This window comes from Platalea leucorodia, assembly GCF_965183815.1.
Source record: "Platalea leucorodia genome assembly, chromosome: Z".
Lineage (NCBI taxonomy): Eukaryota > Metazoa > Chordata > Aves > Pelecaniformes > Threskiornithidae > Platalea > Platalea leucorodia.
The window spans coordinates 31,539,036-31,658,977 of NC_138858.1; the positions used below are offsets into that span (position 1 = coordinate 31,539,036).

General features: G+C 38.2%; 1 protein-coding gene across 9 annotated transcripts; it reads left to right on the top strand.

The window, feature by feature from the left end:
• Nucleotides 1–15,609: 15,609 nt before the first annotated feature.
• JAK2 (Janus kinase 2) lies at nt 15,610–109,140 on the top strand. Of its 9 annotated transcripts, none has more exons than XM_082337263.1 (26): nt 15,610–15,757; nt 16,553–16,617; nt 55,351–55,495; nt 59,911–60,161; nt 69,578–69,701; nt 70,502–70,619; nt 71,174–71,319; nt 72,684–73,005; nt 75,361–75,480; nt 78,470–78,627; nt 80,062–80,173; nt 81,521–81,707; nt 83,163–83,290; nt 83,805–83,939; nt 85,566–85,653; nt 87,736–87,863; nt 88,673–88,811; nt 90,122–90,273; nt 91,345–91,495; nt 92,190–92,326; nt 93,533–93,722; nt 94,653–94,777; nt 99,243–99,415; nt 100,682–100,799; nt 102,628–102,741; nt 104,981–109,140. In XM_082337263.1, the coding sequence occupies exons 4-26, from the start codon at nt 59,942–59,944 to the stop codon at nt 105,086–105,088; spliced, it is 3,393 nt and encodes a 1,130-aa protein (XP_082193389.1). In that variant the 5' UTR covers nt 15,610–15,757; nt 16,553–16,617; nt 55,351–55,495; nt 59,911–59,941; the 3' UTR covers nt 105,089–109,140. The 9 variants fall into 9 exon arrangements, 7 of the variants coding, with proteins under 7 accessions (XP_082193389.1, XP_082193390.1, XP_082193391.1 ...); XM_082337266.1 differs by lacking the exons at nt 15,610–15,757; nt 16,553–16,617 and adding exons at nt 49,035–49,557; nt 54,189–54,275; XM_082337264.1 differs by lacking the exon at nt 15,610–15,757 and having other exon boundaries at nt 16,538–16,617.
• Nucleotides 109,141–119,942: the final 10,802 nt, after the last annotated feature.

Consider the following 119,942-nt stretch of genomic DNA (forward strand, 5'->3'; position numbering starts at 1 on the left):
AAATAAAAAGCTTTATTATCTTTAAAGTTTTAAAGCTCTTGACTTTGAAGCTGTGACAGCTTTTCCAAACATTGCGGTTGTACCAAACATAGAAAGGCCAATGCGTTGCTCAGGTAGCAGATTCTTTAGCAATAGAGTAATTATGTCATAAAATTACCTGTGTTTAACTAAGCCTCAGCGTTAACGTTAGACTACTAACGCTTAAGCCCTGCTGCAAATTGCATACCTCTACAGCACAACGCTTGCTGTGACTCAGAATTGCTTGTTGCCTTGCAGAGAAAAAGACATATATATGAAAGGAATATGTTTTTCCAGAATAAGCAGTCTCTGGAGAAACAGGAACAATTCCAGAGGAGGTTTTAGGTAAGAGCTTTCTTAAAATTGACCTTCGCATTCTGTGAAAAGTACTTATTAGGAGCAAATCCTGCAGATAAAAGCTGTTTGCTTATTGGAAGAACAGCGATTAACACCTATTTTGGTGGACTAATCCCACAAGCAGTAAGATACTTCAATTTTAGAGCTGGACAGAGGAAATTAATTTTTGGTGAAGAAAATTCATACTCTCTGTAGCCACAGACTTTGTGGTAAGGATGCTAGTTATTAGGATATGCATCTTTCATCTCAGTTCAATCATGACAGATTTCAATCTCAATTCAATCATGGCAGATTGAATACTCAGATGACTCAAATTTGAACTGATTAGCTGTATGTGAATAATCCTGTACTCTTCTGAGCTATCCATCAGCAACTTAGATAATCCCTTTGGGTGAACAACTCTGATAATACCCTTCTGCTGTGATTGGAAACTTTTCTGCTTACAGAAAGCTTTAAGGCTGGACTATAAGGAGGTACAGGTGTCGGAGGGGACTAATTAACAGAAGTATTTTGTAACGTGCCTTTTAATTGCAATAATTTTAACACAGGGGGAGAGGGTGAAGAATGCATAGAAAAGTGGTTTGGGGGAGAACTAATCAGAACACCTCATTAAATGGAGAATCTCGTCCTTCAGACTCGCCTAACAGGAAAGGCTGCTACAGCGGTGGTGTGAAAAGTGTTTGCAAAATGTGCCTTCACCTTGCATCCGCTTCCGCTTTTCTAATACCTGTTGTCAAACTCTCTTCCATTTCTACGCTATGATGGTAGCTTGACTGCACCTTCTGTGGTTACGTCAGAAAATTCATGTTAACTTGCTGTAGGACAGGTTCTGGAGCAGTAGAGATTATGCTGAAGGTGAAATTGCTTCAGTCCAAGCCAGCGCACTTCACTGAAGGCATATGACTAGAAGCCAGTGCAGTAACTGTCTGGGGAAGCACAGAGAAGGTAAGTTAGCTAGGCCAAAACAGTAAGTACATGGCTGTCTTGGGCAATATTTTCAAAATGGTGATTATGCTACTGCCAGAGCATAGATACTCTCTCTCTTCTCCTTCCCCACAGGTGATATTATGAGTAAAATGGATTTTGTTTCAAGCCACTGAGGCATAATTCTGCTGCTTGCAAGCTCTGACATTCACTTCTCCATTTTTCAATCATGCTCTTGAGACAGCAACAGGAGGGAAAAAAGACAAAGAAGAAAAGTACCAGCTTTCGGGAAGCATAATTTTGCCTATGAGTTTCTTTCTCATTTTTTGATATTGTATGGCCACCTCCACACTTTTGTATGTCTGATGAAAGCATTTCCATTTAGTCTAGATCCTAGAGGCTACCAAGTGAGACATGCAACTCTGTTAGGGCAACTCTAAATAAAAGAAAAATGTGGAAGGGGCATCTTTTACAGTTACCGCTTAGGTCTTGGTAAGCTCTGTCTTAAAAGATCATTCTTGGTGGGATATGTACAGTTTTCTTTGTGTCTGATCTAGGAGCAGCACTGACAAGCTCTGAAAAACACCTATTACTTGTTGTCAGTGGGAGGGGTAAAAAGACAGAAAGTCCTGCAGGGAGGGGAGCTTGTGGGTTGAACTCTGTGGTGACGGCATTATATGTGTAATGAATGTTCAGTCATGCACTGCGTCAGAACATCACAATGTCCAAATAGCACTTGTGCTAGTTAAAGTTCAGTTGTGACATTTTTATAAGACAGATTTGTTAGGATGATTTGTAGTATATCTGTAGCAATAGATGTTAGGTGTGAGTGCTAATCTCACTCCTGGAAGAGTAAGATTATTATATATACACACACCAAGAAGAGTGCCCAGGCCTACATTCCCCATGTACTACAGAGTATAGAAACAGTGGCGTTTGTGGAGGTAGCAATAAGGAGACCCACGGAGAAAATGTTTTATTATAAACTGGTATTGATCAAGGATATACCCTCAAGAAAACAATGGCCAAAAGCAGCTCTTTAGATCAGAGCGAGCGGTGGCTGGGAGCCCACAGAAGTGAAGTGGCCAGGAGCCTGTCACGGCTGGCCACCCCTCTGCACAGCTATGCGGCTGTTGGGGGGGCCCCTTGTGCACACCAGGGGTAGACTGGTGTCTTTGTACATTTGCCCTCATGCTGTATGTCTGCCAGATTGTCCACACTCACCCCGCTCCTCTCTGCATTGGCTTGGCCGCGCTTCCCTGGCAGCCTCCGCTGTGCTGTTCACAAACAAACATCAATACTCCTTTAACAGTGAGCCCATGATGAAAATCTGCAGGGTCCTTGTGGAGTGCGATCCATCTGAGGTACCCAGTGCTTAACTATGGATGAGCCAGCAGGATTAAGGGCTTGATTCCAGTGATCATCGCTTCATGCCAGTGACAGACCCCATTACACAAAATTTGACGGGCTCAGTAGGGCGCCTGTGTTTGCAGGCTGCATCGAAAGTCACACCATTTGAGAACAAATGTCATGCTCCTTCTTACCTTGCTTCTAACCTGCAACCACTCTGCTCCTTCAAAGTTACATACATGTTTTCCAGTCCTAAACTGTCTCCATGGGTAAGAAAAAAAGTTGCTTTAGCCAGTGATGAACGTAAATGTATTCTGACTGGTCATCCCTCAGCACCATCAGGGCACACAATTCTCTTCCCTGTGTCTAGAAATGCAGTTTTGATTAGGTATAAAATACTATGCATCTGCAAGCTGGGTCTACATCAAAATATGTATGAGTTTTGATTATTATTCTCTTTTTCTTTTAACATCACCAAAGTGAAAAACACAGGAAAAAAAATAACCCTTATGGCTTGTTCATCTGTCAGCATTCAGAAGGTGCCCGATTCAGTAAGGCTTCCTGAGAGGTTTGTTTAAGTATGTGTATTTAGAAGCACATACACAGATTCAGAGCATGTCTGCAGGAATGGGTTTCTACTGCAGAATTTCTGAGCGCTGAATGTAAAAATCTACTTCATCATTCACACCACAAGTGTATTATCCACTATTTTAACCTTGTTATTTGTGACTTAAATAATGTATGTAATGTTTTTTAAAGAAAACATCGACAATAAATCAGGGCTAAATTAGACAGCCTAGAAAATGTTATTCCCATTTCTTTTGGAAATGTGTTCGTCAGGTTGTTAATAAAAATACTGCTTCCTCATCCTTCGCTATTAATGTCAGTAACGAGTTTTCCCTTGAAACAGTGTCAAGATCTTGTTCTCGTCTTTTCTAAGTAACGATGTATGGATTCAAAGTGAAGAAGAGCCGCTGTGAAAAGATCTGGCTTTTTCCATAGTATGTAGAGCATCTTAGGAGAACAGGCTATGACACAGCGCACAAGCTCCTTAACAGCTTCTTACCCAGCAAGAGGGTGATGGGGGGTGGGAGGGGACCCAAGGTAAAGCTACACCATCTGGGGCTGGCCTTGTCACAGGAAGAAAGTGGCAGCTGCATAAATAGTTTTTCTTCTTAATTTTCAGTTTCACAGTACAAATAAAGAAGGAACATCTGTTTCAGCTTGCAGAGTTAAATAAGCATTACAGGCAGATGGTTTTTAAGACTTGAAATTTACGGTAAGACGTGTTCATGAAAAGAGGGTGTAACTAATAGGCAAGGAGATGGATATTACAGAATCCTATTACCCTTCTTTTCCCTCCCCAGGCCCACAGGTTTACACAGAAAAGAGCAATTTGGTCAGAAATTGCTGAATAGCTGTTGAGACATTGTAAGGAAAATACAGGAAATTATCAAAATCTTCACTCACCTGACTGAAACACGGAGTAAAAACTTAACCGTGCTTATTTTCATGGCATTTTCTTCACTGACCCAGCTTTCGAAGAAAGAGCTGCTATGAGAGAACTTGACTGAAGCTTCTGTTTTCACACCTTTTCAGATTTCAGTAAAATCTCCCATTGATTTCCTCTGCCTTAAGTCTTCCCCTGGCAAGAGCAATGCTATTAGTTCATGAACCATTTGAATAGTTTTTGACAAGTCATAGGCATATCCCTATCAAAAGGTGCATTGTTTGCATTCATGTAATGAAATTCTTGCCTTTATGGATTTTTATCCTCTGTTCCAAAGTCTGTGTTTTGGAGAACCGCCTTTGTGCCTGTGGTACAGAAGAATGAAGTGACTCATTTGTATCCCACAGGGAGCTGGACTAGAAAATCTCAACATCCACAGATTCTCAGGTCTGTGCAAACATTTTTCTCACCTTATGAGAGCTATAAACATGTTGTGGCTCTACAAGCCCAACTCTCCCTGACTTACTTCTGCTCTTTTTTTTTGGTTTTTGTTTTTGTTTGCTTGTTTTGTTCACAGGATTTATTTGGGTTATTTTGTCTACATTAGATTCTTGTAAAGACTAAACCCTGCCATTTTTATTTGAGAAAGATTTCCTCTGTGGTACATCCCTTTCTCTGCTGATCTGTTCTCCCTTCTCCTGTTAGCTCCATGGCCTTTCCTCCATCGTACAAGATGGAAGAACAGGTTGTAGAGCTTGAACAGCTCCACCATGCTGCTGTGGGGTTCCGAGCTGCTGGATCATTTCCCTTCTCTGTTCCCTGGCGTGCAGACGGATTTCTCCGCAGGCTGTCTCCCTGGCCACTCACCCAGACAACTTCCCTCTCTTTTGTCCAGCGGTCACTGATCTGCCTCACTGCAGGGACTTTCGTCCAGGGTTTATAAAATGGAAAAGAGAACAGATCACACTGGAGTTCTTCTAACTAAATGTGCCCCAGTAGTCCCCGCTGTGGAAACAAAGCATTGGCCTCATCTCTTCCACCTCAGAGGTTTCCTTGAAGGCTTGCCGTCTTGAAGTCAGAGACTTTAGGACCAAGAGGAGTTGCTAATTACAGAGTCTGACCTCCTGTATATTAGTATGTTCTTCCTCCTTCAAGGGAAACGACAATTTTCAGAAGGGCCTCCAGTCTTCACTAGGAAAACTGAGACATGGAATTTCCATTACACAGTTTTGTGAATTTGTTCTAGCATTTAATCACTTACTGTTTAAAAACAAGTACTTTACTTGGTCAGCTTTCAGCTCCTGGTTCTTACAGTGCTAGAGAGCCCTGTGGGATCCAATACATTTCCACCCCATGAGTAATACATGAACAACCTCAAAGGAAAAAGATTTCCGCTTTGGGATCAGAAAGCCTTATCTGACACACAGAGGAAAAGAAATGGTCTTCTAGCTGAATCCTCTGAGTTTTAAAAAGTGGAGCAAGAAAGCAAACTATTTGCTAACACTCAAAATCAAAGCATCTTGCTGATAGGCATTAAAATGTATGGCCTGCTTCAAAACTGATGGCACATCATGCTACTAAATGGACAATGGGCATGTTCTTATAAAGTCTTGGGGCTATGGGTTGCACAAGAGAAAATCTTGACATACAGCTCCACTCCTATGAAGCTTAAAGACTGTATTCTTCAAGGAAGCAGACCTACTGTTATGTTTACTTAGCAGCATTGTGGGGTTTTCTTTCATCAACCTTCCACTGGTGAAAGCCCTGACTGTGTTTCATTATAGAAGGTGTCTACCAGTGCTACTACAAAGACTATTTCCAACACAAAGACAGCATTAGCTTAAGAGTAGGAGTTCTGGGGTCTAGATACTACTTTTTAGTTCCTTGCTTTCAAAGAAGCACGGCAGGGAATACAAATTAGGAAAAAAATGGGGGGAAAGTCACAGAGATACAAAAGCACGCAACAGAAGAAACAGATGTAGCTGTGCCAGTGTTTCAAATATCTCCTTATATTTAAAATATTTAAAACTATTTTAAAATATTATTCTTTATCCCACTAACATTTTATAGGGAACAAAAAAAATTCACAACCCTTGCCAGCATATTTTTGCAGCACTAGCTCATATAACAAACCAAGAAATGCAGATGCTAAGGATTTCAGTATCTCTCTCTCACCTATTGCCATTCTCATGACAGTCCACTCCTGCTCGTGTTACTGCAGCTGCTAGCCAAATATTAAACTCGGCAAGCTGCGTGTGTGGCATAATATGTTAGTTTCACTTTTGGAGGGAAGCAGAAAAGTGGCGGTTCCTAGTAAAGCAGCCTCCTTTGCAATCTTTTCAGCTTGCTTCCTCTGCCACTTACTGAAGAGTAGCCCATCCATCAATCAGTAGAATATTTATTTGTTGCCTGCTGCAGCATCTCTTCTACACAAAGTGGCTCCCATCTTCACAATTTCTGCTGACTGAAGATGCCTCCAGCTGGGTTTGCTGGTAGCTCTAGGCTTTCCACCTATGGCTGACTCAACTGTGTAGTGGCAGAGGAAGCAGAGGAGAAGACATTCAAAACCGGGAGGGATGGACTCGCATGGCTCACCTCAGACGCCCAGGTTTGCCCCCCCAGGTCTAGCTGTGCCCAGGGTGGCACCAGGGCCGCAGGGCGTTCTTGTGGCTTCTCTGGCCCTGGAAATGCCAGATTCAACAGTGCCCGGCACTGGACAGGGCATTTAGCAAAAACGATGAAAAACAGCGTTCCTTCATTTCTGTGGATGAGAGCTGGTTGTACTCTTTCAAGCAATTAGGTAAACACTTCTAATTGGTTTGGTCCTTCACATGAAATTTGCCTTGGGAATGACATATTTTGAAGCCACCCCCTGCGAGGATGAAACTGAGCTAACTGCTGTTTCTGCCTCACATAGAACTACCTCAGCGATATCTTTTATAATCCCACAGAAGGCAGGTTAGGAAGCTCGACAGCTAGTGATGCACATCCCTTTGCCTAAGGGAGAACTTCCATGCTTTATTTTGCATGTCTGCCTTGGTGTGAGGGAACACTTGCTGGAACTGCTTAGCTAAAAACCTTCCTCCTCCAAGAAGAGGAGTTTGTGGGACTTATTTCTAACTCCTGAAATGCTCTCCCTGAGAGCTCCAATATGTGGTTTATTTCCATTATGCTACAAAAAGCGGAATGAGGAACCAATGTTTTTAAATGTAATAGTTGCTGGGTGCCTGTTTTTTGGAAACAGGAAATGAAAACAGCTGAATTTGATTTATTGTTTTAATTACAAAGAACAGACCTAACCGATGTGACTGGAGTTCAAAAATAAAGGAGGAGAAAAAGAAGAGCAACTGACACAAGTTTGATGTTGTTTGTACCAATGTAATTCCAGAGCAACAGTGAAAGTTACTAGTTTATTAAAATTATGTAAAGTCTGACACCACAATTAATTAATTAAAGTGGTGTTACCCCAGTGGTGGCCTGTGGGACAGAGCTCTCTTTTTATACAAAGTGCCTCTTAGCTGGTTTGCACAGGTACCTTGCAGGTAACCAGACAGGGAAATTTACTTCTTTGTGAAACCCCTGTGCTTCTGCTAGTTTTAACTGAAATTGGCCAAAAGATTCAAAAGCAAACCAGCTATGCTAAAGATAGTTAATAATTTATTTTTAACCTAAAAAGTTTTGATGTTACAGTTTTGCCAGTGTGCACATTTGATACCAATATTGATACCTAGATGCTTCCTGAAGTAACTTACTTTTTCAGAAATATTGATAAAGCAACGCGTCTCATACTGACTCTCATTTGAGCAATAGTTAGCACTTTTGAAAAATCAGCACAACACATATTTTTATACTTTTATTTCAAACCAAAATATGTTTCTAATTTTAAATTAAGCTCTGCTCATCCTTCTCCAGAACTGTGAATCAAAACACAACCTGCTATTACTTTGTACGATCAGAAGTAAAACTGAGTAGAAACAAAAGTGAAACTCAGTGTCTTTGCTTCACTGTCTAATACTAAGATGAGAATACCAAGTGGAAAAACTAACTACAAACAAATGAAATGTTTCACTTTGAATTTACTGTAAGCAATTTGAAGAGTTTTAGAAACCGTTCATAAAAGGTTCTTGTTCATATATTTGTGTCTGTATTAAAGGTTCTTGCTCTTCAAGGTCTCTGGTGATTGATGTGAATACAGTAGGCAGTTTGGAAAATGTACAAGATATAGATAAACTTGGTTCAGTTTTATGACATTGTCACGAATGAGCAGTTAGGTCACTTAAATAATCGCTGCCAAGGATATTTGCAGAAGTGATTTTAATAGGAATTTATAAAAGGGTGATTTAACAAAGTTCAATGGCAAGGTTAACTCTTACTTATTAAATGAATGGGAGAGAGAAAGAGTGAGGCGGGGGGGGAATTGAGATGAAGAAAATACCAGGGGGGTAAAGGAGGCCCTCCCGTTGAGTCATGAGGTGCAGAATGGACCCCCTTGCTTTCTAAACTTCTTCTCAGAGAGGAGCCTAGGTGCGGCTGGATCCAGTCCTAGTCTCAGACTTGGTCAGCGGTTTACGTCTAAGGATGACATACGTTTAGCAGCAGTTTAAGGTTTGCTCACAGTAAGGACAGAATCACAAGAATTTAGCAGTAACTAATCATTGGTTACTCTAGCATCTACAAAGTGATTAGATGGGGTTTACTACAATATTCGAAATGATTCACACACACGCACCATAGGCCTAATAAAGGTACCTAGTAATTTGTCGCGAGCTTGGTAAAATACTCATTATACGTGCAGATAAAGGTACCTATTAAAAATTCCCTCGGGTTCAGTGAAATGCAATATGCGCAGATAAAGGTACCTGGTAAAAATTCCCCTCCAGTTCAGTGAAATGCTCACTTCAAATGATTGTCTCAACATGTGAAGGTTGAGCCTCAAGGAGCGAAGGGCGCTGGAGATCAGCCCAGGTCCTGTTGCCAGGCCTCTGTATGCAAACTTAAGAGTTCGCAGCTCTGAGAGGCATCCCACTTGGAGGGAGATACTGGCGCAGCCCGCTGTGGTCCAGGAGAGCTCAAAGGGTCTCCTGTGGTACTGGTGTTTATAGGGTTGTGAGATGACCGACTTTAGGCATCAGTCAGTTTCCATTCTGGCCACAGCTCCGGTCTGTAATTGTTGCGTTCTCATCAATCTCAGCAAGGCAGGTACGATCCTCCCGTACCGATCCGCCTGAGTTGTGATCCACAATGAGGTGTTCCCGTGCTGTCACGGGGATGACTGATGATCCCAGGTGGGACTGAGGCATTCTTGTTCCCCAGCTCAGCCATGCAGGAGTGCCTGGTACGGGCCAAGGGCCGCTTCACCGCCGGACTCACTGCTCAAAGGCCAAGCCTTGACAGGAGTCCCTGTGATCGCAAAGCGGTCCAGAGGAGGGGGGGGGGGGGATGCACCGCCACAGACATTAACTTCCATATTGCATTCTAGTAGCCTAGTAATTGTATCTTAAGCGTACATAAAAATGCAAAAAAAATCATTAAAAAATATCATTAAGGTTGAGTTCTCCAGTGAGGAAATTCCAAAATTTCAACAGTTGACCTTAAAGGGATTTAGTCACCTTGTTCTGTTGTCTTTTGTCCTTTTAGTTTCTAGCTGTATCACACTCACATCCTGTCACACTGCGTAAGGTAGATTAAATTACACAAACAGATTAAATAATAAAAAAAACACAACAGGACAAAAATTACTGACTGAAATGAATTTATATAAACATTAACTTTTGAAGTTTCCTGACTTTCACAGATAGGTAAGTGCTGCCAAACAAATTCAGGAAGGTTAACTTTCCATAATAATGCAAAGCAAAAGCACCTTGACAGAGCTGCAGTTCATTGCATTTAAAATCATTAATCAGTACATATTTAACTTCTAGAAACCTTAATTTGAAAAATCCTTAACAGAGGTTTCCATCTAAATGTCCACGGGTATCTTGAAACACAAGAAAAAATTCCAATGTATGTACATATGTGAAAATACCTATTTCAAATAAGAAACTTACTTTTCACAAACTGATGCCAGGTCCACCCAAGTCATTATGCAGTCCTGAACACTGCACAGGCTGAAGTCCTGGAGAAGGTATTTACCTGAACCTGGGCTGGAAACTTTTAATTTTGCATTAGAGTACTTCTGGTCAATTTCTGAGTCCCTTTAAATGTTTGGAAACCCCAAGGCTGAAAGCAGAAATATTAGTTTGTGTATAGGAGGGAAGTAGGCTGTTCCCCATGCTTGACTAACATAAGAAAGGCTGAGGTGATTTTGCTTAGATTTTTCAAAAGAAAAAAAAGGAACCCCGGTCCCTCCAAAATCTGTTACGAGAGGTTTTCAAGTTAGTAGACTTCCCTACTCCCAAGGGGTTTTCAAATACATTTTGGGGGGAGTTATAATCTATTTTCATGGTCATAGGTAGACGCAGAAAGGCACAACTTTGGCTCCTCTTTATTATGAATATAAATACATTCAATTTATATAACAGTATGACCAAAACCCATATGAAAGCATGTATCATTGTCTTTAGGCACCGGTTAAACACAGAGGATATCCTGCTCTAAAGATGAAATAGTCTTAGGTGAAAACACAACAAAAAAACCCAAGATGTATACAAGCAAAATTTGATTAGGAAATAAAGTGTAACTCAATGGAGACCTATACCGATGGACTCCAGAAGCATCTGTATTGCAGTCACTAGGAGTTTTGACTGCAGAGCCACCGGCAAACACTGCAAGCTGAGGTTTGCAGCGTCTACGCTTCAAGGTTCTCCTTCAACTCAGGCTGCAGTTTTACTGATTTTGGTTTGTTCCATTCTGTTAGCAGATTTTGTTAAGGAAGGAGAACCTCAGACTTTTCCTACTGACTCTTTTCCTCACTGGTGGTGCTAGCATACGTATCTTTACTCCGACACTAAGCAAAAAGCTCTGAAAGTCACAGAGTGACAGTAAATTTGTGGTTCCCTGTAATGCCGTTTATACCACGCCATTTCCCATCAGTGGACTGTATTTCAAAATTTATTTTCAAGAAGTTCTACAGTTAAGACAATTGCTTGCACTTACTTGCCTGCCTGCTTTTTCCAGCTGCATAACTGTTGGCTGCATGCTAGGTTTTATCCTATAATAGGAGAAAGGCGTGTGTTCCTTAAAAGGAAATCCCATTTTGCTGCTCAGTTGTGACTCAACGAACTTGGCAAGAAATTAATTTACTCCATCTCCAGATTAGATCCACACCAACCTGTGCTAAGCTACATGGATGAGAGGGTTCAAAGGCTTGAATAGAGCCACAGGCAGTATGGAGATGGGTGCGGGCATTGCTGTTCACATGAGGCAATCAGCCTCAGTAAAGAGTGAAGAAAAAAATTACTTAATCTTTCTCTATTTGCAGAAAACCTATCATAAACTATTGAAACCAACAAAACCAGAATAACTCAATTTGAAAGATAGAGATGAAGATCTTACGCGCTATGTGTGGCTGATCTGTGTATATGCTACCGATACAGGTAAGCAATACAGCAATACCACTAAGTCATCTTTTTTTAATCCAAGTTTCATTGGCACTGCACATCTGGCACACACACACCCCCCATCATCCAAACCAGGAATCTGTCAGGTAGAGTGATATTCCCGATTGCTGTAGGCTATAAAGCAGACTTCTTCACTGTTGTCTTCTTGTACTGCTTGGGGGGAATCCCAGAGAGCTGTTGGAAAGTGGCAGCTTACCGAGCCCCTGGAGAATGCTACAGAAGGGAAACGGGGCAGTTACGGATACAGAGGAGGGGGGAGCATTATCCGATTTTGTTCTTTTCTGGTTTATAGAAGTCCTTGTCCTGCACTAGTCACGGTAGTGTCTGATGCTTTTCAGCTGCTCACCAACTGAACTGATGCCTGTTCTTGCGGGTTTTTTTTCCTGGGGGTGTTTTGGGGTTGTTTTTGTTTTCTGTTTTTCCCTCTGGGATTGTTGTATGATGCAGCCTTTTGTACCTGATCAGGAACACAGGGGGCTGTTAGAAAAGGTAGTGTCAAAGCAGTGCAACTTCCACCAGGAGCAGTGTTCAGGGTAGAACTTAAGTGTCTGGGGAAGAACATTTTTCATTCTTAGGTACATGCTCCAAAAGCATTCTTTGCAGAAATGTATTATGGCCTTTTCTTAGGTGCTCACTACCGTCTCTCAGAGGAACAGTTATCAAGTGAATGTCTAGAAGAGGACAAACTTACGCCTACCACTGGGACCCTCAAAGCCAAGAGATGACTTTTTTCTCTAGTGTTTTTTTTTCCAACAGTGGATGAATTAGAAGTGTGTCCTTTCAGGAGCTGAATCATATGCAAACCCGTATTTACAGGTGCTTGTTCCTCTCTTCTCCTCCAGGAAGGAGGTATTCACTCATATCACTCAAGGAAAGAGGTTTCAGAGAATGACTATCAATAACGAAAAAGTTTCCTTCAAGAGTGTTCTTTGTGCCATATATTTAAAGAAAAAGCATGTTTTTTCCAACCGAAACATGTTTTTCTCTAAGGCTAGGCCTACACAAAGAGAAGGAGAAAAATGATTACAACATATGTACTTATCTTTAAACATGAAGAATTTTACACCCTACTCCAAAAGTAGCAGGAAAAGTGAAATACGTGCAGACAGACTGGCTTCACAGATTTGACTTAAATGAGTAACTTCCTTAGCCTTGTTCTAATTCGCACAGGTTTTGCAAGTAATTCTCCCCACCCTGAATACAGAATGTGCTTTGATTTTAGTTTCAGCTGGAAATGATAAATCTAAATCTCTAAATGAGAAGTTTTGAAGTAACTACAACAAAACTGCTTCTATAATTTTTAGCCGTTTGAATATGAAAATGAAACAAAATCTATTTCCTGCTCTCTATGCTAATCTCAAAATTTGGAACACAGAGGTAATCAACAAAGTAAAATTAAGCCTTTTGCACAGATGGCCAGTTTTGTAACTTGCTTGGAAAAGCAAACTAACTCTGAAGGGAAGTTGTTACAACAGTTGTAAAAATCACGTTTCATGTATAATTAATGGTATTTTTATCCATTATTTGGGGGTACATTTACTAAGTTTAGTGTTTTACATCCCTTTAAGATTCTGTGGTTATGTCTGTGTTACTACACCCTAAACATATTTGCATTTGACATCGTGTGAATATGTGAAATTAAGTGTGTAAACAGGATGTAGATAAATGATACTTCAATCCTTTTAATTTCCCACATGTCACAGGCTGACACATGTATCCAAGTGTATTAACATGCAAATGTATGGAGACTGCGTATGGTCGTTTAGCAAAGAAAAAGGACAGGGGGTGCTTAAATGGTAGTAAGATGCACACCTGAGATGCTGACAGTTTTTGGGTGCCGATGCCTTTGAAAGGACTTGTTAAAAATCAACAGAGTAGCAGAAACACTGTTGAAAGTAATGAACAACCCTGAACAGACTAGTGAAAAAGGGTATTTCATAGGACAATAGTGTTTCTTGCTATACTACGCTAAAATGTGGTTGTACTAATTATAATAGAAGACAAACAAAAGTAAAAATGCCTGGTATCATTAGATAAGCTGTAATGTTTGGAGTCCTAACATAGACTGGACTTTCACAATCTTGTCAACTGATGGTGTGCTTTATCAGCCAAGAGTCTGGCAAGTTTGGCAGGTCCAACTAAACCTGACCCTGACAAAATGTTGAAACTTAACAAGGATTTCCCATCTATTTCAGTAGCACTCTTTGCATTTGCAGGGATCCGTCCACAGAGGTCTCGATGAGCAGGGTCTCAGATACGCAGTGAGCACAACCACCGTAGTACGCTACTCTCCTAGTTGTTGAGGTGGTCTGGATACCGGTGGTGTATTAGGTCATCATGTTTGGGAGGCATCAGAACATTTTGATTTTGCAGTTTGCTTCCTTTCCTTGTTTTCGAGAAGTTTTCAGTGTCACTGCAGTACCTGCTTGTGTGAGTTTTCCACACTGCAGGCTGAAAAGCAAGAGACATTAAAAACGAAAAGCAAATTATTAGAGGATGTAATACCACAGAAACTTTCAGTGAGATCGGGGACTAGATATACCAGAAGAAAACATGCTGTAACTGACTTTATTTCAAAATCACCAGGTATCCTTTAAACTGCACGCTCAAGGAAACCAACCATGCAAAACAATGTACGCACCGAGTTAAATTCTAGTTCTGAATTGGCCTAGATTTTGTTTTCTGTAAGATGTTGTTATATGACATGGGCATACTCTTTTCTTCTGCACACAGAGTAAAGAAACACATATAACACGGGAGAAATGACAGTGATGTGCTTGTCCTTAAGGAATTATATTTGACAGCAGCAAATTGTTAGCCGACAGTTAAGAGCTTGCTTTGAAATCACTGAAAGTTATCAGCATGAGCCCGTTGGTAGTTTTGAGACTCATCATCTATCAAACTTTTACATGGCTTTTTAGTTCTTCCCTGTTCCAACTTCTGTTCTTCCTTTGTCTCCTGGGTAAAGACTTCACAGTACGTATCTGTAATCGAGTCCTCCAACTCTGGTGTTCTTGACTTGCCATCTCTTCAGGTCAGCAGTCAAGCTCCTTCTGTTTTATGCTCGTCTGTAACAGACAATGTAGTTCCACAGCTTTCCGATGAAGCATGTTTACTTGGCACGGACAAGAAAATAAGGAACAAACTCATCACATAAGGTGTTACAGAAAAGCGCACATTTGCAAGGTTGGAACTGTGCAATAAATCCTGGGAGCTGGGGCAGAACTAGCACACGCCCGCATTCCTTAAAAAACACCAACCCGTGCGTTTTTCCTTTGGCCCAGCTAACACAGGGGCTACTGTGAAGCGAGACCACAGCAGAGATGCCCCGCTTCTGTTTACCACGGCCGAACAAGGCGACGTCTGTCCCTGGCGCGCGCGCCCGCCGCCCCGGGCCCTCTGCCTCGCTTCAGGCCAGCTTCCGCCTCACAGCGGCTCCCGCCGGTGAGGGCAGGCGGCCCTTGCTCCCCGCAGGGACCGGGGGCCGGGAAGGGGGCAGGAAGCAGCAACCGCCCGCACAGGAGCGGTTCCCCTTCCCGCACTTACGCGCCCCTGCTGCCCTCGGGGGTGCCCAGGAGGGGAGCTGCCGTCCCCAGGGGCGCGCTGCTCCCCGCTCGCCCTGTGGCCGCTGACAGCCAGCCCCCCCCGGCGGCTTCCCTGAGGCGAGTGGCACCCCGCCGCCGCGGCGGGGGCCCACCCCGGGGCGGCGGTGCGCGGGCCCGGGCGGGCGGCCTCCCCCCTCCGCGCGGCCGCGCCCCGGCCGCGGAGCGGTCCCCGGGCCCGGCCCCGCCCCGGCCCGCGCCTCGCAGCTGCGTGATGACGCGCGGACGGCGGGAGCGCTGGCGGCTCGCGTCCCGCCCAGCCGGGAGGCGGCCGCCCCGCCCCTCCCCTCCGCTCCCCCGCGCGGGAGGGCGGGGCGGCCGCGCGCAGGCAGCGGGCAGAGCGCGGCTCGGCACGCCGCCGCCGCTGCCGGTGCTGCCGCCGCCGCCGCCGCCGCCGCCGCGTCCCCCGGCGCCGTGCATGGGGAGGGAGCGGGCGCCGAGGGGGAAGCTGCCTGCGCGCGCCGGGCTGCCCAGCCGCCGCCGCCGCCGTCGTAGGGGTGAGTGGGGGCCAGCGCCGCCCGGCGGCCGTTGCCCGCCGGCCGCAACGGCCGGGGCGGGGGGGGCTGAGGGGGTGGGGGTAGCGGTTACACCGCGGCGTGTCCCGCGTCCTGCCCCGCCGCCGGGGAGCGCCGCCGGCCGGCCCGGCCGCCCGAGAGCCGCGTGTGGCGGCTGCCCCTGCCCGCGGCCTCTGCGTGCGGGGGGCCGAGAGGGTGGGGGTGCGCGGCGGGGCTGGCGCTAGGCAACGCGGCGGCCGGGGCCCGGGGGGGCGGCGGGCAGCGCTCGGCGGGACGGCCGCCGCTCCGTGGGCCGTGCCTGGGGAGGGAGCGGGGCAGGAGGGCTGCGGGTGGGCACGGGGGGCCCTCCGTGCCTGGCGGTGCGCCTACCGGTCGCTGCGGCGTGCCCCCCGCGTCAGCCGCGCTGCCCGGGGGCTGGCCGGGCGCCGGGAGGGCCCGCAGGTCCGCCGTCCCGCTTCGGGCCGCCGCACCGCGCTGGAGGTGGTGTATTTTTGCTGGGGAACTTCCTCGAGAATACTTACTTGTGCCGTTAAAAAGAAAAAAAAAAAAAATCATCTCGTTGCCGAAGGAGGGCAAACAGTCACAGAAGCATCTGTGGTTTCTCTCTGTATGTCTGTATTGAATTTGCTTCTGGGTGGGGAAATGTTCCCTTAGATGTGGGCTGTGAATTAATGAATTTCATTTATTTTCACAAGAGAATTTTTTTTTTTTCTTTTAGAAAAGAATTGCGGCTAAAACTTATTCAGATTTTTTTTTTTTTTTTGGGTGCAACTGAAGTCTAATGAGAACCTGATTGGCTGTGTCTTCAAATTTCCCCTTCTCACCTCTGCATTCTGTGACAGGTGAGAAAATAACACCTTGCTTTGGTTATTCGTAAATTATTTGTTGCCAGAGAGAGAGTATATTCTTTTTGGTTGTCAGGCACAGGAAAACATAATTGGGAGGACTGTGGTGGCTACTTACAGTTTCAAATGTGGTTTTGCACTTGAGTTGCTTAATGGTCAGTGTTTCCGACGTCTTAGCCCTGTACAGCTTTCCCATGTATCATCTACTTCTCCATTGGTTCTATTGTTAGTCAAATTTAATATATATGTAGCTTAGGTGAGAGAGAAATATTTCTAAAGTTTGTGTTTTATGGAAAATCAATATTGACAGGAGATTGTGGAGAGATTACGTGCACTGTTAAAAAGGGTAGTTTGGATCAGTTATATGGATTCCCCCTTCCCCCCCCCCCGCCCAGTCTTCCTAGTAATTGACATGGGAGTAATATTGTAGTGATGTTCCTTGGGCATGCCCGTTTATCTTCCCTGCTTAGGGTTGGTGACTGTAATTTGAGGATTCAGGAGGAACACAGTAGCCATCACCGTCTTCTGCTTGATGAGAATGACTCCCAAGTGACTTCAGTGGTGTAAATGGACAATTTTGTAGTAAACAACTTCAGTATTATAGTGTGAAACGATAGGGATTTTAAGCAGTGGTGTGCTTTCCAGAGAAGCCTTAAATCTGAGCTATTTACAGAGTTTTTCATTTTCGTAAGTGCCAATGACATCAACATGGGGAAGTAGTGTTTGCTGCTGGGAGGGGAAGTCTTAATGAGCAAGAAGTTTACAGAATGCAGAAAAAGGTTTGACGTTCTTGTTGATCAAACCAGATTGACTGGAACGGCAGAATGGAAAATGAAAGGAGACTTAAGTGTAGCTGTTAAGAGTGGCAGTTGGGCTAATAAAAACCAAAGTTTGAAACCTCTGCAGAATAACCATTTCCAAACTATGCGGAGTTAATGTTATGCATGACCAGAGAATACTACTAAAGTGAACGTCACTGCCCTCTTGTACTAGCAATGGCATCTTCCTGGTGAAGTTGTAAGAAAAGCAGTTACTGAACAGGGTTGTCATTTTTGCCGTTGGTCTCTTTATCTCAGCTCTGGGGCATTTTTACAGTATGACCTTATGTAAACAAAAAGCTAAGTGATGATGTTTGCAGTTACAGAAAATAATCTAGCATCTTGGCTGAAAGAACCTTAAGAGGGAAATAAACAAGATTGAGAAATATAGTAATATTAAACAGATACATTAATTAAATGGTGGTATTTATGGATGAAAGGGAACTACTATCAAAAGTTACAAAACTTTCATTAAAAAGCAGATTAAGATAATTGAACATGCAATAATTAAAAAAAATACTTAATGGTGTTTTGAAACAACAACCGATGTGGAAGAAGGCAACCAAAACCCTGTGGCTTTTTTATAAAACTAACTGGAGCTTTGAGTAGGAGGTTGAACTACATGAACTCCTGAGGTGCCTTTCAACCCGAATTATCCTATCCTAGTGCTACTCTGCTATTACAGGCTAGCATTTCTGTTTTAACACCCCCCCTTCTTTTTACCTAGCCTTGTATGCAAATACTAACACTATTATTAGGCAATACACAGTTATATTTTTTCCATTTAACTTAATAGAGTTGCTGTTTCAAAGCCTCTGACCCTGGCTGTGCACTGATTTCAGTGGGTTCCATATGAATTCATATGTCCACCCACAGCGTTCTCAGCATGAGCCCAGTGAGATGACTAATATGAGTAAGACTAGCAAGATCTGAGTCAACATTTGAGCTCATGCTTGCATTTGTATTTCTTTAACTTGTTTCAGATGTCATTTCTTTATCAGAAGGTAAATTAGGAGCTTTCCTGAATTTCTGGATATGAGATTTTTGCAGATTATTCCATAAGGTGGATCTGTATGGAGACTTGAAAAACAAAACAAAAATGTGTATATACAATGAAGCTTCTTCATAGTAGTTCTGCTGGAAGAGCTACAGTCAGTTTTATTTGCCACGTACACATAGGTGCTTTTTGCTGTGTACTGTGTTTGTTGATGTAGAGAGTATGTTATATCTCTCACTTAAATGGGTTATACACCTTGTGATACAGTGGGAGCTACAAGGTACAAGTGTAAGGTATTTTGTCACTATCAGTTGCAACCTGTGAGATGCTGGAAGAAAAAAGCTGATGCCTCACTCCAATGTTAAGCTCTCTGGGTTGTGCAGTACTGAATGCAGAGAGATCTGATTCACATGGACAGTGAATATAATCTTCTTGTCTTATCGTGGGTCTTGAGGTACAGCTGATTTGATCTTTAAAAGTAATTCCTAGCTTTCTGTCCCGTTGACCTGTACTAGAAAGCAATTTTCTATGGAGCAAAATCTAAATGCTTCTTGAGAAGACAAGTAGAATGACTTGCCTGGAAGATAATTGTCCACCTAATCTTGGTTATGTGGTCACTGTATCACACAGTCAAACACGAATATTTAAATCTGACTTGTAGAAAAAAAAATCTAATGTGGTGCAGCCAGCTATTGATTTAAAATCAATACAAGCATTGTCCTTTCATGATGTGAGTTATCTCTGCATCTGTGTCTTTGACAGTGACTTCCACAGTAGTATTACACAGTTCCTTTTGTTGTTAGTAGATTGCCTTTTAATCATGGTTGAGTATTTCCTTGTATTAGGACGAGAAACATTAGCTCTTGGTGTTTTCATTTTCTGTACCCCTGTCCCTTCTTCTGGGCTTTCTTCTGTTTTTGTTTTTGTTTTCCCCTAGTATCTTTAATATTTGTCCATAGCTCAGATAAATCTATGAATTGATTCTGGTTTTCTGTGGTGTCACAAAAGACAATATGCCAGGTGAAATGAGAATGTTTTCGATCCCGTTCTTTGTTCATTGGAACACTTTGTTTCTTGTCTTGCATGTGCCTGTACAAAGCAGAGATTCTGTTGAGCTGCACATCCTGTGCATGGTTATTTTGTTTATCTGCTTACATTTGGCTTAAAATTCAATGCCATGTGGGAATAGCTGCAAGTTATTCTTTCACGAGTTTATTATTTTGTATTTGTTGACATCAGATGTTATCTATCTTCTATTTTTCTGCTTGGCTAGCTCTCAATTTTGATCCTGCTCAAGTCTCATGTTAACCGGTTATCACCAAAGTTGGTTTTAGGTTGCTATTCAATACTTACTAGAAAGCTGAAAAATATATTCAATGCCAGGCCTAGGAAACAGAGCTGGTATTAGGATTACTACTAGTATTTCATAATTATGAGCAAAATGTTCATCATTCTTCAATGTGTTGTGCTGCAGCCTGGGTTTCCACCATTGTCAGGTATTTTTAAAGTAAGAAAAACTTTGACTTTTAAATGTCTAATCTTGCTACCTATACAGTAAATTAGGTACCTGTATTTCTCAAACAACTTTTAGAAGCCTCAGTTGTTCAAGTGCATTTAGATTGGGAGCCCTGTTAACTTCAACATGAAATTATGGGTTTGCTTGCATGGATTCAGTTATAGAGATAGGGCCACAGGTGGTCTCTGAGTTTTACTGAATATATTAGGTAAAATTTGACTGCGAGACTAATGCAAGAGCATTTGAGGACAAAGGCTGTTGGAAAACAACCATTAATTCCTAACAAAAGAGGGGGTTTTTTGTGAGTTAAAAAGGTGCTTTGGAAACCTATTAAGATAGTCAAATAACATAGGAGGCTCGGAGGTTATAAAGACAAAAGCCTCTTAAAAATACAGCTTTCAAGTGAGAGTTCAAGTTGGAGGATGATGTTCAGAAAAAAATAGAAAGTGTGTTATGTGTGGTATAGTTGGTGTAGTGCATACTACAGTAGGCAGTAGAAGCCAGCAAAAATCTTTTCTTTTGCAGCATTTCCCAGTTGTGGGGAATTCCAGCATTCTTTAATGTTTGGTTCTGGTTCTGCAAAATGTAGAAATAGTGTATTATGTTTGTTCATAAGCTAACCATAATACAGTTGCAAGGGATGGCAATCCTCAGCTCTCTCTATACTTCTCTCTGAAGCAAAGGAGCAAAAGGTTGCCAAAATGCAGAGGGGAAATAAAACCGCTTACGTGTTTGTTGCAAACCGTCTATATGAAGGAGTACTCCTGTGTGCTCGGAAATCAGGAGCTGGGGTCACATAGCAACTGGTCTCTATGAGGGAGCATCCGCTCAGGGACAGGCAGAATCAAAAACATTCTTATTCCACTCCTATAGTCCACAAAGGTAAAGAAGGCAAAATGTTATCCTCAGAAAATGGAGGGAGTAAAAGGAGTCGAATTAAGTGAAACCTTTAAAACCGTTTCCTTATAGTTGAAGGAGTCAAAATTGGACACAAAGCCAAACTATTTCCATTTTATAGGTTGTGTGAAGACTGCCAAGAGGATTGGTGAACCTGACAGCTTGCATGTTTTTCAACTTTATTATCAAACTACTAAAAACATTTCCTCTCACTATGAAATGTACTTCACATGGAGAGAGCTGCTCGTACAAACTGATTTTGGAAATTATAACTGGCATTTCTAATCTTATTCATGACACTATTTTGCCATACTTTGCAGCACTGGCAGTACAGGTTCTCTCTTTGGACACTTTTTTGAACCACTACAAGTTTTATTTTAATATGGAATATATTATAGTCATATAATAATATGTACATAGAAATATCTTCAGTTTTTATTGTCTTGTAAAATCAAATTTAAGCCAGTTCTACAAGATTGTACTCTTTAGAGTCTCAGATTAGTTGTGTGAGATTTGATATGCACTTCTTTGCATATTAACGCTGATCTTAATACAGTTTTTAAGCAACAGATTTATTTTTATTATATTGACAAATGGTCTGCTATGCATAGTTTTCAGATTTCTGCACTGAGTAAAACAGTGGCACTCTTTTGGGTTTTTTGTATTTTGATACCTTGAGGTTTTGCACTTTGGAGCAGTAGAAAGCAGACACTACCTATGTAGCAACTGATGGCCAAGGAACAGGAGAATTCCTAATGCTGGGGAAAATGGGTGGGAATCTGAGCAAAGAAAGAGTTTTGGCCTTCCTGTCAGGAAATAGAAACCATGAAGTCCCAGAGATCTAAGAGTAAGGTAGAGGTTGTAGTTTCATGATGTGTGTTAAGTGTCCTCTTAAACTATCTCTGGTGCACATGATGTTTCTTTCCTCAGCCTCTCACAAACACTGGAATTTGCTGCTCCCTCGGTTTTGTAAACACAACAGCTCTTTGTAGGGCTGTGCTGTAAACTGTATCACAACTGTGACCTAAGTTAATTTTTTTTCTCTCTCTTTTGGAACAAGTGGCATGGGGGAAGGGGAAGGGACAGGATAACTTCTTAAGCTGGCTTGCAGTGCCAGAGAAAATGTTGTGTAACCACATCCTGGATAACCCCAAAGATGGACTGAGCTACAAAGAAATTTTGGGTTCCCAGTGGAATCTGAGGACATGGGATTGCACAAGACCCAGATCCTCAGCTGTGGGCAATAAAGCATGTGTCAATCCAACAGCTGGCTCCCAAAAGGTTGAGACTTTGGAACTATTCTAACAACTGTGTAAATAGGTGCATGGTTATCTTTTAATTGCTCTATACCTGGGTCTTCATAAACCTTTGTAACTATGCTGTCTATCAGGAGTTTTGTGAATAAATACTTCTGGTTGCTTTTATCTTAACCTGGCTTCAGTTAAAGGTGATTTCAAGGTAGCTGGCTAACATTAGGACATTCTATTCATATGAGTCTTTTGGTCCCTAAAACTGGATCCTAGCACACTAAAGTGGTGTTTCAGGCATTGAAAGAATGATGGAGCTGCACTGGATTCCAATGAATATTTTGGAAGGATGCTTGCAGGAGTTGGGGAGAAGCATGTTAGGCTTCAGTTTGTGATAATGAGAATCCAAAACTTAGTAGAACATATGGGCCCTGTGCAAGGTGGGTGTAAAAAATGAGATGGAATCTTCACTTTTCATTGTTATGCATTGGCAGACCTAAAAGCAGTGTGATGAAATAGACTCAGTTCAAAGTGGAGAATAAATAAACCAGGAGGTTTATTTGGTTGAGGTTAATGAGATTACACCAGTGTAAGTCAGAACCAAATCAATTTGAAGCGATGTCTGCAATATAGTTGCATGTGTGATTGTAACACACATGGATGGACCTGAACTAGCGCATATCTCAGCCGCTTGAAGGCATAGCAGTGTAAATTGCACAGGACGCTGAAAATTTCATGTTGCTTTTGCTACCCAAGTTGGTTCAGGTATATTAACAGTGTTTAGAAGGATATCTTCAGACTGCAGCAGACTTCAGCCATACCATAATTTTCTTGGGCTTTGGTACTTTTCCAAGTCTGTTTTCTAAGAGTTCTGCCACTTGCTCAGACTGATAGCCTATCAATATTTTTGCCCGTGAACTTACAATACTGTGTTTTAAACTAACTCTAGAATATTAAAATGTTCTTCCTTTGTTTTGTAAAAAAGATTGTAATATTTGACAATTTTATGGTGGTTCTGTGAGTTATGACACGTAATTTTTTGGAACTTTTGAACCTGAGTTAAAAGTTTTTGGGTAAGTCAATAATACACGGTGTCTCTTTTTATCGTTTAAGGTATTATGCTGTGATTAGAAGACTGCAAGGTGGTGAAATAACATCTCTTACAGTCAGACCTTTTAGAAGGAAATTTGAAATTTGTCATTACCTGATAATTGCAGCAAGTTAGGCACATGTTAGAAGGCATTGTCTGTCTAGTTTCTTACTCCTGCAGTAGCTAATAAACTCACTATTCTTTTGACTTGCCACAATGTAGCTGAAGTATTTCTGACTGAGAATGCTGAAGGGGAAGTGACCTCGAGTGCCCTTTATCATACTGTTAAAACAATAGGTTAAATATGTGTGGAGCCAGGAAAAGTGGTGGTGTCTTTTCATACGAAGGGGACACTCAGGAGGACAACAAGAGCATATCATCCCTGATCTTGGGTTTACAGGTCATATAGGTGAAAAGGATTTCTTTAAATTGCTGTTTGTTTTAAAGAAAACCATTTGGAGGTGGTTATTACAATTCTGCCGAGGCCTAAATTTAGTCAAATAATGTAACTTTTGATTAAATAGAGATACTGTATTCATAGAATCACAGAATAATTTAGTGTGGAAGGGACCTCAGTAGGTTTCTGCTCCGAACTCCTGCCACAAGCAGGGTCAGCAATGAGGTCAGAATGCATATTGAAGCTGTATCCAGTCAGGTTGTAAAAGCCTCCAAGGGTGGAGACAACACATCCACTGCTGGGCTGTCCTCAGGATGACAAGCTTTCTCCTTATATCCTCTCTGAACCTCCTGTGTTTTGACTTAGGCCTGTTGTCTGTTGTCCTTTAAAGAGCCTGGCTCTGCCTTCTGAATCAGCTCCCTGTTGGTACTGGGGGCTGCTGTTAGATTCCCCCAAAGTCTTGTCTTCTCCAGGTGGAACAGGCCTGGCTCCCCAGTCCATCCTCACAGGGTCTGTGCTACAGACCCTGACTATGTTGGTGGCCTCTGCTGTGAACTTTTTCCTGTTCGTCAGTGTTTTTGCTGTATTGGGGGGATGGGATAGGGCCTGCACACAGATTTTTAGATTCAAATAAGATCTGAATATTGGCAAAGTTCTAAAGAAAAGCCAGGACAGTAGGTGGTCAGAGACTTTTCAATAACCAAACCGGGAACATTTTCCTCTCCTAGTTTATGTATAAAAATAGCCATAAGATGATGAAATACATTGGTTTTAAACCCTTGAAGGACATTGTGACCAGAAACAATCTGTTCAGTTCATATAATTATAGTGCTTCCCTTCTTTAATGAACTGCTCAGTTTGAAATGTAAAATGTGTTTTGATAAATTTATTTGGTAATGTAGCATTTCTTTAGAAGGGTTGTATTTAATAATGTCAACTGTAGATTTTTTCTTTAGTTTTGTATATGTTGTTGTTACATTTCAATTTTCTAAATGCAGCATGCCAGAAATAAGTTAAAAAATTACTGTTGTGAAAACCGTAGCCAATGTGCTTGTTAGCACAATGTAATTAATTAACACTCAAAGTCTAGAAAGAACGCATTAAGTTCTATGGCTTCTTACATAAAGATGCAACATAGTGTGTCTTGTTTAATTAAAAAAAAAATAGTACAAAGAACTACTTGACTGCTTCAGTGCTTAAATGTGCGGAACAACAACTTAAAAAATAAACATGCAAGATGACTGGTTTATATTAAATGTTCTCTTCAATTTCAATCATAACTTAAGCTATTTTAAATTAATTTGAATAAATCAATGTCTTGCCCTCAGATTGCTGAGTACTTAATTATACATAGTTAATATCCATGTGATATGTGTATTTATATATTTTTTTTTTTTTTTAATTCCCTTTGGTTCTGTAAGTTTATGGACTGTTAAACCAACTGGAACTTTTGGAGTATTATGGCCTTTTTCTTTTGTCAAGTCATTAAACTTCAACCAGTTGAGACCGATGCATTCTGTTTTCCTGGGATGTCTTCTGGAGCTAGGTACAAGGGTATGCTGGTGGGATTTGGTTCTTCTGTCAAGCTGGATTCTTAAGTATGAGTTCACAAGTCAAGTTAGTTTTAATATTCGCCTGCATTAACAGTTGCTCTGTAACCTCTTTTCTTACTAATAAAGTTAATTGTGGAATATAAGTTTCTTCCCTTGAGGAACATAAATGTATGATGAATCAGTATGCCATTTTTTGCGTCATTTAATGGTATCTAAATTTGTTTCATAAAAGCTTGTGCTATAGATATTATTTATTCCTAAAATTCTTTTATTTCTTACTGGGATTTACTCTTGCACTTGAGAAACTAGTTATGTATGGAATGTTAGAGTACTTGTCTTCTGTTTCCACTTGTTTTTGTTTTATACTGCTTTTTAAATGTTATGTTGCTGCCTCTATTATCAGATTAAGATGACCTAAAATATTAGGCTGTTTTCTTGATTATTTAAGATTAGTTCAAAAGGGAAAAGAAGAAATTTTAAGAAATCCAAAATTGTTAAGCAAAATATCTTCATCTTAATCCTTTTCCTGTATTTGAGAAATATACCTGTTCAGAAGTAGTAAGCATGCATTTATTACCTCTATGGTGTTATTAGTTGAAACTATCTTAGTTTTTTTCTGATTCAAAAATATAAATTCTCCTCTCATGGTTAATTTGTTATAATCCATTACTATGAATTTGGAATATTTATCTATTTTTTGGTGCAGTATCTTTCTCATCTTGACATAATTTCCAGTTACTCACTGAGCCTTTAGAGAAAGAAACAAAGCAAGCAAAACTGATGGACATCCTTTTGGTGTCAGGGAAATACGATGAGAAGTCATCGTCCCCAATAACACATTAAGGAGAAGAAAGAGAGACTAAGGGAACAAGAACAATATAAAAGCCTCCCTGGCAAAAACATACAAGATGCAGTAACAGAGTTAAATGGACTTGTAGACTCATTTGGTAAGCTTATACAGCAGATGGTAGAAAAAATAAAAGTTTTTTAAAATTGCAAAAGTGGACTTTCTAATATGAACGATATTGCACCCCACACAAGATAGCTATTTTGAACCTACAAATAAAAAAAGACAGTCTCAGCCAAAGACACGGTGGGGAGAGCGTAATATATCCTTACTCTTTCTGAATGGTTATGTTTCCCGTGCTGTAAGAAAAGGAATTTTCTTCTTTTCCCACAACAGTAAAAATATTGTTGCTTTCCTTTGTCAGAGTAGTGAAGCAGGAGGTGAGTTTACAGGCAGAAGCAGGAACTCAACAGGATTCTGGAGACAAAATGGCTTAAAGTAAGGAGGGAGCAAGTATGTGAACAGCTTTGTCTCTTCATCCCTCCAAATGCCTCTCTGTTCTTTACCTTCTTACCATTTCTTTACTCTTCTTTTTCAGAACTTTTCTGTCATGTTCGGTCACATCTCTCCTATTGTGGCTTTGTTGCTTTCTTACATTCCTTCCCTCAGTCCCATTTATAAAAGAGCCATTAGCTGTGCTGTTGTTCTCAGAGTCAAGTAGGTTTTAAGATCGCTTTCTGATTCTTGACAGTAGTCAAGGTCTGACCTACTTGGAACCAAACTTCAGATCCAGCGAAGTATTTCATTTTTCAGTTTACATTGTTGGAACAACCTTTTGTCTTTCTGGGTCCATTGTGATCCTCAGATTTGCTAGAGCAAGCTCCCCAGTCAAGTTTTGAGTGCCCCTGGATGGGAAAATGGGAAGAAAATAAAATAATGAAAAAGCACATTGCATAAAAGAAATGCTAACATCAGAAACTATATGCCAAATATAGTTACATTTGCAAGCTGGGCTAAACTATATTAAAATTGTCTGGGAGGTTGGAAAATTGATTTTTCAGTTGGAGGAGAACTGTTGCTGGTTTTGAAGGGGAAATTAGTTTTGATTTGTTAGTGGAAGAAACAAATTGCTTGTGAAAAATAGATTGTGAGAAGACACAGTTCTGTTAGCCTCAGTGGGCAAGGGTGTGGTATTGTGATTAGAATTTATTTTGAAGTATGGGGAATGAGAAGAATCAATATTTGTCTAGAAGGAAAAGAGACTGGCAGGTGGCTTGGCAGTAGACTGGATGACAACTGATGTTTAGTCTGAAATAGAGGGATAATAGGAGGAAGTCAAAATGTATGATGAATGAGGGGGGAAAAAACCCCAGATGACAGAGGATGGTTAAAAAGGTGCAAGGAAGTGTGGCTAGATGAGTGGTTGTGTAGTGGAAATGCAAACAGTACAAGTCCTTGTATGTGTCTTTTTAACCTTAACTGTTAATGTACATGTTTAACTATTCCAGTAGTTAAAACTGTTGGAAAGTACTGTGTAATTTCAAATTTCAGTGAGTCTGATGTGTTGAGAATGGAGAAGTCTTTTTTTGTGATAAGACTTTGGAAACTTTCTTTTATAACCTCAGTGTAGACAACTGATCTAGAAAAAGATTGATGCTGGTAGGCTTTTGGGGCTGTTGTACATGCTGTTTTCGAGCATCTTCCTTCCTTTTGATTCACCATGGTTGAGGGCCAGGCACTCTGGCTATATGTGAGCATTAAAGAGTTAATAATTTAAACTAAAATTATCTCTAAAGTAAACTGAAGTTTTTTTCCCCAGCAAATGCTGTATCTAACACTGTGCATGCACACATTCCTTACTTATGTTTCACCAATAGCTTTTTAGTTTCTTAACGGTTGAATGAGCAGAAATATGTATTTCAGATTGTGGTCCTTTCCTTATTTAGACTGTGTGGTGGAATAAAGTAGCAGTTTAACAAACATTTTTCTTTTATCACATCTCTGTTTTACTGTCACAGATGGTGTACAGGATTAGTTTTGCAATCGTAATTTGTGATCTCTCTTCCTGCTTGTTCCCACGTACTTTTATTTCCTTTTCTTTTATCTGTGTAACGAGTGAGGTCCTTTTGAAGGCATAATTAAGATATGAGATCACAGTACTAACAATGGGTGGTGAATTGCTACATAAGACTAGAACTGTTTAAGTTACCGGAACAATTTTATATTCGTAAATACATAATTGTACATGCAATGTTTACAGTAAAATGTTACACAATTCTGATTTTTTAATGAGAGGGAATCTTTAGTACAGTGTCATTGCATGCATAAGTATACATTTGTTGCTCTAGTTAAAATTATAACATGCCTCTGTTTTATGGGACATGGGAGTTAATCTAGGTCATGATTAGAAAATTTCACATGCTCTTAAAATGCGATTAGAGCCTTGGAAATGTTTATGCTAGTTTCAGAACATTTGAAAAGTATTTTCAGTGTTTAGCAAGTAGATCATGAAAATGCTACTGCTGGACTGGTTCACACAAAGTCTGGCTTTAGTAAATCTCATTATATGATTACAGCCATACTTAAAGTGTTAAATGGTGTGTACAAGTAATGAAAGAAATGGCAGGTCAGCTGTGGATTACGCAGACTGCATGTGGGAGTGTCAGTTTGTTAATTTGCCTGTCTTTTTGTTTTTGCCCTTGTAACCCGGAAATCTGGTTGAGTAAAGAACATCATGTTTACTGTCAAGACTACTACAATAATTAAACTATTTATTTAGAACAAAGGCATGATATCTAGACTCAATAACAGTAACACATCATTTGACATCTGCAGTTGTGTGTTTGTTTCACACAAAAAGTAGAAGATGGGGAAAAAAAAACCCCTTATGTGATTTTTAGCTCACTAATAGTGCTGGAACTAATGAAACTAACACTGTAAGCTAAACTTGATCGTGGTTTGGTAGAAATTGATCGTGGTTTGGTAGAAATGAAGTAATTTGCAGCACAGGAGCAAGAAAAATTTGGCAACGTTACCCTTAAAGGTAGCATGAAAAGAGTTTTCTAGAACCTTTTTCGAGATATATTTTCTATATATATTTCTAGGGTTTATGTAAATTTCTAAGTGAACTTGTTTCCCCATTAGAAGTCAGTCTGTGAGTGTGCAGCCTGTTTGCAGATAACCCTGCCTTGTAAAGTTCAGTGGTCACACAAATAGCCTGATCAATAATTTGCACTTCTAATGGATTATTTCTAATTAGTGACTTGACAGCCGTTACACAAGAAGACATTGCAAATTATCAACTCCAAAAGCAACTTGTATGCTCTTGAGTGATAAGGAAATGAAACACTAGGGAGAGATGGCTTTTTTGTCTTCTACAGAAAGGAAAAAAAAAAAGCCAAACCTCTCAAAGGTAGAATGAGTTCCTTTGAGGGGTCCTGCAGCTAGGAAAGGAAGGAGAAAATGGAAAAGGGAGAATGCCCAAAATAAACAGAGGAAAAGGAATTTAAAATGGGGAACTTTTACAAAATACAGAATAGAGCGGGGGTACAGATTAAAGTGGAAAGAACAGAAGAGGGTGTGGGGTTTCTTCCCCCCCCCCGTCTTTTTTCCTGTCCTTTTTTTCCTTTTGTCTTTTTGAGGGTGGGGAGAGGATTATCACGTATAAAAAAGAAGGGAAGAACATAAAACCAGAGGAAAAAGTTGAAGGGGACTTAGCTGCCAGCATAATTATGGTACTGCTGGACTGGAGGCTCAGCTTGAGAAGTATCTTGAGGCTTTGCAGGCCCAGTATAGGCAATATATTTGCATTTGTGTGGTAAAGGGTGAAATATTTAGTCACTTGTCTGAGTCATGCTACCACATTGAAAAAGCTCGTGAAATGAAGGGCCAGTAAAGGGGGTCCTCAGCAGTTGAGCAAAGGCAATACAGAAGGGACTGATTTGAGAGCAACTGCAGCTCTAGGAAGACAGTTGAACTACATTACGGGACAGCTTTGGATTTGTAAAAGGAAAAAGATGTCATGACATGTCAGCTGTTTTGGCTGTAGTGGAAAATACACTTGTTTCAATGAGCACATTTTGCACTCACCAGGATCTGGGCACTGGTACGTGAAGCCTTTGACTGTCTTGCTGTACCTCCTGTATTAGTGATATGACAGAAGTTTCCCATCCAATATGTCAGTTACAAACATATAAAAGCAGAATATAAAGGAGAACAACAGCACAAGTGTTTACTGTTTTTGTTTGTTTATAGAGTGGAATTGCTAATAAGATGAGGTAGATGGCGTTAAGGGGAAGAGGTTTGACAAGGCTGGAATGAGGAGGTGTGTGGAAGCTTAGTGTCACTGTTACCAACACTTCCTATAAACAAGAGGAACGAGGTCCTCAAGCAGAAAGCACTGAGAAGAGAGAGGGATAAAAAAAGAGAAAAGGTTAAAAGTTTTGAGTACTGACACTTTCTTTGATGTTGGGGGCCTAGCAGGCAGGTAAGACCATGCTACTGCAGCTGTTCCTGAAGGTCTCCACAAGATGGGGTTTTCAGTGCTGCAAGGATCCTCTATTGATTGAGTCAAAGGACAGCTGAATTAACTGGAGTTGAGTAACATAGATGGAGGAGGCTAGTAGGTTTGCATTTGTCATTGTTTTATTTCTAGTACTGCTGCTGCAGTGATAAGGGGCGGGCATTAAGCTGACAAAATCCTTGTTCCTAAATATACAGTATTGTTATAGTAGTTGAAGGAATTCAAAGAAATACGTTTTAGAGATACATATAGGTGGCTTTCATCAAAGCACTGATTCTGTTATTTGATTGCGTTCAGTATAAAATGAGGTCCATAAAATGTTAAGAACAAAAGAACAATCATAGCTGCATATATGATTACAGCCCTTGAAGCAGACAAATTTCAAGTGCCTTTAAAGAGGATCTGCAGCTAGATCATATTTTTTTGTTCCTGTATATTTAAAAATAACCAAACACCTCTATTCAAAAGATCCAGTATTATCACTAGAAACCTAGCTTCTGATATTTGCCTAGTTTAAAGTACCCAGCTCTTTTGGGACTCATATTGAAAAACCATTAGATTAATATGCAAAAAGCAAGTCAACAATCAAACATGTTAGACTCCTTAATCTGACTGAGCTCCAGCTTGTTTAATTTGATTTCTGTTGGTTTTTTGTTGGTGTGTTTTTTTTTTTTTTTTTTTTTTTTGTCAGGATTCAAATATTGTTTCACTGCTTGGGCTTGCAGTCAAAGCCTTATGAAATCAACAAAATTAATTTCGATGCTTCTCCATTTTCATTTCGAGCTGTATGAACATGATAAACAAAAATATTTGAGTAATATGTGACTCAGCTAGTAGCTGAATAAATCTAAGCAGGTTTTATATAGCAACAGTTTGTTGTTTAATTAAGGTTGATTTCTGAGTTATTGCTGAGGTAATTAAAAGGTTGTTCTTCTAGATAGAAGAGAAGATACAGCCTTTTGGAGGCAGGCACCAGTACATTTAGCACCCACTGGACTTGTTACTTTGAGAACATTTCTGTGTAGCAGGTCCTGTTGTTTATTATTAAAGCCTTGAAGTTCTTGGTATAAGTTTAACAAGCTTCTATGTCCCAGATCTTTCTTGCAATGTAAGTTAAGTGTTGAGAAGAGGTATGGAAAAACTCCCATACCAATTTCCACTTGACTTGAACCTTCTAAAGGTAGCAGAGGGCTAGGGGCAGGAGGGCAGGGAGTGGACAGCACAAAGCGGGTTATAGTCCTTGCTTGTATTTATTGGCAGACCAGATTGCAGAGATCGACAAATGCTTTATTGTAGTTGCAAAGGGAAGAAAATCCTTTAATCTCCAAACATTTTACAATTAGGAACATTTCTTCCTCACTAAAATGGTTCTTCTCTGAAATTATTTCATTTTATTGTCAAATTGAGAGTACTTACTTGCTGGCTGATGTAACCATCCCACGACCTGTGCTGGCGAAAAGTGGTTTTGAATCTCCTTCTGCCTTTATGTAGAATCCAAAAAGGTACTGTGCATTTTCAGGACTCATTCTGTGTCACTGCGTTAACTTTTTTTCTTCCATCTACGGATTGAACTTGCTGGTCATTGATGTTATGTGGAGTAAAATATGAGTTTCATGTAGTCTAGCAAAATGTATTGTAGAGTACTATGAAACATCCTTCAAGTTTGAGGAAAGGGATTGTCTCGTAAAGTTTGGTCTGCACTGCTTGAAAAAAGCTTATTAAATCATGTTAGCCCAAAGAAAGTTTAAAACTGAACCAGCCACTTTGTGTTTGTTTTTGTTGCATAGCAAAGTTCCTATGTAAGAGCAGAATTTTGGGTTACTGTTCCTTCTTTCTTATGCAGGTCTTGCAATTGTTTTGCAGACTTTTGCGAGTCAGAAGCTGCTCCAGCAACTTCAGTGATTGTATCAAATATGTACAGCTTCAAGGGTGATAACAGGTGTTTATAACTGACAGTTTTATTCTTTGATTCTGTCTTGAATTTTTGCAATTGTTAAACATTTTAATATTTGTAATTTATTGGCTAGATAGTCTTCAAACTACAATAATCTTAAATAAATGTCACTTCTGCAGGGACTATAGAACTGTATTCCTGTTTTGGATTTCAGCCAGGTGGTATGTAAATGTAAAATTGTCTCCACCCTTGATGACAAAGTCCCTTGATTTATATACATACATTTTAATATATAAAGTGTATAAGTAAAATTAAATAATGTTATATATGTGTATATATAAAGAAGACATAATTTGATCCATATATATGGGTGGCGCTTGTAAGATATGTTTACTGCTGAATTATATTAAAAATTTGTATTGAATTCATTCTCACTATGGCAGTAGTTACTGTAACTACTGCTTTTCAGGGCATACTCAGTTGTTTCCTAGGTGTAGCCTGCACTTTTCTTGGGTGTCTAGCTTTGCATTTGTATCATTAAAGTGTATTTCTTTTGAAAGAACATTTCATTTGAAAGGGCAGACGTTTTGTCTGATTATACTATTCCAGTTCAGAGCTTCTTAATACTAGATTGACATTAGCATGCTGGAACGAGGCCAGTGAAGGATCACCAAAGATGAATAGGGGTGGAGTACATGATGTACGAGGGGCTGAGAGAACTCTGCTTCCATTTGGAGAAGTCTGAGGAGACATCTATGTATTGTCTTCGGCTACCTGATGGGAGGAATATGAGAATATGGAACTGGACTTTTTTTTGAAGGCACATGGTGCTTGGATGAGAGACAACAGACACAAGTGAAAACATGGGAAATTTTTGTTAGGTATTAAGGAAAATTTTTTCAGCAGGAGGGCGGTCAAACACTGGAACAAGCTGTTCAGAGGGGTTGTGAAATATCCATCTTTGAAGGTGGTAAAAACTTCACTAGACAGGCTGTGAGCCTGGCCTAATTTGACCCTGCTTTGAGCAGGGGTATTGGACCAAATGACTGCCATAGGTCCCTTCCAACTATATTAGTCTATGATTTCTTATTATTAATTATAATTTCTGTCAGCCTTCGTCACTTTCACATGTAATAGTTGTGACTTTTGTTTTTGTTGCTATATGAAAAAAGTGTATTGTCTCCCACCAAAGAAAATATTTGCTTGTATTGCACCTGTGTATGAATAATCATAAACCCAGGGTAAACGGCTCTGCTTGGCTTTGATTCCCTGTTGATAATTACTTTGAGACTCTAATTAGTATCTATAACAATCTCTCTAAAGTATGTTTTTCCACTTGTTTCTTGAAGTGGAACATAATGGGATACTAAGTCAAAATCCTTGCAAAAGCCTGCTGAGCCTGTACAGATATTTTTGATTAACTGAAGTGTCTTACTGTGGAAAAAGTATGCTCATGGCCTTTTTCCTGTATGAAATCCTTTCAGTTTTTCTTTGAGTCTCTTTCTAAGAGAATGTAAGTTTCCAGCCATGAACCAGCTTTTTCTTAACTCTGCTGGTTTTCCTGTAGATTTAGAGAAACTTCGATTTTCAGTGGTCCATTCACTGAGGATACAGTTCCATGTCAGTGTTAGACTGGGGCATATTCACATACATTTCTTTGCAGCTGTACTGGCAATCCTGTGTCTGTGGAGTGAAAAAATGCAGAGAACTGATCCTGCTGAAAACTTAGTCCTAACTGAAATTGGTTTACTGAATGTTGTCACAGTACAAATACAAGTACTGACATAAGGGAACAAGTAGCGATGCCAGATGAAAGTGAGAGTGGGACTTAATAATTCCAGATTTTCACAGGTTTAAGCTAGTGTGAAACCACTCTCCTCTAAGGAGAAATTAGGCTGCATTAACCTTCATATTTGAGAGGGGTTTTTTTTGTGTAAATTTGGTACTAGAGTTAGTTAATAGTTAAATAATTAGAGTAGTCTTTTGTTGATGATAAAATAGGAGTGTGGCTGGTTTTGTAGGCATTCAAAAATTAGTTGAGCTGCCTGTTCAGCTCAAAATGTATCTGTCTCTTGCAGGTAAACTTGCAAGTAAATGCACTTTGTTCAGTGGATATTTATTTCTGTGGCATGTTTATACAATAGGTATCTCAGAGAAATGTGTAGCTTTATTAAACCCTCTACACTAGGAGAAAGAGCAGGCTATCATGGGTCTTGCTGCCATTTGTAGTTTTGTTTGTGTTGATCTGTGATTAATGTCAGCTCTTGGCTGCTGCTGTTCTAGATGGTTCTGTAATTTGAGATGGAAATCGTGGATATCCAAAGCCTGTTTATGTACTGAAAAGCTAGCATGCAGAATAGTTAATCAGGACCACATCCTGAAAGATAGAGAGTCCTTTGGACTTCATAAATTACATGTTGATCCCACACACATTCAGAAGATTTCATTTGAAGTACAATAATGGTAACACTCACCTCCCCTGCTTCCATGGCTTTGCCAACAGCTCGCTTATTTCCGTACTGTAAATTGTGTTGATGATTTCAAGAATGCCACTTTACATAAGAACTTTTTCGGAACTCCAACTCTTCAGAACTGCATTCTTCTCATATGTCAGCAAGATGTCTAGAATTTGTATATGAGAATTGAATGAATGGGGGGGGGGGTGTTCAGTTTTCTCGTGGTCTGTCAATTTGTGTGTGTACCACATATGCATACCTAATATCCTTATCTTACGTTAGTAATTAAATGCTGCCCCTGCTGCTGTACCCGATAAGTCTGTGTTGACTAGTGCTCTATTTGAGATGCAGGCTTCCCAGTTCATGCAGCTCTCTCTGCTGGTCAACCTGTATAATCAGATGTGCCTTAAAAGCACAACCAGGATTTTTCCTTTAGTATATGCCTGTCTTTTCCTACTTAAAGGTCAGGAGGTGTCACAGGAGAAGATCAGTTGCCTTCCTCTTCCAAGTCCTTTCAAGATCTCTGAATACTTAAGTTGTATAATTCTAACTCACCCCGTGTTGTGTTCCAGTGGGAGTCATTGTCCTTGCCAAATGGATTTGCAGTCCTGCCTAATCTTGCTGCCATGTTCCATGTCTTCCCTTTACAGGGAAATGGCCTGCTTTCTTTTTTTTCCTTTCTTGCCCTGTTTACCCAGTTATTTTAATATGGAGTTGTTATTTTATAATGGTTTGTCTGTCTTATGTGATGCAAGGACTGCTCATCGTAGGTATTTTCTTCATGTTCAAAAATATCTGTCAGATGCGCTGCTTTGAGTTTGATTTCTTTACTTGGAAGTTGACTTGTCGAGTGGCTGGTAATGATTCTGTGTCTTCTAAGTTAGCTTACTTAGAGTCACTATGATTCTCTTTCCCTTTTGGGTCACAGAAAAAGCAGATTGCCTAGTCAGTAGGATGGGAGGGAAAAAACTGTAGAAGGTGACAAGAAAAGACGGAGAGAGGAAACACTGGAAAAGACAGAGGAAATTATATGGAATTTAGGAATGATATGGGATCTTAAGGTTAATCGTTGGGGGGGGAAGGAAAAGTATCTCTGCCTTAGTGCCAGAACTCTTAATATCTTCCGGTCTGATGATTTTCATGTTTGAAGGCCAGAGGGATTTTCAGAACTGTCAGACATGCCTAAGATCCATTGAAATCAATTAATCTTTTGAGTGATTGTTGTGTTTTAATTCAGCTAAGTGCATCCTTGTAAACCTCTCAAAACATGGCAGAAGTTGGTCAGAACATTAAACAGCCCAAATCTGTTCCATACAATTGACAAAATAGGTGAATATCCATCTGGAATATTAATCTAGCAGGTAACATTGGCTGTCTGCATATTCCTACAAAACATGTTACTGAGAGTTTTTTTTTGTTCCCACCAGCCTACCCCAGTGATGATTTCAATACAGAGTCATCTTTATCCTAGAGTCTAATACTAGTTTCGGGTGAGCAATGAACACTGAATTAATCTGATAGTAGTGACAGAGGCCTGGAGTCTTGCAGGTATTAAAAAAAACTATAATACTCACTATGTTTTTCTCTTTTAGCATAATGCCACATATGATTTCAAAGAATCTGTTCCCTTTTATATGTCATCATTATTATAAAGGCACATGATCAAAATCAGTTCAGTCCCATTCCACGTACTTCGTTGTGCATGTTTTGTATAGTTTAGTTTACTTTTATTTGAATTGTAAGCTTAGTTTGCCAAATGCTGTAATTCTTCTGTATCACGAAAATGGATGAAAAAGTTGAATCTACTTTGCAAATTAGAAGTATTCCAATAGGTGTGTGTTAGCTCTTATTTTTCCCTGTCTTCGTTCTTCATAAGCAGGAAAACAGATATATTTTGGAAACTTAATAGTGCTCAGATTTGTATTACTCGTCTCAAAAGGCCAGTAATCATCATGTGCCTTAGAAATTACAAGCTTTTTGTTTTAGCTACATGAAGAAAAAAAAGAAAAAAAGAGCATGGTTGGTAGGAAACTGAAATATTGTCAAGGTGCTGTAGAAGTAAATGACGTGGCAATTCGTATGTGTTTGGAACAAAAATAGGTGTTAGTCATCTTAAATGTTCACATAAAAATGTCCAGCTCATCTTGGTGTTAGCATTTATCGCTTAGCAGGAAAGCGTCTTTGTAAAGTCAAATAATTAAGAGAATGGATCAATTTATATGTGATTCATCCACCAATCTGTTGTGACACACAAACTTAAGACTTAACAAATATACTTACCTAGGAGAAAACAGTAACTCTCAAGTTACTGCTCTCAAGCAGTTATTTCTGTCCTACAGGACTTCTCTGAGCCTATCAGGTAGCTTTAATTGTGCAGTATTTTCCTTATAATGTATTTTCCTAGGTATAACCAATGTTTGTCCAACTTCTCAGAAGCTCTAAACTTGGCTTTTACAGTATTTACAGTACTTCCTGTAGTCGTGGTGTGATTAGGCAGTACGAATTAATTTAATCCATCATCTGACAGTGTGGAAATGTATTAACTTATTTGACTTTGTTTCAAAAATACAATGAAGGTTTTTTCTTCTTCTAAAAGATTTTGTATGTTATAGCCAGATGATGTATAATAGTGCCCATCAGTCACTTTTCACTCACAACTGCCTGAAGAAAATGAAATGTGGTGGTGGCTTTTTTCCATTGTGCACCAGGCCAACACTTCCCCCCCCCCCCCCCCCCCTTTTTTTTTTCTTACCAGATGCCAATATCTTTCTTCTGCCAAGCAGTTAAAGCTCTTTCCGTGTTACACATTGCTGGTCTTGATCAGTGCCCAAAACGTTGCTGTAGGCATTGGGCAGTGACATGGGAATGATACTGCTGGAAAAAGGATTACAGATACAAGGTAATGTGGTGTTAGAGTAAAATACATGGGGAAAGAATAGTGAGTGAAACCCTGAAATAAAACACCTTTGATGTAGAAAGTCTGACTGTTCTAAAATCGGGAAAGAAGGAAAGGAGTAGAATGTGTGAAGGCGATCCCTGCAAATGGTTAAATACCATTCTGTCTTAATCACACCTAAGAGATTTACTGAAGATACAGGACTACAAGTAAGCCTTGGATGTGATATTAACAAGGACTACAATAGTTGTACTGTAAAGAGCCTGATCAACAAACAAGCACTCGGTCTACCTCTTTTCAGGTGTTGTTCGTAAAGAATACAAAGATGATTTTGTATTCATCCTGGCTTAAGATGTCTGTGAATCTCAAATCACTGTGAAACTATACTGGGAAAGTACTGTTGTAGGCTTGTCCAATTCCTAAGCTTTCTCCTGGGCACTCGTTCTTGGCCATTGTTAGAAGAACTAGATATGCCTTTGGTCTGATCCTGGATACCCGTTCTGAAGCAAGCGAACAAGCAAACGGCTTAAAAAAAACCATACTGGGAGAGAATTAATTCTCAAAATCATGTTCTTCTGTTGCAGTTTAGGTGCAGGATAAATACAAGTAATAGAATTGTTCAATGGGCAGTTAAAAAGCAAAACTAGTCTGAAATTACCCAATGTGCTAAATGTTGAGGCTGGCTGAGGACAGACCTCTACCTTTTGGTCTTATGGGTGAGTCCAAAACATGCTCACTGGATCTCTGCCAGCAAGCAAAAAGCTTATTTACAGTGGAATGCTCAGAAAAGCAGAAGATGACAAAGTATATGGAGTAAGCTTTGTGTGCCTTAAGTCAAAACCACTCCAAAACTGCTATAAATATATATTCATAAAGAAATAAAAGAACCTTAGTTGCTGTAGCTAAATTCTCTAGAGATATTTCAAAACAGGCGTTGGATTTGTGGGTGGCAGAATGGTTGTTATATAGCAGTTTGAGGAAAAGAAGGAATGAATGCTTCATATAGCTGAAAGAAATGGAAGTGATAGGCTAATGAAGAACTGTTCCATAACTAGTGAGTATGAGGAATTGAGCCTTTCTTTGATTGTTCATTAGTTATCATGGAGTGTAGGTGTTCCAGAAATATTTGCTGATACTTCTTCATTGTAGGAGTAAAAATAGCGCCTTGGACTATGAGGATCAAGAGACATTAAAGACCAGAGAATGGGGCTCATTTGGAAGGAAGCAAATATTTAGGAGTACAGTTTTTGAATCAAGAAAGATACCTGTTCTGAGTCTTCAATGAAAAGGAATGAAAGGAATGCAGTTAGGTAATGGCTGTAGTGCAAAATGCATGCAACAAGATGGCTTTTGAATGATGTGTCTGTCCAAAAAACATGGCCCATGTTTGTTATCTTTGTTGATAAGTTTACATACTTAGAATTACATGGCCATAAGCACTAATGAATTTCTCTTGTACTATCTATGCTAATAGAGAATATCAGTCTATTAGAGGTTTTGTCAAAAGCTATTGTATTGTCTGGTATGTCTACAGTGGCCACTGGGCTTCAACAACCACTGTGAGCGACATCCAAAGAAGTATTAAGTAGTAATAATTAATTAGGAACTTACTAGGCATCACTCTGCCAGTTTCTTTTCCTGTACAGTAAAAAGCTGAATCTGGGCAGTAGTCGGTAAGAAATTCGCATCATGTACTGGTGATGGAAGGGAAATGAAATTTTTCAGGCTCATCACATGGGTAGTCTAGGGAAGCTAATAATCACAAAATCATTTGTGATGAACTGTCTCCTGCTGTGATACCCACTCATCATAAAACTGATACTTTACTGATCGTAAAAACTACATACTATTAATTAAAAAACCCCACACTAGTCTTGCAATTTAGGCCAGTGCTTGAAGTAAAAAAGAAGTTACATTTAATTTGAATTCTTTTCAGAGGCTGAAAAAAAGAACTACTTGAAAGGCAGGTACCTATCTCTAATTTTCCATAAATCCATCATATATATTAAGATAATGGTATGTAAAGCAGCTGAGGGAAGGAGATGTACCACAAGTGCATTTAATTAACTTTGACAGCTGCTTCAGTGAATAGATAAAACATACACCAACCCATAGATGGGTTTTCTATGTGTTGATATCATACAGCCCCTCTCAAACCTAAATTAACAGGGCGGCTGAGGAATCAAGCAGTAGAAAGACCCATGTTAACTTAGCATTGGCAGGTGAGAATCAGCTAATTGTGGTATCCTTGCTTTTAGTGCTTCTGAACATCCAGGTTTCTTTCTCCTCAGTCTATGCTTGGACCTCTTCAACTTCTGTATGGTTGCAAAGCCTTCAGACATGTAATACAGAAACAAGGTGTGTTGCGGGGGAAGCCCTGTGGCAAGAAGCTGGGAAATGACAAGCTGCTTCAAGAGCTGTCTGGGAGCTGATTGTCCGTGAAGCCCACTAGTGAGTAGAGTACTGAAACTCATAGGACTGATTGCACATCTCTTTGGCTAGAGAACAAATTGGCTGACATAGGTGTATTTTGTATGCCCTTTCAAAGATTTATATAGAATTACTGGAATAGTTGGCACACCTTGCTGAAGCCTGTTCATATTTAGGCTGGCTGTTTTTAAAAGCTCTGTGGAAAAACAGGTAGTTTCTTGTGTCCAGGAAGAAGCAAAACTGATTTATCTGAGCAGATGTTTGCATAGACTGCCCAAGAAAAACTTGAACAGCTATGAAGTCCACACACACACAAGCTGGTGGATTGTGCAGAACTGTTTCTTCAGTTCTGTTTTGTATGCACTTGGGAGACAGCCAGATGCTTATAATAATTTCTAGTTTGGCTCATGGTATGTTCCAGGTGATAGGGAAGTACCTGTGTCATTTTCTTATCTCTCTGTTCTGCTTGAGAGTGGCAGATCACAGAGCACCTGGCTGGAACCACAGGGATTAGAGCTGCTTTGTTCTTCTGGAGGAGCATGTTGCTACAAGTATTAACTGTTCTGGTTTCTTTCAGTAAGACTAGTTGGCTCTGCAACAGGTAACGTTTGTCAATAGTTGAGACTCTAAACATTCTTTATTCTGTCATTGGGCATATGCGTAGCATGTCCTCTTGAGCCATGCTGGCTCAAGTTTGTTGAGGAATAAGTCACTTTTACTGGTATTTTTACACACTGCACAAACAGTGAGAAGGTTCAAAAGGTGATTTGGACACCTGTGTTACTTACTCACGTGCTCTACTGAAAGACTCCTTAAGCCTTCTCCTTTTTTCTTCTCCCATGAATCACCCCAATGGTCTTTTTTTTCCCCATAAAGATGTTTTCTCCCACTTTTCATTTTCTGTCTGTTTAAAATATGATTTTGTAGGTTTCATTTATTCTACTTCCATAAGGAAAAAGGTCTGCAAATGTCAGCAACAGGGGGGTGGCATTTGTAATTTTAATTCTCAAAGGCACTAGCTGCACTTATGCTCAAAGGCATTAGCCGCCTTTGAGGTGTCTCCCATTTACTCTCCATGTTCAAAGAGGAAGAAATGACTGAAATCCTTGGCTTAAAGATCCTAATCACCACCCCCTGAGGCTCAGCAATGTGATCGAATCCCCCTCCATCAACTTTTTCCAGCATTCTAAGGGGCTAAGTAAATGTTGTTTGGAGAGTGGTGGAAGAACCAAAGAAATATATGATAAGGATTAAAGTAATGATTTCTTCTTCCCACCAAAAAGGAAGGGGGAGGGGGAAACCTACCCAACCACATGTGATATATTTTTAACAGCAGCTGTTCCTGCTTCTTGTTTCTGCTTACATGTAGCTATGATTTGGACACCATGGGAATAGAAAATTAACGAATTTGTTACCCTGTGGTATGGGTTGTGATCCTTACCGTATGCTCTGTAGTATCTGATTTGGTAGCCTGGGGATGCTGAGCAGACTCACAGAACCTAAGGGAACTGGGAGAGTCCTTGGTGGGGAGTCACATAGAACTGGTTTATTTGGGTGAGTTTGTGACCTGATTAGGAGAGACCATATCTGTCAGAGATGGGAGGGGAATGAGAGAGTCCTATATACTCTTTCTTACAAGACAAGAATGTAGAGGTGCAGGCAATAAAGTAGGACAAATATCTACCCTTCTCCTAGTTTTCTTGATTTCTGTCCCACGTATGACTCGGTGTGCTATCTCCATCTTCCACTTGAACTGAGGCTCCTGCTTTTACTTCACTCCTTTCCTATCGTGGAGTATCTCATCCCTCTGCTGTCTGTCACTGCCTCCCAGCAAATTGTTGCTGTGAGAAGGTGTTTTCTTCTCATAGCAGTTTAAACTTCTTCCCAAGTTTTCATTTGTATTCAATTATGTTTCCAAAGGTTAAAACAAAACAGAATGCTTTTGCAGAAGCTGATTGTGGCAGGATGCCTTAATTTCCTTTCTCTTTTTGGATTTTTCTAGGAATCAAGCGGAGTCCAGACTTTTGGTTGTGTTCAGTAGTTACTGTGTATTTTCCTGTACCTGCTGAGATCAAGCAGGTTCCAACTTGCTAGTTTGTTCATTTGCCTATGCACAATCACCTGTTTCACCGCACCTGTATTAAGGTCATGCCTGCCTAGCAATCCACTAACTTTTAATGAATTTTAAACAATTTTAATTAGTTTTTTAATTTGTTTTAAACAAGGTAGAGTAAATGCTAAGTGACTGAGGTTATTTCAGTTAAAATTTGAACCTGGTTCTCTACCCGGTTGTGGGTGGGAGGTGAGAGAGAAGAGGAGAATTTCTATTAGAGAAGCTTGGCAGGGAGGAGGAATGGGGGGATGGGGAAAGAGGAAAAACAGCTGTCTTTTATGATGTTTGGGCTCGGACTTGGCGTACTAATCTGTGCTTTTGACCTAATAACGCATTCCAAACTTGAGGACTATTCAAGCAACATCCAGGTTTTGGAGTAAGGGATTCTCAAATCTTTGTAGAAGAGCTCATTTTCTGCTGTAACTGTCAGTTTCTGATATCTGTCATCCTATCCTCTTTTCTCTCTTGATTCTCTCTTTTTCTGCCCAAGGATTTGCTTGTTTTGCCTGTTGCCCTCTCTTTTTCTTCTTTCTGGCAGAGACTGTATATAACACATAAAATGGGTTGAAGTCTTCAGGTGTGACTCGGCTGCTGTGCATACATTGCTTAACAGGACATAGTCTGAGAGGGATAATTTGCCTTTAGGAAGTTTCCACATCAGATGAGATGGAATCCTTCACCAGAGGATCCTTCCATTACGCTGTCTTGCTGTCAATAAAAGCACGTGGCTAGTAAAAGGAGGCACATGGGAAGACTCTGCTATGCTCTACCACTTTTTACATTGTTTGGTTTTAGGGGGTCTCTAACATCCTTTATTGATGATGAAACTACCTTAACTTCTTTTCTCAAAGAGGAACTGCTATACCACTTCTTGCTATTCTGACCATCTGAAGTGACTGGCAGGATCTATCCCAGTTCATACTATCCTTACATGTGGTCATGGTGACGTATGCTGCTTATGCCAGTAGGTTGGTGAGGTCAAGTGTTAAATGGTGATATTGTCTATGAACAGTTTTCAGGGGAGTGGGAGGGGAAGCATCTGCTAAATGAGATAAACTTCACTTCTTTTAGAACCCGTCAGTCCTGAATGGGGATGGAAGAATAACCAGAGCCCGTTTCTGTGGACTTGTTTTATTTACTGCCTGGAATAATGCGGAGGCATTAAGTCTACATAGCGATGGCATTTAGACTGGATCAGTACCACAGAGCCACTAAGAATACTGTTTCTGTTAGGGATATCTTGGTCACCTATGGGGAACTGAACAGTACACCCACAGGCTTTGATAGAGATGTTCACAGTAGTGTCACAATTGTTACCCAATTCTCTTTTTACTGAACTCTAAAGAGTAATTGAGAATGGAAGGCTTAAACAGTTTGCAGAATCATTGTGTTGTGTTACTTGTGAGATGTATTAAATATATTGCATCTACGTCTTTCCCTCTTAATGCCTTTTTTTTTCCCCCTTGGTATGGTTTGTTTTTTCTTACACATGCCCTTTGTATTGAACTTTGTGTTGAGGAGGGTTTCTTTTTCTTCCCCCTGCCTGAGGTTTCCTGTATATACTAAAACTGAAAAATGAAACTGAGACACTGTGTATAAGGAGAGTTATGGTAAGGGTTCAATTTTAAAATTGGTTTCCTTTTGCAGTATTTAAGCAGCTTAGAGATTTCAGCAGCACTTCTTTTATGATGTTACTTAATTTTTCAACTATTTACATTCCTTTAAAGGAATTATGAGGTAGTTCTTTCTTTACAATGAAATTTGTTCTATTAATTCTTTTGTGAAACAAAGAATGTTTTTTTATATCTGATCTACTAGTGGCTCACAGTGTGAACATAGGCAAATAGTTTAGACCCTTGTACTTGTGTTGTGTATGGAAAATAAGAAAGGTGGCAATGTTTCATGTAAAGCACCCTAGTACTGAAGTGCAATGTAAACTGAAAATATGAAGATTACTATGCATAGTTACGGAGTTGTGCAAATAGGTAAAGATTGCCTAGAATAGTGGAAGTAACCTGATGGCATTGAGGCTAAGTTTGTCACTGACAGAAGCATGCCCTGTCTTCTACAGCAAAGCTGCATTGTGGGGTTTTGTTTTTAAATAAATATGATACCAAAGAATGCTATTAGTGATCTAAAAAAATTAAGGCTGTAGTCTGGCTTCTCCTGTTATCTGGAGGGGCTTTTTACATTTTCTTTTTGTCTGAGTGCCAGTCAGAGGGATGTAATTGCACTTTGACCTTATTTGCTTTAACAAAATGAAACTCAATTCAGTTATTATTTGATGAATTGGCAGACAAATACCATGATGTTTAGTTTGGATCTAGGTGTGGGTGGACTGTTTCTTGCATGTACTAGTGGTCAAAGTCCTTACTATGTACCAATCAAGGAAAAAAAAAATCTATTTAAAAGATCATTTACTGGTAGATGAGCAGATGTGGCAAACATGTAAGGGCAGGAGCGGGTAGAGAGAGATCCATTTATAGATACTAGAATGCCTGGTCAGAAGTGATCCTTCCAGACATTTTTAATTCCTGCTTAGGATTTTTAATTGTATTGAGTTTGCTAATGGGAATATAAATTTAACAAATCCAATAGCTAATAGTACTTATAATAATTTGTAGTTTGTTAGGGTATATCTTCAGCAGCTTAAAGCATGCATAGAGAGGAGAGAGCATGGTCAGTTTTAAACTTCTAGTTGATTTCAGTGGGTCTCAGCAATTTGTCTTATACCTGAAAATGTATGCGCAAAAACCTCTTAGATTAGTTCAGCTGGAGACATATCTTATTTGGTGTAGTTAGCAAGTTACAAAAAAACTTGGCTGTAATACACTGTATTTCAGTTTTATTCTGGACTTATCTTCAGCTTATCTAATTAAAAGTAATTGTATTCAGTGAAATAAAAAGTGTCAAAGAGTCTGCAGTATCTTTAACAGGCCTACTGGGGGGGGGCTAGCTGGGATTTTCATTGCGTCATGGTCATAGCTTGTTGTTGTCATCTCTTCGTTAGCCACGTGTTAAGTAGCGTGAAATACTTAATCTTTCTCTGTTTTGCCTTGGGAAGTCGTTCTTGAGGTTCATGAAAGTCTACTCCTTTGCAGCAGCTTGTTCCAAACCCTGGCAGAGAGGTTTGAAATTGTTTGTCAGAGCTGAGGTGAAGCTGCAAATAAGTATGTATTATTAATACATATTAATGCTGAAAAGTTCTGTATAAGACTGAAGTGGTTTGTGAGTTTGAGATTGATAGGAAAAAACCCATCTTGTTCTGTTATTTAGAGAATAGAGTATCCTAAATTTTGAACAGATCACCTTCGGTAGATTTGAATTTTCCAGCCAAAAGTGGGTGGGAAAATACCACCTTCAGGCAAGATTGAAACAGTATGATTTCTGCCTCAGAGTGGGGTCTAGCAGGAAGAACTGATATGTCTTGGTTCACATTACTGAGTGGGTACCTCTGCAGAACTTTCTTTAGAGTAGTGGGAACTAGTCCGAGACTGAAATGCAGATGAAAGCCCTAGACTTAAAGGCCCAGAGGCAAAGCTTGCATTGGAATTTGACTTATGTACTGAGAGACTTGAGTGTTTTAAGTTTTTTCTAGTTTTCTGTTATCAAACTTTTAAGAATAGTTGAATAATTGTTAAGTGGGAATTTTGTAATGTAACTTTTTTATAAACAACTTATCAGTTTAAAAATACTGTCATGCTATAAATGTTTCATCTTTATTTTATAATGCCTTCTCATAAAGGAACTGATAATAGCACAATCTATAGCAGCACATTTTGAAATCCAGAAAAGAACACTGTATCTTCTAACTTGATCTTCTATATATCATTGACCAGTTACATTTCCGCTTTCTTCCTCCACCAAGTTCAGTAACATGAGTTTAGATAAAGCCTGTTTTGCAACAGTGCATCTACTCTGGATGTTTTAAAATCAAGAAATACAGAATATACTGCTTTCTTGACTGTTTGTTCCAGTGGTTTGATATTCTTGTTTCTGAGGGAGAGAAAAAATGTTGTATTCCATATAGGTATTTATTCTACAGCCATTGTATCCCCTATTTAAATAATTACTTGGCTTTTCCATTATGTTTTTTTCTTGAATCCATGTCAGGTAGTCTGCTGGAGCTTTTTGATCTATTGCAGCACAATTGTCACATTCTTGCTTTCTGCAATTTCCTTATGCTTTTTCAGGATATAATATCAAGAATCATGAAGAAAGTTTTGTGCCATTTCAGAACTTGGGGAAGTATGCAATATGAATATAGGGAGCTCTTTATAAGTATATCTTAATTAAAGAGAAAAAATATTCTCAAAGTGAAGCATACAGTTGAATTGCATAATCATACTCAAAACGGAGTTCTGTAAGTCCTAGACACATATGGTGATAACTTGACTCTCCTCCAGTGGGGAGGAAGCACCAGTCTCTCTCCTTTTCTTTTTTTTTTTTTTTTTTAAATGTACAAGAGAACACAATATTTGAAATGTTACTTTGTGAAGATATGGTTGTCTTAACTAAACTTCTCTTTTTCCCTGTCATTTTCATTAGAGTTTTGCAGAATCTCCGCTAATGGTACATTTTGTGACGAACCTTTGTTTACTTTCAGAGCCCTGGGTTTTCTGGCTTCCATTTTTTTCTGACAATCTGTGTTTATAGAGATAACGTGATCTTGGCAAAGCATGTGGTGCTGTATCTTTGCAAAAGCTGGCTGGTATTTCAGATAGGGAACAAGTGGAGAGCTCTCAGGCCATTGATGATTAAGGAAGCATTAAGTAAACTATCAAGCAAATACATTTTCCTGAATTATAAAGATAAAACGTCAACATTGCTATCATAAATTGTTCAACAATATGAAGCATTAAAATAGGGTTTAAAAAAAGAATGTATTCATTTTTTAAAAATACTTCAACCCTTCTGTCAAAGAATAACAGAAACTGCAATATTACATATGGGGTAATTGAACTCTAAATTGTTATTTCTTAGGCTTGTGAATGCGCTTATATAGGTTTAGTTTTTAGAGTATTAGTATTTAATTAAACTTCCATTTACAGAAATCACTTTATTTCAAATATTTCTGTGGCGCTCTCACAAGATTGTCGCTTGGATGTCTCAGAGTGTCTTTTTTGTGTTTTGTTGTATCACATGATGTGACCAGGCCCTGATTCTTTAAGGATTTATAAATGTGATTTAGTTCATGCACAGTGCCTATTTGTAGCTTTGTTGAATCTGTGTAGGATCAAGTGGTGGGGCAAGGAGGGAGGCATTGTGGTTTTGGGGTTTTTTTGTTGTGTTTTTTTTTTTTTTTAAGGCAGGTTTTTCACTAGCTGGTTTAGAGCTTCAGGCTCTAATCTTGCCTAGGTTTTTAGCTGCTCCTGCAATACCAAAGAAAACGTAAATAAAAATGCAAGACATCTTATATAGATTGCATTGTATGGAAATAAATCTTCTGCAAACAAAGGTAATTCAAAGTTAAGCATTTCTAAATAATATTAGCGTTCCAGGTTTCTGTAACTGATGTGTCATTGTACAGAGCTAGCTTTGTTTCCTCTACGAAACTTTAAGCACTTTTCCAAAAGTGTGCGTGTGGGGAAACAACACCAAAATCCCCTAGAAACCCCTGCACCTTGAGGAGGGAATTTGTACATGAAATTGGCATCAGGTATGGCCTATTGATATACAATTTCTAAACTGAAGCTGAAAAAGCAGGGTAGGCTGAAGATGAAGGGAGTCTTTGTGGAGAGTCCAAAGGAGACGCTGGCATCTATTGCCCTTGGCTGTTCGGTAGAGATTGCTGATTCACTCTGACTTAAATGTTATCCTGTTTACATGCGGACAGTTATTTCTGCAAAGGGCTAATTTGTTGAAGCACATGTTTTCAGATTCTCTTCAGGTAGTGTAAAAGCTGGGATAGCAGTAGAGGGGTAACTTCATTCATCCAGATGTTTTCACATTTTTGATGACTCTCTCAGATTTACTAGTCTTTCCCTCCCCCACATTTTCCCTCCCCCACATGAAAAATGTTACAGGAAACAAGGTTGTGCATGCTTTATCGTGCAGCATATTATGCAATGTTCTTGTCCAAGACCACTTTACCCTTTGCTTTTGTCAGGTGGTGAAAACTGGGAGAGGAAAGAAACCAAAGAACCCCCAAAAGTGGGAACAGCAGTGGGGACATCTTATAATACTGTGAAGAATGCAGTGAATCTCTTTGTTTTCTCTTTTTATAGGCCGAAAAGGTGGCTGGGGTTGTGGTTATATTCTCCATGGTACTCTACCCTGTATGGTAAAGTGTAAAAGTGTATTTTTAATCTCTGAAGGTAGGGATTTACAAGTTTGACACGGAAGACTAGTCTCAGTCATGATATTCTGGTTGTTGAAACTGGAGACGCCTTTTCATCTAGAACAATATAGCAAAGAGGCATAGCAATACTGTTCTGTGCAATTATTTCTCACTATACATAAGGTGACTGCAAATTTCCTTAATCTGTCTTTGACGTTTGAGTAACAGTTTTTCCTTAAGCTATTCTGATAGTTGGCCAGTAATCAGGATCTTTCTATATTTCATTCATTTTTCCCCCCTTTTTTTGATGCTGCAAAATTCATGTTGTGTTGAAAGAGAATGAGCCACAAAATAAAAGTAAGTGGCTTAACCCGTGGAGGGGAAGGAAGGTTTTTAAACGTTGTTTTGACACGTTTTGTCTTCACTTTGGCTCTTCCTCCTTCTGTGTACCTCCTACTTGCCTACAGGACACTGGTGGTGTCACTGCCCTTCCGCCCCGCCACATAATCTTCTGCTTGTGGTTCACAGGAAGAAAATTCTAGCTCTTCAGCCCTCGTGAGTTTCTGCACACAGTGTAAACACATATGACAGTTACTGTAGAGGCAGTAGTTTTACTAACCTCTGAGGAGGGAAGTTACCAGACTGGGGAAGTGAGATAAGAGGGCAAGAAAAGGGAGATGACAGAATTCAGAAGGAAAGTCCAAAAGGGTTTAACTTTTTAAAATCCAGGTCTTGGGAAAAGCTTCCTGAACAACCGCAAGCTGGGCAATTATCCTAATAGCCAATGGCAACTGGAAAGAGTTATGACTGGTTTTCCTCACAGAAATGTTTGCTGTGAGAAACCCTTGATCTTCTGTGAATGAAGAGAACCTTGTATTTTCTACCAGGATATAACCCCACTTGATGAAACTGTTGTGTTGTTATTTGCCTAGAAGATACCTTTTTTAATAGACTCGGCGGCCCAGAGCACTCCTGTAGTTGGAGAGGATAAAGAACTTTGTCGAAAGTCTGACGCCCGTCAGAAGTACCAGACTACGGCAAGTGGTGGGTCTTAGCTGTTCTCTTTCTTCCACAGTTAAGCTGTTGAGAGCAGACATTTACCTGAGGAATCTCTGCCTGCCGCAGGAAAAAGGACAGGTCTTCGGGGGCTGAGAGAAGAGTTACTGTTTTGAAACCTTTTCCATTGTGATAACGGCTGGTGGTGTCTCCTGTGCCGCTGTTCAGTGCTCTGACTGCAACATGAAATGTGTATGACTTCTGATAGCTTAGTGTAGCCTGCCTGGTTCTTGACAGCATCTGCTAAACTGGCATCTGTTTTGTAACTGTTGATGCTGTTCTTTGGCAATGCAGTACTGTAGCAACAACTGTTGGTTCGTGTTTTGACAAATCCCCCTTCAATTATGACAGAGAATTGCATTTGGAAAAGGATAGCTTGCTTTCTTCAAAAGTGGCTTCCAGATCACCTCCCCACTATCTCAGTCTTGCAATGTTTAAGAAAGCCAAACAATTTTACAGACTACTTTGCTGCTGTTGCTGTTGTACTTTTTGCTTTTGTTTGCACTTTCAATATTTATTTTAAGCTGTGAGTGTAGCTATAACTGTCATATATATTCTCTAGAGGTCATTGAAGGGTTTTTCCCCTAGACAGTGTTTTCAGTAAAAATGCCTTTTAATAGGAAAATACTTCTTTCTGTTTCAGTGGTGAGTTGGAATATTTTTTTCACTCTAAAATGTGATTTTTTTTTTTCCCCCCCCAACTTTTTTTAATTGTCTTCTGATTTCCTGGTAATTTGCTGGTAATTGTTTTTACATAGGAGCCCGTGCTTTGATTGTTCAGTGTAGGACAGTGGTTCTCCATTTTTTTTTGTAACCAAATGCCACCAGGCAGAATGAGACTAGTAGTGAGCAATCCTCAGAAACACTTTTTACTTTGAGTTAATTTGCTCCGTGCATGCAGGAGCATTGGCAATTCTATTTTTATGTCTATTTGGAAGACATAGAAGAATCAGTTAAGGAAGACCCATGCTCTACTAATTAACCCTTATTTCATGGTCTGAGCTATTAAATAGAACTTAGTTTTCAGTACATTTCACAAAACAAAGTCTAGTATGATGTGGTGTACTTGTGAAAATACCACTTAGTCCTAATTTTGCTGTTGTCATCTTTTGTAGCATCACTTTAGAAGAATTTGATATGTGTAAGGGAATCGTGGGAAATTGGTGACATTTTTCACATGCTTCATGCAAAAGGTCTTTCTGACCTATTGTGGTTACTTTTCCTATGTCGTCTGTGCATATAAAGCTGTGCAGATAATGGTGGCTCTGAGTGGACTGAGGATCCTCAGATGCCACTGTCTCGGGAGATAATCTTTGCCAAAACAATTGGGCAACCATTTGAATTGCTTGGAAATTTTCTGATGAAATAGTCTTTTGCTGAAATTTATCAGCATGGTGAAATTGAAATGTTTTGCAGATACGGACCGACTTTTGCCAAAGTTCTGATGGAACCTAAGCAGAGCTGTTGCCTGTGCGCAGGTCTTTGATTTGATTGCTTTTCTGGTAACTCACCTGTTTGGCAGGTTACTATGATGCTGAGGCTTCTAGGATGTATTGTTCATTCTGCTTTTACAACAGAAACCCCAGGTAGCTTTCTTCCTGGGATAAGCTAGAGCAAGGGCTTCATTCTGTTGGGAAGAACTTAGAAATCCCGTGGTGTGGGGGTTTTTTTGTTTGTTTGTGTTTCGAGGTTTTTTTTGTTTGTTTGTTTTTAATCCTAATCAGAATGAAAAGGCTAAAATCCTCATACTAACAGCTTCTATCCACTTAGTCCCTGTGTGTCATGCAGGCAGATCAGGCCAGGATCATTACTCTTTCCTTGTGCAAAAGTTCATGGACTCTTGCTGAATTGCTGATGCAGGCAGTGCTTTGCCAAGTGAAAACTGTAAGCAAATGTTATCTTTGTTTCTCCACTTTTTTTAGCATATGTTTTCTCATTGATATGTTAATCTGTCATCTTCCTTTTGTATCTGCTTGTTACCATGTGCATTCAAATTTTGATATATTAAAAATCCTTGTGCGACATTAATGTACAGCTGATGAAACAGGAAAATTCCTTTGGAGTCACTTAACTTTTTGCAGTTGTTTCTTGTATGAGCAGTTGTTTTTTTGTGTTAGTGGCCTTACCTTGTGGCAAGGCAACTTTTAGATCCCCCAATAGGCAGAGCATGTTAGAAGACCATGAAAACTGAAGACATACTCTTTCTCTACAAAACATCTTTAAATATGTTTTAAGACAGTATTTTATGTTTCTGTGAAAGCTATTTTTAAAGTCAGAGCATATATTGCCTAGGAAAAGATGACAGAGTTTTCTCAATGCAGAAGATTATGCATTTAAAGCACAGATTAACTTTGTGTGTAAACTTGGCATCTGTTGTCCAAGCAGTGGAAAAAGTTCTCAGATTTTCTAGATTGCTTAGTATTTTTAAAGGTATTGTTGAATACTTTGATAAAGTTACTCAGAAGAATGTTTTCTTGTGATTACGTGGTAGAAAGATGTGAATCTGTTGCTGTGAATTTTTTGTGAAATACTAGCTGATGTAGTGTGTTCTGACTGAATGAAGACTTCAGAATCTCTTGTTGGCCCATTAAGGAGCAGTGGCATTTCTACACATGCTGATGTTTTAAAAATACATACTTTATTGCCTGTCAAAGTACTGTATGCATTTGGTTCCTTGGATTTAGTATACTTTTGTGTTTAAAAATAACCACCAAAACACAGCTGCATACACAAAGCAAATAAGACCAGATATGCAAGGAATACTGCATGTTGTATGCAGAATATGAATAGTACTGTTATCTTTTTAAGATTTTAAAGTTTTCATAGCATAACAGGCCATGCTGGATGCATGTTATGAGAAAGTTTAGTTGTACTCCATTTCTCTGTATATTCAAACTGAACTGTGAAGACTATAATTAAAGTATACATACTAAGTGTTAACCAAACAAACTAACCAAAGCAATTAGAAGCGGGGAAACAAAATTACTTTTCTTCTTAGTCTAATCTTGGTTTTAGAGGTAAAAAATTTATTTTAGTGGTCTTGTAACAAGACACACAATAGTCTTCAGAACTTACTGTTGTTCTCCCATTACTGCTGACTAATGTGAGACCTGTTAGTACATTTGTGAGACTTTTCTAGTCTCTTACCTACAATCTTAACCACCTACCTACCATGACTTGGGAATGCTTCAGTGATTGATATTCACAATGTTCATTCAAATTCCTTGAAAGAAGGATGTGTGTATAAGCAGATGGAAAGTGTTGCACACTTTTGTCATCTACAGTTTACACAAGATGTCCTAGTCTACTGACAATAAACATGTTGAGTTGTTGGGAGATAACCTATCTCTTCAAGGCCTTCTTTGTCAGTAGAAAATACGATTTTGATCTTTCTCGTCTCTTGCTAGAAAATTGAATATTCAAGGTACTCAGTGACACAGGCACAATAAAAACTAATTGTATTTATAGGCATTCTGAAGGCTTGCTGAGAAGTGATTGTTTCAGGTTGTAGAACCTCCTCTGCGTAACAAATTCTGTATTGTGTTCTTTGCAGGTAATGGCAACTTGGAAGTGATGGACTAATTTCTTTTGACTGAGTTCATTAGACTCTTAAGTTCATTTTGGAATTGCGCATTTAAATCCTTGCAGCTGCTAGAAATATAAGCTGGTGTAGACTTGAACAAATCGGAGGGAAAGAGGAAATGGGGGAGCTAGGTCGCTGGCAAGATGGTGCACTGTCAGACTGGTACAGCCAGGAATGTAGGTAACATTCTTTGCAACTCGGCTGCTAAAAGAACAAGTTGTGTCAGATGAGACTTACTCAGCCTGAAAGTATGTAAACTGAATAGTTTTATAAGGTCTTGATGAAGATCCTATAAATAGGTATGTTTGTAAATATATGCAGACGAAAAAGTGGTGGAGTCTCTTAAAAAAGAGAGAGGGAGAGACAGAAATATGTTACTACAACCACTGTGAACCTGTTCAGCTTGGCGTTTTTAATCTCCAAATTTCCTTCCCTTTTTTTCCAGAGCTATGAGCTGCTTTTTCATAAGCAAGTGATAATTTTTCTGTTTGTCATGTGAAGAAGAATAGACTTGGTATTAGGCAGCTTTATTCAATTTTTGCATTTGAAATGCAAGCTGCACTGTCACTGAGCTTATTCAAAATGTTGCAAGCCTTATTCCACTGGGCTCTGCTAGGCAGAGAGTAGAAGTGGCTTGAGTTCTTAGCTTAACCTGGTTTGTCCCATCAGTTCATCAGCAGCTGTCTCATATAGCTAATGAAGTTATGCAATTGATCTGGAGTTTATGGAAAAACTACACAATTAACTACAGTCAGGTAAATCTCTGTGCAGTTTTGCTCAAAGGCAATAGCCTGACTGGGAATGATGAACGCAAGGCAGTTCTGAGCATGGAACAGTACTTTAAAAATAGAAAATAATTTAGAATACCCAGCAACACCTCTCGGTGTGAAACCTGCATGAGCAGGTGGTGGTTCTGTGCTTCGTTTGAAGCCGGTGCTCTCAGATCAGTGTGCATGGAACGCGTGCTCAGTAGGTCAGTGATAGGCTGCTCTGACCCAAACAACTTCTCCTCTCCCCCTCCGGCAATGTGTTACAGGTCTGGAAAACTTGCATTGACTGTACTGGACTTTGGATCAGATCGGAATTGGCTGGCTAGACAGCATTTGAAGGAGAATCCCTGGAGGTGCATACAAAATACACAGCTGTCCAAACAAGTCAAAACTGCTTATCTCTAAAGCCAGTATTGCAAGGGGAAAAAAGCATATCATTGCTGTAACAGTCTGACTTCTGTGGGGAGAGAAGCTGAATTTACTGCTCATTGAGATGGGTTCCTTTTTCTTGGGGTATTAATGATAGACTCAGTAGACACAGCACATGGTGCCGAGGAAATTCTGTTGATTACCTTCTCTTCTCTCCTGTCCAGGGAGATTTCTGCCTGAAGAGTCATCAAATATGAAACTTGCAGAGTTCTCCCATTCTGAATTCTGTCCCCTTTGAACTTCCATTGTGTTTTTTTCCTCTTCTATTCAGTTTTAAAATTCATTTTTGCTTCTCTATCAGGCTCTTTCCTATGGTGGGAGAGTCACAACAGGGTATTTATCATTTTCTCACTGGTGCAGGAAGCTGCTGTTGTGCTTAAGTGCTTTCAAATGGTGTTTCTTGCAACCACAGAAATGTTGTGCAAAGAGAGCAAGGGTGGGTGTTCCTTTGTCCTTCCTGCTACAAAACACTTGGTGTTAACTTACACTTGAATTGAAATAAGTGGCTGTTGTCAGTTTTCAAATAGAATTAATTTTTCTGGCTGAAGGGGGTGTTACTGCATGAAGTGAACATAACATGTCTCTCTTTGTAATTACTTTTCCTTTTTCATTTCTCTTCTTCATGTAATGCTATCAATCTGTTCTTAAACTGATGCTCTATTCACAGAAAAGAGAAACATGGTGAGTGCAAAAAAAAATTGGTAATTATATTTCGAGTCAAGTGTCTATTTCATACACCAATTTCTTGCTAGAACTGAGGAGCGGTCTCTGATAGTACCAAAAGTGTGTCTTTAAAATCTTTTTTTAAACCTTTATGTTTTAAAAAAACTAAATTTAAAAAGTTCTTGGCAAAGGCAACAGGAATTTGGGCAAATGAGATAGGAGCGGATTACTCTATCTGAAGCTAAACACAGATGTGAATTCTTAAATAATGATGCATTATGTATTGTTCACAGCCATTAACTTTTTTTTTTAATATTAAGTGTGTTTTTCTTGCAGATACATTATGTTCCACCACTGCTTGTGTGCCTGCTTTGTCTGACCTCCTGTGGATACTAGCAGCAAGTGGGTGACTTGTGATGTGCTTCTTCAAAGGGCTTCATCACTCTCATGTTTCATACAGAGATTTCTCAAGTGATAAAAGGTAATTAACAGTTGTGGATTTATCTGTAGTGAGAGAATGCTCTGATTTTTGAACCTCCAAAGTTGTATGTTGGAAGTGGTATGGCTTAAGATCCTAGCCCTGGGGTTTCCCTGGAAACCTACCAAAAAAGACCAACCAACCAACCAAACAAAAAAACGCCAATCACATTAATTGAAGATGGGTGATGATTCTTTTCAAGAAGAGTGTTTGGATTTCACTAAACTGGTAGAGCCCATAGCTCAAATTGTCCATAAGAAGAAAAAAAATGTTGTTCTGAATGGGGCTGTGAATGCTGCATATTATTAAATCATGAGGACTTTGTGTGTCTTCCACATTTTAACGAAATCTCTTGTGTTAGTGGTGGTTTTCAATCTCATTAATTAATTTCTTCCTGGTTGATGTAAAAAGAACCATATGAATTAGTGCAGCCCAGTGCGACTGATAAAATTAATCCTAAATTAGGTGCACTGGAGGTACAGACAGCAACAGAGAATTGCATGTAAACATGTTGCATTGTAGATGCTGGTGCTTGTGGTTAGAGCAATATGGGGAATGATTAATCTCATCCTTTAGAAGCTGTGACTTGAAATATTATGCAGACTAGGAACATGAAAATAACCCTATTGAATGAAATCCTCTGTTCATCAGTACCAGAATCAGATCTTTTATATTTTGTAGCTTTGATCTCCAAATCAAGATTTTCATATTCCATCCAGATTTCATTACACATTTTTGTTATGTGTGTAAGTGGACAGGCCATTTTTCACTTTCACTGGGTCTTGATTATGTCAGACATCCACTTTTAGATGTGCATGGGCCTGGTACATAGCTCCTTTTTGGCAAACAAATACTTCTGTGGTACTCTGAGTAACTTACCAACAAAAGTCCCATTCTGGCTATATTAAATCCTTTTATGCAGTTGTGAGAATTCTTTACACAAACATTTACATTCTTTACACAAACACAGAAATTGTTTTGAATTACAGTATGATAACAAATCTGTTCTGTATACCCCAGAAAATAATACTCAAATATGTTCTACAAACTGGTAGATTAATGTCTCCCAGTATATTTAGTCTCAAATTGCTTAGCTTTTACAATGGTCGGAAGAATAGGCCATATTTTAAATATTCTGGATGAACAGCAATAAAATTTTTTTGCTATCTTTAATGTTTCTGTTGTGCTGATGCAATGGTCTCTGGATGGAACAAAGAAGGGAAAACCAACTGTCTCCAATTGGAGACTTGTCTGCTAAGAAATACAGGTGAAAGCAGTTTTGTTAATGATGAGCTCTTTCACACCACCAGTGAGTGGTGACTATGTGTTTCAATTACTGCACATGTGAAGAACTCGTTTACTTGGATATATAGCACAAAGGCCAAGAAAATGCATTTTCTATGTTTCAGTGAAGAAACTGATTTAGGGATATTTCTTGCTTTCACCTGTCCGTTTCATCAGCACTTTGACATAAAAGACAAACTTGAAAATTATTTAAATTGAAATGGTGACACAAATATACAAATAGTATTTCTGGAGATGTTTCACATTGTTGCATGGAACCTTTGAAATTAGCACAACAAAAAGAGCAGAGTATTCTGTTACAGCATTTACTTTGCATTTTTTACTGCACTTCATTGATGTTTCACATTCTTAGGTGTGATTAAGCAAGGTTCCCATCTGGGTTTATGGAGTTTTTCATGTAGAAACAAGGAGAGGATGATGAAGTTTTTTTGAAAAGGCAAATGTGTTTGTAAATACACAAACTTCATGAAGGAGAGCTAGGCACAAGCATGTCTGTTTAGTTCACTTTTGAAATTGGCCAGGTTTTCAGTTAGTTCTATGAACAATATTTTCATTCAGTGTTGAATAGACATAATACCAAGTGACCAAGATGAAAGGATCTGTCAGTTCAGGTGAAGGTTTGTATTCAACAGAGGGTTAATATTAGAGTATTTTAGAAAAATTACTTTGTTAATTAAAGAAGGCTTCCTCTAGAGTTTAAAGCTATGAATGTTTTGTATAAGCAAGTGGTAGAGCACAAACATTACATCTTACAAATTCTTGACAGAGGTAGTGAAAAATCTTTTAAATATTATGTTTCTAGTGATGTGGTTGTCATTTTCTTCTAAGAAACATGAATTCCTTGATGGGTTAAGAGAAATGCATTTTTTTCCTTAATTAAACACTTGTTACCTGTGTTCTGCCTTTGCAGCTGAAAGCACAAATCTTCTCACATAAAGGTGTCTCACTCTATGAATGAGGAATAGGGAATCCATATGCTCCTCTAGATCAGGGCCCCAGGGAACATAGTGAGTGACACTTGCAGCTAGAAATTCAGATTTTTGTCTGTGATAGACTGGCTCTTTGTGTTGCTTAGTTTGGGAAATAAAATGATGCACTTTTGTCTTGGTGATGGTGTCTTTTTTTTCTTCTTTCCCCCAGAATTACCATCATAGTAGAATAGTTTTATCCTCCTGTATGTGTGACTGAATATTTTTGTCTGTCACATAGCTCATGAAGTTAATGTTTTCCTCCTTTGTGTTTCAGTGTTTTGCTTTTTTTTTTCTGACTTTACTGTTGTGATCTCTTTCTGTAGCACAAGTCATATTTAGCCCACATAAACGTATAATCATATACTCATACTTTTCTCAGTACTTGTAGTTAGGAGCAGAAAATTTAACAAAAAATCATGTTCTAAACAGCTCTTTTATAATAAAGAAACATAGTTCAATATAAACAAAAGCCATTGAAAATTGCACTTTAAGAATCTCACACTCATCTGCCTATGCAAAATAATAAACATTTTAAAGTTAAATAGTAACATTTTTATGTTCAATATCTTTATTAACTGTTCAGTATCTTCATCAACAACATACAGTGGGATTGAATGCACCCTCAGCAAGTTTGGGGATGACACCAAGCCGAGTGGTGCAGCTGGTGGCTTGAGTGAAGGGGTGTCATCCAGAGGGACCCTGACAGGCTTGAGGAGTGGGCCCTGTGAACCTCATGAAGTTCAACAAGGCCAGGTGCAAGGTCTGCACCTGGGTTGGAGCAATCCCCAGTATCAGTACAGACTGGGGGGGTGAATGTATTGAGAGCAGCCCTGCAGAGAAGGACTTGTGGATATTAATAGATGAAAAATGAGACATGAATTGGCAATGTGCACTGGCAGCCCAGAAAGCCAGTTTTGTCATATAAAAAGGAGTGTGGCCAGCAGGTCAAGGGATGTGATTCTCCTCTACTCTGCTCTTGTGAGACCCCACTTGGAGCACTGGGTCCAGCTCTGGGCTCCCCAGCACAAACACGACGTGGACCAGATAGAGCGTGTCTAGAGGAAGGCCACAAAAATTATCAGAGGGATGGAACACCTCTCCTCTGGGAACAGGCTGAGAGAGTTGGGGTTGTTTGGCCTGGAGAAAAGAAGGTCCCAGGGAGACCTTGTTGCAACCCAAACCATTCTATAATTCTAAAAAATCAAATCTTTGTAACTGGTGGCTTGTTTAGACCTATTCTGCATTTTCAAAATATGAATTGCTGAATCCTCAGTGGTAGTTATTTGGAATCAGTTTTAATAAAAGCAAGCCTTATAGGCTGTGGTCAGAGCTTTTATCCTAAGCATGGATTATACTGATTACAATTATGATGGAGTCACAGAAGAGCAAAGACATTCTTCAGCTGGCTTTTGGAATGTGCTGTCAATCTCACTTTTTTTTTAAACTGGTTTCTTTTTTCATTATCAAATATACGTGTGGTTATATATTATTAGTCTCTTTTTTACATTTATCAGAGAGGATTTTTAGCTTGAGCTCCTTATGAATAGACTGAAATGATTATTCTGAAAGGAGGTGGTCTTGGAAGTCCTCCCATTTGTAGATACAAACCAAGTCTGCTTACTTAGAGTCTCACCTCAGTTAGCACGTTTTCTTTTAAGTGTCTGCTTAAGACTAAAACTCAGCTGAATGTTGCTATTCCTATTCTTCATCAGTGTCAGTTTGTGACTTAGGTAGTTGTTTTGTCCTGCAACTTCTCAGTGCAATCGTTGTGTTTAAACTGAGATTATAATGAGTTGCACAGCTGTCATTAAAGGGATTATTTTGGCTTTCAGGTTTAACTAGCATTTTTCAATTGGACAAGCGAGCACACACTGTGTAAAATCCAGTGAGAGGCAATAAATCCTTTAGTTGGACTCCTAATTAATAATTTTGTTTTTCCTCTTATAGTGTCTGTTATTTTTCAGACTAGGGCTATATAGTAAATCAAAGAGAAACTCAACTTTTGGTAAACCTTCTAAGCCATTCTCTTGTCCTCAGCTGTTAATGTTTTTTCTGTATCAGAATGGTACTGTTATTAAACAGGAGTATTACAAGCAAAACCAAATACAGTTAGTCAAGAAGTACTCCTTACATTTCTTTTAGGCAAATGCTCTGAACAGAACCAAAACAAACAATGGCCTGTCTTACAATGACAAATATGGAAGGTACAGCAACTTCTACTGTCCACCAGAATGGTGACATCCATGGGAATACCAGTGCACCCAAGCAGACAGAACCATTGCTTCAAGTGTACCTTTATCATTCTCCTGGGAAGACAGGAGGAGATTACCTTCAATTTCCAGCTGGAGAATATGTTGCGGAAGAGATTTGTGCTGTTGCCTGTAAAGCCTGTGGTAAGTATATGCATAACAGTTTTCCTATTGAAGGAGTGAAATTCAGCTTAGTGCCAGAAGGTTTTTAATAATCCAGAGCTCATCAAAATGGTGGCATTTCAACTGAAATGCTAATCTCTGTTCTTTCAGAAGTAATCAATGTCAGAAGTAATTAGCACCAAGCTGCAAAACTGTTCCTGTCAGAATGGTTGTGAAACTGAGATAATTGAGTGATTGCTATCTTTTTTCAAATAAGTTGAGGGTGTACTATCCTTTACCTGGAGGTCTTCTTTCATTGAGCTGAGATATAGTTTGGATAGTTGAATCACAGCAGGAGCTGGAAATAGCTTGAATTACTTTCTGATGCAGCACTGCAAAACAGATTGGTCCTGGAAGTTATGTGTATATTGTATATTATAAATGGTTAATCACTTTGCAGATGGGAACTGTTCTATTAGATACAACATGACTGCTTGTGTGTGCGTGGTTAATGCTTTTCGTAATCATTTAGGAAATAACGTGAGTAAATGACAGGGTAGTATGTTTGAAATAAATAAATAAAACATGTTTATATCTAAGAATGCCTTTGAATTGTAACATTTACCAAGAGTTTAACATGAACAGGTGCTGAGACATGTAGTGAAGCAATTCAAGCATGCATTTTGTGCATGCGTCTTTCTTTCATTGCAAAAGTAGGTTGAATTTGTGGATGAAGAAAATTCATTCCAATAAACTTCAGATACTAAACTGACTGTCTTTTTGTTCCTCCTGCACGTGTGTGTGCGCACACTCACACACACACACATGTACACAGAGTCTCTCCATATCTACTTTGGGGCTGGCAGTGATACAAGGCTGGATTTGTCTTTTAACTTTCCAAGTGCTGCATTTCAGGTGCAAATTAATTTGAAAGAAAGGCTTGTAATTCCAAATCTTTCTTTTCCAGTGGGTCATAAATATGAAGCTGCTGACTCTGACTGTACATTTTATTATTTCCAAACATCTTACACTTTTGTGATTTTGTCTTTTGATTGCTACGCTGTTTTTAAATATGGTTTTAACGACTTTTGGGAGAGATCTGTCAGTTTTTTCTGTGCTGTTGAATGTCTTGCACTGCGTTGCATGCTGTGAGTTGGTAATTTGCTTGTATATGCTAGTTCCACAAAGATTCTTCTGGGTTTAAGCCCCGTTTTTCCTTGGAGTTCTTTAGGCATGGCAGAGTCTGATTAAGATCCGAGTTTGTAGAGTTGCTCTTCATGTAATATGAGAGCTTTAGGCAGATAAGTACCTCTAACGAGTTCAGGAGAAGCACTGCCCAGGATTCATTCTGGGAGACCATGAGGAAGTAGTATGGTATTTAGAGGTTTGCAGAGTTCTAGCTCTGTGAGATTCTGCTGCTCTAATGACCTTGTAGGTCTGAGTTTGACAAATGGATCTGGGAGCGTTCTCAAAGTTAAGGTGTCTTTTTGATGATGACTCAAATCTAGATCTTCCAGATGTCTTCCACTGTGTCCCCAAGGTTCTATAGTCACTTTCTTCCAGTTGAAGAAAAAAAAAAAATTTTTCTCCCCGCTTTAGAAAATATGCCCATACTCATTTCTGTAATATGGATAGATTTCTAGGCACTGGTGCCCATGTTTTTTGGGATTCGGTCTTGCCTCTGTTAGGTTTGTCAGCTTAGTTCAGCCCCTGAGGTACAGCATCTAAAGGTGTATAAGACTAGTGTGGGGGTGTTCTTTCTGAGTGTTAAAGTGGTATTGAATTTTTACATTAGGCGATAGTTACATTTTTTTTTAATGGAAATAAATACTGTTGTAGTCACTGAGGGTATTGCTGAGGGAGTGAGACAGAACAATTTTACTAGATAATCGTTGGAAAAAGTGCTTCTTTGTTTAACTTAGACATTCATGTACCAGCTTGCGAGAATATTAAACTGATGAGGGCTTGTATCCATCGAATTCAGTATGTTCAAAATAACGTGGTCTTTGAAAGAATATACTGTATCATCAACATGACATCAGGTGCCTTGCTTCCTTTGCTTCCTATGTGACTAGATTTTTTTTGTGATGGGGAATAACAAGTCATCTGAACACAAATTTTTAGTTACCCTTCTAATGAATCAGCTAGTTAAAGCTCACGTTCCAGAAAATCTCCCAACCTAGCCTGAATTCACTGGAATAGTAACTGCCTTGGTAGTTTGATTAGCTGTTTCTACTGTCATTGCTGGTCTGTCCACTTTTTTCTTCCTTTTTCTCTGGTTTGAATTTTCCTTGCTTCAGTTTTCAGATGTTTGTTCAAGTTATGTTTTTCTTTGCCTTTCCCTGTCACCAACCCTAGGGAGATATTTATGTGCCATAATCAAATTATCTTTAGGTCTTCTTTTTGATAAAACTTAAATTTATTGATTTCTTTAGCTTGACTGTCGTAACTGTTTTAATTTTTTGGCTGTCTCCTGCACTATCTCCAATTTCCAAGGAAAATGTGCAGCCCCAGCCACGTATGATATTCTTCTCACCCACATCACAAACATACAAAATCCAATTCCTGCTAATCCACAAATCCAATTAGCCTTGTTTCCCATGACATCATCTGAAGACTTCATACTCTATTGCTTGTTTTGTCAGACCTCACCAATCCTTCTCAAGGCTTCTAGCTTTCTGGGGTACCAGTTTGTTTTGCTGGGATGGCTAGTACGTAGTTCCTAAATGTATCCTTTTATATGTGACTGTTTTAAAAATAATTTTGTATGAATAGTACTTCTTAAGTTGCTTTTATAGTTGTTTCTATTTTTTCAGCATTCTTCACCAGAGTTTCTAAAGTATATCAGTAGCGATTTATACTTACTTGTATAAATAAAATGTTTTATCATGTTGAGCCTTTATCCTTGTATAGCTGAGGTAGACAGAGTCCTCTGAAGAGTGGTTTCTGCCTGGCGGCTACTATGGCAGTATTGTACTACCTTTTTCTCCATGGAATTTGTAACTTCATTTCTTTCTAAATTGGTGGAAAAGGCTGAGATGGCTGCAGGTTTTTGTTCTTTCATAACAGTTATTAGTGCTTAAATCATGAGGTACCACGTCTTCTTCATTTCTGTTTTTTCTAGGAGGTTTTGTGGTTGTACAGCAGAACACATAGGTCTGCAAAGCCTGTGCAGTCAAATAATGTTTATGTTGGCAAGACTTGTCCTTTGGGAGTTAGCTATGAATCAGAATACTTCATGAAGAACAGAGTGGTTTGGGTAGTAGGCATGTCCAAAATATAACAGACTTGGTAGTTGTTAATGAACTTGCTCTGTGATCTGAGCAATTATTAGATCTGTTGATAGCAGAGCTGGTTACATCAAAGTATGACTATTTGTTATTGGCGGCAAGCTGGACTGACCTAGGTAAACATGAGCAGTCACAGAGAAAGTCTTGTTATGTACCTTTTACACAGTTCAAACAATTGAAGGTTTTCCAGTCTGTGCTGACTTGACTTTAGATCTGTTGTATATGGCATGTATTGGCTATATAAATACTAGCCTGTCTAAATATTATTCTGTAGTTGGATGCCAGTTTGAGGCATGTGTGCAGAAGCTAGGCTTTTTCTTATTTTATTTAAAAACAACTTTCCATTTTTGGAAAAAATATAATAAATATGAAGCTTTTTGTAGGTTTGTTTCTTTATATGGAAAACTGTCTGAACATGAAACTGAATATCTAACCAGAAATGCAAGAATAAATGAAATGTCTTGAAATAAGTTTTAAATGGACTAGTCAGTGCTGTGGTTCAGCTTTTGAATGTTAACTAGTATGTTAATTGCCATGTAAAAAATTATAAATGTCACACCAAATACAAGGCAAGTCTTTGCTCTCAGCCTAACAGAGAAAGTGATATTAGAGGAAGTAACTGATGGTGGAAATGAAATATGACAGAGAAATTGTTCTGGAGGTTACAGAATCATTGTGCTAGATGTGTCTTGTAAATTCAGTATGAGAGACTTGTTTTCTCAAAAAATGATCTTAAATCCTTTCATTTTCTCCTCTCTCAAATAATCTTAAATGAAATTCTCTTTTAAGCTGTGCTTAATGTATTCAGTTTATAAAAACATCAAGCAGTCAAGGCCATTCAAATACTAGTAGTAGTAATGGTTCAGGAAAGCCACCAGAGTTGATGCGAGTTGTGCTGATAACACAAGCTTGATGCGATATTTTACAGAATAAATAAATGTGATTGTTTACAGAATAACTGTAAACTTTATAATTTTTGTTTTACTCTGAGTATAAATTATGAAAAAAATCTAAAAATCTGTGTTTAAAAATTAGCAGGTGTAATTGAAAATAACATGAACTGAATTTGGTGTGGTGTAGGTAAATCAGATACAGACTAGTGGGAATATCTGAAGTCTTTGAATCATGGATGTATTTATACAGAAGGGAGGATGTTTTGTATACTATATTACTGTAACTACACTATACCAATAATTTTGCAATAAGATACTGCCCAGTCTCTTGTAAGTGGATTTAAGAGTTTTTATCATCAGATAAAGTAATTAAAAAGAACAACAGCAACAAAAAAAAACCAACTGTGAACTGTACACTGTAATTTACCTGAATAATACATTATACACAAGACCGGTATTACATGGAAAAATAATTTTCTTTTAATTTTTAACAACCTGTTCATTTATTCCATCAGCTGAATAATATGAATAAAAAGTACATGCATCACTTGTATGTATAATCCAAATTGTTATTGAATTAAAGTTAGCAAAGTGAAGATATTTTTATATTACACTAGGCAAATGAGTTTCTAAATCACAGTTAAAACAGTTACAATTATAAGCAAAGCATTGCTTTGTTGTTAGCCAAATAAATTTGTGCCATGCTCTTGAAAATCTTAATAAATTAGTATTAAAGTATGAAGAGCTAGTGACTTTAAATGTAACTGTAACGTTTAAATAGCAGACTGAAAAAATGTTTTGGCAAAGTCAACCAAGGAGCATAGTTTTGTTTAGCATCTTGCCTTTCTTCTGTGGCTTGTCTCCCTGGTGTGTATGAACCCTAAATCTCTGTAGGACGTATCTGACTTCATGTACTTACTGACAGGCTTTTGTTCTGATTTCTCCCCACCCCTTCTGTTAGGATCATTAAACCCTGAAATCTTAGCTTTTTAATGGAACTAGAATTCCAAGAGGGAACCAGTTTGATAATCCTGACTGGGTTGCTGAGTTACAGGCAGCTGGCAGCTAAAAAAAGACCTTGAATTTGTTGGATTTGGTGTGGGTGTTGTGTTTTGGTGGTTTGGTTTTGGGTGGTTTTTTGGTTGTGTTGTTTTGTTTTGTTTTTTTATGTTGATATCCTGAAACTCCCCTTAGGAACCTTTTAATTCTCACCCATCTGATTTGCAAATAGATTGGAAGTTCCATGGTACTTTCCTTGAAAACTGCTGGTGCCTCCCAGAAAGCCATAAGATAGCAGAGAATTTTTAATTATACCAAAGTAAAAACACCCGTTTCAAAACATTTAATGTGACTAAGCACTGACAGTGTCAATTAAACATTTTCAAGGGGTGACTGTGTTGTATAATGTGATGATTGTGATGATCTGTGACCTCTCTGCTTGTATGGTTCAGAGGAGATCCTTGTTAGTAGCTAGAGAATTTTAAGCAGATTTATCCTTAACATACTGAATTTGCAGAATTCGCATGGCTCAGAGTTATTGATTGTAACTACTCATTGTGGGGTTTGGTTTTTTTTTTGGGCAAGGAGGGTGCATTTTGTTTTGTTGTTTTTGTTTTTTGGTTGTTTTTTTGTTTGTTTTGTTTTGTTTTTAAGTGATAGCCTTTCCTGAAAATCCGACTCAACGCCCCCACCCCCACAAAGTGAGGAATGGATTAGTCAGAACTCTGGGCAATTCTGCTTTGCCAAGAAAGGAAACATGGGCTTTGATTAACTATTCAGAAAACATTTTGTTGACAGGATAGTGACATTGAATGTGGTGTCAGAGTTCAGTAAGTCTCCAGTTTGCATGAAAGATGAGGGTGAGAGATTATTTTTAGGTAAGAAAAGCCAAGCAATTTTCCATCTGGTATGTGCAAGACTTCATAAGTTTTAGATAGTTTACTTGACGGTTATGTGTGAGAACTGACTAATGTTTGTATTGGACCTTGAAAATTGGGGATTTTTAATTGTTTTTAATCATTAACTGCATGCAACTAATTGCTTTCATCTGTATATGTCTAGTGACTTATTAATATGCTTGAATTGTCAGTTTCATAAGACGCTGTTTCTACTGTAGACTACACAGGACTTCCACATTTCCTAGTGGTGTCATGGCTTTTTGTGATTTACAGTTTCTGGTTTTTATTTTTTCTTTACACAGCAATGTTACCTAATGAAAACATACTGTGGGGGTGAAAGGAGGAAATACAGAAAAACTACATTTCCTTAGTTGCTTCAGGGTAAATGAAGTGTGACTTTTCTGGATGTGGAGCTCTAAAATCATAATGAGGAAAGGAAGAAACTACTATGCAAATCATTCTTTTTTTAGGCTTGAGGTAGAAGTTTGAGGAATAAACTTATGTGTTACAGCCTTTCATGATTTTACTTGACAGTCTGTATAGCATGATGAGGCTCCTTTATTTAGCCTTGTATACTAAATAAAATACTTGTCAAGAGATAGTAATGTTTTTTTTTTCTTTGCAATAGTCCAGAAAATTTATTTAATAGCCCTTGCTGGAGAACAATTCTGCTTTATTATGTCTGAGTCACTGTCCCCTCTCCTAATTAATCATTGATTGATTTGATAGCATGGTTAGTGCAGTGCCGAAATCCAAGGGAGTTTTTTTTGTACCTGTTGTGAACAGCTTTTCTGATTTTACTTGTGTTGAAAATACATTTCTCAGAAGTTTTCACTATTGTTGACATGTCTAAGCTTCATCAGAAGACTTTGATTCTCCACCCCCACACACCTCCACCCCCACCCCCAGTCTTTTGGTTTTCATTGTTTCTGGAGAAAACACTTAAATACTGCGGTTATCATTCACTTGAAAAGTCCCTGCAATTAATAGTGCGGGTAAGCATTACATGAAAAGAGATGTTTCTGACCTTTCTGCTTTCATCAGACTTTTCTGGACAATTTTGAAGACTCTAATAAGAGGATTTGCTCTATTTGTATAGTTGTTGAACTTTCTCAAGTGTAACAATATTCTGGCATAAATGCATAATTCTTAAGGGGGAGTAAAATGAAAAAGAAACAGAAGTGTAACTTCTTTTCTTGAAAAACACGTATGATACGTATGTCATTGAGCACTGGCAGTTATCAAGTATACAAGTTATCATTCAGAATTAGAAATTCTAAAGTATGAGGGATGGTTGAGTGCACAGTTTACTTTTCATACATAGGAAGACAGCAAAGAGGATTTTTTTTTTTGTTAATGCCAACATTTCTGATTTGTAGGGGGAATTCCAATGTCATGTTCCTTGCTTAGTTCAGGTTTCAGAATGGCAATGATATGAACTGGATTGAAATATCTGTGGGGTTTTTTGGTTTGGTTTTTTTGAGAGGCAGGGTGGGGTGGTGGTGCCTGTAATGTATTTGGTGAAATACAGCAGCTTAACATTTTAGTTTAAGAATATGACTTGGAAATTTTTTCTTGTTCAGTGTGCTTACATGGGATTGTTAATAGTTACGGGAAGTGTATTAGTGAGACTAAGTAAATATTCAGCATTGCCTTGAATGGTGTTTAGCATATGGCTAGAATCCTGAAATAGGCTGGTGATTCACATACCTTACACTGTAAATGATCTGAAATGATTTGGGATACAGCATATGTCTTACTGCACCATATATTTGCAACATCTAGATTTACAGCCAGTCGTTCAGTTACTAATCTGTTCAGGGTTATTCCTTTGGGGGTTTTGTTTAGTTTTGGTTTCTCTTTGGTTACTTTACATAATTCATTCCGTTTCTGTAGTTTCCTGTAAGTCTATGACTCCTTTTCATAGAAAATCATGTGTTAGGACACGTAGTTCTGGTATATTTTGGTGAATTTTAGTTTAAACAAGCGTCAGATGATTAGCCTGTAGATTTCAGCAGTTTAATGACATCTGCACAATAGACCTCTTGTTCCTAGCCATCTTACTGGCTCCCTACAGAGACAAACCCCATTTTGTAACAAATTTAAGCTAGTTGTTATTTAAGACTGGATTACTTTTTGTTCCACAAGCTTATGCAGTTTTATATGTGGAGTTGATTAGTTGTTTCTAACTGATTGTCTTACGTGCACTTTAGATGTGATGAAAGAAATTTGGGTCTGCTCCCTTCAGTAGTTACTTAGATGTTGTTCAGAACAGAAAGAAAGAAGGGATTTTTTTTTTTTTTTTTTTTCTTTCCCTCCTGGTTTCTGGTGTGAATTTCTATGATTTCATTCTGAGTCTTTGGGAAGGGTTGTGAGTACTTTGCCTTTTCCCAGAATTCCTTTGTCTCTTAGCATCATTTTACGTTACTTTTGTTGTCTTTATCTGCTATTTTTTCAATATTTTTCCTTCTTCCACCATCTTGCTTTAACGTAAACATAGTCTTCTTTCATTATGACCTACTGTGAGTTTCACACTGTAATTTTCATCCTAGTCTCTGACATCTAGACCTGTATCTCTTCCCATCCTCTAAAATATGTTTGTCAGTGGTTGAAGTTTATCCTTTTGTGCTGTCAATTCTCACGCATTGTACTGCAGCACAGTACAATGCTGTGGCATCTATCTTATGTTAGGTTATACTTCCAGCTGGGAGCCCCAAAGCCAAATTAAAATTCTGGTGCTGCTGAAGAGTTGATGCTCAACTGGTTTCCATAGTTTGTGATTAAGTAGAATTGCTTTTCAGTTCTCATTAAAACAATCCTGAATTCTTGAGGGGAAAAAAAATATTTTCCAGTTTGGTTTAATTAACAATACATGTTTGGTTTTGTTCTCAACTGAACTACTAAAATGTAAATGTCAGGTGGTTGTCCTGGTCATGATGAGTTTCTTTGTATTGCTTTACTTCTAATTTTTCATCAGTCTATAATATTAAAATTAATGCCTATATCTGCTTTTAGAAAAGGTAAGGAAAAAGGTAATGAACTGTTGTTGCTGTTACTAAACTGAGAAGCTAAGAAGCCATTGTATTAAATGCCATACAGAGAAGATCTTGTAGTGTAACAGTGACGTATAGGATAACAGGTGAACACAGTCTGCTGTCAGAGAACATAAAGGAAGAATGAGAAACTGAACCAGCAAAAACAGTCTGAGGGTTATGGGGTGATGATCGCAATGCTGTTGACAGTGATAAAGCAGCGCAACAAGTAGTTGGGGAACATGTACCAATCTGCTACTTCTAACCCAGAATATTTTTTTAATAAGGTTGATTCTCTGTGAAAACAAGTTCCTATAAATGTTTGCTTCTCTGTTCTTTCTTTAGGTATCATGCCAGTGTATCATAACATGTTTGCACTCATGAGTGAAACAGAGAGAATGTGGTATCCCCCAAATCACATCTTCCATGTAGATGAAACAACCAGACTTATCCTAATCTACCGGATAAGGTAATCTAAATCAAATGTTATGCACTTTTCATGGTTAAAGAAAAAAAAAAAGTGAGAAAACACAACCAATAAGATATTTAGTTGAACCATAGTTTCTCTAAGAAGTTAGGGACAGATTGTTGGTGATATCTGGATAAAAGATAGATAAAAGAATCAAAATTATTGGAGTAGGTTTGAATAACATATTTTATTGATTGTCTGTATACCATATGTTTGCCATGTTGGATTGAAGAAACAAACAATTAAAAGTATAGCAGAAATAAAAATAATATTTTTCTTAATAATGATACATCTCATCTCCTCTGTGCTTGCCTGTTTGAAATTAGTGGCAGTTCTGAAATGCAGAATAATTATCCTGTGTAGTCAGGCAGATGTCTGCAATAGAACCGTTTTTCTCTGACCTGATTTTTGAATGTGGACGTCTAAAGCTACAGTCATAGTTTTCGTTATGTAGAAGATTTTGTTTCTTTACGTTGCATAACGTGGCCTGAGTGTTTCTTTAGGAACTGTCTCAAAGGAAACTGAAAGACAGTAACACAAAATTCTCTGTATTCTTATTAGTGAGAATAACCTTGCAGAGCTCCTCATTCCTACCAGTACAAGTTATCACCCTGCTTAAATGTTGTAGTACTTCAAGACATCAAGAACTAGGTCCAAAGGCTTCTATTGACTAGCTGGGGCTTCATATTGGTCTTCCAAATCAGCCAACACTAATTACATGTCTATGAACGGGATTAATGTCTGGTGTTGGTAAGTGAAAGTATCTGTTTATTGATGTTTGCTTAAATATTTCCTAACAGGTTTTATTTTCCCCACTGGTATTGCAATGGCACCAGCAGAGCATATCGGTATGGCATTATCCGAGGTGCAGAAAGCCCTGTTCTTGATGATATTGTCATGGCTTACCTATTTGCACAGGTATGATTTGCTTGATTATTTTTTAATGCAGATTGGTAAAGGTTGTTAGCATTTATTGCCTTTCACGTCTTCTGATAGTAACTGTGTAGGCTCTTTTGACAGCTTGAAGCCCACTCAAAATGACCATTAAATTCCATGTCATACTGTGTATTTGGAGAGATGAAGATCAAATGGCAGTTGTGGGGAGACCAGTGAGAGTATGTAGCTCCTTTCTTGTGCCGCTACCATGTGGAAATCTTTCAGTGTGACTTTCGTTTTTGACTGACACAATGTAGAACAACATCCTCCCGAAATGGACCTTTTAAAGATTGGAAGTTAAAATATTTTGAAAACAGTGTTTCTAAGCATGATGGTAGCTGGTATCCATGATGAACTTGTGCAGCTTTTTGTAAACGAAGGGGTTCATTGAGAAGAATGCAGTCTTAAAAAAAACCAACCTCGCAAACAAACAAAAAACTCCCAAACAAACAAGAAAACTGCACCCCAAAAAACTTTTATTGATGAGCAGCAGTGCTACAGTTTTTATTTTGCTTTCTTGCATTCTTCTTTCTCAGTGGCGAGATGATTTTCTGGATGGATGGATACAGATGCCTGTAACTCATGAAACACAAGAAGAATGCCTTGGGATGGCTGTTCTGGATATGATGAGAGTGGCCAAAGAAAAGGACCAAACCCCACTGGCTATTTACAATTCAGTCAGGTGACTTCATATTTCATAACTGTATCACACCTATCTGATATCAAAAACCAGTATTTATGCACATTAGCATCTGGGAGGAGATGTTCAGCTGTTGGCAACTGATTTATTCTAGCATAATGATTCCATAAACTTACGTATAGTGTTAACTAGAAATTAATAGAAAGCTTGTATCATGATGGCCATTCGTGGTTTTGAGTACATGGGTTTGGCTCCCTTAATGAGAGGCAAGGCAGTGGCCACTCATGTGGGAAAGGATGTAAGCAATAATTTGACTTGGGAGAGACCTCTGGAAGTCATCAGATCCACGCCCCTGTTCAGATCAGGGCCAACTTCAAAGTTAGATGAAGTTACTCAGGGCGTCATCCAGTCATGTTCTGAAAATGTCAGGGGTGGAGATTCTACCATGTCTCTGGGCAGCTTTGTCCTATGTATGATCACCCTCATTGAGGAAGATTTTCTCCGTATCTAATCAGTCTCCTCTGTGATACTGTGTGTCTGTTGCCTCTTGTTCTTTCACTGTGCATGTCTGAGAAGAGCCTGATTCAGTCTTCTCCATAACCATCTGTTAGTTGAAGACAATTAGTAGGACACCCTATTTAAGCCTTCTTTTCTCCAGGCTGAACAAATTAAGCTCCCTTTCACCTCTTCTATCATGTCACGTGCTCCAGGCTCTTAACCATCTTGGGCAGATCTCTGCTAAACTTGCTTGAGTTTATTATTTCACTTTGGTTTATCAACCTAACTGGTTTCCAGTCTGGCTGAGTTAATTATGTCCCTGCTTAGTACTTAATGCTTGATGTTTGTCTTTTAATGAAACCTAGCAGAAGGATTAAAAAACAGAATGAGACAACGAATTGGCCAGCTGATTGCAGGTGACAACCTACTCTTTTGCCCCTTGACAGAGTGTGGACTGTGGTATAGGAACTTCAGTGAGGACCAGCCACAGTGTTGTATTCTACCACCTGTATTCTCAGCCAGGAAATCTGTCCTCTGTCCATGTAGTTGCCTCTATCTGTGCAGTATCCTCTTTCCAACTTCTACACTGAACAAAGCAACTGTGTAACTTCTGATGCCTTACCTCAAAACTTCAGTAATGACTAGAACAGACATGTCTGGATTTATGGCAAATGCATTGTATAGCCTATGTTGAAACTGAGTGAGGGGAAAAATTGAAAATGGAAGAAGAGACAGGGCTGTATTTGAAAGAACACGCTACAGATTGAAGAAAGGATCCTTGTTATGCTACAGTTTAAAGAATAGAGGAAAAGATATTTTCACGTTGACTTGTTTAGCACAGAACTAATTATCTTTGCTGGATTTAATGGATAAAATTAGTAGTTTTTTTGCTGGTTATGTGTTCACAGCTACAAAATGTTTTTGCCTAAATGTGTGCGAGCAAAAATCCAAGGCTACCACATTTTGACGCGAAAAAGAATAAGGTACAGGTTCCGCAAATTTATACAACAGTTTGGCCAATGCAAAGCTACTGCCAGAAACTTGAAACTTAAGTATCTTATAAATCTGGAAACCCTTCAGTCTGCCTTCTATTCAGAGGTTTTTGAAGTAAAAGAACCTGGTGGAGATCCTTCTGGAGAGGAAAGTTTTGCAACCATTGTAATAACTGGAAATGGTGGAATTCAGTGCTTAAGAGGAAAACTTAAAGACTATGAGACACTGGCAGAGCAGGTAATTTCTTTCATTATTTTAATAATTGTACAGTTTATCATGTGACAGAGTGACTAGCTTATGTTAGAAGTTCTGATTTACCCCAGGTAAATTTGGTAGGTAAATTTTACTTCACAGTGATGATACAATTGCCATATGGCTGAGGCTCACAGAAATGTATTGACTTAAACAGTGCAGGATTTTAAAATTAGTTTTTTTAATTGAAGTATTGGAAGAAAGTCGTATTTGAACATGTAATACTTCTGTGCTTGACAAACGAAAAATTCAATGTTGGACCTTCATTACTGTAAAAAAAAATCAATGTGGAAAAGTAATGACCCTGCCCCCAGTTATAGGTAGAATGCACAAATCCTCAAATTCTCTTTGAAAGAATGGTTTTAAGGACTCCAAAAAGCAGGTAAATTTCCCTATGCCTCTTTCTTGCTGCAGTTAGATTCCTACCAGTGTCTGAGCTAGCAAATTTAAAGTAAAATTTCTGCGACTGCAGGGTCCATATACTCTTTTTTCAGGAATTAGATGCTAAATGGTTTCAATAAGTGCTAGTAACCATGGCTGTTCCATTTTTATTTATCAGTATTTTTTTTGTGTGTGTGTGTGATTTCCCAGCATGACTATTCATTTTGTCGAATTTACCAGAATCTGATACAAACTCATAGCAGTATACATTGAGAGTGTGGGAATTTTCCAAAGGTAAAATTAAAGGCAAAGTGGAGCACGTCAGTTTTCCAGAACAGTTGCATCTGTTAGTTTGGCAGTTTTGATGCATAATATATAGCAGTGAGGACCCAACTACAAAAGGTTGTATTTTCACAGTGTGCTATAATAATTTGTAAAAATGCTATTTTTTTTCTGTAATACTTAAAAAAAAAAAAAATCTGATTACATACCCTGATTTTTTTAAGTGTGGTGTTCTTAAAATATTTGTAGATTGACATTACGTCCAGTTACCTCATTCATAGTTGTTATTTATCAGCCCTCTGCCTTTCCTAAGTTGCCTGTAAGTGCCAGTTGGTTTGGCAGGAGCTAACATAAACGTTAGATTTTGCAATTTCTAGTTTTAGGTGTACAAAATTTATGCATACTATGCTGTTTGGGCCTGGCAACCAAGCCTTTAGTAAGAGTAGTTTTTAAACTGATTGTATTTCCTGTAGGGATTGCCAAATTATTTTTTCATAATTAATAATATTATCATCCCACTTATTGACAGAGACATGGTGTAGGCTGCATATATGTTCACTGGCACACAAACTCTTTATAAACTTGTTATGAAAACTTAGTAAATTAACAAGGCTGCTTGTAAATGTGATCGTAACTCTTCTTTCAGCAAGCTACATTGATGAATCTAAGATATTGAATTGAAACAAAATTTTTTTTTTGAAGGCAGGAATGACATGTGTGGGGTAGATTGTGACAACATTTGTTTTGCTAGTTCGCATTTCCAACAACCAGATGAGAAAATAGAGCTTCAGGGACTTGGATGCATTTGAGCTGATTTATTCTAGTTGATACCCACTGCGTCTTACAGCTTTGATTATTACATCTGTTTATGTATTAGGATATGCTTGCAGCCATATAAATGGGGTATTCTGACTTGAATAAAATCTATTTGCTTTGGAAGAATCTGCCTTTATTTAAGGATGTTACTTAGCATCTGAAGTTCTACTGAAAACAAAACAAAGTATGATTTATATGACATTGTAATTTGACTTGTGAAAGACTGAAGGAAGTGGTACAGAATATCATAGTATCAAAAACTACCTGAACTTGCTATCGAAGAAAAATGTGTCTTGTATTTCCCATGTAATTAGGATCAGTGCTTCAAGTTATCTAGTTAGTGATGACCATGGCTCATGAGAGAACCTTCTCTTAGACCCCTTCTTCATTCATACTACATCCGCCTCTTTGGTAGCAGATTTTTCAGCTTGTATCACTCTGAACGAATGAAATTTTGGATTTTTAACAGGCTTTCTAAACCTCTGTAATGAGGATGCTAATAATAAGTTCTGAAAAAAAAAAGTGCCCCCAAAAGATTAATCAGAATGTTCCATTGTTAATCCTCACAAAATACTACAGAGCAAAGAAATACCTACAATTAAAAAATCTCAACCGCTGTATGGATATTTCTTTTTATGGTTCCCGGATCTTTGTGCATTTTCTTAATTGATGCTACTAGTGTGGTCCCATAAACAGAAAACTCCTTTCTTTATTTGTAATGACACATTTAAGGTTTTATGATCCTCTTTGTTGCTAGTTTACAAGTGCAGAGTTGTAGGAATTCTAATGCTGCAAATAGGTGGGGTTTTTTAGTTGCTATTTATGTTATTACTGACATTATATAACCAATATTTATTGCAGGATTTACAAACATACTGTGATTTTCCTGATATCATTGATGTCAGCATTAAACAAGCAAGCCAGGAAGGCTCCAGTGAGAGAAGAATTGTCACCATTCACAAACAAGACAGCAAGAATCTGGTCTGTTTACTTTGCTTGCTGTTTTTTCAAATAGATGTTGCTTTGAGCAGACTGTATGATTGCTGTGGTATTTATAGTATTGTATAGCCAATTACCATGTTAATTAAGCATGAGATAAAACTAAGTGCATTTCAGCAGTATAAGTGGTGTATTGGAACACCAAAGGTCTTTTGCATTCAAAAGGTCTTTTGCATGGACTGAAATAGAAATAGGGTTGAGGGTAACTTCTGATACAGAGTTTGGTTATTTTCTTTATTGGAGTCTTAAGCCTGTGTCTGTGATTTTAGCTATCAAGCCTACTGTTTCCGTGCTGTCATGTTAAGCTGTCTGCTAGTGACCAACACATTGAAAAAGGCTTCAAAATGCTCTGAAGGAATGATGATACACAGAAAATGAGTATTGGGACAAAATTAATGTCATTGCTTTTACTGTTTAAAATTCTTGAAAGAAGATCTTAAGAGAGTATTTTATACATGAATGTAAAAAGTTGTTTCAGTTTGAACTCCAGCATTGCACTTGAGTCAGGCTTTCCAGCAGGTATACCTGTCACATGGTTGTGTGGTGGGCTGACCCTGGCCCGATGCCAGATGCCCACCAAGCCACTCTATCACCCCGTCCTCAACTGGATGGGGAGAGAAAAATAGGACAAAAGGCTCGTGGGTTGAGATAAGGACATGGGCAAAACAGACTCGACTTGGGGAAATTAATTTAATTTATTGCCAATCAAATTAGAGTAGGGTAATGAGAATTAAAACCAAATCTCAAAAACACCTTTCCCCCACCCCTCCCTTCTTCCCAGGTTCAACTTTGCAGGGGGCTGCAGGGAATCTCTGCTCTGGCACCTGGAGCACCTCCTCCCCCTCCTTCATTGACCTTGGTGTCTGCAGAGTTGTTTCTCTCACATATTCTCACTCCTTTCCTTCCAGCTGCTGTTGCAATTTTTTCCTCCCCTTTCTTAAATACGTTATCCCAGAGGTGCTACTACTGTTGCTGATGGGCTTGGCCTTGGCCAGCGGCAGGTCCGTCTTGGAGCCAGCTGGCATTGGCTCTGTCGGACGTAAGGGAAGCTTCTAGCAGCTGCTCACAGAAGCCACCCCTGTAGCCCCCCCTGCTACCAAAACCTTGCCACACAAACCCAATATGTTTCTTCCTTTATCTCTGTGGCTGATCTGTGGGCCTTCAGGGTCCCCAACTCAGGCATTTGTATGACCAGAGAGCTTCCTTCTCTGTGTGTGTGTCAAAAAGCTGTGTACAGCTTATGTACTTCTTTACTGTAAAAATAATTTTTAAAAATTTCAAAAATATTTCAGTAAGTATTAACTAGTTTTATTCTCTCCCTTTTTTTTATGAAAAAGGTGTATGATTCATTGCATTTATAGTAGAATTGTGATTCGCATTCATTTCCTGCATTAATGGCATAGAATTAATGACCTGTTAAGTATCTGAAATTTTTTCAAGGCTTTTTATTGAAACATAAGAGTAGCTGGAATAGCTGTCATGTGCATCGATGATGCTGAGAGCATAACAATATTTCAGATTGGTGGAGGAGGCTTCTTTAACCTTGAGCCATCAAAATTTTCTTATAAAAACTCTCAATAGTGGTAGTTAGGTACTTGACTGCGTATGCTTCTGAGGGTAAAAGCAACTTTCTAAGAGCTTGTCTAAGAAAGCTACTGAAGAGTAAGGCAGACTAGGAAAAAGTGCAGTAGCTGCTGTTTTGCGTGTGATTTGTGTGAACACTTTACACACCAGAATTAGCTGATGTGTAAATTAGAACTTGTGATTTAGTTTAACCTGTTACACAGCTAATAGAATTCATTATAGAAATGTAGTTTACGCAGTTTTAGGATACATGGATTGACTAAAATGGCTGGATTTCTATGTCTGTTGTTTGTGTGGGTTTTCTGATCATGTTGAAACAACTGGAAAGACAGTTATTTCCAGGTCCTCTTTTAATAAGGAGTTTGAAGACTCCAAACAAATTCTTGGTGTGTGATCAGAAGCACCAGCTTTTTTATTGCTGTCTAGCAAGGAACTTGCCAAGGAGTTGTGTTCAGCCACTAAGTGCATCCGCAGTGTCATGAGCAAATGTGTGCAGCACGTACTAAAACCTGTTCTGTTGGGCTACGCTACTGAATGAAATCTAGTGTGACTTTGTAGATGGCAACTTCTCTGTTGCAGTAAAGACAGCCTTTAATGCTCTCATACAACTGTCACAATATTAAGAAAGTATAGATAATTACATGAAAATAGACTCTATTTTCCTTTATTGGCAGTAATAAGTATGTTGTTACACATGGATTTAATTTTGCCCTGCTTTTACGTGTTCAACTTGCTTTGCACAGACCTTTTCCACACCCTGTTTTCCTTTGGCCACATTATTCTTCTCCCTGCTTCCATCCATTTCACCTCTCTTCATGGTAGTTAAAGGTCAGCTTCTATCTATGATCCAGCTCAGGATGCCAGTTTTTACTGACTACTAGTTAAGTTTTCAGGCAGGTACTTTTGTAGAGATTTTTCTTTGCTACTTGAAGGCAGCACCATAAATCTTTGATAAGCAAAGGCTTCCCTTTAGAAAAAAAAAAAAAAAAACAAAACCAACACTGTGATGCCAGTGCAGTAGGTGTCTGCCATGCTGAGTTGTATCTACTCAGTTTTTCCCTTTCAAATGTTTCCTCTTTTCAGCATTCCTCTGCAGTTCCATATATTTAGAGTAAGGGGTTTTTTATGGCAGATTTCTTTGGTTTGGGTTTAATTTTGAACATTGAAGGTTGCTAACAAGTTTTGGGTGGCAATAGGAAGGTAGAACTACACAAACAGTAGGTAAAAACAGTATGGATATCTTTAATATATGCATATATTTATATGTTTTGTACCATTACCATACCCAGGAATATTGTGTTGCCTATTAAAAATTGAAATTCTCATTCTCTCTTTTTCTCTCTCATCCCCACCCCCCTGCCCTTATTGTCCCCTGGCAATTTAACAGGAGGCTGAATTTCAGTCATTAAGAGAAGCTCTCTCCTTTGTATCATTAATTGATGGATATTACAGATTAACTGCAGATGCCCACCATTATCTCTGTAAAGAAGTAGCACCACCGTCAGTCCTTGAAAATATCCAAAGCAACTGCCATGGACCAATTTTGTAAGCAATTTTTTAGCAATATAACAAGGTGATATTATTTTTGAAAGATGAACTTTAGTTGACTGTGAACCATGATGGACATCTTGAAATATGTATTTATTACATTTATGTAACAAAATGCTTTACATTTTTCCTCTTATTTTTCACTTTGCAAAATACAATGCCTTCTTGACGTATTATAAAAAAAAAAACTTGAAAGATTGTGGTTTTAATTTTCTTCCCTTAGAATTCTTTTTTTCTTCAAGTGAGACAGACAGCAAAGTCCTGATGCTGATTTTACAGAATTATAGTTACTACCATGCAGCAACATGCAGTGTCATATACAGAGGATCTGTATTTTAATTCTGCAGCCTCTCCACAGCAGTTATATTATCTGAGTGCCAAGGGGAAAAAGGCAAATTCAGATAACTCTCTTCAGTATTTGAGCAAGGACTGCAGTAAGCTGCTAACCATATAAATTGGAGGATTTATTTGTTTTTAAGGAATGCTGTCTCCTTGTTTGCCTTCTTTGTTTTTATTTTTAGAGGAAGAATTTAGTACCTCCATTGAATTTTTTTTAAACTTTTTTAATAGTTCATATAGTATTTACTGTTTGCAGAAGCACACGTGGGAGCTTAGAAGTGTTTTGTTAGGCAGAATAAAATGGATATTTGCTTTAGCTACAGAAAGCTTGAAAGCTGATACATGCACAATATTGCATGAAACTATCACTGTCTACGTAGCTAATACAGAATAGTTCTGTAAATTTCTCAACAGAGGATAGGTGCTGTAATCTTCAGAAGGGATGAAGGAGGAGAGGGATGGAGACCTATGCAGTTGTAATCACATTTCTTGCACTAATGACTAATGCTGTATGTTGACCTTTATTTAGGTCAGGCACATTATTAGGATGTGCAATGAATGTAGACCTTTCCAAGCCATTCTATTCCTCGTTCCCTGAGATGGATAGAAATAGTCAGTTAGCAAGGCTTGTTTAAGGGGAAATTGGTTCTTGTAAACCAATGATGTTTTATTTCATCTCCTCTTTTTTGTAACCCCTTTCCCAAGTTAAACCCACCTTTTTCACCCACACAAATACTTTGCTAATTTTAGCTAATTTATTAGGAAGTTTTATTACAACTTCTTCCATAATGGATTTTGAAAGTCATATCATAAGCCTAGGGGAGTACACCTTCTTAGGCTGTAGGAGTTCTCATCAAATAAATAATCGTGGTGTTTTCAGAATAAAGAATTTTTAATATGCTTCTCTCTACATAAGCAGCCACCCTGAATATTGGAAAATACAGGGACAAAAAAATTAACTTAAGGAAGCTGTAAAAAATAGAGAGTTTTAATCGTTGTTCTATTAGATCTGATAATAGTGCTCATTGGCCAATCTCTGATGTTCCTGGCTTTTGAAATTATCCAATATTAAATATTTTCTTTTTACTATAGCATGGACTTTGCTATCAGTAAACTGAAGAAAGCGGGTAATCAGACTGGTTTCTACGTTCTTCGTTGCAGTCCAAAAGATTTTAAAAAATACTTCCTCACCTTTGCTATAGAGGTTTGTATTCTGACTTAGATAGTACCTGTATAATCTTTATTGCATTATAATAGTAAGCCTGGGATGCTCAGTAAATGATTCTGAATTTTCTCTTCAGAATGTGTCTGATGTGTATATTCTATAGCTACTTTTGTCAGATTGGCCAGCTTTCAGGGTCTTGTGAGAAGCATCAAAATACTTGTATGCTGAAGAATCGCTAATGACACATACCATATGCCTAGGAGAACAAGACAGGTGGAGGGAAGAGAGCTTGAGAGTTCTGGAGTTGATGATGTGGCTCTTGGGACTGTAGTAAATGTTTGGGTTGTGGAGCAGTTTGGGTTTTTATTTAATTTTTAAGGTCTGGTTTTTTTTAGTTGGATTTTTTCCTGGGATTTCTGGGCCCTCCCTACCACCCCAATAGGGCTTAGTTAGACTGAGTATACAGCCCTCAGTGATTTGAGAGTGTCTCTCCTTCACAGGTTCTTCTGGGTTTGGGTCCTTTCCCCATCTCCAGTGCTGGGCCAGCCAGGTTATTTGGCAGCTGTTAACATCAACACAGATCTCCTGCTGGATATCTGGTGTTAAGCTAGAGTGGGAGCCACCCTTGAAATGCCTGCAATTCTCATGCAGCTAAAGAACCAGATTAGAGAGTCACAGTTTGAGAGTCAAGCTTGTGAGTTAAGCCTGCCATTAACTGATGTAGCCACTTTTTTTTTTTTTTCTTGTTCTGATTCTTCCTGGGCAAGCCGTTAGAAGGCTTTTGAGATTCAGGATTTGTTGGAACATTTTCCACAGTGTTGATGTGAAGGACCATGAAAGCACTATTAAGAGCTCCTCTTGTTTAAAAATGTTTAATGGGATCTTTTCAAGACTCATTGTAAAAATAACTCGGTGCATATTGAAAATCTGTGCTAGGTACTAATTGCTTAGAACTATACTGTAGATGACAGAAAAATAAAATACAGCTGAGATCTCCAAATGCTTGCCAAAAGTACATGGAGTATGAGCATTTGGACTATTGCTTCCAACAAAATTTTGTTTTGATATTACCCCATGTAAGGGTGAAGAAGCTTTCATTACTAGCTGTGAAGGATTTTTCCTAGGATCCATTATCTGTTTTCTTAGCTCCATCTTTGCAGATTTCATAACACTTGTTTTTCTTAGCATCAACATGCTAATTCCAGTGATGGGAGTAGAATCATATTTTCTCAGAATCGATATTACGTTATGTTAACAAAATAATGAATTATGGTAATATTTTGCTGAAGCATTCTTTCTTTAATGAGTAGAGTAGTATATGTTTGAATAAGCTTTTAAATACTAAATATTGATCAATTTTATTTTTAATGGAAAAAATCTCTGCAGCGTGAGAATACCACTGATTATAAGCACTGCTTAATTACGAAGAATGAGAATGGAGAATATAATCTTAGTGGAACCAAGAGAAGTTTTGGTAATCTTAAGGATCTGTTGACCTGTTACCAGACAGAAACTGTCCGTTCAGACAGCATAATTTTCCAGTTCATCAAATGCTGTCCTCCAAAACCAAAAGGTAAGAGAAAGTTTATTTCTAAGCAGAAGGATTTCCAACTTTTAGATTAAAGATTTAAAATTAAGTTAACATTAAATGACTCTCAGGTAGGTAGATATGTATGTTTGTGTGGGTTTTTTTTTTTTTAACTTCACTGACTTACTTGTTCATCTTCTTAGTCATAGTTTTCAGTCCTAGTGTCTGCCAAATTTTACTTTGTTATAAGATGGTCTTCCAGAAAGAATCATGGTAGCCAGTTTCATAATTAGAAGCAAAACTGGTTTCTTAATTGCAGTGGACTGTGTGCAGCAGCATGTCTTGAGACGGAAAGAGCTACTAAACGTATAATTTCTCCCTGAGGATAGTTCCATAAGGAATGGAACCAACAATGCCAGTGAATTTCTTTCATTGTTTGTTGACATCTTAGCTGAATTATGCCAAGGCTGCAGTGTGATTTCAGCTTCTTTTTAGCAGTGAAAAGTACACATGGAATAGAGCTCTTGCATGAGGAGTGGATTTTTCTTGAATTTACATTGGAGGTTTTTGCCTAGCTTTGATATTCATAATATCTTTCTCCTTTATGAATTCTGATAACGTTTGCCCTTTTTGCGTATATAGGTAGTACTACTTACAGTTAATATTAGTTAGGCTTTGTCTCTATCCAAGTCCCTATTTAAACAAAAACTTGAGAGAACAGACTTAGATATCACTTTTACCTCTCAAATTTGATGGAAATCAGCCATTGGATTAAAAAACTTAGAAAAGATTTGCCAAGTAAATACATATGTACATTACAAAGAATAATTTTTTAACCTTATTTCCATTGAAATCAAACAAAAATGTATATGCACCAGCATTATAAATTATTGAATATTATTGAATAAATATAATTGCACATGCATGCATGCACACATATACCCACAAATACATACCTATCAGCTTTAGTTTTACTAACAGACCTGCTCTATTCTTTCAAAGTCAGTTGAAGAATAATTACTCTGGTGAACATAAGGCAGCGAGGATCACTAAAGTGCTGCCAGGGCAAAAATATGTAAAAGCTTTAGAGGCATCAGAAAGATATGCACATCTTTAACAGAATGACTTCGTAATATAAACAAAGAAGGGGAGTTACATCCCCTTTTCCATCCCTGATTGTTACTACAAATACAGCAGAAGTTAAAATGTGAAAGAAGGCAGGAATATTTTCAGAATGTTTTCAAAAGTAGGAGTACTTAAGAAACTTAAAATAGCTCGAGTGAACCTAAATGCTTTTGCTGAATAGAAAAAAAATCGAACTTTGAATTGGTTTAATGAAATACTATGTGTCTTTTTGAATAAACTGATCTCAATGTGATATCTTCTTTTTGTTGGATTAATGGCTTCTCATTAATAATCCTTCTGAAATAATATTGTCTTAGTTTTATATTTTACAAATTTACTTTGTTTTTCTTTTCCCCACCCTCTTTCTTCTCCCAGATAAATCAAATCTCCTAGTCTTCAGGAGCAATAGTGTTTCTGATGTACCTTCATCACCTACGCTACAGAGACACAATAATGTCAACCAGATGGTCTTTCACAAAATCCGGAATGAGGACTTAATATTCGTAAGTCCATTAATTGCTTCTTCCGGTGCATATGGTTGGTTTAATATACACTAAGTATTAAAAAACTCAGTATATGTTTAAAAGAGCCTTATCTGAGCTGGGAGACTTTGCTGTAATCTTTCCTTAGAGTTGTGAGAGAAATTTTTTTTAAATTTTCCATTGATACAAATAACATTGTTTGTTTTTTTTTTTAAATAAGAATTGTCCTTTTAACTCCAATAGCAGTTGTTTTCTTTACTTCTAGGGATGTCTAAATACATCTTAATAGCAGCAATTCCTTCCTGTCTGGTTCTTGCAGCAAGTTATTTTCTGAGATCTTTGAGGAGTCAGTAGAAAATAAGCAAAGATTTAAGCTGTTTCTGTTATAGTTGCTTCTTTGTCCCCTCAGTCTGACTCTAGAGGTGTGCTAGCTATAAAGATTTGCATATGTGTTACTTAGAGTGGTTCTTTAAGAGATATTTTGCAAAACAGACATTTCTGATTTTTTCCCATTCGTGTCCTTCCTATGTTTTAGGAGGAGAGTCTTGGACAGGGCACATTTACTAAGATTTTCAAAGGTGTAAGGAAAGAAGTCGGAGACTATGGCCAGCTCCATCAAACTGAAGTTCTTTTAAAGGTGCTGGATAAAGTGCATAGAAACTACTCTGAGGTTGGTGTGATTCTTGACTGCTGTGCAACGTTTGTCCTTGCTATGTTGACCATTACTTTTCTTAAAACAAATGAGTATGTATTATACGGTAGAGGGTTGTATGTTGAACCAAGCTCATCCTTGGCCTTGTGACACTGGGAGGATGGATTTGAGACTGGTGTTGGGAAGTACACCTATGTACTTTTATTTCCCCTCTCCCCACCATCTGTCAGAGAATTCAGAGCTACCCACTGAGAGCCAGAGAACTGTTTGTTTATATGATACCAGTAGCCCAGGAGAGGTGGTATGGCCTCAGTAAATTCACCTTGCCTTTGCCAGTAAATTCATCATGTACAGATGAGGGACCAACATTTATGGAAAATTACTTTCTTTTGGTAGACTGTCTTCAGTGTTTTGGAGTCATACTGATTCTCCAGTAAAATCAACAATTCACATAATGTCATAAAAAATCAGAAGTATTTATGTGTGAGAAATACTTGCAATATGTAGAATCATCCATATTCACTTATACTTTTCACTGTTTGAGTGAAGCTGTGAGCAAACATAAAATGCCTTTGTGCAAAAACTAACACACTGGTAATGTAATTGAGCCCAAGATTATGTATGTGAGAATTTAATTTTAAAGACTTTAACAAGATGTGGTAGTGTTTAATATATTCATGTAACTTTATATGGCTGTTTATTGTTTATTTTGATGATATAATTGTATCAAATTCCTAATTAATGTAGCTGTATTTACAGCAAGCCAAGAGAACCAGTCCATTGTTTACAGAACTTTTCAATCACTTAAGACAAATCTAGATGAAAATGTAAGCAAAGAAGGAAAAGACATTTCGGATAGCTAATATTAATAAGCAATGTAGGCATACACTTTGGACAATTGAAAACAACAAAGAAACTATAACCCGTATTTTAATTTTAATAAGCTGGGTGATATACTTGCATTCTAAAGTTAAGTGAGAATCAGTTGTTAAAAGGACTAAGAGTACAGAAATACAAATATAGTCACCAAGAGGAAAATGTGCTGATTTTGACCGTGTTTTGTTGGGTGAATAATGAGTACATAGGCAAGTGTAGTTGGAGATGCTGCTGAAGAGAATAAAAAAAATACTGAAGAAATAAAAGCATCTGAAACATTCCTGACAAGGTTAGGTAAGGTCTTGCAGTAGTGAATCAGTGATATAATACTTCTTGTCTTTTAACTTAATAATATGCTATGAAGAAATAAATTGGAAACTGAATAGTGCATTATGAAAGAATAAATTGGAAACCAAATAGTGCGTCATGAATTTGTCTGCTGTTTACTTTACTTAGTTAACTGACATGGAAGGAAAGATTCTTTTTAAAATGTGGAGCTACACCTGCCTCCAGAAAAAGATTGCTAACCTCTCTGGAATGTGGATTATCAGTTATTTAAAAAAAAAAAAAAAAAAAAAAAAACAAACCAAAAAAACCCCAACCTAAACCAACCACAAACAATATAAAATATGTTACACAGGGTCTTTGCAATGAGATGGAAGTTGAAATGTTTTAAAAAATGCACATGGTTTTAATAAATTTATTAGAAATCATGTAATATTTTCACTGATATTTATTCTCTCTCCATCTCTCTCTCCTTCCTCAAAGTCCTTCTTCGAGGCAGCAAGCATGATGAGCCAGCTTTCTTACAAACATTTGGTGTTAAATTATGGGGTCTGTGTATGTGGAGAGGAGAGTAAGTAGAAATTAATTATCTTTTTGTACTAATTTTATACAGCTGTCCTGAGAGTTTGCCATTGGTTCTGGGTAAAAGTAGGGAAAAGAAACAAAACAAAACAACATGGCACACCAGCTGGACACCCAATACGTGTTCACAGTGCAGTAGTCTTGGTGTCTGAGAACTAGTTACTATGGTGATAACAAAGAAAATGGAAAGATTGCATAAATACAGTCAGTGTGAATAGTAACCTTTGTAAATGACTCAGTCATGTCTGTTCTATCTGAAAATCCCATTTCTGAAAAGTTTTGCTGAACTTCTGAAATAACCTTTTGAAATGCCAGAAAAATTGCACCTCTACATTGTATCAACTGTGGTTAGCTAGAAGGGTAACTGCTTGGCTACCCAAGAAAATCTTCATTTACTGTGATCAGAAATACAGAAACTGCCACCCTTTCCCACCCACGTGCTGACTTTGCAAGCACAAATATACCTTTGGGAAGTTTGGTTTAGAAATCCCATTCTGAAAACATGAGGTCCCATTATTTCAACAAAAACACTACAACATGTTAACAAAGGTAAAATCCTTGCATTGTCTACAGAAGTAGAATGTGTTTTCAGTTTAGCTTACTGCATTGTGACTATTTATTAATAAGGCTTTTAAGAACACCTGAAATACATTTATAACATCTTGTAATGAAATCTTAATTTTGGATGGTTGTCATACACTTACGTGTGCAATTTTCGAGTATGCACTGCTGGGTCTTACTTAGGCAGTTTTTCTTCTTCATTCAGTCTTTGGGCAGAAATGTTAGTTTGTTGTAAAACCATTTTTTTACTGTGATTAGAAATTTGTAACAAAAGGAAGCATTTTATAATAACTTTATAAGCATATTATGTAGACAGTGGCCTGCATTAAGAGAGAAGGAATTTGCAAAAGGGAGGGTGGATTCTGTATCAGGAGTTGCTTCTCTTAGGAGACTGGAAAAGGCACAGCACCATGCTTGGCCAAGAAGTTGTTATGCCCACGAGTGTTTTTTCTAGTCTATTCATTGTCCCATGCACGAGGACTATATATAAAATTTCAGGTAGAACATGTGTATAAGTTAAAAAAAAATTATCTAAAGATATACATGGTTACTTATTTCTCCTTTAGATCACAGTTGCCCTCTATAGACAGTTCTGTTTCTGAAGGCAAGAGATTTATTACAGTTTAGTAGGAGGCAGTTGCTAAGAAGCAGGAAGAGGCTGTTATTTTTTCTGCAGGTTACACACTTGATGTACAGATTTGATGAAAATCACTTCACATAATTGAAAAAAAAAGTAGTTTGCTGTCTATAAAATGAATTTGTTATAAAAATCACTTTATTTGTTATAACCAAATGTAAATGAAATATATAATAATATAGTGTCCAGTGTCTTTGGAGTCTAAATGAGAAACACTGCAATGTGAGCATCTTGCAGCTGAAGGCAAGAGTTCAGTCATGCAGTTTGAAATTGTTGTATTGAAACTGATGAAGACTGTGCAGTACTATGAAATGGTTCTTGCTTCTTGGGTTATTTGCTGGATGACTGCATGGAGGGATATGTCCTATATGTACACAATTTTTTTTAGTGCAAATATTAGTCTGTTTTCAAGAAGAGCATCTTCTGTCAGGAAAGCATTGTATTTTTCGCTAAGAATGTAGAGTGTAAACAACTATGAAGTGAATGACTTGAATGTTATTCGGCTCGCTACATTGATATTGCTGTACACTACTATGCTTTATCAGAAGTTATGTTATTTACTGTGCCTTTCAAGTGAGGGTGGAAGCATGGTCAGTGGATTTGTTAAGGTGGAAACCTATTCTGTAAAAAACTTTAAATCTAGTAATTTTGCATTTGAGAAGAAATTAGGCAAACTTCTACCCCCTGAAGAAGTATAAGGAACATAGAATATTTGTGGCAATACTCAGATGTCATATAGCTTTGAATTTTTAGTTAGTTCACCAACAGGGTATCAAAGAAAGAGATGGGTAGTACTAGAGTAATTAATCTGTCCTGAAATTCCATTATTTGTTGTTGGTTTTAATTGTTACTCTTTTTAATATTTTAAATCAGACATCCTTGTACAAGAATATGTAAAATTTGGATCCTTGGACACATACTTGAAAAAGAACAAAAATGTTATCAATATCTTGTGGAAGCTGGAAGTAGCCAAACAGTTGGCATTAGCCATGCATTTTCTGGTAAGCAGTTTATTCTTCAGTTTTGTTAGTGGCTGAATTCAAGTGTTTCAGGCCAATACATGTAGAATGGCTGAGCTATTACCCTTCTTCTTGAAACTGTGGAAGGTATTTGAAAATAGACTGGGCATATACTAGGTAGTCAGTGGATAGCGAAGGACAGACCTCTCTATCTTACACAAAGTGTAATCAAATTTTCTGTTCTTTTTTAATGCTTTATATTTTAGCATGAAATAAAAACACATTTCCAGTAAAAATTCTCCCTGTCACCCCCCCAGGAATCAGTCCTTCCTGATTTTCCCATATCAGCTCATGATGCTGAACATTAAACTATTTCCTGGCAATGTTAGTAGTAGTTAACCACTGGGAGGGGAAAACATTGTACTGGTCAAACTGCTGGTACATTCTTTTTGTGCATTAGGTCCCAACCTTTCAGTCTGTTTAATTCAACACAAAGGCCATTATTTGAGACAGGACATGATATATTAAATGAATCTTCCCTTTAACAGAATTTAAATATTCTTATATTCATTTTAAATGGATCATACTGATGGATTAGTATTCTTCTGAGTTAACATACAACAAATAGTTTTAAACTCGAAACTTCAGGTAGATAATCAAAATGAATGAAAATTGGCTAGAAACTATAACTGAGAGGAACTGATGAAATGTCTGAGATGTGAACAACTTAATCTATGATCATTATTTTCTTTGCTGATGTTTCCCTTGTGCTGTAAAGTATTGGTTTTTAAATACCTCTTCAATCATAAGATTTTTTTGTCGGTATGTAAAAGATACATTTCTGTTCATAGGAGGATAAAGGCCTTGTTCATGGGAATGTCTGTGCAAAAAACATCTTGCTTATCAGAGAGGAAGACAGGAAGTCTGGAAACCTTCCATTTATAAAACTAAGTGATCCTGGGATCAGTATTACAGTTTTGCCAAGAGATAGTAAGTCTTTGTGTCAGCTTTCTTGTTTAATGCTTCTAACTTTAAAAATCAGTTTGTTTGTTTTTTCTGGCCACTATCTAAGGTACTTCTGTTACAGTAAGTTTCTTCATCCATCTGTTACTTTAAAATAATCTCTGCTGTCCTAGTCAGCAGTTTTGAGTGTATCTTCTTTATCAGCATATAGCTACAGGAAATAAAGCCACAGTTCTCCATTGTGTGAGGTTTTTTTCTTGCTGTTCTCATTTTCAACTTTTTCTTCACTGGCACTACTATTAGTGTGCTGTAAGGTACCATGAGTAAGTCTGTTGCATCTGCAGGTAGCTGCCGGACTTTGTATCCTATTATTGATCAAGATTAAATTGTTGTATTTTATAGCTTGGAGAAGCTTTCAGAGCTGAAAGTAAATGCACTTTTGAAAATGCTGCCTGGCAGTTGAAAATCATCTTCAGTACATTACTTGGTGAATACCTGAGGCCACTTGGTGCTAAAAATACTGGCTTATCATCTGCCATTGGGCTTGTTCTAATGCTTTATAAACAGCAAAATTAATTAAATTAAAAGAACTGAAAAGTGCATGCAAGATTGTTATGCTAGTGAAACTGAAGTAACCTTACTATTCTTTATCTAGTATTTTAATCATTTTGGAAAAATGAACACACTTTATACTCGGTAATTTTATACATGCCAAAAGAAATAATGCATCTAAGAGACTATAAGCAATGCAGTGTCATTATTTTCCAATAAACTGTTTAAACTCTCCCTTTTTAAATGAGAAGCCTACGTTAATCTTACGAGATCTCATTTTAAGGAGCTCTCAGTCTACATCAGTACAATACCATCTTTTATCTTGTTACTACAATCAGTATCAAAAGTTTAAAAATCAAATGGTATGAAATTCCTTGTTATGGCACCTTTTGCTGTGCCATAATGTGCCAACTACTAGCAAAGTACTTCTTACTCTTTGCCATCTAGTTCCTTTGTGGTGGCTACTAAATCTTGGTAACACTGGGGGAAATACAGAAGTCGGAACAAAAATATAACATGGAAATTATGTTAAGGCAGTTTTATAACATTAGGCTTATTTTACAATAAAACTAATGGTCCTCCACTCTGATTCATAAATAATACTTTTGTACATATTCTGTAGCTTTTTTTTTAGTCAGGAACAAAAACTTGGAAAGGTATTAAAACCATGTTACAGAATGAAATACCTATATATAATAGTCATTTTTACTAAATCAAATCTGTTATAGAATTTTCTGGGTTTATTATTCATCTTAACATCATGTTTCCTTTGCATGATTGCACAGTTCTTCTTGAGAGAATACCATGGGTTCCACCTGAATGTATTGAGAATCCCAAACAATTAAGCCTGGCCACAGACAAATGGAGTTTTGGTACTACTTTGTGGGAAATCTGCAGTGGAGGAGACAAACCTCTGAGTGCGCTGGATTCTTCAAGAGTAAGTATTACTGGGTCTGCAGTCATAACAGTTTTTTGGACACTTCTAATTTAAAACATCTGCTGTTGTAACTATATCAGCTTGTAACTTTATGTGGCCCATGACCACTGTAGGAAAAGGACACTTTTACTGGTAGATAATGGTTAGAAGTGATGATTTGAAGTTTGGGTTTATGTTGTTTGATTTTCATGGGAACAAAGTACAGCATTGGCAGTATTACCTTGTTTGTGTTTCTGTTGCTTTGTTGCAACAGTGCATCACTTTAAACAGAAAGTATTCCTAACAATGTACGAGGATTTTAATTGACATTATTCTAGTAATTTAACATCTTAAATACTGTAAGACTTTGTGTGTTGCAGATAATTCTACTATTTTAGCTAAATCAGAAATGTTAACCTTGTCTCAACAAGGGACAGGGGGTGGAGGGGAAACACATTACCTAAAAATATTTTTTCTTACTTACTTGCTTCCTTAGTTGGAAGCAAAAAGATGATTTCCTTTACTATACTATAAAAAGATTTGTAGTAGTATTTTTGTAAATGGACTGTTACCTTCTCACAAACCCTGATCTGATTTCTCAGGTGTTGTAATATTCTTTTCCAATAAGCTCCAAGGTCTACTTAGACCTAGCTTATAGATATCTAGGTATTTTAGAAGTTGCCCTCCTCTCCTGTACTAATCTACGTTCTTTCATAATACTTAACGAAGCTTTTTACAACTGGAGGAGCTCAGGCAGCTCACAGGTGGATAAAGTTTCTGCTGGACCCACCCAGTTCAGGTTTTATGACATTACCAATAAAGGATACATGATCTTTCTCATTATCTTTCTCTGTTTTCTTATCTTCCACCAGTGGCTGACTGGGAATTTCTGAACTGATTACTCTAAATTGTGCCAATCTTGCTACATTGTCAGCCTTGGCTTTTGGCGTAAATTGGTCAGATGTATGTTCAGTGAGATAACAAATCTAAGGTTGAGAACTGTATTTTTTTGGCTGCTCTGGTGAGAATGTTAAGGCTTCTGCAGCTCTTCATGGTTGTATATTAAAATGGCTTTTGTGTATTTAATTCTAGAAACTACAGTTTTATGAAGATAGGCACCAGCTTCCTGCCCCCAACTGGACAGAACTAGCAAACCTTATAAACAACTGTATGGATTATGAGCCAGATTTCAGGCCTTCCTTTAGAGCAATTATACGTGACTTGAATAGTTTGTTCACTCCAGGTGAGTCTGTGATACAACAAGAGTGCGTGGGCAAAAAGAACCCTGATTCCTATTGATTCATTTTCATATGATGCCTTTCTTTTTCATATGTTGACCCACAATCACTGTCCAAAGCAGCCCTGGAAATCTTAAGTTCATAAGGACACTGTGTTACTGCTTTTTAGTTTCTTCTAAAAGAGAACACATCAAAAGTTAGCATTATCGTTCAAAGTAGTTTTCTCGTTTGGTTAATGTCTATCCCAAACATTCTAGTTTCTTAACCAAATATGTTAGGATTGTGTCTTTCTTTTTTCTCTCAATAAAATAAACAGGTATCTTCCTTTTTTCCAAGTGGAAGGTGCGTGTTATCACAAGCCTTTGAAATTTACATTTCTCCCCTCTGCAGTAGTGGAGTTGTTGCACAGTAGTTGCTAGATTTGAAGTACAACAGGCCTGCAAAAAGGAAAATTGGGAAATTAAAGCAAGACTTGATATGAGTCAAGACAAATAATTTGGCTTATTTGTAATACGTGTTTGTCTTTGACTGCAAATTACTCCAGAGAAATTAAAGTGGTTGTTAATATTGTACTGAGCTTGGGGTATGCCGAGCAAAGGTAGAACATGCCATGATTGTAATAAGTTTCTTCGTTCTCCTGTTTGGTTCTCTGTGCCTCCTGTTCCCTTTCTCTCTTCCCTTCTTCCTCCTACCACTCAGATTACGAGCTACTGACAGAAAGTGATATGTTGCCAAATATGAGAATTGGAGCACTTGGATTTTCTGGTGCTTTTGAAGATCGGGACCCAACACAATTTGAAGAAAGGCATCTTAAGTTTTTACAGCAACTTGGCAAGGTAGGATGTTTTGAAATTCTCTAATTGCTTAGGAAAGAACTATCTTTTTCAGTTATCTTCCAGTGACCCTGTATACATTATTTACATTGAAGATTCTGTTACAGAAATTAATTTCAGTCATATCTGACCACAACGTGCAGTTCCTTTTAGATCTTATTTCAGTTTCACATTATCATTAGGTAGAAAAAAGATAGCTGACCTCTACAATGAATCCAGTCACACTGAAAGGCTAAAATCTTTTTCAGTAATGCAGAGCTGCATCTGACAATTTTTTTTTTTTTTTTTTTTTTTTGGTACTTGGTATTCATTTAAAAATGCTCCAGAGCAGTCTTGCATAGAACTAGAAGCGCTGGGGTTTTTTTGTGCATGCATATTCAGAGAAGTCTGAATACACAGTCCCTAAATTCAGTAATATCTTTATGTAGGCCTTGAACTTTTTAGGCTTTAGAAATCGGCATTTGGTTACTAACTTTGCACGTATTGGAGCCTGGCTGCGTGAAAGCATGCCCAGACAGATGACCAAGTGCAGCTGAAGATCTTCACCAAGTACCATTTTTCCGGAATGGTTCCTTGCTGTTTTATGTTTTTTATTGACATGATAGCTATATATTCCTTTGACTCCAAGTACTAGTGAAAGCAAGTCTGAAAGCGAAGTAGCAGAACTACTTCTGTTTGCAGATGCTTGGCTGTTGACTGTAAGCGGTAGCATAGCATAGCGAGAGGAGCAGAGTGGTAGGTGATGACTGTGTAAAGGAAGATAAAGAAAGTATAAACAGAGAAAGGGAAGAAGGTAGAACATTGAAACAAATGGGGGAAGAACCACCAAGAAACAGAGGAGAATTAAGAGCCAAGAGGAACCTGAATGAAGGCATTTTTGCAATTGCAGGAAAAGGAGTATATCAGTTGACAGTTTAGAAGTGCAAGTGGAAATTTGTGAAGAAGGGGGAGAAAATGAGTGGACATCACCCCCTCGTCCTCATTTCCTCCCATGCTGTTTGCTTCCTTTCATAGAACGTGTTTCTTATAGAACTATTACCTGTGATCCTGCGGTCTTCTTCTCTCAGGGAGGTTTTGTGGCATGCACTTAATTAGTTGTGGTCACCTTAATGCTAATACAGTGAACACTGAGGCAGTGTGAATAAGCACTAAGAAAGAGACAATGATGTGGACTTGTTTTTAATTCAAGTATTTCCACTTGTGATCTAGGGAAATTTTGGCAGTGTTGAGATGTGCCGGTATGACCCACTGCAGGATAATACTGGGGAGGTGGTGGCTGTGAAAAAGCTGCAACATAGCACAGAAGAGCACCTTAGGGACTTTGAAAGAGAAATCGAAATACTTAAATCTCTGCAGCATGATAACATTGTTAAATACAAAGGAGTATGCTACAGCGCAGGTATGTGCTATATTGAATACACCTTCAGGTGTACACCTAAGTTTGCATACTGAGAAATTCAGAGAGGTAAGTGTTTCTGAAAGTCACTAACTTGTCCTAACTTGACCAGGACTTAGAGAGTACAAATCAAAGGAAGTAGTGTCTGTCATATACAGACACTGTCGTGTCTCAGTACAAGGTGGACATTTTATTCGGTCAGCTCATTGCATAATTTGATTTAGAGAAAGTACCATTTTGACTAGTTACTCAGTTTCTTTATCTTAAAGCATAAAAGTCTTCCTAGAAAAGAATTTGGGGTTAAATGGGAAAATACAACCATTTTGTAACTGTTCTTGTTTTTTGCTCAAGGTAATATCCCAGAGTGGATATTACCAATTCTTGTACAGCCTACAGTAAAAGACTAGACAGGAAAAAATTTCAGAAACAGGTATGTGTGAGTGAATTGTTGATGCTGTTGAAGTTGATGAATGAAAGCATAGGTTCTGCCCAGGATCTTACTCTAAAAAGATTGTTCACAATCAGACTAAGCTTTTAGAGATGGTAAAATTGCTGACCAGTTGATGTCAGTTGCCATTCTGAGTTTCATCTCGGCACCGAGGAGGAATTACATAAACACAGATACGCACATGGCACTTTTGCATTGCTTTAGCAATAGTAGCTAAAGAATTGATGAGATGATCTTGATTAGTGATGCTCTGTATATCAAGCATATGCACATTATTGTTGTGTTTAAATAAATGGCATTTCCTGAACAAATGCAGTTAAGTAATACATTAAAAATTGCATAATGGTGTACATATAAATTATTTTTTTGGTATCAAGACTATTTTCTATTACTTTTATTCATAGAAATTTGTAAATATTTGTATTTCAAAAATTTTCATTGGAAAATGACAGAAAAATTAAGTGTATTTTTTGTTCTTGTAAAAGGTCGTAGGAATCTAAGATTAATTATGGAATATTTACCATATGGAAGTTTACGAGATTATCTGCAGAAACACAAGGAGAGGCTGGACCACAAGAAACTTTTGCTGTATGCTTCTCAGATATGCAAGGTAGGAAATTTCAGATGATTGATATTTTTCAACAAATTTTTGTCTCTTTGGTCTAGTCTCATTTGTCTCAAAACAACCATCATTGGTTATTTTTGTGTATCTTTTATAATACTGTTGGGCTGCTAGCACCACATAACTCTCTATAAAAAAAGTAGCAATACATATTCATGTAGTCAAGAATGGGACAATCTTCTGAGTATCTTAATACCAGATTCTGAGACTGGCCTGTCTGCTGACTGAGGCAGAATATACCCCATTTATTTTTGTTTATTTTATAGTTTGCTTAGCTTATATTTCATTCAGAAGAATTAAAACCTCTTCACTCCCTAATGAGAGCTGAAATAAAATTTTGCAGGAGTTAATATGCTCACAGAGGCAAACTTTTTGTCACATACTATAATGGATTTTTCAGAACTTGGACATTCAGCTATAAAACCACTATAACAGCATGTATATGTTTAAGAAATTTACTTTGTACTGTAAACAACATTAGCTTATTTAGCAGAAAGAGCAAAGAGATATGATTACTGTATGAAGAACTAGAGGCCACAGAAGTGCCCAAAGCTGTAATAAATTATTTGCTAGTCTCAGTGGTTGGTACTGAACATCCTTCATAAAAGTCTGAAAAGGGGGGCAAACATCTGATCTTTATTGTGATATCTCATTTCCTCAGAAAGAGGGCTTATGCCTACCCTAGTTTTATTCTGTTGTTATGCTTTAGACACAAGAAACTACAGACACATGCATCTCATTGCATGTTCAGTAGTTTGGATAAAGAAAAAAAAGGGGGGCGGGGCAGGGGGAAGAGAGAAAAGAGAAAAAAAAAAAAAACAAACAAACACACATACACGCACCCCCTCAAGGCATGTACCAGAAATATTTTTTAATTGCTTTCCCCAATACCCACATCAAAGACAAGGAAACAGTAGGTTACTTAATGAATGTTCTTCAGGTTACCTAGCCCACAGATATTCTTATGTCTATAATTGTGCCCTGCCACATTCAGAGCAGAAGAATTTCCTTCTGCAATATAGCAGAAAAGGCCTGACAAGAATCAAGCGCGAGAGTCTCTGCCAGAGCCAAGATCTCCAGGCGTTCAAACTTTCACCTGGTGAACAGAGCTTGATAATTCCTTGCTTGAAACTGGACTGCCTTGGTAAACTTTTTAGCTACGGAACCTGGGTCATGTACAGAAGGATGCTGCATGCGCCTTTAGCAGCTGATCTCACCTATTCATGTGCCTCACTGAAGTAAGGCTAGGTGGGTAGTCTCCAGCAAAAACTCCTTGATGGGCAAGCAATGTGCAATGAGGTTGGAAAAAAGAAGACGTTCACCTGTGGCAACTGTCAGTCTTTCCACAGAGAGGAAGGATTGACATGTGACCACCCACTCAAAGAGGGTTAAAAAGCCCTCTGATCTGTGTCTCCAAAACAAGAAGTCATTCTCCAGCAACAGGCGGAAGAAGTTCTCTGAATATTATTTCTGCAACAAAATAACTGTTCTTATCAGTGCTGGTAATTCACTGAAAACAATCTTCCTTCAAGCAAAGAGCTGGAAGAGTCTAACACTCAGCACCACCTAGGAGGACGGTGACAGTGAATCTTTCATAGAATAAAGATGTAACAGGGATTTTTGAACATGCAGAGGCTGCAAGCACTTACCTGTTTTATTCTGTGGCCATCTCAGCCTATGACCTGAAGGGTCATAAGGTGCCTGCCCTGTTCACTCTCATAAGAAGCTGTGAAGCTTGCATAAGTAAGTCTTCAGGCCTTATCCAAAGCCTTATCCAAAGCCTGAAGGAGCAACAGTGGCAACGTATCTCAGGAGCCTGGTCTCTGAGACAGAGGTATCTGATAGGAAGAATGGAAGGTGGATTTTGACCTGAGCAGGCAGTGCAAGTATGGTAGGAAACTTCGGGAAAGGAACTATATTCAGAAGGTACAAAGCAGCAGGTTCTTAATGTGTATGTGTACACACACATATGTATAAGAAGCATCGAAATACTACAGGTCTTCAGGATGGTGATGAAAAATCAAAACAGCAGATTAAATGACTGCTTCCTAAGTACCAAGCACCAACCAAGAGGAAGGGAGCTGGAGTATGCCTTCCACAGATACTTAAGTGGGAAAACATCCTGCTTTCATGTGACAAAGCATGGGTACACACAGTAAGAGAATGTGGGAAGTCCGCATATAAGACTCGCTCTTAAAGAACTATCTTTTCTTCACTTGGAAGGAAAGTCTAAGAATTACAGTGTATGTGTCTTGCTTTGCACTGTTGTTGCTGTATGGCCTGCAAAGGAGAGGTTATATTGATCGCTTTAAGATGTCACTCTAATCTGCAGCATTCTGATACTTCAAAACAACTTAATTAAAAATATAGTTAGTACCTGATATTATGAAAATGGAATCTGAATGCTTTTCCTTCTTCTTTTAGCTGATCACATTTCCCCCTTTCCTTTAGCTGTTTTTGCTTCTCTTGCAATGTTTGCTCTTTCAGCATCTCACATCTCTTCTGTCTGCTGTGTATTTCTGTCACTCTGTTATTTTGGGTTTTTTAATAAAAAAAAATCTTTCTCCCTTTTCCTTGCTGCTCTTCTCTCAAATGTATGAGAGAAATGAAGGCATGCCCGTACCTGAGGGTTAAGATGAGTATGTTTGCTTGCTTGCTGTTTTTTCGTTCCTTGCTACTATACTGGGAAAGCATTCCTGACCTAAAGGTGATATTTTTTTGGTGCATATCTCATACTGTGAAAAGCAGCATTTTCAGAGATGGCATTTGTTAGTGGTGATGTTTCTGTAGATGCAAATTAGTGCAGCTGTTTTCTGGTGCAGCCTGTGCCATTAGTACAGCTTGTCTGATGGTAAGCAAGAGGACTCTATATTAAACTTTGAAGAATCATGACCATAGAATGGCAAATAAGGAAGTTAACTTCTCCATGCATCTATTTTTTGGGGTGTTCTTTTTTGCTCTTTTGGCCCTGCATTTTGTTAATGCTGGCTAGCTGATAGGAGAAGAGACTAAGAATAAATTAATTTTTCCATCTCTTAATGCTTAAAGTGCTTCAGGTGTCCTTGCTGGAGAGCCCAACTTTACTGGTAGAAACATTTGAAATTGACATAATTAAACTCAACTCCATTGTTAGAGTAGTGCCACAGGATTATGACTTCCACTTTGCATGACTTCAATTCAGTATCTCTCTTAGAATAGGTATTTTCCAGGCTAACAGAAAAATTGCTATCATCAGAGAAACTTTAGGACTCTTTTCAGTGGCGTATGTAGTAGTAATAAAAAGTTATAGCATTTACATAGACTGGTTGTATCAGAAGCCCAGGAGTCTTACTTTGAAAAAGCTAGGTCTGGTATTTTTCAAGATAGCCGTGGATCAGCGGGTTGTGAAGGATAAAATAGGGCATTTTGGGGCGGTTTTGGAATGGGATGCGCGTAAGCAGTGATGCCACCTCGTGGTGCGAGGAGGTGACGAGCCTGAGGGGAAGGTTAGCGTCAAACTATTCCTGAGGTTTCTCTCTTAGAAAAATAAAATAAGAGAGCAAGAAATCTTTTAGCATTAATAGCATAACGTTGATGTTCAAAACGTTTGAGTTCAACGATCCCCTTAGCATAATTTATTGCTTTTCAGTTGTGTGGAAGGAGTAGATGCTTTCTTATGTAACTCTGAAACTGGCAGCTTGCTTTGTGTTCCCTTTCACGTATGAGTCAGCTATCTCTTGACATTGTGCAGTGTCAACTTCTGTCCACCATCCATTGCTGAGTAACCAAGACCTCTTTCTAGTAATGCCACTACACACACCGGCTTCTTCCACATTCCATTGTTAGCAAAAAGAATTATGTGCGTTGGTAAGAAGAGATCAGCAGCAGCAAAAGACGACATGGCTTCAGACCAATGTTTTGTTACAGCAACCCATGGACATATAATAAGCAGAACTGTGTTGGTGAATAATGGTCCATACAGAAGAGAAACATGGCACACAGATGGGAATACAGTCAGAGAATAGTTGTCAAATTCAAGGAATCATAAAGTTTCATAAAGCAATCAGGAAAACAGAGGTACAAAGTGAAGAAAAAAGATTAAATTAAATGGGTAAATAGGACAATCTTCTCATCTGTCCTGGTTGTGTAGCTTAGCCCAGATTTTTTTCTCCTCCTGTCTATCAGCAGCAAACTGCATTTGGCCACAGAAAGGAGCTGTAACAGCTATGCAGCTACAGAATCAAAAATAACTTGTCTCTGACGGGTGCTTAGTCTGTCTCCCTTCAGTTAAGGGAAGTCCCTGCACTTGGAAGAAGTAACTCCTCAGAGAAGACAAATGTTCAAGCACACATATTTTGGTAACAATCTGTGTTTAGTTTTAACATTAAAGTTCATTCATCCCTCTAGGGAAAGTGCAGCTATTTAATGGTAAAAGTAACTCTTTTCTTATTGTGTTTGTGAACTTTACGCTTAGGGCATGGAGTACCTGGGTACAAAAAGATATGTTCACCGGGATTTAGCAACAAGAAATATCTTGGTGGAGAATGAGAACAGAGTTAAAATTGGAGATTTTGGATTGACAAAAGTCTTGCCACAAGACAAAGAATACTACAAAGTAAAAGAACCTGGTGAAAGCCCTATATTTTGGTAAGTTTTCTTTTGGTATATGAAATCATGGCACGTTTTCAGTTTTTGCAGTTTCAGCCAATTGTTTTGCATATAATGACATTTTTAAGTGCAAACTCCAAGTCAGTTGCCCAGCATTGTGAAAGTCACATACCCGATGTTTGACTTTACAGAACAGCATGTAGGACTTTTCAACATATTTTAAAAAAAAAAAAAACAACTAAAAATTACCAAAATATTTAAAAGAAATAGTATGCAACAGGAACGATATTCAAAGATAAAAGAAATCTAAAAGGGCCCATTCCCCAGGATGCTTTCAAAGTTTTGGACCTTTTGGTTCCCTAAACACTGGTCGTTCATATCTCTCTAGCTGAGATCTGTTGGATAGACCCTCTGTTGACCAAGTGGAGTTAAATCCCACAGACTGTAATTAGTAAGGTTAAAGTGCTGGATTGACTATTTGGGTAGATGTCTCTATTTGGGCACTGAGCTTTCAAAGGAGGTCTAAGTTACTCCAAAATACAGTAGTGGTCCACAAGCTGCACTTAGCTTGGAAAGGAAAAGAACACTATAGCCTGTGGGAGGCTGAAGAATTATGAAATGGAAATTGGTAGACTGTATTCAGAATGCAAAATGTAGACTTCAGTTCTGTTCTATAGACATAGAAATACCTTAGAAAATACGCTGGCAGATAACTGTGATAAAAACCATTTTATGTCCTGAGAGCAAAAGAAAATGCCATTCTGTACATGTGATTTTAGTCTGTATTTTAGTCTGCCTTAGGCACTGTAAAAATGTCATCTCTAAAGGATAAATAATACAAAATGGCATCTTAGTAGATGTTATTGGGAGTTGTAAAAGTTAAGTCCAGAAGTACCTGGGACACGGTTCAAGGCTCACTGAAAGTGATGGAAGGATGCTTACTGACTATAATTGTCTTTCTTTCCAGGCCATATCACATCAAAATCTTGTTTACTCACACTACAGATAAGAAAAATATTTACAACTTTGCTGGAAAAAACTCAGACTTAGATGTAGTTATTGCTAACTGTGTTTGCTTAAGGTGGTTTGTGTTTTCAATACCGATTAATTTTTATTAAAAGAATAGTTACTGGTGAAAGTCGTGGAATGAAGTAAGAATGTGCTAGTGCCTATGAACAAAGAATTATTCATGAAGAAAATGAACAAACTTATTCATGAAAAAAAATCACTCTTCTTAAAAGAAATATCTTCAAAACCAAAAAGACACATTACACAGAACGATATTCCTTTTACCGTGTGTTGCAGGTATGCTCCAGAATCTCTGACAGAAAGCAAATTTTCTGTGGCCTCAGATGTGTGGAGTTTTGGTGTGGTCTTGTATGAACTCTTCACCTATATCGACAAGAGCAAAAGCCCACCAGCTGTAAGTACATAGTTAATGGCTCTCAGAGGTTTTTTGTTTGTTTTTTGTTTGTTTGTTTGTTTTTTTAATTTGTGAAAATATATAGCTTGTTCCTATAGCTAAATAGGTTGCTATTTACTGATCCTTTTCTGGAGGTACCTTAGTGTTTGAGGCAGCATCCAATCAGAAGCAGCAACATGCTAAAAAGTACTGGTATCAAACCATAAGAAGGAAAGGAGATCTGAAAATTACCTGGTAGTCTGTGCAGATCTTATCCATCCTCTAACACCTAACTGTTTGAAAAAGATTTTAAAATCTCTTATTATATATTGTTCTTTCTCATCCTTTGTGGAGAGTAATCTCAGATGCAACTGTTTCATTGCAACATGACACGTATTTTTAATGCTATTGCAAATCTAAGGCTGAGCTACACAAATATGTAAACAAGTTGATTTAAATAAGGTAACTTAAAGCTATTTTGTGATGTTACCAGAATTCAAGTTAGTAAGTTACTGAAGTTCAAGAAAGAAAGGGATTGGCTTTTCGCAGACTGTTGACAGACACCTTTAAAGACAAATTTACACTGGATGGAGAAAAGTACTACTTGTGCACTGAGTAACAGTTCTCCAACTGGAAATGAGATTCACGATCTTACTTTTACCTAGCAGTCCTCTGCAGGTATAACAGAGGAGAGTTGAGCCTTATATATTTACTGTCCTCACCTTTGGCCAGTGTCTCACCCCTGGCAAATGTAGTTTTGAGAGCTGAACAATGATAATAGGCAAAAATGCACTTGGAAGATCTCTGCATTGACCTCAGTGGACCTCTTAGTAATTCGATACAATGACTAAGGAAGTTCTTCCTTCTTCAAGGAAGAACTCTCAAGGCAGGGGCAGCTCTTGCTGCAAAACAACATAAACATTGCAGACACCTGGAGTTGTTCTTCAGAAGGATTATGAAATGGAAAGTGGTAGAGTAAGTCATGGGCTCAGGTTGAGTATACTTTGAATAAATCAACTCTACATGTGCATTCACCACTTCATCAGGTTGGTTATCCGATTGGTATGTATCAGGAAAAATTAATTTTACCAGTTAGCCAAAGCGGTCTGTTTAACTGTCATAGTCTTTATAATTATACATTGTTTCCTCAACTTTGGCCATTTGCATATTCTACCAACAGTTGTTTCACACTTTCATGTCAAGAATCGTTAAAGAAATTTATGTAGCATTGGAGGAAAAATAATTCCTTTATGTTGTGATCAGAAATTATTCTCAGTCAATAGTACTTCCTCATTTACTTTTGATGTCTGTCAGTCTGAGTGAGATTTTAATCTTCTTTTTCGGTTATGTTGATTTTTGGATAGCAAGATTTGTCTAAGCCATTTTTGCTGGCTTTATTTATGCTACTGTTTCTGGCCTGTAGTTACTATCAGTCCTGTTAATCTTTTTTGTATACATCAGTATGAAATTATCCGTTTTCTGTTTGACTGGGATTTTTCAAAGCGTCAAGATCTTGTTTTAATGTTTCAGGGAGCTTTTTAGAATTAGCTGTGAGGTTTATCCTTTTAAAACTAGTTAATCATCAGATGATCAACATTTTTTAAGATTTTTCACTTACTGCTTTAAATTGTGTATGTATCATCCTATTTTTATCCATGCACAAAAAAAATTCTGTAATTATTAATATTTTCTCTGGACTTGTAATTTATAACTTTATCATTGTTATATATTATTCTATTTATTATTATTATTATTAATTATTCTTATGAAGAATTTTCCCTTGGTAAGAATATTGCAGCATCTTTTTTTCCTTTAAAAATTATTTATGACAGTCGGCCTTCTGTTTCAGGAATTCATGCGCATGATTGGCAATGATAAACAAGGGCAGATGATTGTATTTCATTTGATAGAGCTTTTGAAGAATAATGGACGACTACCGAGACCAGATGGATGCCCTGATGAGGTGAAGTATTGTATTAATATGTTACTATAGTCTTGAAAGGTGCTTAGTCAGGGTGAGTACCTGGTCAATGCAAACCTTGTGTTTCGTTCTGCTTCGATTACTGAAGTATTTATACAAGCAGAGTGACTGTGCTGTTATTTTAGCAGTTGCATGATGCATATAATCACATTTCTTTTCTGATTCTTTAGATAACATTCCCTCAGGAGCCTAGAATGTAGTCTGTCTAAGTGTACAAAGTAAGACTATTATGACTGAGTTCCGTACTGGGACACTCAGGCTTCTATTTCAAAAATATAAATTTATTAAGGCAATGAGATTAGTATATAGAACTCATTCCGTGGAAGTCCCATATAGAGATTCTTGTTCAAAGCTGTGACCTGTGGATTCTTTTGAAGTCTGTAACATTTAGCAGAAGTATCTTAATATCTACATACAGTTTTCACATTTAATTCCAGGATTTAAAGAACTCCTTATCTTGATTATTCTCCTTCTCTTGCTCTTCCCTCCTCAAGCATAGGGAATACTCATGTTTATCATGTATATTATTCCCTGTCAAGCATTCTCAGTCAAGAGGTACCTGCAGACTGTAGGCACAGTTAAGTATATGAATCAGATTTTTTATGTTCAGGGCCTTCAGATTTGTATTCATGTTCTTTGCAGATACTGAAGTGTATATGTATGTAAAGCCATCCTCAGAGCACACAAATTAATTCAGTGTTCTTTTGTTTTTGCTAGTACTCCAGATGTTTTAAAAAATACTTCCATACTACTTCTCAGTCTTGTAGTTCTCTGTTCTTCAGAGCGGGGTGCACTTCAGCTTGGGTCGAACTTGTAGGGCTGGGTAGGTGGATCACTAGGGAAAGAATGTAAATAAAATAATTATGCTTTTTAATGTATTTAGCTTCCAACTCAGATCAATTGCTGCATCCCTCTAAAATCAAGCACACTTGGCAGTAAGTCAAGAAACAATCATTCAAAACTGGAGACAGGAGAGATCAGGGGCAAGTGGTCTAGTAGAGAAGAGAAAGAATGGTACAGGTGGGGCAGGGAAGCCATGGGGGAAGAAACACTCTACAGCGAATCCAAAGAGAAGTCTCTGAAGTAACCTTTCTCACGTTATATGTATGAATACAGCAATTGTTGAATTGCAAACGTTTGGCTTTTTGTAGATAACCTGAATGTCATATGTATAAGATAATACATAATCTGTTTTACTGAAACTGTATCCAAATTAATGCAAAGGTTTCAATGTCTGACATTTCTTCAGATACCAAGCAAAGTGGAAATGTCTCTCTTTTGTCAGAAACTGTGCTGTTCCTGTTTTGATCCTGAAAGGCCAGTCATCACAAATATTAAATCTTCCAGATGTCTATAGCTTACAAGCTGCTTGAGACTTGGGTCTAAAGCAGCTTGGTCAATGCAGGAGTTTCAGATTTGCTGAAAAATAAGGAACTGATGCAATTTTTTTTTCTTGGGAGCTGTGCAGATTGTTTTAAGCAACATGTAAAAAATTGTTCAAAGTATGAGAAGGTGGTAATAATGATCTGGGTTAAATTAGTGAGAAGAGCGTAAGGGAAGAGCTTGGCAAATTGTTTTGTGACCAGGTATTGGGTACATGTTTGGGAAAAGAGAAGACTGTTGCCAAATGCCTATTGTAATGGAAATCTCTTCCAAAAATCATATAAATCTACCTCTGCTAGAAGTGGATTCAGTTTGCGCAGTAACTTTTCTGGCTTATTTCTGAATATATGTGAAGAATAATTTAGAATTTAATATACAACTGTGGAGAAGTGTATGTTAACATTGCAGGAGAAACTTAATTTAGAATTGCTGGCTTTGTAAATCTGGTTTTTGGTCAGACTTGTAAAGCATTTTTCATATTAAACTTTGAGCTTTCCAAAAAATAAGAGCAAGCAAGAAGATAAAAACTCCACAAAGTAACATACATCTCTCAAAAGTTTCAAAAACTACCTGAGTGAATTTCCATACTAACTTTAAAAAAAAAAAAAAAATCTCCTTTCATAATAAGGGCTTTTGCAGAGCTAGCTATCCTCACTTCTTGCTGTTATTGGGATCAAGCTAAACTGATTGGTATAGCAAGACTTTAGGCACACTCTTGTGCCACTGTTGCTTGGAAGCATAAATTTAAGCTGAATGTTCTTTGGACCAGTTGAAAGTAACTATTAACTATTTATAGCATCTGTTTACCTACTACTGATTTTCTTTGTTTCTTCTCCAGATTTATGCTATCATGAAAGAATGCTGGAACAATAATGTTACCCAGCGCCCCACCTTTAGGGATCTTGCTCAGCGAGTGGATCATATAAGGGACAACATGGGTGGATGAGAAAACTGTCCCTCCTTCAGAGGATGTGTTGGAATCCAGAACAAACTGTACTTGGTCTGCTGTGTATAATTGACATATGTACACATGTGCATCTTACCTTTGCTGGAAGTAATATCTGTGTGGCAAATATCCTATCTCATCTGCATACTGAGGAATCCTGCTGGTTTTCTTTATCAGGATATATTTGCTACTATGAGAACATGTTGAAATTCTCAATAGGGAGAGAAATTATTTTTCTAAATAAAATAATCTAATATATGGTCAGTCTACAACACCGTTATTTGCCTTACTTGGCAATGCAAAAAAGAGGTGACTTAATATGTGGTGAGATTAAGAGATGAAAAGACAGTGTATTTCCTTGTTGAAATGGAGATGCACAGAAAAGACTGCTAGAAGTCTTTTCACACTGAGTATGTAGTGACTTGGCACCCTGTTTTGTGTGTTGCACAAGGGCTTGTGTTAATACAGTTTTATAATCTTTTCATTGTTGATGCAGAAAAGGCTTCTCTGTATAACAAAATGGAAGTGGTCATGTAACCCGGAAACTTTTAATGTGCCTGTCTGAATCAGTTATCAGCCAGCAATATATGCGAAGAGATAGTAGGCTGTGTGATGTACTATAAGTATTTCAAGGGAAAGGGAGCAAATTATTCTTAATTTGGAGAGCCAGAAAACCTACTCATCCATGTGAAAATTTTAATTTAAAATGAAAAAGCAAACATCCAGTTTTTTACTCTTCTTTTCCTCTGTTGAGTATTAGATTCCCCTTATATAACTGAAGATGCAGTGATAAGAAGTAGAAATGAAGCCATTTTATACAAGACAGTGTCTTCAGTTTGTTTCCGAATATGAAAAAGCTAAACATACTGCTTTTAAATGCTGCTCTTTTATTCTTTCCATCTTTGAAATTTTCACACAGTCATAAGTGTATCTGTAAATTGGAAACTTTTTAAAGCAGAATTAAAAATCTAGAAAATGCCCTCCATTTCACAGTTCCTCACTTTGCTGTTAAGATGATCACCTTATACATTCTTTCCAGTACACAAAAAAGAATGCTTATGGCCCAGTATCTGATATGGCCAGTCACAACCACATCAAGTCTATTTTGTAATGAAGTGGCCCAAGTTACCTCCTGTTTATTTCTATGGTAATACCCAACATAAGACTATTTGGAAGGAGGAATTACAAGTGCAATTGCTCCACACTCAGCGGGGGACAAGGACATGATCCCAGTTACTGAGAACTGGAAGGAGATCAGAGGCACCTGAACAGGTTACTTACGCTGTATAATTCAGCTTTTGAAATAAGTCTAACAAAAATGTATGGACAAGACAACTCTTCGGTTTTGCCTCCGGGCATAAAACTTGGGGATAATCTCATATCTCAAAGCAGTAAAGTTGCAGGTTTTGTTTGTTTTTAGCTCAAATAATCTGTTTGTTTGTTTGTTTTTACTTATTCTTAAGCATTATTGTTAGCAAAGTACAATGCTTGTTCTTCTTGGACTTTTGCTGAGAGAAGTTCAATTAAGGGGATATACAACTTGGCAAACTGACCTGACATCCAGATTTGTATTTAAAATGAAGTGTTCATTTTTAAAATTTGTGGCAGTGAGTCAGTGAAACAGAGGAACTACTTTCACTGTGGGGCCTCCTTAAGATTTGTGATTAACTACATCCATCTTATGAGAAGTTTAAGTACCTCAACTTTAGGAAAAAAAAAATAATCCTTACTTAGTGTAACATAGTGCCAGTATAGCAATGTTTTGTACCACTATGATGTTTCTCTCCCACAATCACTCATACAAAATTATGTTTTTATGATACGGGAGATTGCTAAATAGGGAGGGCAGCATCAGCCCTCTTTCTGCCTATTGCATTTAATAATATTTCTGTTGGTTTTCTTGCCACCAAGCACTTACATAGATAATTTTTAAAACTAATTTCACAGTCAGTTTTCAAGCTGCAAAGAACTTCAAAGTGCTTTGTTCAACTTAACATCTGTTTTCTCCATTTCTATACATTGCTTTGAAGATTTAAAATTTTGTGAAAAAAAAGTCTGCGTTTGTAGTCTCAGTTGTATGTATGTTTTTTGCAACAAAAGAAGATAAAGCTTTAAAGCATTGAAACAGCATTTTAGCTGGATAACATATGCAGGAATTATGTAAAATTTGCAGTGTATGACACTCAGTAGCTAACTGGTTTCCGATATATAGTAGACTAAACATAATTTATGTAAAAATCTCAGGGAAGTTTGTGTAATGCAATGAAGAAATCTTCCAGTCTGCTACTTTTTTTCAAGTGAATAAAAAGTCTTTTTCTTGTTCTACTACAGTATGACGGATTACATAGTCTATTTGATTGCATAAATATAGTGTTGAACTCAAGGATGATTTTTAAGTGTCTTGTGAATTTTTTTTTTTACTTTATGATTTTTAGAGAAAGCCATATCTTCACACTGCAGTATAATTTTGTGCTGTTGGTCAGGAACACAGTCTTTTGTAACAAGTCTCTCTGTGCAAAGGGCTTGATCATTTGGGATGAGTATTCTTAGCTGGGTGAACAGGACCAAGTAGTGCTTAGGACTCTTGGGGGATGTGTGATCATCTGCAGTGTCAATGTTTAGGTCCTGGAGCAGACCAAATGGTTTTCTCAAAGAGCTGTTGCAGATGTAAATGCAGTGTTTTTGCTAAATTTGCTACTGCCAATTGTAGTAACCTTTTTCAAAAAACAAACAAACAAACAAAAAACACTGCATTTCAAAAGCTCTCAGATCTACAGTAGCATTGTATAATGACATATTTTTATATAGCCTTTGTATTAACAGACTCAGTTCCTTGTTTTAGAAACTTTCTTCAGTTGGCATTGCATTTGTCATACTTTAGTGTAATTATTATGCTACCCAAAATGCTGTGATTTTTTTTTTTTTAAGAAAAAGTGCTGGTTTATGCATACATGACTGCTGCTATGATGTAGAATTCAAATATTAACTACTGCTTTGCACTTGTATTTGAAGTGAAAGAATTTTTCTCTAAGTGCACAATATATATTATAGAGTCTCTGCAAACAAGTATTGTCTAGTATAATATTGGTTTGTTGTCTATCAGTACAAATATGTTAAGTTTCAATATTAGTTTTTAAATATATTCCACAACCTTGCAACAGTCATGTAATAAGCCAAAGGAGGAATGAATTTTCAGGAAAAGAAACCCATATTCTTGTCAAGTCCTAGTATTGATTAAAAGCTTCCGTAGTTGAGAAAATTGTTACTAAATGTACAGATTAATATAACTGTAAAAAGATATGTAGAAATTATTTTAATTTTTTCCAGAAATTAAGTTTTAATTGATGCATTTAGTTGAGATGTTGACCAACTGCCTTGAAATGAATGGGAAAAGATGTTACTGTATGAAGTATGAAGAAATGTAACTCTTGTGTAAAGAAAGCAAGCTTTTCAGGAATGTATGATCACAAACACCTGGAGGATAGAGTTCTGAGAGCAAAAGTAGAAGTGTAGAAGAACAACAAGACTGATGGAAAAAGGCTGATGTTCAACACTGAAGAAGCTTTCTGAAATGTGAAATGCACAATGATTTATGAAAAACCGATGTCTACTGAAAATGCCATACCCTGAGAAATATGTGCTAATGTATTTCTAAACTGTGTATCGTCTGCCTTAAATCTAAAATACTCAGAGATGTAACCTGACTGAAAAATACAAGAATTAGTATACCAAAGGAAACTGCTTAAGGTTGTGCCATGCCAGACAGCAGTTTTGAAAAGGTTTTTTGCTAAGAAGTTTCTTCTGAATTTTGCTTTTTGAATAAGAGGTTTACAACACTTTATATTAAAGTAGAACAAGTCCCTTTGGGGGGGCCCAGGGAAGAAGACACCTGCTACTTATGGTTGGACTGCAAGCATTTGAACACATGGTTTATTGAAGAGAACATGAAAGGGGATATTTTTTAGAAAACTGTGTATCGATACCTGAAATTTAACTGTGCGTTTCTTTTGAGTTTGGATAGTGAAAATAAAATAACTAAATACAATGAATGGCACATGCCTGCCAAGATTTTCTTTTCTGTAATACCTAAAATTAGTTACTGGTGTTTAAATCACTACTGAAGAGAGCTGGTCTGTTTAAAAGGGTAGAATACAGCACATACAACTTTGACCTTCCCAGAATAGCCATAGCTAGTGTATATATTTTGGAAGGAACTTACATGTACCAAAGTAAAGGCAGTATGTTGGGTGCTCCCTAACAATAAGACTGGAGGGTTTAATTTTTTTTTTTTGTTTTCATTAAGCTAATTATTTTGGTATGGAGAAGCACTTCCCTTTACTCTCAGTATTTAGGGAGAAGCAAGTCTGTAAGACAGGGACTGCTAACAGATTGCCTGTTGTCAGACTACAGTTCTTCACAATTTCTAACACAAACTCTTATGAAACCACTTCTTGATTTGCATTACTTTGTTGTCTTTTCATATTACTTTCCTGTAACTTTACATGAAAATTACCACCACTTACCTTGAACAGAGTTGAATGCTGTTAAATTTTGAGAAGTACAATGGCAAAATGGAAAATATGCATAAGTACAAGCGTGCAATACATACTTAAGCTATTCTGCTGTGGCTGAAGTAAAAATTAAGCTAGTTCAGTTACACTTTCCCCACACATAAGAGGTGTCTTATTCTCAGAGCAGGTTACCTGAAGATTTTATTTTATGTGACAAAATACCATCCCAATGAAGTTTAAAGATTCTAGGCAGTGTTCCTGCTGTTCCTCCCGACACCTACGGGCATAATTGGGGATCTTTAATTGTTCTAGAGAACAAATTTCTGGGAAAATGAAGAAGTTTGAAGAAGAAAATACTGTAGGAGATGTAATAATGTCATCAATCATGTTGTCCCCATGTCATAAAGTATGGGATAATATAGCCTTCAATTTATTTTTCATGTTATGCAATAGTGTGATGTTCTGTTTCTGCTCTGTAATAAATACTCACAGTGGTTTTAATGAATTCTGAAATTCAGGTTTAGAAACCTGTCAAACTGCAGTCAGACTAAGTGAAACATTCTTTGTGGATGCTAATAAGGAAAGAAATAAGAATATCCAGTATTTGCAAAGATTACCCCAAAATACTATGTCATAATTTCTGGAAGGATTCAGGAAGGCATTCAAAAGAAAAAACAAATAGAAACTAATTACGTTAATTGTATAAAGCAACTAAGGCAGCAAATACGAGTTCAGATATTTGTCTATTGCAGAGTACTGATACAGTTGAGTCTGCCCTAGAAATGCAGACAAATTAATAGATATTCTCATAATGCCAATCACTAGGAGCAAGTGCAGAAACATTAAATATTAAGGTTATAGCTAAGTAATACTAACAAAAGCAGAAGAATAAGGTAAAGCTTAAAATGCTTCAAGTTTTATGTGACTAATTTATTTTGAGCAATGGAGAAACATCCAGGAGTGGCAAGGATTCAAGAACTTTTAGCTAAATTAATACTGCAGCACAGCAAGGATTGAATTCTAATGAACTGTATTGTGTGGGGCTTGGGGTTTTTTTTGGGGAATGAGAAAGACTGAGTAACATACTAAATGGAGTTGTTACCTTAAACTTCTGCAAGGCTCCAAAGCTGATTTGCTGTGTATCTGTTTTTCTGTGTATTCAGTTGCATTTTCCCTATGGAGCTGTGCCATAAAACTTCTCCTCATTGAAGAATATTAGTCAAAAAAAACAAAGCAACTCGTGTAAAAACAACTGTGCATCACTTAGGTTTCCTCTAAGTATTTTTCCCTTTTGTGTTGTAAAAATGTGGCACTTTCAGTGAACTTACAAAAAAAGAAGCTCATATCGATGTAAGCTTACTAAAAATTAGTGGTCTCTGCAACAAAATAGGATCACTACTGAAAATCCAGGTGGTCACGGAGCTGTTATTTTAGGAGACAATTTTGACATTTGGATTCTGCCCAAGTCTTACCTGAGACTTTTTTTTTTTTTTTAATTAAGCAACCTGCCTCCCCTCTGAATTACACTATTTCTGTAGAGGAAGATTTAACTCAGTGGAATTCTTCAGCCAGTGCAACTTTATTCCATTTGTCAAGTTCATTCTGAGACTCTATGGAAAAAGGCTGAGCACCCTGGCAGGTTTGACACTGTGTGTGGTCGTACGTCCTGTTCTGGAGTTAAACCAGATTAAGGTTTTAGTTTGAGGAGGTAAGTGCGTGCACACATTAAGTTGCCATATATTTCCCAGAGTTTCTCATCTGAAATGTATAAGGGGACTGTGTAGCACATGAGTAACAAGCTTGGTGCTACAGGGGCAAGTGTCATTTCTGTTTGTGTTGATTCCTGTGTTTGTACAGGAGGTTGCTGCTCTCGGCCATACAACCTGTTTGTAACTGCACTGCGCGTCTGACTTGTGGTTGTGTGAAGCATGTGATACACTACACAGTATTAACTCTAGAAAATAGGAATTTGAAGGCAAACAGCACCCTAGAGAGCAAAAATTCTCATATTAAAGCCAAACAAAATTGGACTGAAAGGTAAAACTTGGGGAAATCCAGATGCATGATAACCCCATGCATGCAATTCGCAGAGCCAGATACTGCTGATGCGAGCAGGTCAAAAGAGACAAGACTGGTTAAATCTATAAAATGTTGTAATAAGCAGTAAGATCTGAAAGACATGACCTAGTTACAGACCAGGTCATTTTTTTAGCTCCTCCTTCCTAGAGTAGCTGTAAAACTGTAGTGCTACTTAAATGCCTTCCAAACAGTGTTTGAGCTACCTCTGAAGTAATGCTAGATCAGAAGTTTTACAGCACTTAACGGAAGAAACACGAAGTTGAACAAAGGAGGTCTGGGCACTTTGGTACTCGCTGGCGCTGCCTCATCACGCCCGAGTTGCTGCTGCAGCCGGGAGGCTGGCGCCCAGCGTGGCACAGGTCTGCTTCTACCCTGTGCTGCTGCTGCTCAGGAGCTGGACGGATGCTCTGCCTGGGGCGTCCCCACCATGGCAGAAATGCTGGTTGTCACAGCAGGCAAAAACAAGAGCTGCGTGCGTCAAGGGGGTTTCAGACGGAGTTTGCATACCTGGTAATTCTGGTTCACGGTTTTTGCTGGCGGGTCAATGCATGCACAGATCCCGAGGCACGTACAATCAGGAGCTCTAGGAGCAAGGCTTGCTCCTTCTCTCAGGCCCAGCTGGAGGCGTAAGGGGAGGAGGATCCCTCAGTCTCAGCAGCTGAGTGACAACCAAGCATTTGCAAGGGCATTGTGTAGGGGACGTTTCTGTGAGGCCTTTACGAGCCCTGGGCTCACCCTTCTGGACTGCATCCTTTTGCACCATGGCTGTGGTGAAGATTGTAACAGGCGGCATAGATAATTCATTTTTTGTAATGCTGTCATTAAAAAAAGATGAACTAATTGAGCTAAATTGCAATTGCTAGGGAATATCAGCAAAAGCTATAGAAAGTGCATCTGAGCTTCTAACCCAAAACCGCAGATTACTGGGGCATTAACTAGAGTTAAGGAGCATGAGGTTGTATTTAGAGCATGAATACAAAGTTTGATAAATGGGTAGCTGAAATCAAGCTTCCCTACTTTTTGCATCCATACTCTTGACTAATATTCTTTTCTTAGGAGAAGAAATGAACGATAAATGGAAAGTAGAATGGTACCCACTATTGAAAGGTCTTTATGACACGCAACCTATATTTCAGATCTGTGGAAAAGATCTAAATAAAGAATACTTTCACATCAGCAAGGTACTGGATATGCCCTTAACTTCTCAGGACTAAGCAAGATTTTATTACTTTGCTGTAAGGTGCTAATAACTCAAAGGCTACAAGGAAGTTGATATGGGGATACCACGGCATCTTTACAAAGGCTTTTGGGACACCCCATGTTGCAAGTGCCTGGGCAACGATGCTGTTGCAGGAACAATACGATACGGAAGAAAGAGGCTGCTCTGGAGCTATCTCCAGGATAGCTTCCTGGATTGGGACTGTTGGGCCCTTGGGGACCTGTGGCTCCAGAGCTGGTTGAGCAGCATCTCCCACTAGTGTGCTTGGTTGGTAAGTGTACAGAGCTTTGGAGCAGGCCAGCCAGGACTGTGACCGTGCTGGCGAAGGTGAAGCCTTGCTTTAGGATGGGAGGGGAGCAGTGCATGAGCACGCTGTGCTGCGATCCAGCCCAGAGGCATAGGGAAGGGAATGTGGAAGTCCGGCACCGCACAGAGGCAGGATGTGGCTGAGGTGGAGCTGCTCCATGTTGGAACTGAGCTGCCTTAAACATCCTACGGTGAGGCAGATGGGAAGGAGTGGGGTGGTCCCCTGGTGTTAACTCTGCTGGTGCAGGCGGGTGATAATTGAGGCTGTTCTCAGGTGGTTGTATACGGGTGTGTGAGATGAGTGAGTGAAAAGCCTGTCCCATGCTTGGTTTGCTTAATACATTAAGCTTAGCAATGTCAAATGGTTTGATGTTACCCACCCCTACCCGAACAGAAGCATACCGTTATTTCAGTGCGTGTTTTCCATTACCAACCTCATCCACCAGACTGAGTGCCTACTAAGGCAGACCCATCAGGTGCCATGCAGGAAAGCAAACATTTTCCTGGCTTTGAATTGGGCTTCGCCATCTGAAACAGCCACCAAGCCACTCACCAACAAAAGGCTTTGGGGCATCAACAAAAGCCACAGGAGTGCGCAGGCACTTAAGAAATACGAGTGTCTATGAAACTGAGATGGCTTTAAAATTAGGATTCAACTAAGAACCAGTTTTAAAGATTTTAAGTTTAGAATGAAAACTCTAACAATCTTTTATAAGTACCTTTCCCTTAGCACCTAGGCAAAACTTTTTGATCTCTCCAAAATACCTTTTTATTCAAATTATCATCTTCGTCTTGCTTTCTTTCATCTGTATTTTCAGATCTTCAAATTGCATGGTTGAACAGAGAGGAAGATGTCAAACATACTGTACTTGCATCACAAATGATGGGATGGAAAACTTAAAATTTTCAGTCAATCTTGGGTCTTCAACTAGTGCATATGTGGAAATAAATCTGATTATACAAATAAGAGATCTCAAAGAATTTGTTTCTTTGTAATAATGAGCAATAATAAGAATGTAATTATGTCAGATGACTTCAATAAATACATGTGCCACCTTGTAAAAGACTCTCAGAAGAACTGGAAATGTGAGGAGAACCAAAAGCTGGATTAAGTATGCCAGGAGAAAAAAAGATATTATTGCAGAGTTGTATCAGAATTGCTGCATGTCAGACTACCTAAGAAAAGACAGCAAAAAAAAATCCTGTGCAAGTTCAAAGCATGCGATCAGTATATATTTTAGGTACATACAATCAATTTTAGCTGGGTGGTGTGTGATTGAATGCTGCATGGTGGGAGAAAATTAACATCGTATTTCATTCCCTCCGTAATACAGCTGCCATCATATTACTGATTTCTTAAAAAGAAAAAAAAATCCTACAAATGCAATAGCTATTAGTGATTTTGCTATGCTGCTATTATTTGTCTACTGTTTTACTGAACATAGACAACTCATTTTAAATTTAGTCTTTATATATATAAAACAATTTTACAGGGCTTTTGTAAAACTTTATTAAGAAATTAAATCAGATATTTAAATTATTTAAATATAATTGAGTAGACAGCTCAAGTGTATTGCAATTCATTTAAAATTGCAGTAATTTCCCCCCAACAAGAACTCCAGTTAGCAGTCATCTAGTGTATTACTGAGTACATCTAACTTGAACAATGAAACAACAAAAGCTAAACAATTACATCAAGAGGAGTTGAAAAGAACCATCCATTAAATATGGATGCTAGATGTGTTGCCTGAGCTACAGCTGATTGAGCTCTAATCAGATCAATGGGCTTTTCTAACTCTGTCATTAAAAACTCTCAGTCAGGTCACACAGTGGCTTTTCTTCAGAAATACTGATCTATCAATTAAAAAGGTAAACCAAACTTACCTCTGAACGGACCTCTGAAAAGACCTTGAATAAAATTTAAGGTTAAACCTAAGCGTGACTTCAGCCTTCAACAGAAGAGCATCTGACATAAGGACATGAATCCTTCCATTCACTTAGCCAAAGATATTGCTATTTAAAAGGATGGTTTGATAGCAAACAAAAATATTGGTTTTCACAGGCTAAAAGACCTTCTCCATTAAGGATCAAATAGGTTGGAATCCCACTGCAAACTGAATTCCTAAATGGGGGAGAGGAGAGAAAATTTGGCAAATCTTTCAGAAATCACAGGAGAGTTCCCAAGATGAGAGAATACCAAATTCCTTAGATGTGAGGACTGTCAAGTGGATTTTAAAGGAACTGACACAAGTATCTTTTCAGTATAAATGTATAGTTTAGACTAACGGCCAGGTGATCACAATCAAGTCCTTTTATCATACCACATACCACTTACTAAGTACCCTGAATTGATAGTTTTCTGCTCTTTATAAAAAAGTCATGATTATGAGATCCTGTAAAAGGGACTAGGGTTTTTTAATATCCTTGTAGACCTACCTCTCCTGCCATATTGAAGTTATTCTTGTTAGATATTTATCCAATACGCAGTGAGGATCCCATAAACTCTACGAGAAGTCTATTCCAGTGATTGCTTTTCCTTGTTCTTAAAAAGTCTTTTCTGATTCTAAAGTACATTTCTGTAGTTTAAACACATTGCTCTTTGTCCTACTGGTTATGTAAAATTTCATTGTTTCGTCTTTACTGCTACCTTTACGTAGCTGAAGACTTCTGCAAGTTCTTGCCTCAGTCATCTTTGCTCTGTATAAAACAACAGCCATTTCTACATTCTTTCTTTACAAGCCATATTTTCTGTATCTTTGATAATTCTTGTTACTGTTTTACAGACTTCCTCCTTCCTGAATTGTTATGTCCAAAACTAGGTGAGGTACTGCAGGCCTTATTTGTTCCCAGCAGAAGAAATACTTCGCATATCTTACAGTTAAAATTTTCATTTATATATCCCCATATGATGTTTGCCTGTTTTTACCATATGATATTATTATCTCATTCTGTGACCTTCTACAACCCCAGATTCTTCTGTATAGCCATACATCCTTTGTATTTATGCTTTTGATTATTCCTAAACGTAGGAAATAATTTCCCTAATTTTTGAAGATCAGTCTGAACTCTTCCAACATAATTCCAGTCCCTTCCTCCTTAATGCCATCTGCAAATTCCTCTGCATCTTTTCTCTAGTTCTTTCTGCATCTTCATTGTGTCTCTTCCTTCATGCAAGCAATTAATGAAACTGTCAAATAGTACTAGACCAAAGAGAGGATGCTCTGAACTCAGTTTGGTCTGTCCCTCCTCCTTAACGGCACACCTCTGATAAATGGCTGGAACACCATACTAAGAGGGTCCGACAGTGCTCCTCTTATTAATAGTTTAGTTCAGTTTGTGTTACCCTGGGTTTTTTGCAAGGCTTGTCAGTTTTGATGCCAAGATATATAACATCCTACCTAACCACAAGATTTGATAATTTTTTTTTTTTAAATCCATGATGGTTCTTCTTCATCATCTTCTAAGTACCTGCATATTATTTGTCTGTTTGCTACATTTCCTCTTGCCCCCTGAATTACAGTCAGACTGACCGATCCGTAATTCTCTGTCCACTTTTTAAACAGAGTTTATATATTTTTTCCTACCACCTGAAAGCTCTCTTGTCCTCTTTGAATTCCCACAGGTAACTATTGATGATTCTGCCGTCTCAGCCTGGGGCATGAACCCGGCTAAACGAGCCCGCTCTGAATCATTCTTTCCTAGCTGTGACGGATACGCTTGACCCCAGCCGTACTTTGGTTCAGGCTGACCAAGGAGCAAGAGGCCTCACACCCTGTGGTGAACTGGCGAGCTGGAAAGCTCCTGGCTCACGTACAAGGGAGTGAAGGTGCCTCAGAAAAATATTTCGAAAGATGGTTTTGAAATCCAAAAATGCAAGATAACCAAAGTACAGAACAAGATACCAGAGCTAAAACGAAGACATCTATCTTGTCTATACTACTGACTAGCACCCAGCTACGTCACCCTATAAATATTACCGTGAGGATGGGTCCAGCTGGAGCTGTCCTTGAATTGCAGCTGGACTGCACGCCTGGTCACTGTCCCCTTGAGCAGGGATGCCTCTCAAGGTTTGAGATTCCTCATCTGAGACTAAGAGATCCTTCCTTTCCCAAAACAGGGAGATGCCTTACTTGTGACAGATCCTCGGTAAGTGACTGATACCATGCTGAATTAATACTAATGAAACATTGCTAATCCATGTAGCTACTGAATATTATTAGAAACATTGTATAGAAAATTCCATTAGGCATAAACTGTTGTCCAAGTCTGAGACTAAGATTGGACCTAGCCGCACCTAGGCTCAATAAGGAGTTTAGAAAGCAAGGGGGACCGCTCTGGACCTCATGACACAACAGGAGGGTCTTCCCTACTCTTTGCATCTCCTGTCTCTGTATGAGTCATTGTAACTCAATTCTAACTAACTCAATTGTCCTTTGTATGTTTCTTCCATGAAGTAATTAACAAAGTGAACCTTGCCATCAAACTTATTGAACCTTGTGAAACCACTATGAAACTTTGTTAAATTCCATCAAATTTTTTAACTGCCAATTATTTTACCTTAGTAGAACGTATTGCTGCTTCTCTCTTTTGAGTGAGGTGCATTCCACTCGTCCATGACATCAGCCTCGTCTCAATTCTCAGCCCTAGATCACTGGTGCAGTTGTGCTAGTCAATTGCACTTGGTAATTTCAGTAAACACTGGAGCATGGGCGCAGGTATTAGATACTTGTTTTTTCTTCTCTATGTCATGATTTGTTTTAATGTTCTTTCTTTTCTAAAAATTACTGTATCATGGTCATTCTTTCTTATGATGCCTGCCATGTCCACGTTCTCAGCCAAATCTTTTGTAGTGGTTGTAATTAAACACCACATTCCCCTCCAGTTGTTTTCTCCATCTTCTGCAGAGTGCTTCAACACCTTTCCAGACTCTTCTGGGTAGTCTGTGTCTTTCTGTATTGCTTTTTCATCAAAATGATAATTGAAATTTCCCTTTAGAATGAAGTTTTTATGCTTTTGATAAGTCCTTTGGTCACCCAGAGAAAGACTCATCTCCATTATTTTCTTTATTTACAACCTACCGTATTCCCCTACATGACAGCAATATTGCTTTTACTGCGAAATGTTTAGTCATTCTAGCCTCCAATAGCCCTCTGAACTAAAGAATAAGCATACACATACTTGAGATATAGCCTTTTAGTCTCAGCTATCTTTGCTGAACAGACCGTACCTGTCTGTATGAACTAACCAACCAAATCTCTATCAAGCCAATTAAGACATGATTTTGAATATGATTTAAGACATCTAGGCATTCCTGTGTCCTATCCTCTTACATTACTATGTAATAAACTAATTATAGTGTGGGTGTATATATATGCCAGTTATCTATTAGTATATGATGAACAATAGCATATAATGAATATATATCCGTATATAATGAACTAAGATAGATATTTCTGCTTACCTCTCTCAATACCACATCAGGAAAATACTTCCTTCCACATCTAAGTCTTTGTATCAATTGCTGTCTTGTGAATCCTTGGTTTGTATGCTTTCTGCAGCCAGTCCCGGCTGCACTCCTGCAGGGGAAACCCCAGGGGAACGCAGGTTGTCGCAACCTTGGCAGGGCTACTGTCCCACACCCTGCCCACAGCAGGCTCAGCTGCGGGGTCAGACCAGGTTCCTCAAGATGTTACCCAGCCAGGGCTTGAAAACTCCCCAAGACGGGAGACGGCATCACCTTTCTGCATCCTGGCCCCACTGCCAGGCTGTCCTCATGGGCGGATGACTTCTTATCTCGCGCCTGAGCCTCTGGTGTTTCACTTTATCACCATTGTCTCTCGTCCTCTTGCCATGTACTGTGAAAAACCTGGCTCCTTGCTGACCTCTTCATAGAATGCAAGGGGCTGTGTCATGGGCTTTATCTGGATCCTCCAATTACCTACTCAGGTCAACTAATTTAGTTTAGCCGTAATCTAAGTTTATAGTTAAATCTAGGCTCAAAGAAAAAAAATAAGAGATTACTGGATGCTGCCAAATCTGAAAGAGAGAATAGTTAAGCCAAATAGTTAAGACAAATTTTGAGATGGATGCTGCTGCCTGAGTAAAGTTTTGGACGAGGTTGGAACCACAGTAAGACAAAAAGCTTGTGTGTGCTTAAAGGTGGATTGGCAAAGCTGTAATTACTGAGGGTCTGCCAAAAGGAGAGTCTGAAAGGAATGACAAAAAAATTGGAAGGTTTGCTTCCGCATATAAATTTTGGAAAGATTTCCAGGAATTGCAGAGTAGTCTAAAAATCCTTGAAAAGAGGATGTGTGCACCTTAAAGGATGAGGTTCTGATGAATAAAAAGTCCTTGCCAAGATGAGTGTATCTCTTCAAAGATATCTGCACTCCACATCTCTATGAGGCAATGCAGACAAACAGCTGAGGGTATAGACAGGTGTGTGTATCTACACACTTCAGTGCTGGGCTGGAAGTCAGCAAAGTCTCCAAAAGCAAAGCTGAGAATGCTTCTCTTGCATCAGGTGGGTGAGCCTGCAAAAGTTAAGTTAAAAGGTTAAATAAGGTTAAAATTTAAACAAAATTAGACTTGCATCTGGTAAACAAGGTCTGACCGGTTGCTGGCCAACGGGAACAGTGCAGAAGACTATGCCTTCTTCCATGACCTATTCAGTTTCTGAGCCTTCTAATTTAGATGATGATACACACACACATGCACACATGGTTCTCTCTCTCATGCA

Bases quoted from the DNA above. Each gene is read 5' to 3' on its own strand.
- JAK2 (XM_082337263.1), top strand. From the start codon at position 59,942: ATGGCCTGTCTTACAATGACAAATATGGAAGGTACAGCAACTTCTACT. The intron at 80,174-81,520 runs GTTTGTATTCTG...AAATCTCTGCAG, and splicing joins TCCTCACCTTTGCTATAGAG to CGTGAGAATACCACTGATTA. The intron at 92,327-93,532 runs GTAGGATGTTTT...CTTGTGATCTAG, and splicing joins TTTTACAGCAACTTGGCAAG to GGAAATTTTGGCAGTGTTGA.